Source organism: Leuresthes tenuis, unplaced genomic scaffold, assembly GCF_036924035.1.
Source record: "Leuresthes tenuis unplaced genomic scaffold, fLeuTen1.0.hap1 SCAF_5, whole genome shotgun sequence".
Lineage (NCBI taxonomy): Eukaryota > Metazoa > Chordata > Actinopteri > Atheriniformes > Atherinopsidae > Leuresthes > Leuresthes tenuis.
This window is the reverse complement of record NW_027325359.1, coordinates 13661448-13799757: the sequence shown is the minus strand read 5'-3', so window position 1 is coordinate 13799757 and position 138310 is coordinate 13661448. Positions and strand designations below refer to the sequence as shown.

Here is a 138310-nt window from a genome sequence, read left to right as displayed (position 1 = left end):
GGAACCACATAGAACCAGTCAGTGAATTCGACTCTTTTTTCTTTTTTAAATTGTCATTACATCTAAAAACAAGCCTTCAGCTTTCACCATAGGATGGTGATTGGTCTGAACCTCTGTTCAAATATGTAGGAGCCTGGCAAGATGGATTCTCTTATGTTCACGACCTCTTGAGGTTTGATAAACAGCGATGTGTCGGACTGACAAACTAAAAAGTATCACACACAAAGAAAACTCACAATAGTACTACAAGGACTCGTTTTAAATGAATAACAATCTTCATGAGGTGAACAAATCTGAGCCACAAGTTCTGGATGTAACACACATAAACGCCCATGGACTGAAGGGAAAACTTCATGGGACTCAAATGCCTTCATATGTTGTGTGTTTAGCCACCCTTGGTATATAAAGTGGAAGAGCTCATATATTGATCAAATAACCCCATTAGCAGTCAATACTATGTCCTTATAGGAAATGCTTAAAGAGGACGGTTTTAAAATGTTTTGAGAAAATGGATCTCTTGCACTACCAGCATTGGATAATGCACTCACAGTGGATACAAGCTTCCATTAGGTGCAAATATGCAAGCGTAAACAGAAATGATTAACCTTGGAAGGTTCTGGCCACACATTATGTGCTGCATCGTCTTTCCTAGTGAGTTCTTGAGATGGGAGTTTGAATTTTTTTTTTCTTGGTTCAAGTAATTCATTCACTTGGATGTTAAGCACAGAAGGGGGCAGGAATTTTAAAGAGTGAGTAACAATTGGGCTTTTCTTTGCACAGAACTGCATAATTATTGAGGTTAATTCAACTCGGAGCTTGAGTGCTATTGTCTTTGAATATAGCAGCCACTGCTTAAATGAATAAATTAGTGACGAAACGAAAAGACAACAGACAAGATCTGCCTGAATGCACAATATTAGAGGCACTGGCTCAGTGGATAAGAAGAAGCTGGGAGGAAAAAGCCTTCACTTAATTTGCTGGAGACAACAGCTTTGTCATTTACAGGCATTTTGGCCTGAATTATCTCAGTGAAGGGATTTCTCTGATATCCGTGCTACATGCTCACTTATTCCCAACCTGGAGGGATTTCACACAGCTTCCACAGCGTGTGTGTTTGTCTCTGTTGTCTGTGCTCGTTTTGGCTCTCGATAAGCAAAAACGAACATTTTCTGCAGTTGGAGCAGGGTGACTCGTACTCCTCCGGGAAACAACGTAACAACATAGAACCTGCTTAAATCCCTAAGACAGCAGCAGAGTCTGCAAAACCATAAGAAAGAAATGGACTGTTGTTAGGGTGAATAGATCAAAAGTTGGGGATTTGCTGTAGGCTGGGAGTGTTGACAGCTTGTGTTTTTTCCTCTTACTTATACACACCACATAACTTTTTATGAGAGACTTGGATATAGAGATAGCAACTGCTTTTTTCCATTAAGGAATTGAATTGGACTTTTTTTCCCCTTCTTTCTTGACGAGTCAAAACTCAGTTACACAGAAAAGTTACATAATTTCCTTATTCTAAAGTCCGCAGGTAATTTAAGTACATGACAGGATTTCTTTATTGAGCATACAATCATAACAGGACTTAAATTGACAGTAAATCCACCCTCTGCTCATTATTTTCCCCTCAGACTGGCAGTTTTAGCCATACTTAACACTAGCCGTTGCAGTTTCTGTCCTGTGGTACCCCAGCAGAGGCCTCGCTACCAAAGTTGTGGAACCGGGGTAACGTTGCAAGTCCTTTTCCTCCTCGGAAGTAAGCCGTTTGGTTTTTTTTTATAAAAGCTGCAAACATCCGTAATAAATTATGATAGAACTGGAGGAGGTGGAGAAAAAACTGGCTGGCAAAGACAAAGACTGAGAAGGAGAGTTAAATTAAGGCAGAAAGCCAAACCATAAGGAACTGCAGGAGGTCTATACAAAAAAAGAAAATAAGCAGATGAGAGGAAGGGGAGAGCAAAGAAACAAAGAAAGAGGAGAATCTTGGAGCTAATTGTACATGAAGTGCAACAGCAACAGAAGAGAAGAGGAGGCTCCTGTTTATTCAGCTAAAACTGAACAACAGCAGCTGACATCTTTCTCTTTATCCCCCCCCCCATCTCCTTCTTAACCTGCCCTCACCCCTGTCCTCGTCCTTCATCACCCCAGCACTTCTCTCCAATACCTCTGAAATAAATACATCTCCCCACCTTTAACCCCATCTTGTCCATCCCCTCTACCTTCCCTCTATCACCCTTTTCCTCACACCAATTTGTTTCAGGGCAGCCAATTTGTTTTCCTCCGTGAATATCACTGCAACCCCACAAAAACACCTCCCATCTGTTGTTTCTGAGCAGAGCGGTGCGTTCAATGACAGGAGACTCTCAAAGCGCAAAAGAAATTTCATACATTCAGTCATAACTCCGCATGAGTCTACTCCTCCGTATGAAAACAATGAAATGCATCAGCAGTCCACAGCGTTTGTTTGTTGCTGCATAAACACTAGTGGTTAAGAAAAAAAAAGAGGGCTGAAGCTACACATCATTATCATCACAAGCAGAACACACAGACTGGGCAGACTGAGATTCTCGTCTCTGCATCCATGCACTTAGAAATTAACAAGATATATTGCATTTACCCCAAAAAATACACAAATAAAAGACGTATAGAGCTCTGCTTCGACATTTTAACTAAAAAAGAGCAGCACTAAGTGAGTGGGTTCAGTTTCAAATTCACCAAACATCAACCACTGCTGAAATCAAATTGGTTGAGTCAACTGGTTTCTACTTCACACAAACCTCTTTGTTTCCTTCAGTGACTTTGAAGTACTAAAAAACATCCTCACGTGGGTTCCTGTGTGTGCCACTCCTGTTTTTTTCCTCTTTTTTTTCCTCCAGGCTCTTGACATGAATGATGTGTGTCCTTGACATTGCTGATGACCAGTCGGAGGCCTCAGAGAGCTCTTGTCAGGGCGGATAATCCCTGAGCAGTGTGAGGGCCCAAAGAGACTCCCGGTTCAGGAGTAGGTCTGAGTGCACTCCGTCTCCAGCATGCCTTATATTACTGTCTGAGGGGGTGAGAGTGAGACTTAGAACGTCGACTGATCAACCATCTTGTCTGGTTGGATACATCTGGCCCTTCGAGGTCCCTCTCTGCTTGAGTGCTTAGTTAGTGCATTCCAAACAGGCTACCAGTAAATCCGACCACAGGGTTGGTTTAACACTGTTATAGTTGGTCATAAGAGCTGAAGAGGCAGGAGTGCATCACACAGCAAGCCCCGGAGGCAGACAACTGTGAACAAGGGGAGCCTCTTTAACGTACAGCCAACAAACAGTAACTTAAGTGAAGATAGGTGGCAGTCACACAGAGAAAGCTAATCATTTAACTGCAGGGCTTTCCTTTTCCACCAGATAAGCCTCTGTAGTCGAGCTCTCTTCAGTTCACTTCTTGGCTCTTGATTTTTGACTGTCAGAGAAAGAGATTTAAAATATCAGTGTCCTCATCAAATAGGAAACCTGGACAGAGTTTTATATTTCAGGGATTGTTGGAGCCAGAAATAAAACATTACTTTGATAACAAATAGTTGTTTTTTTTTTGTATGTGAACAAGAATTTAAACTGCGAGTCTTCTCCCTGTTGATCTGCTATGGGTCCAACTGCTCCTGACAAGCTCATTTGGTGTCACAGTAATCACTGTATTCAGAAAGTATAAAAAGCCCCAGCCTTGGAAGAATAGCCTGGATCTGCACTTTATTCTGCATTTCCTCTCTCCATGCAGCGATCACAATGCCAGCGAAAGCCGTCCGCTCCTTTCCCTTCCAGTGTATACTCATTATAGAGTGGCAAGTCAAAAAGCCCCACACAGAGGCAGGCATCCTGATCCCGGTGGGCCTTTCACATGGTAAACAGTTTCAGATGGGCCCAGCATTGTGCTGCCATAATACAGCATCTGCTTTATGGCATGGAAAAAATGCATTGTCACTAAGTGGCATTGAATGAGCCACCGAGGGACAGCGAGGGCCTCACCGAATCGCCGAGGCTTTGACAGGGACACGGGCGGGTGGGTGGTGGTCAGGCGGCCTGCACACTCGCTGGACTCTGAGGTCGGGAAGCAGAGAGCCAGGCCAGAAAATGAAATATAGGTGCACACAACTCGAGAGACAAAGAATCGTTGTAGTCTGGCTGAGTCTGAGAAGACTCTACTGTACAAACTAGTCAATGCACAACGTAACTTCAGTGGAGCTAAGGAGTTTCCAATGAATGTGTCCATTCTCAGTGCTGCAGCTTAGTGGGTCAGAATGCTGCAGTGAGCACTGGAGCTTGGCCAGGCTGGAATGAGACACTATGCAGGACAGAGACAGAAGATGCTCCTTATCCCTTAACTCTCCATTAAACATTTAGAGCAGCACTCCTGCACTCTGCACAGCTGAGAGCTGCTACTGTTTGATATGTGGGAAAACTCCTCCGGATCACAGATGTGTCCGTCCGTCTCGCAGCTATCGACGCCATTATAAATCATCCAGCACAATGCACCTTTCTGTTGGATGCTACGATGCATTTTTCATTTTCTCAAGAAAGCCTGAGAAAGTCCAGAGTAGGAGAGAGAGAGAAATTAGGGTGACAGATGCTATTTAAATGAGTCCTTAGGGATTAATAAGATGCTAGTTTATGTTCTGTTGAATCCACACACTGCTATGGGCATCACAACAGCCTGTGACTAAAGCTGAGCAAATGAGTCTCCAAGATCATGAGAGCCAAAACAAAGCACCTAGACGAGAGCAGCGTCGACTCATTACCTTCTATCGGGTACTGGGTACTGAACTTCGGTTCCTTTAAGGCACCGACCCAAATGCTTCAGTAGTACCGAGTATTAAAACATGCCTCATCTTTCGGTGTCCAGTTGTGGTACCCAGAGATTAATCACGTGATCAAGAACTGATCAGGCTACCCTCGATTGGCCGTATTAACGTTACACTTTGCCGCATGCAGGAAAATGTGGTTACTCCCACAGACGGGATTCACGTGTATCTGCGTTGGGAACTGTAGTTATGTGTGAACCGGTTAAACAATGCCACCGAGGTCAAAAGCGTGGCTCCATTTCACCATGACTGATGCCAAAAGTGCGCGATGCAACATATGCCAAAAAGTCATCGCTGCTAAGGACAGCAACACGACTAATTTAACGAATTATTTGGCCGTGCACAAAATCAATTTAAGAGAAGAAAGTTGCTCTGTGTTTTACTGCAAGAAGGTCGGACCGCTACCATCCTCCTCTCAGCATTCAAGTCAGCCTGTGGGCGCCACAGAGCCCGAGCGGCATAATTCAAAATCTCCACCACTGGACTCGGCTTCATCAAAGAGTACTGAGGACGGCGCAGTGTGTGGCATTTCAACAGGTAAATTAACGTTCTGCGAAATCCGGAAGTAATCTTAATGTTACTGCAACTTAATACGTGCAGAAAGCAGACATGTTGATGTTTCTGAAGAAAAACTGCTGAGTGAAAAGTATCCTTAGTATGTAGGATAGTATTAGACATAAACCTGTCTCCTGTTTGCAACTGTTTTGCACTGGAAATAATTTTTTTCTGTAAGAAAACTGCTAGGATTGGAAAAATACTGAGCTGAAAAATAAAACTGAAGTTATGTGAAATGTAATCTCCTTTTTGTTAGAATTGTTATTATAAAATTGGTATCAGAAAAAGTATCACTCAGGAACCGGTATTGAAGTGAAGGTATCGGTATTGGTACCGGTATCGAAAAATTTAGATTGATACTCAGCCCTAGTCGTAACAGATGATTTTCATCTATTTCTGGTCATATTTTTTCAGCAGTCATCATTCTTTTACATTCAGACTTCCACAAACTTGCCAAAATGTGTCTCGCCGTTTCCCAGATGTGAGGATAACATGCTAAAATATCCAGATAAGCAATTTACTCTTGAAACAAACAGAGAAATCCTCGTGTTTTATGAGTTGGAAGCAGCAAACAGTTAAAAAACGGTTTTCATTCTTATTTCTGGATGACTAAAAAGGTCCTTCTGAATTCCAGTGCCCAACCGTCTAATGCCAGCTTTTGAAAACAGTTTAAACGGTGGTAATACGCTCATTTTAAGAGCCAAGTGAGCCAACTTCATTTAACAAAGCCAATTAGATGTAGCTGAAAGCTCTCGTGAAAAAACAAGCAAAGCTGGTGATGAGAATTCTTAACATACGGCTATTTTCAAGGGTGAAGATTAAACTTTCACCTACCGGCAGAGAAAAATGTATATATGAGAACATATTAACACTTTCAGTTTGAAATGAATATATATATCCCAGTCTGCTAACTGAAATTTCTCATAGGACTGCTTATTCATTTAAAAATGGAAGAACAGCAATGAACGCTCATACACAACCTTCCTGTCCTATTACCATATCAAGCACATGCCTCCGATTCTGCTAATTTTAGCATCACAAAACAGTGATATGTTGAGGTTGCTCCAGCTTGAATCAACAGAGGCCCAGTGGTGAATGAAGGAGGTTAACCAAGCAGTTGTCCAATGTTATGTAAAAGAGCCGCTCTTATACCGTTTCACCATGTCTGATGTGAAAAAAGATGAGGTATGTCAATCAAACTGAAGTGCTGTGATGAGCTGTCCTGGCTGGAATCTCCGTGGCCACCTACTCCATTATGCTTCAGCTCCACACAATATGAGTCACCAAAAGACATCACGGTAAAAAAAACAAAAAGCTTGGTCAAACGGGTGATTTAGTTCAGCGGTGGGTTATATTCAAGACTCTTCTTTTCATTCTTTAAACACGCCTTTTAGGAGGAGATAGTCCGACAGGGCTGTCAAGATCGTGGCCCAGACACCACACATACCTCTGCCTCCGCTCCAAGTTCATATCCAAAGTTCCTTTTTTCTGAATCACAGCCTAGATAAGCAGGCTGAGATTCACAAATTCAGAGGCTTTTGTTTTAAGGCCAAATGAGAATTTACAGCCATGCATTTTCTTGTCTTGCTAGCCTGGAGAAAAAGAAAAAAAAACACCTTGCAGACGATCACATCCCCCAAGAAAGCGAGCAGAAATGAGAAGCTCTCGCAACGTCACACTTTTTTGTGCGGACAACAAAAAGGAAAAGAAAAGGCTCACATAATGATGGTGGAATACCAGAAGTCTTATAAACAGACGCACAGTAGTACCTTGGAGATGGGAAAGGACGCATGTGGAGAGGACATATCCTCAGGCCTCCAGCAGGTGCATTGTCTCCAAGATCAAAAGAAGACGGCTATATTTCAGCTGTATCCTGGTGAAATGGAGGGCAAGTCCAGGTCACTTAATCTCCTTCCTCCTGTCTCGCTCCATCCCGACTCCCACCCTCCTCTGCCATCCATCCCTTCTTTCTTTAAACAAACACCTAATCAATAGTGGTCTCCTGTTGTGCGTGCTGAGGGACAGTGAAGAGACAATGACCACAGTAAACGTGTGCTTTCACTCAACGGTAACAAAAGAGCGAGTGAAAAGCAAACCCTAAAATTTAAAAGGCCATCCAGCTCGTATCCTAAGGTGGGACAAAAGAGGGGATATTTTTCTAGGTCTCAGTTTCTGTCAAAAGGCAGATTTGAGTAGGAGGAGGAAGGGGGTTATAAGTGCTTTCAAAGCATGTTTTCGGTTCTCTAATCTGTCTCCGTTCCCAGCCATACAGACACACTTCTAATTTGTCTTCAAAGCTTGGAGAATTGTGCAAGATACGGATGAAACTCTGCATGAAATCAGTTCTTCTATCATTATCTCGCAAGAACACACCGCAGCTATATGCGCTTCTTTCTGCTGGGGCGTTGGTAGCACCGACTCCACCTCAGTAAATCTCAAACTGTGACGCTTGACTCCATCTTCATTTACCTGATACGTTTGACGTCTTCTGGGAAGACGTGGCTGACATGCTGAGCCTGCTCTGTTAGCCATCCTCTGCAGTTGGGTGGGTAGTTTCGGTTTGAGTGGATTTCATCACTGACTCAACACCCCCTCTAGTCTTCCCCAGCTTCGGATTATGGGAGTTTGGTTATCACTCTCTCCCAGGGTTGGGTTTTGGATACAGAGGTAATCCCGGGGAGTCTGACTTGAGATGCCTAAGGCTTAATTGGGCTTCTTTTTTTCTTTTTTTTTTTTGAACAACACGTGACTGTGAAGAATCCAATCAATCTGACATCCATGTAGTTGTACCATTCTGGGCTGATTAGGGCTCTTGATCAGTAAACAGGCCTTTAAAGGCAATGCTGGAACAGGAAAAACTCTAGATTCTCATATGATGCAAGAACACAATGGCAGCTACGAATTTGTCTTCGGCTTAACCACATCACCAACATGTAACCTCCAAAATATATTTAACAAACTTAACCTTGGCCCAGATGACAGTATGCATTTTTCTAGGAGAGCCACAAGTGAAATCAGAGCAACAATGCAGGTGGTCAACAAGAAATAATGTTAGAAAATGTAGATATGAGAAATACTCAAAGTGATATGGAAACAAGAGAGTCAAAAAAAAAAAAAAAGGAAACAACCAGAGGAACAGAAAGAAGACTAAGACAGCATTAGAGATCAGAGTATAATCTGCTCTCAGGGCAACGGCTGCTCCTTTTTGAAATCACGTAGGTTTAAATAATTCCTTAAGCTCTCTGCATATCATGATCTCAAAGACCAGCTTTGGAAATGGAACTATAGAAATAATCATTATCCCTCAATCAGGGGAAATTGAGATTTTTTTACTCGGAGAGCAATTTTTACAATTATGTAAAAAGCTTGAGACACACACATATATATATATATATATATATAAAACTTGGCTAGCTGGTAAATGCAAGACAAAACTTTTACAATTTAATCCGTTTTTCCCAACCAAAGACATTTCACGGAAGCAGTGGGCGAACATCTAAGGAATGACTTTTGCCTTCTGCATACCCCGAAAATGCCATCTACAATTGAGATACTGTCGTCAAAACCAGGAGCTACATGAATTCCACCTCAGTGACACATTACAAATGAGCAACAGTAAAAGTGTCCTATTTTCCTCCCACAGGGTCTGTGGAGGCGTGTGCCCTGTCACGCAGTAAGCCCTTTGAGTAACACGTCCACCATGGCTCCACTCATGGAGAGATGCGGTCATTGTGCCTTGAGCCCTGAGAGGCCCGAAACCAGCCAACCTTGAAGACCAGAGCATTAGGTCCGCTCCAGACCCGTCTTTTCAACTTCCGCCAGCACAATACCACCTAAATCCAACTGGAGGCAAAGCCTTTCATTGCCAAGGTCTAAATATACAACGGTGTGATAGTGTCAAAATGTAAAGGAAACGGTAAACAAAGATTATTAATGACATTTTTTTTTTTCTTTGAGAGACTTTGCATTAGCCTCTTAACACCACAGGCCCTTGACTCATTGACATTTCCACATAGAGACTAACATAGTGGTGAAATAAGGCCAGTGCTGGCCCAGACAGCTCTGAGCCACTCTGGACATTTGATTGGGTTATCAGGCCGGCCGGCCCCAGTAGAGATCCCGATGAATGAAGTTGCCATTTGTCTGCTCTCTCTTCATCAAAGCACACACAGCTAGCCCCCCAGCATGGAATTATCTTAGTGACAATTACACTCTTACAGTCTCTAAGGATGCCCAGTGCTGAGAAACCACCAAAGGACTGATCACAAGGAGATTACGCTGATTGCTTTTGCATTGCTGCATTGCTGATCCTAAATAGCTGGTGGTGCCAAAGCCTTTGCACAGACAGGCCACGGTTTCTTGAGGTTTTTGTACAGGAAGTCTTCTTCACATTACGGTAGGCAAATAAAGCCCCTTGATTTAGAGGGGATTTTAAAACAATTTAGCGATGTGTATGCGCGTGGTTACAGGTGAAATCCAAGTTCAACGATTTTTCTTCTTTTCTCTTTTATTCTTTCTCCTGTCCGAGATGACCAGAGACACTGCAAATACCTTTTATTACGCCTCCTCGTTAATTGGGTCCTTTGATCAGTTCTTTGACCTCATTAGAGTGAAATGAGAAAATAAATATTGAGATTTTCAGTGTTGAAACCAACTAATGTTTGGCATTTCTATTACTCTATGTCATTATGGTGGCTAAGGGAACCATGCAGTTGACATATTTTGGACCTGAAGTTTCAATATACTAGAGCAGACAAGCCCATGTTGAGGGAAAAATAGTGGTGGCATTATATGGATCTTGACTGCTGCTGCAGTCAAGTGCACATTGAAGCAGCAGCATCATTGTTGTAGAGAAGAAGAATTGGCTGCAGTTGCCTGGCAGAGTGACTCACTCATCTGGCAAACATCATTGTTTGACTTGAACATTAACTACCGATTCATCTGCACCTCTGTAAACATGTGGTCTCTGAATGGCTCAGCCTAATGGTTTATAGAAAGAAAAGGGGATTTGCTGCGACTGCTGCACTAAATTTTATGATTCTAATGGTTTGCTGACCTCAATCTTCCCTAATCATTGTGAAGCCTGGAGAAAGATTATGCGGGTATAGATTATGTTTTCAACACAACATGTGGCACCAGGACACAAAAAGTATGAAAAAATAAGGAAAAAAATGAGCATCCCAAGTCAGCGTTGTAGCCGACTTCTCCTTTTGATATCTAAAAGGATGTGCACATCCTCTGCTGAATGGAGGAATCTCAGATCCACTCTTAGATTTGTTTACCGTCCCTTTTCTTTGTCTCCCTCGGGATAGTTTTTTTTTATTTCCCATGATTCCCGTGGTTGTGTTTGGGGGGGGTTTTAAGGGATGAAAAAGAGGGAATGAAAAGCCCATTGGTCTCAGCGCCGCAGAAACAGCATCTAGAGCCAAGCTGTCATCCCACTTGGATTAAGGACCCTTCAGTGGTGGCTGCTGAGCTGCTAACATGGTGTCTTAACCGGGGGCCGGGCTGTGGGAGGGGGTAGAGGGTGGAGGGTGGAGCACAGGGTAAGGGCATTAGAGGGCCTGGCCTAAATAAGACCTCGAGGTCAGCGACGGACGTGAACCACAGCAAATTTGTGTTTCCATGTCAACTTTATTCATGAGCTGACAGCTAAGTGTTCCCCCCTCTTTCCTATTGATTCACTGTTGCGTCATGTGCAGGGGCAACACACATAATCTACGCCTTTGCTCAGCTCATCCTTACAGACGCTTTTTCTACAAATTTACAGGATGTAGCATTCAACAACGTGGACGATTGCGGTGAAACAGAACAAGAGCTTTGGGGATGTATTTGCTGAGCTATTAGACAACACAAGTGGGCTGAATCGATGTGCCAACAGAGAGTGGGATGGATGTGGCACGGTTTGTCTTCAGCCCAATGCAAAAAGGGGGAAGATCCAGGCTTGAGAACGGACCATTGAAGTGCACACTCTTCCTGAATTCCGTGTAATTTTGGCGAGGTACACCCTGCCGGTGGAGCAATGCCCACCTCCTCTTGTTCTAAGGGGAGGAAAAGGAAGCACTGAGCGCTGTCATGTGCTGCCACTGGGCCACCTCTCTCTCCAACATCTGCTCCCCATCCAAAGTTGGCCAGTGCTTCAACAAGCCCGAGACTGTCGGGAGCAAAAGACTGTCTTGCCATCCTGGTCCAGCAGCAACAACTGTTCAAAGGAGGCACCGACACCCGAGTTTCTGTTGTGGATCTCCTCCAGTATAACCCATGCATCTCCCCTCCCACACACACACACACACACACACACACACACACACATACACACACACATATTGCAAGGAAGAGGCGAGAAAAGCCGCCCCGCCAGTACAGACGGAGAAAACAGACCTCCTTTGTTCCACCTGCTCCTTCTCAGCATTGGTGGTGGTACATGATCCACCCCTCCTCCCTGGAACCCCAAAAGCTTCAAAACACCCACAGTTTTCTCCTTCTCCCTCCACTTCTTCGAGTAACCGGCAACAGCATTAACAAAAATCCAAAGAACATAGCATGAGCACCGTTTAATGACCCGTCTCCATTTGCTCATGTCCTATCTCTACACTTAAGGTTGGCTGAGTCAGAATTAGTCGTAAACGCAGCCAATTAACCAGGAGCTCTATTATGTCCAGAGAGGAAATATAAAACCCCCCAACGTTACATTCCATTATTCCAATGTCCTGCTTCAAAAGAAAACTCAATTGCTGCGGCCTCCTGGCAGTTGGTCTGGACAAAAAGGAACATCTCTACATGTTTTGTACTCACTAAAGGGTATAATAACCTGACATGGGTGATAATAGCGTTCCCTTGGCAACTTGAGTGATTGGCATTGATGACCGTGGTGCTGTAAAGCGCTGGTGTAATGATTTGGTCACAGTGGGCCGTTCTGGGATGTCGGCACTGACCTCTACTCAGGCTCCATCTGTCCAACCACCTTCTACCTAAAAATAACAGGACAAATTTAACAGCAAAATCACTTTAAAACCAATGAAGAAAGAATTTGGGATTAGCAAAGCCGAGGCTGGGGCTGTTGCTAAGCTTTTCCTTACTGATTAACTCTTTAGCCAAAAAAAATACTAATATAAAAAATAACACCAACTCGTATTCTTTTTTTTTTAGATACGAGATAACTGCAAACATCAAACGGAGAGGGATTTAGTGTATTCTTGAGTAAGGGACAAACTAACGACTAAACATAGCTAAGTCAAATATTTGCCAATTAATTTTCCATTGACTGCTAACTGACAAAATAACAAATTGTTCAGCTGCAAAGAATCTGCAAAAAGGTGGCATCTTCAAAAGTGTTGTTTTTTTTCCCAAGTAGCAATCTGAAAGCCAAAGATAATCAATTTACAGTGTTGTTGAACAACTAAAAGAATTTTAAAAAAATTCACATTTAAGAAACAAAGGTTGTTTGGCATTGTTTTTCTGCAGTAAAAGACGCAGATGGGAATAAAATGGCAATTAATGTCAGGAGGAGATAACTTCTAACTGCTTCTCATTAGAGATGCCAGTGATGATCCAAGTGCGGTATGAGAGACACATATATCATCTCATTTATCTATTTTTTCTGAGTCATGTCACTACATGTCTTCCTGACAGGCCGAGGATTTCAAACATCAACAGTTGCAGCTGTGTGGACTCTATCCAAAAGAACACGCCAGTCCCTGTTAGAGCTGCTGCCTAACTGGCTGTGAAACCCTAATTGCACCCACCAGCTCGCATCCTACTCCAGGATAGAACAGCACAGAAAGTGAGACGTGCGTTTACATAATGAACACATATGTACTGTATGCCCGTCTTTTGATGTACACACCAACCCCTGCATGCATTTGTTCAATTTACAACCAAAGAAAGCGTTCAACCAGCCGTGAAGCGGGGCGGTGGCAGGGGAAAGGGGTCGATCCCTCTGCGGTCCTCTAATGAGGCACTCATCAGTCCCAAAGTGAGATGACCGTGGTCGTGTCAAGGAGTTCCAGGGGATGTCAGCAGGCTGTGCTGCTGTACGTGACTGGTCCTCTGGGAGGAAAACACCCAGGCTGCAGGGACACTAATGGATAGAAAGGGCCTCCACCAGTCCCTGGAGATTTGGCTTCATCACAGCTGAGCAGCACGTCTCGTCTTTTTTACGACGGCTGCCGGATCGCGGTCGTGTCCCCGGAGAGCAATCAATCATTCAGTCAATCAGCAGGAGTCACATATGATGGGGAATTATCGAATTGCGTCTGAGCGATTTTTCACGACAAAGAAAAAAAAAGCCCAGCCCTTCAGCAAAGAGTCGTTGTGGTTTTTATCCACGAGCTGTAAGGAAAAAGACGGTCATCGCCACGAGACGTGACCCACTGGTGCGCGACGTTCTGTTTTGAAGCCGTGAAGTGGTCAGTTGGCCGCTGTCAACGTCAGGTTTGTGGAGCCTGAAGTGATGCGCAAGAGATGGATCTGACGAAGAAGCTGAGGACGCTGGAGCTTTGGGTAGATCCCAATGTACTCAACTGTCACTCAAACCGGCCGTATCCAAATTATGCATAGCTTTAAGTCTTCATGCAATTTCGACTGTCGGTGCTTACATAAATCAAACCCGATACAGTTGAGTAGAAGTGAGCTTAGACACACAAAAAGAAACAAGTCTTGTCCAAGGCTTTAAACCTGTGCATTTCTGCTGTATTATTGGGAATTTGAGGTAAACCACGAATATTTCTTCGCTTTTGGAATAATCCTCAAGTGGCCTCCTGTTTAGCCGTGGAGGTGACCGACGGCTGGCTTGCTTCAGCTTGGACTTAAGACTTGGACTTGGAATTTCTACAAGGAATGAACATGTCAGATGTGCTTGAATCTAACAGTTGGTTTTCCAGAAGCCGACCAACTTGTCTGTTAATTGTTTTCTCAATAGATCCATCATCTATTTTGTCAGAGATTGCTAAACAATTGTTGGGAGAAAAAAAAAAAAAGTAACTGCTTATTTTTCTTATCATCATATATCTTATATATGACAAATAATGGCAACAATTTTCACATTTTGGATAGAGACAGTAAACTCTTGGCACTTATGCATGAAAAATTGCACAAAAAATACTTTATTAGCAAAGTTGCGAATTACATTTCTGTCAATCAACTAATTGATGGTCACCCAAATTACATCAGCTCTAATTATCCCCCATTTCTTAATCTACAAACAATCCTGAGTCATGGAGACAGCGGTCATGATGTCAAAGGTAAACTGGAGAAAGCTTCAAAATGTGTCTCTTGGTGCCATTCAACAGAGAATGCCCCAGTATCTGCTTCCTCTTTTGTTTCCCACTCTGACTTCAGCTGCAGTTGTTTCCATCTCTGAAAAGCCAACATAATTTCCGCTACATAAATGAGTGTTCTCGGTGAGCTAATCACCGAGTTCAGACTGGTCCCTCAAAGAGATGATATAATCGTCGCCACCACAAGTGACACGGAACAAGTCTCTCTATCTGTGAGGCACTTTGTTCCGTCCCGCGGTGGGTCGGCATCCACAGACGGCTGCTCACAGAAGGAGCGCTGATCACTTCTCAGAACATAGTCTGCGTGTTTCCTCGGCCCCCGGATTGGAATTGGTGGCATTTTCCCTCCAACACCCAAGCTTTTCCCACAGCCCCCGGAGCAGAGCTGCACGGCCGTCATTGGTTTCAGGTCAGCAGTCTGACTTAGACTGGTGCTCTCTCAATAACTCCGGCCAACGTGTGTCACGATAATCCCTTAGTTATGCAAATCTCCCCGCCTCGTCTCATATGTGCTGATGGTGAAAGTAAGGATGGCAGTACAATGTAGGTCACTATCTTGTCCTGGTTTCCCCCAAATTTGTCAAAAGAGCCTGAAATGCCCAGTTTTCCCAAGGAGCTCTCTGAGCTCTCTGAGCTCAAGCTTCTTCCTGGCCAAGAGACGACCAGTGACCCCATAATCATCCCTGTCACACATTTTAGCGCCCGTTTCGGCCTTAATGCAAACAAGACATAACGCGGGGATAGTGGGATATTGTTATCTTCTTAAACAGATTAACTGTAGTCTGCTTGGAGTGAATAAACATTAATAGAAAGTGTGTCAGCCGTTTCAGAGCACAGCGGAGCATCAGACAATGAAGCAGAGGTCATTAGCATTGTGTTAATTTGGCCAAGTGAGCAGAGAGAGCGCAAGTATGCACTCAAGGCATGTGTGTTTGGCTGTGTGTATATGAGTGAAAGTGTCTGGGGATGAGCAGAGGGGGCGGTGGGGTGTGTGTGGGGGGGTGTGTTGTTGCCGGATGGTGAGTTCCCCCTCTGAAGCTTTGATTGAGGGGCAGACAGAGGGAGAGGGGGAGGATAAAGAGAGGGGAGACAGCAGAGGATTGGATGATAATGACTGTGTGTGTGTGTGTGTTGTTGTTTTTTTGCATGTTTTTTTCAGTAATTGTTTGACAAGTGAAACAAATGGCGTGAAATATAACTTGTGAAATCCCAGGAGGGACTGTCATTACCAGATTGAGTCTGATGTTGGAAAATTAGACTAAACAAAGTGACCAGGACAGACGAAACAAGTCCGAGTTGCGATATGAGCATGACAGAAATCAAACATGTGGAGAGCAAATCAGCTTAGGACATGAGGGATTTTATGAATTAAGACAGCAATTTCATCAAAACAGGACCATTAAAAAAACAAAAACAACTGTCAGCTGCAGCAGATCTACCAATCTTTCTGTTAAGCTGCCTACTGTACCACCAGTACAGCATGTGATCATTAAAGTAAGGAAAGATAACACCCAAGGGTAAGACTGGAAGTGGCACATTTGAAGCAGCACACTGCTACAACCCTCAGTTAGACAGGCTTTCACTATACACCTGCCTGCGAGCTCGCTCTCGTGACCCCAGGTTACACGCCTCACTAACACGTAAATGTGCGGCGTTTTCCTAAAGCTTTCAGACGAACCCCCGTGAAATTGCAGTCCAGAAAAAGAGCTGAAAAGAGCCCTGTTGGTACTCTGCTGGTAGCCATACAGCATCAAACTCAACGAGGTTGGGCTGCTTCTCTGTCCACAAACTCCTGACAGTGTACTGTAACCTACACCGCACGTGCCTATCCTGAGTGGTATCATTGAACACATCTTACCTGTTTTCTCTGCGATGCGACACACGAAGCGCGTTACGACTCGTCAGCCTCCTGCGACAGAGCGACACCGTGTGCTGTTTATTTACGTGGAGTCCCGCTCAGCAGCGAGCCTCTTGCATTTGCCTCCTCTGCCTCTGCCTCTGTCACTGGTCCTCTCCTCTCCTCTCCCACCCGCTTCACAGACTCACACATACACGCGCTCGCTCAGGCGGGGGCGCGCAGCGGCTCTCTCCGAGGCGTGCGCGAGCCCGCTGCGCGCACTGCAGCGCCGCTGCTGTTGAGTGGTGGCCTCAAGGCACTGAACTGTTCCAGCAAAATGTTACACAAATAGACACGCAATTAGTACTTCAGGCTCCCTACGAGGCTGTAGATCACAGATGGACAACAGCTGGAGGAGTTTTTAGCACAAAAAAAGCCAAAAGTTGTCCTCTAAAAATCCCAGCAATATTTAACAGCAGGGGGCTGCTTTTTACTGTAGCTACTCTATTGTAATTGCTAGGCTTAAGCACAGTGACAAAGCCACAAGTGAAGATAATGGTCAAAATGAAAAATTACGAGCCTTAAATCCCGAGAAATCATGAACATTAACATTAATGGTGCTGTCAGGAAAATAAATCAGAATAAACCAAAGCAAAGCAAAAAAATCAAATATCAATCCACATTTTTCTCTTAATGCACCTTCTCTTTCACTTTTGTTTTCCATTAAAGAAAACACTTAGTTTTTCAAAGTGGTTTGCCGTCATGAGAGTGTTCACTTGTTGCTGTCCTCTCAGTCTGTCGTGGCCATCGATATTGGCAGTTTTATTTTACTGGTGTTTGGATTTGAGATGCATAAAACAGGCCTCATAATCACTTTATGTGCTTCTTGTAAATGTACTGAAGTGTTGATTTTCTGCAACAGTGCCAGTGTGTGGCGGACGGATGAGTTATCCCCTCCCCTCTCCCTTGCATGTGTGAATGTGCGAATTACACCCATGTTATTAAATGTGCTTTCAGTCAAAAATCCACGTACACACAGTCACATAAACAAGCACTCTTCCCTCTACGGTATCCCAAGACACTTGTCTAAAAGGCTTGTCTAGTGTAAGCATTTTGACCTATTGGACTGTGTGACTTGAAAAGCAAATCTCCTCTTAGTTCCGTCTTTTTCAGTTCCATGCGCTCTTCTCCCACTGCATGTGACACACTCTCATGCTTTATCTCAATGGTAGCCATCTGCAACCACAGAACCGAACATCGAGAGCAAGTGACGCAGTTATTAGTGGGATAAGCCGGGTTTGGCAACGAGAGAAGGTTTGGTGGTTTGACAGGCCATCCAGAGGCTGGGTTGCTGAGATAAGCTAGAATTAGGCAGAGATATGAAGCAAGATGAGAATGGGTACATATATAATGCGGGGGAAAGCCAAATTGAGATTGCAGGATGAATAAAGAGCGATTAATTGCATTTCTAAAAGGGCAAGTTCCAACATGTGAATTATTTTTCATTGAAAGCGTTGAGAAGTGACAATTAAGGGAAACAGAAGTCAACATGGAGACAAAACCATTCTGCCTAAGCCATCATCTTGAAGGGACCACAGATTCTCAGCCACACGTTCCTTCCCACTGCCACACAGGGGAATGTTGTAATTGTCCTTCCCTCTCATTTCAGATTGCCTCCAGATACATGTGCAGATGTCTCGAATCTCATTAGAATATTCTCAGAATTTCCCCCCAGCGCATTATCTTTCAAATACTCTGAGGGATTTTTTTAAGTTCAAGGATACAGCACCAAGGAGACACAGTTTGGTCTTTTGCAAGTTGCAAAATTAATGTCATTGGGGCTCCATGATGAAACGCAGAAAAACATAAGAGAGAACATTATCTCTACCTCATTGGTTCCCCCAGTAATGGAGCTTATTACTGCAGCAGATCTTTGAAGTCATCTGCTCACTGAGATGCAAAATTTCATACATGGCTTCTGTGCAGAAGAGACAAAAGTCATCTCTGATGAGTAGCACCCGCAGATTCAACACGCATCAGGAGTTGACAAAAAAACCTGACTGTTTTCAATAAGCTACAAATACATTTACGGTGGAGTTCATGATTTTCGACAAAGACAGAGAACCACATCACACACTGGCAATTCGGTCGACATGAGAATGCTTTTAACTTGAATTATATTCGAATACTTTTCTGGAATTAACTCCATATATTATCTCAACATCAGTGGTGCTCAAAACTAATTAAGTGCTAATGAGTTGGGTTTATGTGCTGCAGCCAAATATGGGCTGTAATTGAGGAGCAGCCACCCCGAGGATAAGGAGCTGCAGCACAGAAACAAAGGTGAGAGAACACAGTGTGTGTCAAAACCTTCCTCACGTGCAATTCCACGATGAACCGAAGAGACATGTTTATGTTTGCAGAGTGGAGGTTTTGCCAAAGGTGCAAAAAGAAAATCAAATTACTGATGTGATTACTGCTGGGGGACAAGTTCATGAGTCAGATCAGTTTACATCAAAAGCGGGCGCATTTCCTCTCTCAACCTGTAATTATATTACATGTTCTCTATTCATTGGGGACAGCATTTACAGGTCACATGACCATGTTAACTCAAAGGGGGCACAAATCTGACAAGAATTTCCTCAATACAGTTCAGCGACAACTGGTGGATCACCTGTGTCTCAGTCAGCGGTGGAGGCCATATTCATATCCTTTTTTAATGCGCAAGTATGAATATTATACTGTAAATGTACTCTAGTTAATCCAGTGTAGTTTCTGACTGCTGTAAAGCTCTTTTACTGTTACATATCAGTTTAGTTACCATTAGAACATATTTACCCAAGCTTTTTTCTTTTCTTAATCACAGATTTTACTGTTTTTTAATTGGTTGTGGAGGAGCTCATTGTGTAATGATTTGTATCCAACCTCATTTAATGAACATTTTCATCGTGGATCCACCCACTGATTGTTTCCTCCACTTATTGATTGACTGATTGTTTGGGATTTTAAACATTTGAAACGTTTGATTTATGACAAAACATCATTTTTGGGGTTTGAGCCTAAAAACACTGTAAGCAGATGCATGGGTAAAAGCAGGCCATAAATACAATAGTTTCAGTTATGTAGGGAGAGCATTTTGTACAGTAGGAGAGTAAATGTACATTATAGACTGCAAAATGTACTGTAATTATACTATTGAATGAAATTACTTGTGCGTATTTCACATTTCCCACTGTGGTTATCAGCTCACAGACAGGTTGGGTTATTTTTCACTATGTTTATAAGTACTTTTTAAATTCAAATGAACATAATGGGTCATTAAACACTAAAACATACTGTTAGAAAGGTAGGAATAAAAACAGTCTGTCCTCTATTGACAAGTGGCAGCTGCAATTCTCTTCCCCAAGGACATTTTTCGTGTGCACGTGAGAACCAGATGTTAGAGTTTAATCATTTCCCACTGCTGTGTAAGTCTCTTCATCCCACCATCCAAGAAAAAAAAACAAAAACATTCTAGATTGACCCTGAACTGAGAGTGCGTGTGCATCTCTGTGTGGCCCTGTCACCAGCAATATGTCCAGGGTGTTTTTCCGCCTCTCGCCCAGTAGCAGCTGGGATGGGCTCCAGCGACCCTGAATTGGATTAAGCAGGTATAGAAAATGGTTGGATGGAAATAACCCAGAAAAGAAGAGAAGCCAGAAGAGCCAGCTGATGGTGCAGAGGTGCCAACGGGGAGTGAGCAGCAGAGGAGGCGTGACCGGGAGAAGAGACAGACGGCAGAGGAGCTGAGGCAGAGCACATGGTTGGCGACAGAAGGCAGGTAAGTTCACCAGGAGGCAGGTCGTGAACGCTGGAAAGTCTCGCATGGATGCAGTAGAACAATCTGACGAGCGTAAGAATGCTGGAGAGGCTTACATGCAGGGCTGATTGGGAATGAGCTGCAGCTGAGCTGGCAGGTGAGTGCAGTTGGGCTGATTAGGTGGGAGTGGCTGGCAGGTAGCGTGGCGCAGCGACAGGTAGAGTGGAAAATTACTCAGGCAGAGGGATGGGGAGGATGAAACTGCGACAGCAGAATGTGGTTTGACAGTGTCCTACTGAGATAAACTGAGCCTTTTCTGAAAACGATGTAACCAGGACGGGAGCATATGTTGCTCGAAACCCATATTATCCAGCATTAATGTTGGCTTTAGAAGTGTGTGTGTGTGTGTGTTGAGCTCATAGGATGAAATATCTATGACTACCTGTTGACCAAGGCTTGTCTGAGATGAGCTCAGGGAAGCACACACTCCTTTAAGCTTTTGAAATAGTAATTTTCGTTCTTTTTTCAACCGAGGTTGGAAGTAACTTCTGTTGATGCAGTTACGAGCCGTGTTCACTGAAAGCGGTTGTCAGAAGAGCTTGTGAGCTCACGCAGAATCATCTGTTTTCAATGCTGCCTGAGACCCCAATATCATGACTTCAATAGATTTTTTTTTTGTCTCTCACGTCTAGCGATTTCTCCAGATTCTCTGAATCTTTTATCATTGTGTGATATTTCACACGCTCATGTTTTATACAGCGTTTGATTTGCAAACCGTCTCACTCTGCTTTTATGTCCATTTTGCACACCTCAGTACTTCTCAAACCATGGGTTATAGGAGCCACACTAAATATTTGCTTTCAAGTGAACGTGATAAGGCCGAGTGCTTCAAATTAGCAGATGGTCTGGGTTAAATAACAAGAGCAAAGACATTCCTCATCTCTATAGGACTATAGGACAGCCATGCGCTCCTAATTCCAAAGGCAAATGCTTTTCAATTAAGTGAATACTAGTTAGAAATATCTGTTTATTCTATATTCAGACAGTTACTTTGCTCTGTTTGTGAATGACCTACATCCTGTGACATTTCCTCCTCTGCCTTCTTAAGCCATCGCTGCGTTTTCATGCATGTAAGCAGTCGGAGGAGAGCTGTGTCAGTGCGCAGTGTTTACGCTTCGGGGGGATGCGATCCATCACTGGCCGGAGCTGTTATCCAGGTGCCTGCGCACAGCCTTGCACAGTCATCTCATCTCACCTTCCTCTCCTCTCTGACAGGCAGCTCAGGGATGGGGCCCTGAAATGAAATTCCCCTGACAAATACACGCCTGCATTTACAACATATATTTGAGTTAAGAGAGAGAAAAAACAGCCACGGGGATGACTGGGGTGTCGAGGTGTGCCGTGTGGCTCTCCAAATTAAACTCTGCTAATCAACCGGAGCACTGTGGATACCGAGCCATGAAGGTGACGGTGTATAACTGCAAATGTCTGCTGATAATAATCGAGCAGTTGTGAGTGCACGTTGCAAACTTAATATCTGCACCTCTCCCCGTCCTGAGATAATTCACACGCAGCGATAGAAACTGCAGCTACTCAGATCACAATCGGCTTATCTCAAAATAATTAGGAGGCAGGATGCAGCGTGGTTCAGCAATGGGTTTTAATTACACTCTCAAACAGGGTTTACACGGGACCAACAGGAGAAAGTGGAATTACATTAATCAGGGTGATATCTGTATCCATTTTACTTCACGTCCCATGGGAGAGACTCACACGTTGTTGTGTCAGTTCAACAGTACTCGACCTGGTTCGGCGTGGAAATGGACACCTGCAGTGCATTTTTCAGCAGTGAACGAAGCAGCAAATGGAGACCCTTTTTATTCATTTTTTTTATTTTTTTTTTGCCCACCTTTTGCAAATGAAAAAACAAGCCACCTACTTTAAAAGAATCCTTCAGGTATAAGCTGCACGACAACAGCAAACGCTCTAGAACAGGAGAGTGGCGACTGAAGCGCACCGCTTCAAGGTGGAAAGGGTGAAAGAGGCTTTTGAGAAAAGGCATCAAAGGAAGGAGAGCATGCTGGAGACAGAGCCGAAAACGGGAACAGCCTGCGGGGAATCCGTTAAAACCAAACAATCAAGCACACATAAAAGCGTTTGAAACAACTGAACCTAAAATACTCCAAAGGTAAAACAATACAACATTCCATTTGGATCCTTCTTATAAACCATTTATGTCAGTTATATTCACCAATTGCTTTTTTTATTTCTTTTTTAACTCGTCCTACGTATATTAAGAGTTACACATCTGAAGCTATATTACCTGAAGCTGGCCCTCATCTATTAATCTTACTCAATATGCCATTACACAGAAGCTGCATTAATAAATGTGCAAATTTTTGTCATTTCAGGTGAGAAATGTCACATGCACTAAGTGCTCAATGTGACCTCGATTAGACCCTTTACATTCAACACAAGTTCTGTTTTACAGTGTTACAGGTTGGTAACTTAGCTTAACAAATATACAGTTTAATAACACGTACCGTACAGACACAGGATTTTGAGGATATACTGGTTGTCAAAAAAAAAATTTCTAATGACACACAAGTGTAAGAAAACTACCGAGAAAAACTAACTGCCAGAGTTATCGGCTGCTATAGAAGATGATAGTGTTCATGAATGACTTCTGCGAGAACTCCATGAGGAAATATGCATATTCCAAAGTAAGATCAGACTGACACTCTAACTGATCTGCACGGTAAGTGTGGAGCTGGTCATAGTTAGCTCAATTTAGCTTTGAGACTGACGACAAGTCAAAAGCCAAGCAGGCAGACTCTGTGATGTTCTTCCCCCCCATTTCAGTCATTATTCTTAGCAAAGCCAACACTCTGCTGGTTTTGACTTTGTGTTTACCATTCAACAGCAGCTCTGATCTTAGCAAGTGAATACGAACATTGCCCCAAAATGCGAACTATTCCAGTCATTACATTAGGCAGCGACGCTGATATCTAACCCGTATCTAAGGAGCTTCCAAACCTAGAAGTAATTCAAACCGTTCATTTTTGAAAGAATTACGAACCAACAGCAACCATATAAACGTTCGCTGCCAAAGTCGTTGGCAGTGAAAGTTTCTAATGCAATGAGTGCCAAAGCCTATGGCACATTAACACTAAAAATATCAAAGGGTTTGTGAGGAAGGTAACATTTGGCAAACTGAATGCATTTACACAGTGGTTTTAATGCTACTGTTCAAAAAGTCATCGACTATGACGGGTGAACCAGGGGAACGTGACATATTCTTGTAAATTCGAACAAGCAGGGAGTTTTCATGTACACACAGGAGAGGGAAAAGTGACTCGCATCGGATCTAGAGCTTGGAGGGCAGATCGTTATACATGTCGACCCTGAGCCGGGCCCACTCAGACATCCTCTGGATGGAGCTTTTCTCTTGGGTTAGGATGCGTGCAACCTTGTTTAGTTTTTCCTCATTCCTCTCCAAGTAACGAGCGCCGTCACCCATCAGCAGGTTGAGCTTCTCCGGCCGGCTCTCGTCCATGGAAATATCTTCGTTCATGAAGGGGTTGAAGCGGAAGTAGGTGTCTGCAGGGAGGAAGGCGTCGAGCATAGCGTGGACCTCTGGAGGATGGAGAGGAAGGCGAGAGTGAGGCCAGGCAAACAAATTCATGAGCACACAATTAACTACCTCGTAGTTCCAATATATACAAACATCCAAGTGAAAAGGGCACGCAAAGTCCAACCTTGTCCATCAGCTCTGTAACAGCGATACATGTGTCACTGAGTAAGCGCTTAAGGCTCATAGTGCGCGGTAGAAAATGCCTTTTGCTTTGCATGAGTGCTTTAAAAATCAACAACATCCAAACGCATACAAGCAGGCAGCGGTTAACAAAACAGGGTAAATATGTCTGGTGGATCCAAAAGCGTGTTCCCACAGCCCAACATGGACATTATCAAAGCTGGCTGCCTCCAGGTCTGTGCAAGACTATTCTCAGAAGTTCAACTGTCACAGCTGGAAAGCTTTGAAACAACACCAACAAAAAACCATCAAAGATAACGCGTGTGGTTCACTTCAGAGAGCGCTGAACAAGTGGGTTATATTGTGAGGCAGGTGGATTATTATTCTAGGATCACAATCTGGAGACTCTGGGTTTGGAGTAATTGGTGTGCTCTGATGGCAGCTTAACAGTTCAACAATGGTGGCTCCAAAAGAGGTTAGTGTAGCTACCGCTATGGCTTTAGTTCTATCAGACCTGGGGAGTATTTTCAGGAGACAGAAGGCTTTTCTTTACAGAAAGGGTGTTTTTATACTTTTTTTTTGTTTTCTAGTTTGACTTTAGCTAAAATTGGATTTCACCAACTGGCTCTGCCTGTAGTGGTTCACTGATTTGACGGACTGACCCAATCACAGAAAGTAGCCGTCGCTTTTTCAGCAGCCGTTCTACCAGATCGCTGTGTGTAACGAAGCACGAGGCATACGAGGCAATAAGTTGGGCATCCACTGCTAAAAACATGTATTTTCCATCAGCAGAAAAGAAAAGATGAAAGATGAAAGATGACGGGGTCGTTTTTGGCATCATTGTGGAATAATCCGACATGCATTCACAGCCTGTTGCTGTGTGCCAGTCAGCAAAGTCTTTGCTGAGCCTCGCAAAACACCCACTGGTTGACCGAACAATCAACTGCAAGTGGCTGAAAGCAGAACAATCTTAGCATTCTTATCAGTAAGCTAATCCATTACCCGCGCAGCATGTCAGCACCGTCACAAAAATGTCCTAAAACTGAGCGCACATCTTTCTCATGATACAACCGATCCAAGGTCATATTTCCAAAAGGCTTTTTTTTTCTTTACTTTCAGAGTATCGTTACGCCAGGCTCAACAACAGGGTCTGACTGTGTCTTTAGCTGAAACTTTCATGTCCAATCCATAAAGAGAAATGTTTGCATCCGAAATTCCTAAATTTGAGCCCTTTCAGTCCACGACAAGAACCCAAGCTCCACTGACACGTCCAAGACAAAGTAGGAGGCGGTGAACAGAGAGCGTCTGAAAAACAGAAAATCTGCAATAAAGATTCTGACTTATCTCCTGTGTCGAAACAACAAAAGCCTGCTGGAAATCTGGGGAGGCCTTAATCCCAAATAAAGGAGAAACAAGTGCAAAAAAAAGCAAAAAAAAAAAAAGCATCTAGGTCACACACTGCATTGTGTTCCGACAGCGGAGGGGGGCCGAGCCAAATTTAGGCACGGATGAAGTGCCCGTGTCGAGAGGTGATAAGGAGACGAAGAGGGCGCTACAACGGGATGAATCTGGGACAAAGTCAACCTGAAGTGCAATAAGTTCTGAAGTGATGATATAACACCCAGTTTCGCCCCCAAGATGGTACACGGAAAGAGGGACTTTTGTACTTAGAATCTTAAGAATGGCTTCATTTATTCTTAAAATGTAGACAAACAAATAAGGCATGTTTCTGGGCACCTATTGTGGAGGAAACACTCGATAACAGTAGCAGCTCCAGTAAACGCTTCCTTGTGTTCTGTTTAAATGTGAAGGTGTCTCTTACCTTCAGTGTCGGTCGCACTGCTGATGACGTTGGTGAGCTTGGTCTTGAGGCTCGTAATAGTGGCGCTGTTCTTGCCGGGAGTTTCGAAGCGGCCCGTGCCGAGCGAGACCACGCACTCCAGGGGCGTGTTGGGCCACAGACACTTGCTCTCGTGGATTGCAAGAGCTGTGGGGTTGTTAATCAGCAGGCCTCCGTCCTGTGTGCAGAAACAGAAGAAAAGCCGTGTCAGAGCCTTCACCTGCAGGCTCGCCAACGGTGTTTTAAGACCGTGGGTCAGCGGAACAAATGAAGTGCTTTGAAACCTAAAAGCTCTACAAATGATGATATAATAATATTATATAAGTCAAAGCGCAGTCGATGAGCTGCTTGTTAGTCTACAAAAGCTAAATTATTGTGCATGCCTCCCACTCCACAATTCTCCTTCTCACACGTTTTTAGTCCAAACTGCTTTGATATCAAACAACCACCAAGGAGTGCCTTTACTTTGGATCCATATTGTACCCCAGGCAGTGGGGGAGTAACTGGAGAGGCTGTGGGGATTGTTGAATAGGCATGAGGCTGAGGGGCCGCAGGGCTGCGAGTTGGCAGCAGGATCAAACACACAGGGGCCAGTCCTCATTAAGGGAGGGGGGGGTTGGGGCCCCAAGTGTGTTGGGATACCGTAGAGGGACGAGTGCTTGTTTATGTGACTGTGTGTACGTGGATTTTTGACTGAAAGCGCATTCTTGCTTTGATTCAATGCGGATAATAACACGAGTGTAATTCACACATGCAGGGGAGAGGGGAGGGGAGAACTCAACCGTCCACCACACACTGGCACTGTTGCAGAAAAATCAACACTTCAGTCCATTTACAAGGAGCACAGAAAGAGATGACGAGGCCTGTTTTATGCATCTCAAATCCAAACACCAGTAAAATAAAACTGCAAATATCGATGGCCACGACAGACTGAGAGGACTGCATCAAGTGAACCACGGTGAAAAACTAAGTGTTTTTTTTTCCTTTAATGGAAAATAAAAGTGAAAGAGAAGGTGCATTAAGAGAATAAACACATTAGACAATAGTCAGATAACATTAAGAGGATGGAGCTGCTCGGACTGATCCAGGCGCAACGGTCGATGGGCCATTTGTTCCTGTTTGCATGCTGACATTCTCATTCTAATAACGACTGCAGATAATGGTAACACTATAATAATGGCTCAGAATTAGTAATGGCCTACTATATACGTGTGCTGTTCATAACTCTCGTTGGTGTCGTGCAGAATTGTTGCTTTTACTAATGATGAGCAGCTTTCTGGAGAGAATTTAGCGGTAAAGACAGTATATCCATCATGTCCACCCTCCTACACAAAGTGCTGACAGGGATCACTGAAGGAGATGCTTTCATTTGGAAGAGGAACAGACCGGCACTGAGGTAATCGTATTTTTTATCCATCATAAACTCTCTTTTTTGTTAAAACACTCCGATTCAAGCTTCTCAGAACAGACATTGACCTCCAGGTAAGTGTAAAGTCAAAGGGACGTTTCCTGACTTTATTTTACACACCGAGCTAACATTCACTTAGAACAATCTTACAAATGCACGGGGATCGCCTTAAACCTCTGACTGGACTTTAAATTCTGATCGTTTTTTTTTAAGTTCGTCCTTTTGGATGACAGCACAGAGGGAGGAGAGAAAACAGGGCAGTCTGCAGAGAAAGAGAGCAACACAGACCGGGGGAGAAGGTGAACAGAAAGACAAAATGCTAAGGCAGCTTCTTCTTCGCCCCCCATTTGCCAACAACATTTTTACCTTTACCAGCTGCTGTTTCAGTTTCAGCAGCAACTGTACGACAGCAGCAGGAACAGAGGGCTTAGCGAGGGAAGTTGGTGGAACACCGAGTTACACTTTTTCTTTTTCTATGAGCAGGCCTCAACACAAGAACGACGGGATTTGAGCAATAGGGTTCTGTGCTCCAGTAAAGCTGCACTTCTGCCATAAAGGCCTCCATGTTCCACTCATATGAAGCAACACGAGTCCAACATAGGAAACGGAAGGATCAACAAAGCCATTAGAATTCATCCTACGAGGCCCCAGCTGGATCAAATTATGTTGCAATTGATCTAAGAGCTGTTGACATATTAATTAGAATAGTAGGAGAAAAAGTCACGTGATTAGGATTCTGAGGGCCATGAGCATCTGAAAATAAATCCCATGCCAATCCATCCAGTAGCCCAAATGTTTCTGCATAACAAAAGGGAGGATGCGTGACAGACCGCTGAGTTTCCTGCTGTGCTAAAAATGGAGAAATTTAAAATATTACAGATGTTTTCAGTGCCTTTAAGCTCCACACTCTGAGTTGAAAGAAGTAATCCATTAGAATTCTAACAGAAGACTGCACGAATCATTTCTAAAAGTCAGTTAAAACAGTCATTTCAAGCGAGGGCTGGAGCCCGATCGTGCACCAATCTAAATGGCGGAGGGAAGTCACACAAAGAGGGCTTCACTCTGTCACAAAGCATGGAAGAACCGCTGAGGTAGCCGTTTGTCCAAAGCACATCATTATGCACCAGCAGGGAGGCTGGCAGAGCACAAAGCAAATCACAGAAAAGGGGAGAAATTCTTAGACTGGACATGCTCCTAATAGAGACTTAGAGGGACTTGCTGCAGTGGGCACCAGATGAACCCAGCTGGAAACCAAACAACCGAGCAGTTTTCTTATCACTCGCGCCGCTGTGTGAGGCTCCATTTTCTGAGCTCAGTGGCAATTGTGGCTACAGCCCCGGTCCGGTTATGGCGTCTTTGTGCTGACGGCTAGGGGCAAGATTCACAAGAACAGTGGCTGCTCTTGCACCCTGTGCCAAGGCACGCAACATAAGAAGCAGCCGAGCGATGGCCTTATGAGCACGGGAACTGAATGCTGGAACTTGTCTCCCTTTCTGAGCAGCTGCTCGGGCAATTCAAAGCTAGTGAGCACAGTCAGACCTTCAACAGATTCTGATAGTAAAGGTCTGTAGTTTTAGAGTTTGTAGGAGAAGAACTGCATTTGTCATCTTTACCTTTTTCAACAAAAGCTCCCTTGATGGAGGCCGCACCAGCCTAAACCTTCAGTGAACACTGTTTGGTGGATGGAGAAGCCGCACTGGTGGAGCAGATTTCCATTCTTGGCCCACTGCCACATACTCAAACAAAGGTTTCTTGAGGCCAAAGCATATTTGGACATGGAGCGAGGTTCGAAACAATGATCTACTTAGCACAAACTGCAAATGAGCTTTGCATACAGACATTCTCAACTCAGGCTGTCTGTCAAACATGCAGCGTGGTGAAGCTAAGGTCGCTCACTCTTCTAAGGACTCTTCTAAGAGAGCCAAGGCTGCTCAAACTGTAACAAGCCATGCAACAACAGACAGAAGAGAGCTCACCCTTGTCTGGCACAACCATCGGACCGATGTTTAACCCCCCTGAGGTTACATTTCCATCAGATTGAGAGGAATTCCAACTTTGAATTCTGGCTTCCTGAAAGACTAAATGATTTCCTTTGACAGCATGTCTTGAATCTGGGAGAAGTCTTCAGTTTAAACTCCAGAGGATCGGCGCTCATCTGGCCTCAACTTTGCCCTTCAACTTTTAATGGCTTATTCGCAAACCAAAAAGGAAGACGATGTTTCACTTCTTTATATTGGTCTTTTATAGTTTTAAAATAACAGCGTAGAGCCTTTTCTCATGTCAGCTCGCCACCACTCCATTAAAGCTTTCCAGAAGGTCTAATACAATTGAACAAGGACTTTTGATTCTCCCTTCTAGTTATCCTAAAGGCAGTTCTTACAAAGAAAAAAAGACCTGAACTGAAGCTCCACTTTTCTAAACTGCCATTTCTAAGTTATAGTGTGAGATCTGAGGAAAAGGTGACCTGAAACGACTTTGCAATCTTCTTGCTGCCCTCTCCCGCGAGCATCAATTATCAAAATGCTAAGTTTGCTGCTTAGAGAAGCTAACGGCTGATGATCGGTAGGGTCAGGTTCAAGATGCATTTAAAAAGCCTGGACGTTTTGCTTCCCCTGCTCTTTCCCAGCAGTGACTGTGACCAAACCACAGCCCTGTGAGAGCTGAAAATACATCAACTTTTACACTTGGATATCAGTTCATATTCAAGTCACTTGCATGTTAAACTTGGCTCTAATTAAATGTGGAGCTGTTTGCATGTTACAGAACACGTCGCTGTTTGAAACTCCTCAGCTTTGATTCGCTTATCTTTATCGCCCCCCCCCCCCATTGTAGCCATCTCAGAGGTGAAGAGCAGATCCAAAATGAACATTGAAAGGGCTGCTTCTGCCGTAGCAAAAAAATCAAACGTCTGAGAAGAGGACTGTAAAGACTGTACTGTAGGACTTTACTGATGGAGTCAAAAATTCCTTTTCGAATGCAAATTCATGTCATGCAAATGTCTCCCTGTGTGTGAGTGTGTGTGCATAGCGGTTTGTGTGTAAGTGATGCACATCTGTTTTCCTTCTCTTGATGACAAGTTCAAAAATAACAGAAATCAAGCCCACTTTCTGACTCGGTTTTCTGTCCGGACCTCCTCTTTTTTCTGGTAAAAATCACAGAGTGCGCGCCAAAAACTCTCCGATTTTCCTATTTCTGGGAACCGTCTGGGGGCAACAGATGAACTTAGCGCACAGTAAATTCATGCACAGATGAACGGAAGAACAGTTTAGCATGTAGAGCTATAGATCGTCTACCGCTCAGAATGATAAGATTCTTCTTTTTCAGATTTTGTTTCTCACCGTGAAACGTCTCAATATCCTCTTATTTACAGGAACTGCGGGGGCTATAAAGAAGTTATGTGTTCATCAGTGGCAAATAAAACGGGAGTTGTCGGTCCCCTGCTGCGTTTTTTCCCTGCCTATCTAGTTGTGTGAATAAAGACTTGAAATGCAAATGGTAAAAACAAAAAAAAGAAGCCATTTAAGGCTGCATATGGTAGAGGACGTCAGGCTTGTGCGTGTGCTTCTAGTGTTTCTGATGACTGAGATTTATAAGAGAACTATATGTACACACAGCCTTATAAATATGGAGAAAAGACTGCATACACAGTTTTAGTCATGAATCTACACAGTTTTCTGCATCTGGTCCCTGGTGTGGCATTCACACCACAGCTCCAAAGAGCAGGTGTAGTCATTACACCTTCTTCTCTGGCTTCTATGAAAGTACCGGACTGGGCTTTGAGCTCTGTCATGATTTATAACGAATCTCTACAAATGAGGCTCCCTTTTCTTTTTTAAATGAGTTAGTGAAGCAGTTCATCCATGACAGACATAGAAATACGTCTTTTACAATTACCGGACTGTTTTCTGCTGATAGTTCTGTGGTTTCTAAATAGATAATTAGACTCTGCTGTGCAACAAATTCTGAGCACAAATCTTGGAAAAGCAATTAATGCGATTTGCACATGAAGTGTCCCCGGTCCATCTTTGTGTAATCAGAAAAAAAGTAATCCACTCATTGAGGAAAAATCAATTGTCTCAGTGGCATCCAATCCATACAAAAGGCACCATTGTGATGAGCAAGGATGAGAATGAGAACGGTGTGAATGCCGCTGCTATGTGTCGGCCAGGTCAAGTCAGAGGTCTTCATGCCATATTATGCGATTACGTCGACTAGCTCTTCACTTGGCCTTTTAGCTTCCCAGACGCCAAAGGTCGCTGGGAGGTTTGAATCATCTTCCCCTATAGCTATGACCAGTGGAGGAACCCATCTGTAAGAAGGCCAGCGTTGCCCCGGGCAGCAACAACTGAGATATAATGTGAATGATTTCCTTTTCCCACACATTCTGCAAATACACGGCCACACTCGAGCAACCAGGATTAAATCAATTTGTCACCTCGGTTGGCCGTTGCCACTGAAATGAACAGTTCACGGACTGATATGCATGTGTGCAGAAGCCCTCATTGATATTTGATTGGTCAGGAGTCCCTCTCTGATTTTCTGCACATCAGAGAGCATCGTTTGATGATTTGTCTACAGGACAATATGAATCTAATTTTCTTGCCGCTACGGAAAAGTGACTAGACACACACTTGCACAGCAGTTTATTGCAGCACAAGATTTAGTGCTGTTATTTCTTCCAGGGAGTCACATCTGGAGGCACTGCAGTAGATTAAAAAAATGGGGAAAAAAAACGAAAAAAGACAACTGAATGTGAAGCAACGGAAGAGGGCAAGAGAGTTAGAGACAGAGGGATTGGGGAAAGCTATTACACTGCACTTAGTCAGCATAATCAGAGGACCAGCCTAAATCCCCAAACAAGCGGGCCAGTGCAAGTAAGTGTTTGTGCATGTGCTCAAACGTGTGTTTTTTTCACAACAGAGCTAAAAAGCGCAGTAAATTGGGGAACAGAAGTAATATGACAGTAGGATAATCCCTGTGTGTGACTTTACTCCAGGGACAGAGATCCTGAGTCTGCATGGGACAGTGATTATTAAACTCTTCTGACATGCTCCTGTCACACAGAGAAACACACACACACACACAAAATAAATGAAAAATAAATGAGCACCCGAGCACTGAACTTTAGTGTTTATTTTCCTTCCATAAATGACTTCATTTCAGCTTAGTTTCACTCTGTATTCTGCCCCTGGGCATCCATGGGGGGGGAGATAAGGAGTGAAAAGAGGAAGTTGTCTGCAGCAGGGCTAAATTGTCTCATCCTCTCACAGTCTGCACGCCCCGGTTCTCAGGGTTTAACACGGAGGGGAGAGAGCTGGGATAAGAAAGTGACTAAAAGCTCAGAGTGATCCTCTGTCGCCTTCCTGAATCAACCACATCGCTTCTCTTCTCTGGTAACAATGTGGCGCTGAATGTGCGATTAATCACCAATAACTTTTCATCAAAGAAGCTTCAAAAGGATGGAGAGGCTGCGATTTCTTGAGCTGCCCTTCATTATGTGACACTCTCTGCCTCTTTCTCCTTCCTGGACTAATGTATGAAATGTGCTCGCTCTTTAGTTACAAATACGCTAATCTGACCTGCCCCATTTGCGGCTGTGTGAAGCCTTTCAGTTGAGCATGGTGCCATTTTGGGGCCCCCACTGGGGTCGCGTTGGTGGTGGTGCCCCACAGGTCTCATGCCTCCCACCAAATGTTGGCAAGGGTGGGCACAGAACAAGCACCTCATTCCTCCCCATCGCCTCAAGAGACACCATGGCAACTAGGCAGAAAGAGGGAAAAAGGGAAAAAGAAAAATCGCCATTCCACGCATGCCCTGCCGTCCTCTGTGAAACGTCTGAGGACTTCTACTTCTGTGTTCTTTAGAGCCGAGATAACTGAGAGAGCTTTAATGTGGGACATGCACCTCCTCCCCTTTCTTCATCTCCTCTGTCTCACACTCTTTTTTCCCTTTGTTCCCCCTCGCTAAATCTTCCTCTCCAATGCTATGGTGGCTCCTATCAAGCTTTGATAATGCCATGGCTGCTCTGCTTCAAAGTCTTTGCTCCAAGTTACAGTTTTTTTTTTTACCCCCTGTGTTACTCGTGTGCATCTATGCTGACGCTCCGTCAGATTTCCATTCCCGGTCAGCTGAATCACAGAAACGAACAATCAAACGTCTTCAAACGCTGCTTGAGAATTCCGGCTGTCGCTCAGCACATGGGGTGGCAACTCTTGCGCTCGCTGCACAAAAGGGCGATTGTTTAGAGCTTGAATTAAGTGGAAAAGACTGTGGGCGTTTGTGGAAAAGACTGAGATGACTCTCTCTCTCTCGAGGGAATCCTGACATCATACAGATAGCATGTTGTCCTTGCCGCTGGTCTCAAGGAGCCAGTAAATAAAGTCATCAGACCGGTGGCATTATGAAGATGGCCAAACATCAATAAGGACATCAAGCACGCATGAAACCGTACTTACAAAGACAATCGATGACAAAAGCCGCTCAAATCATTGTCAAAACTCATTAGAAATACATTGAAATGACAGAGAGCAAATAATACTTCTGAAAGGCAGGATGTGGACTTTGAGCCACAGCAGGCCGAAACAGAAGACGTTTTAGGTTGTTTTAAAGCTTCTTTTCAAATAGAAGTTTGAAGCCAGACACTACAGCTCTATATCATCAGAGAAAAGCAAACCAACGCATGCAGAACGATCTTTGACATGATTAATACATGTTTAAAAAGAGATTGAAACAAATGAGCAGAGTTTTTTAATGCTAACATGCAACATGTTAGCATATGTTGCACATGCTAACATGTTAGCATATTGACGCTGAAGCTCTTCTAATTTCAATGTATTGCTCGTTTTTCATTTGACTGAAATGATAGCGGGGGGGGAAAAAAAACCTCGAAATTATTTAATTTCAGCTGTGTTAAATATATCAAACTACTGGTGGTGCATCATCCTCTCGCAGTAGGTTTCCTGCTGGTGGGGAACTAACACGAGTTTGGAAAAGTAATTCCATAATTAGACTGTCTCTTCGTTCTAACGAAGCAGATGTAACAGGCAAATAGCTAACTACGTGAGGATGGAAGCACTGGTTAGGATAATTTATGCATCCCCGAGCAGAGGAAGACCTGCAAGGCGGCATGCTGGGAAAAGCTCCCTCCGTAGGTGGATTTTCATCAGCCAGTCTCTTCCAATCTCTCCCCGTTCTCTTCCCCACTCACATTCACAACAAACACGGCTTCCAGTTGAGAGTGACGGAGCATGCCGACGCTGGATATTGCCTTTGATGTAAATACAAGCCCGTGCATGTGTTCTGAGAATAAGTCGGGTTCGTCAAGAGCCTGTACGCTACATCTGCGTTTTGAATGGCGATTCAAAAGGAGATAGTGAAGTCTGAAAGTGGCAGGTTTAACACAGGTTACATCAAATTCATTCCCGAAACTCCATGTCATCCTCTGTACTCCCCACTAAAATAACCTGTAACTACCATTTTCAACAAAACAGCGTTGCTACGCGTCTTCTTAGACGCCCTCACTTATGCTCTTTATGCTTTCAACATGAACCTGGAGTAGATATGCATATTGATCTGCAAAATGGGAAGACTGACATTTTGTATGGTATCTGACGGCTAATGCACACCAGATTACTGGATATAGATTTAAGTGCATCTCAGGATGATTCTACCCCTCACTCTCCGGTCAAAATGTAGCTGCCTGGAAATAAACACCGACAAAAAAGGGAAATGGAGTTCCTCCCACCCACTTGCTGCGTGGAGGATTTTTCTCATTAGGCTTCTTGAAATCCCTCAAACTCTCCAGCGTCAACAGTGACTGCACAAGGCTTTTTAATCCAGCAGCCCAACAATAAACCCCCGAAGAATGTAGCAGGGTTAAATGGCTGTTAAATTGTCACACGGCGGATACACTTTATATTGTCTGAATGTGACAGAAAGGACTGGTTGAGAACATGAATAACATATCAGCAATCAGTCAACCAGACGGACAACATGCACACAATAAAGTATAGTGACGACTTGAGCTTTACTGTGTGTGCTGTTTGAAGCAGACTTCAGACATCGATTATCGTACTTTGTATGAGGAATGGAAAATAATAAATAATTGATAAGACTACACTGGCAACAGTTCTTCATCATCCATGCAATTCAGTTATTCAGCAAGGGGAAATGCTGTAAAAAAATCAAATAAGATGAAAGAAATGGCCCTAGGGGTTGCCTAAGAAAATCTATCATCTTCTGACTCCCGACACTCACTCTTTGTTGAAGAGTTGAATTTAAACTTAAGCAACCATTTTCATGTTATCTACTGACATAAAGTGTGATTTAGATAAATCAATTTCACTAGTGCCACATCTGTCCCCACCCTCTTCCAGCTGTTAGTGTGACTGACCTGGTGGAGGTCATTTCCCAACGCGAACTCCTGGAAATACCCAGGAGCGGCGGACGTGGCTCGGATGGCCTGCCACAGCTGGTGGTGGCAGCCCCCCAGGTAGTGCGAGCGCACACCGGCCCGCGGGTTGTAGTTCCTGAACACGTAGGCCTTTAGAGGGAGGCCCCGGTTTACGACGGTGCTCACAGCTGCCACCTTCATGTAAAGGAAATGACATTTGGGATGACTTTCCCTATTGAGGCAGCAGCTTACAATGAAAAAAATTTAAAAAAAGATGATAAAATGCAGGACTGCTATTCTGCTTGACACTCTGACAGGTCAGTTTATCCTATCTCTGCTCCCTGAGCCTCGGGATAGCTGGCTTCGGGGTATATTTTTCATTAATCTGTTGTAGAAAACTGCAAATCGAATAGAAAAAGGAGCTTTTTTGCTGGAACATCCCAGTAAAGACGGCGGGAGTAGAAAATGAAGCAGCTCCTCCTCTGAAGCTCACCTTGGGGCATTCAGGGTTTCTCGAAGTTTCCACCAAGAGGTGAGAGCCCACTTTCTCTCTGTGGAAGAACAGAATCACGATGTCAACTTTGTGTTTAACTAACTGTGGTTCGCATTGTGATTGGTTGCAAAGTTCATTGTAGAAGATTAAGAAAATACTTCCACATATACTTCAGTTCGAGGATTTTTAAATCCTTTGGGACATTTTACTGTTCCAAAGGGTAAGTTTCCACATTTTGCAAGCACTGGTTGACAGTTAATTCCGTTTTTTATCATTCACACGGAACTTCAATTTCTCTTCATATTGGACCAAACGCTGCTGCTGTGTTGTAATGCAGCTCGGACTCTCACAAAACCAACACCAATTTCTTGCGAAGTAGTACAAATTCACCCTGTAAACTGCTACAACACATAGTTATTGGCTGTGTGGGTGTAGAGGGGAGGAACTGAGGTGTTTTGCCGCGCCACTCTCACTGCAACCTAACTTGATTCCGATCGGCCTATGCAAAACGGCCGCCCTATCATGACAGAGAAACTGACTTGAGGATGTTCTCCCAAGCTTCGCTGTCATAGAAAGCATGGCTCCAGCCCATCTTCACAGTGCCCACGATCACGTTCTGCTTGAAAACATCGGAACCCAGCTTCCGGTAAAGGTCGTCGCACTCCTTCACGGGGACCTGGAGCACGCCGAGCATGAACCCCAGAACAGCACCTGAGGTACAAAACACACACGAGCAATGAAAGAAGGGAAAGCGCCTGAGATGCTACCGTTAACAGGAAGTCATCTGACCATCTGAGCGCCTGTTGTTATGCTATCCTGAACACTGCATGGTGGAGCTGATAATGTAGGAAGAGTGGTTGCACGATTAACTGTTAGGAATAATATTACCCTATGATGAGCCATTACTAGGAAGTCAATGGGTCTGATATAATCATTAGATTCCTCAGTGGAAGATACGCTCTCACAAAGTCAGTGAAGAAGGCACAGCGGTGCTGTAAGAGCAGAGATGGGTCTACCCTGAAAAATGTGGGTAGTAAAACTAGACAGATGTGGCCCAGATAGGTTTTAAATGTGTGAACATGATTTGTTTCGGCAGGCAGATTACATTAGGAATTGACGGCTTTAATTAAATCTGAAAATGGAGTGTCAGCCCTAACTGGTGGAGATTAAGCCTGAGAAAACTTTACACAAATAGACTTCTGGCAGCTCAAACAGTCCAACGTGCTCTGCAAATAAAACGTTTTTTTGTTTTTTTTTAATCTGCTCAGCAAAGCGGCGTAAAGCGGATATTTCGAGAATAGACCACAGCACCCTCTTGTGATGATGCTACGTACTGAAGGTCAGTGCGAATGTAGCCAGCCGCAGCAGATTTCCATCACTTTTATAATCCGTCAATTTCCAGGACCATATACGGCGCGGAAAAATACTAACATTGTGCCTGTAATTGTATTTGCTTTGACCCAGGTCCGGTGCAAAGCAGCAGAGATTGACCCGAGTGGTGGTGCCGGCAAAATTGAGGTCAAAACAAGAGCAGAGCAACAAATGGGTCAGTGAGCGATGTATGCTGCCAGCCCAGCCTCTACTGTACGACTCAGTCCTGTCTGCTCTGGTAATCCACACACATGCCTCCGTCTGCACACACAGAAGTAGGGCAGGAGGACGACATACCTGTGCTGACGCCACAGATGTAGTCGAACAGTTTGTAAATAGGTTTGCCAGTCAGGGCTTCCAGCTTGTGTAAAGTCTGAAGGGCAAGAAGTCCCCTAAAAGAAAAATGTCAGACATTGAGAAACAACACAAGCAGGACACTGGGAACAAATGTATTTTTACCGAACACGCTCGCTTGTAAGAGAGTTGGTGTGTTGTATTCTAACACTCTAACGATGGCCTTAAATCAGTGACTCATACTGCGTAACAGTAAAGGCGAGAAAAAAGCAGAGCGAGCACCTTAGGCCTCCTCCATCTATGGACAAGATCCGTACGCCACGGCCTCGAACAGGTTCATGATAGCCAACCAATGCAAGAGCTTCTCGGACTGCTGCCCTTAAGCCCGGGTCGCCGGCCTGCTTCAGACGTAGGAGACAAGGGATAACCTTCTCCTGTGGGACAAAAACAAACAGCAGTGGTCAGCAGTGGAAATGCTAAATTCTTTTCAATCCTCCTCCTAAACCTTTACCGTTTTATTCACAATAGAATGCAGAAAACAAATCAAACGCTGAAAGTGAGACATTTTACTATTTCATGAAACGGCTCATCTTTTATTGATGAATCTGTTGTTTTCCACGATCGCCGGAGAACGAGTTGTCGGTTCGCGGCCTTTTCAGATCGTTGCCTTCGGGTTTCATGTACGCTTCGCCCAGCATCCGACCAACCTTTTGGGAACTGGGGTTATACTTGTGCAACGTAGGAGTTTAGTAGTGGAATCAAAAGTAGTGGAAACAAGACTATATAAGTATATGGCATCCAGCTAACATCACGCCTGCATTCATCACGTCGGAGGTTGATCGTTTTACTCGTCCTCCTCCATTTTAACTGTCAAACTTCCCTCCTCCTATTCTGCTGCATGTTTTCTCTCAACATATAGTTAGAAAAAAACCTTCCTGAATGACAGCTCACTAAAAAATGATGATCAAATTAGACACTTATATGCTGCGGTATCGATGCTAATGGCGTCCTCTGACATCAAACTTCACACAAGCCCGCTCTTCACAGGAGGGAGCGAGAACTTTGATGGGCAATTAAAACTGGAATGGTCGTCCAGCCTACCTGTTTGGTCAGTAAGCAGTTTACCGCTGCTCTGGCTTCACTTTGAACAACAACAGCAAGACTGCAAATGTAGTTTGCCACAGAACTGAGGTGTCTCTGCGGTCCGCAGCACAGACGAACTGCAGCGGGCCTTTCTGCAGCGTTCAAATGTCCCGAATCAACAACAACAAAAAAAATAATAATAACGACTTTCAGAATATCCAGCTAGCCGTGTAAAGGAAGAGGTGCCGCTCAGCTACATGAAACAAGAGACAAGGCGATATGTGCAGAGCGTGTTGAAAGTGACAGACAACGTGCGTCTCAGTCCTTCTTATCACTATTAGTAAGAAATATTATGGGAATGACCAGATAGTTGAGACAAGAGAATTACCAAACTGAAGTTTTACTTTAAAGCAACACCAGAGAAGTTTGGGAACCCTAACCCCATGACCCATTTCCCAGGCCTGAAACTGCACTGGGTGCCCGGCGGCTGGGTTACCGCAGTTCACGACTCTGGTTTCCAGCCTCGCACCACACACTTTTACCTCTTTACTTACCTCTTTACCGCCCTTGTTGCCTCTTCAACGTGACAACAAATTCATGTCTATGACTGTACACATGCGGGGCTTCCGTGGAGATTTGTTTTTATGACTGCGGCGTTATCCCACAACTGCGAGTACGTAGAGTTTATTCGTAAAGCACCTTTCAAGAGCAACGTGCCGACAGTGGCGGATACAAAGCTAAGGCAGAACAGAGAGACAAATAACCGTGTAGCGTCGGCAGAGTCAAAGACCAAAATAAAAAAACTCTGGTGTTACTATGAAGTAAAGGATTCATAGTAAGGGGTTTAGCTATTTGGCCTGTGGTTAAACTTTAAATGTATGATTCTTGGCTTGTGGACTACTGCTTTCCTCTGTGACATTCTCCCTTTAAAATAAAACAGGAATGTCTGTTAATTCTCTATTTACGGGTAGATTATCTACAGTATGCATCAGTAATGCAGACTTGATAGCAAGAGATAAAGTGTTGCATTCAAATCTATGAAAGCCTATTTGTAAAAAACGTTTAAAGTTGGTCTGGTGTTGGTCTGGATGCCTGTTCGAATGTGTCATTTGTCATTTGTCATTCTGCAGTATTGACAATTGGGAATATTCCTCGGTACTGGGATCAAGTTTGTGAAGCGTGACAACCCTAAACAAAAGTACACCGGCTGTAAATAAATTATGACACCACAACGACACAGAAAATAAAGCTAAAATAAATTCTCCAACATCAAGTTGAGCAAAAAAAAACTGTTGCTGATCTTCAATAAACGGCAACTGCCTTGCTTGGGAATACTTGAGCACAGTACAGAACAAATTCCTGAAATTCTCACAGATAAGACTGGGACATAAATATACATCACAAGTATCATCACATGACTCCACAGAGATATCTGCACACGACGGGTTGCCGAAGCTGTCATAATGACATCTTTGTGCCACTATCCACTATTATTCACATGCTCCAGCTACCTAATAACTGACACTAGACAAAGCAAGATTCATGTGTAAAAAAAATACAGAGCAAGTTCACAACCAATAACTGGCTTTGGTCTAATAACTTAAGTTCTGTGGGCAGTTTTCCTGGGCTTTGACACAGTAACTGTATGTGTATCAGGGGCAAGATTATTAGTTCCATCCATGTTTCAGCTATTAGCTCGTTTAGATTTCTTACCTTGACAGCAACAACACGGGTCTCTGGAAACTCCAAGAGGTGGTAACTGAAGTCCTCCACCCTGCTGATGTAGACCCTAACGTCCGATGCTCTTTGGAGAGCCTGGACCAGAGCCCGAGTTCGGTTGTCCACACTCACCCTGGCAATAATCTAACGGCCAGGAAAAAAAAAGCAATTAAATCACAGTTAGAGCTTCGCTTTTAATACAACTCTGATATTATTTTTTTTTTCTTTAACAGACAGCGTGAACATATGAGAATAATTTACTGCTTAGAAGGACTGTCTGTGTTACTAAGTTGAAATCACTCATTATGCTAACATGAAGCTGATGTTAGCTTGTTCCACTTAGTCCATGAGTGAGACCCAAAAAAAATTTGTTTCCGTCCCTCTAAAGGTGGAAGACCAAAATATTTTCTAAAGCCATACCTCATTGACCATTAATTCTTGCGCAGCTTTGTTACTGTGATCCGCTCATTCTGAGCAGCATCATTTTTAAGACACACCAACAATGACTCTTTTCTTTAATTAACCATAAAAAAAAAACTGGAGCAAAAGCTAAAGGTCGGACCTTAACGGCACCTTGTTTAAAGCTGAAATGAAGCGTGCCTTTGCACGATGTTTAAGACAAATATTTTCTAAAATGATGAATATACATGGTGCTGCACCTTGTGCTCATTTAAAACCAATTTTATCACTGTGCCTTTAAACTGGACATCTGATGTTTTTAGGTCTCTATTACATATGTGACGAGTTATTTTTGAATACAGATTCCCAGAACTCAGGCAGCATGCAAGGACACTGCTTAATTACGTATGGACTTGTGGGGGGTGTCTGTGTGTCAACAGCAAGCATCCTAATAAAATACCCAACCATTAAATGTGAGCACCATGTTCAACCACAGATAAAGATCATAGCCCACATGGACAGAACCCGAGTGTCAACTGCAAACACAAAGTGTTTACATTGAGCAGTATGAAAGTAAAATTGTAAAGGATGTTGAGGCAGCTCCTTCCTCACTCTGGTTCATTTCAATTTTTGCACACGCTCAGCAACTTACACACAGCCTTGCTGCAGACCTACCTTTTCCCGTTGGAGTAGAAGTTTCTTGGCTTTCTCATCAACAGCTATCTGCTCTTTGCTGACTGTGGCCTCCACCCGTTTTACTGACAGTTCCTCAGGCTTCTTCTTCTCCTCCACCACCGTGGCACTTTTGGAGTCTCCTGTCCTGAACTTTGGAACAAGAGGAGCAATATAGTTTCCAACAAATGCCTGCACTGTGGGGGCTGAATAGGACAGGTATTGTCCTAAACCCCTCTTAGAGGAGGATGGGTTGACCGGGGCAGCGGGTTGTATTTTATCAGACACCGACACGAGGTTTGAGGTGCGCTGATCCTGAGGGGACGCAGAGTAACTGTCGACATTGTCCCCCGTCTTGTCCTGAGTCTTTGTACTGCTGCCAAAGTACGAGTTGATGTGATGAGCTAAGGAAGTGTATGTCTCATCCAGGCTGGCTGAAAAGGTGCTGGGATGGAAAAGTGCTGCAGTTTCCTTGGAAGTTGTGCTCTTAGTTTCGGTGTCTCTCGGTGTGCTTTCCCTCTCCAGTGACGGTGGAAGCTCCTCTGGCTTCCTGGCACAACCAGCTTTGACAGCCGGAACAACACGTTTCAGCCTTTTCTGCCTAACTTCACGCGCAGCCAGGCTGGCGGCGGTGGCAGTCACTTGGGGAGAACTTTGCGGTTGAGTGGAGGTAGTGGAACTTGCGTCGAACACGTTAGCAGAGGTGGAAACAGGCTGATTGGCAGGAGATGAGTTTGCAACAGGTTTGGGTGCAGTAGATGCAGAAGGGGGAGCACCATTAGTAGGAGCAGTAGACTCAACGTTTGCACTTGATTCAACACCAGCCTCAGTCTTTCTAATTTCCTTTACAGTGTTCGGCTTGAGACGGGCGATTTTGGACAGTAATTCTGCTCCACTCACAGCTTTAGTAACTGTGTCCAGTGTGTTCTTCACCCGCGACATGTGTTGGCTTAGACCGGCAGACCACCTTGAGGTTGAGGTGTTCAAATACGAGGAGCTGGTGTGGAGTCCCAGCCGTTGCCTAACCTGGTTAGCTCTAAATATCCATCCCTTTCGGCCTCTGATCCTCAGGTGATGACCCTGCTTCAAGCTGAGATAGTCGGTGTTGTAGGAGATAGGGTGGTGCACGTGAATCCTACAGTGAGAGGTACAAGACAAGGGAAGTGATGTTGCTGACTTGCGAGCATGGGTCTGCCACATAAGAGGTGCTCTGCTTATTTTCACCCAGGTATTTGGAACCCATCTATGATTCATACTGATTCGGAGCAGGAAGGTTTAAGCCATCCGGAGAAATATTAGGTCTACGGACTCTCTTGTCTTTTGTCATTAACCTGGCAATAAACAACACAAAGTGGCGTTTACAAGACAGACAAAAAAGAGTAAATAAATCTGAGAACGAAGACAGAAATGAGAAAATAAAATTTCTGAAATGACTCGAGAGTTAATTTATCTGACGTTTAAACGTAATTCGGTTTAATTACAACAAATGCCTTCCTCTAGCTGTTGTTACCTGTGCACAACACAACCTGACTTGTATACTAAAAAGAAGATGATAATCAGGAACTAGCATTACGCCGCTTGCTACATGGTTAGCATTCAAAAGGCCACACAAAGCACAGCGTGTCATACCAGTCTTTTTATGATGTCGTTTCAACAAAGTCCGGAATCCATTTATTGTTTCATTATGTGGTCTTCGTTCACAATAACAGAAATGCATAGCATTGGATGGGTTGTGTAATGGGTCTTTCGACCTGACAGTTTCAGAAAGACGAGACGGTAACGGACGCAGGAAAAACAACGATCACGTGATTCTCTGACTGCCTCATCATTGGCTGTCTAAAACTTGACCCATAAATGGAATCTGCTGATTGGCTGAAGACATTCCCGTCACTCATATACTCTATGCCTCTGCCCTCACTGATCGTTGTACAACTGCTTAACATTTAATACTAACCAGCACAGCCCGATATAAGATAAAGCAGCTAGTCTTGACTTGGGTATACTTGTTATGCAGGGCCCAAATTTTTAAATCCCACCATAGTAACACATTAATTCAAAACGGTGCCATGAACTTTGCAAGAATAAGTATGTAAAATATTGTAATATGTCTGATAAAGAGCTGAGAGCGTAAGCAAGGTTTGGGTCATGCCATGGTACTTTTAAATGTTGCCAGACACTAAATACAAACCGCGTAGCACTCTTTGTTATTAGTATAAACTGTATTAAAGGAAATAGTAATAAAATGGATCGTGAACAGTCATCATCACATATGTTTTCATGTAAGATATTGTCATTGTTGCCTTTATGTAATCAGATAACGTAATTCTGATAACATTAATTAATCAATACCAAACCTGCTCATCATTACCACCCAATGATTCACAGGGTCACTGTGAGGCAACAGAAGAGGGGGCAACAACAGCAATGCCCAACAGGGGGCAGAAAAACGCAAACTTGCTGCTTCTGCTCACCAAATTTCAGCTCCACCAGCGAAGAAGAAAGGAAAATTAACCGGTTTTTGACCGCTATCCCTCGATAATACGGTTAATGCCGTAACACCATTATGTTTGGCGTTGGTTAAATAGTTAAAGGCAGTCTGAATACCGAAGGAGACACAGCCGACTCCTCATAAAGGGTAGGTGATGCGAGCCCGAGGGAGAGGAGTCTGTTCGGACACTCGCTTCTGTTAGCTAATGTTTAAAGAGATTGATGTAACATGGCCATTATGAAATTCATCTCAACTTCAACGCTCACTTGCGTGGTGGTTTTTCGTACGAGTAGATTTTTTTCATTTTTTCAAATATTGGTAAAGCCGAATGTCACTGTTGCGTTTAAGATAACGTAAAATAATAAGAAACCATCGTTTTTATAAACTGTCTAATGTAATTGGCTAAAAAATTATATGCAGTGTTATCCAGCTTAGCTAAGGTAGTTCTGCTATGTTAATTGTTGTTGCTCAGTTGATTATGATATATGTTTAGTGGTGCTGTGGTCAATGGAGCTTCACTGTAGAGTCCATACCAACTGGTCATTTTCTCTCTTGAATGCAGGGAGCAGTGGAGCCATGGCAGCTGCACAGTCTGTCCTAACGTTTGCAGTGTGCATCTTCGTGATAACAGAGCTGATACTGGCCAAGAAGGACTACTATGACATTCTGGGAGTGCCCAGAGGTGCCTCGGAGCGCCAGATAAAAAAGGCTTTCCACAAGCTCGCGATGAAATATCACCCAGACAAGAACAAGAGCCCGGACGCTGAAGTGAGGTTCAGGGAAATTGCTGAAGGTACAGTTGATTTGAATAGATTTCCTGCTTATGGGAACATTCTCGTTTTAAAGTGACATTTTGAGTCATGTTTAGCCTGAGTCATGTTTAGCCTGAGTCATGTTTAGCCTGTTTTCTCAACTCAGTTAGTGCAATTTGTACTGATTTGAATCCTTACATGTAAGGGGATGAGTGGATTGTAACTATTACCAACAAAAAGTTTCCTGCAGCACAACAGAAACACAAAGTTCCAGTAGTTTTAAGGCTGCTGGGCCTTTAGTCGCTAAGTCTCAAAAGGGCTTTTGTCATTGCAACCCCACCATTATATCAGTCCTTATAAGGATGACATAATATTGTAAAAAAGTGGATATACAACAATTTTTTTTTGCTAATCTTTTTTTTTTATCTTACTTGGACTGTGGTTGTAAGATTGTATAATTATATATCCAGACACCTAGAATATTTGCATCTGCAGTTTCTCATGTCATGGATCATCTGTTTATAATATACATCCCTCTTATTAAGGGCTTAATCAGTCACTGTTTTTCTAGTTATGCCATAGAAAACCTCTCCTGCATTGATGTCTCTCTTTCTCACGCACAGCTTATGAAATTTTGTCAGACGAGACGAGAAGAAGAGAGTATGATCAGTTTGGTGGCTCCACACTTTTCACTGGGGAGACGCAAGGCAGACACAGGACGGGCGCTCACCAAACATTCAGCTTCAACTTTGATGACATGTTTAAGGACTTCAATATCTACAGCCAAAATCGGCATGCCCGTCACCGAAGACACTTCGAAGAACACTCCAGGTCCCATAAAGAGTCCCACAGCAAACACAAGAGACACTTTCAAGGAGGTATCTTTGACGACATGTACGATGACGTCGAGAAAATGTTTACTTTTGATAGACACGCCAAACAGACTGAAAGCCGGTTTCATGGTGCATCTAAACAGCACTGCAGAACAGTAACCCAGCGCAGAGGAAACATGGTGACCACATACACAGACTGCACGGCATCGTGAAATGATTTCTCAGTTAAAATTGCCTTAACAGGACCAATTGATCCAAATGCTTTGAAATATTAGCAAGCAGTGATGTTGCGCAATGACTTTGAGTTTCCAGAATTGGATTTGTATATGAATGTAGTTATTATTTTGCCACTGCTGAAGTAAGCACCTTCTCACAGTAATGGAATTTGCCAGAATTAACATAGAAATTGTGGAAAAATGACAGTTTTGCTCAGTAAGACACAGGAACAAGTGTGGGAGCATAACCAATCATCCATATGCAGTTGTTGGTATCTAGGCTCTGCTATGCTGTATTTAATTGTAATTAAAGGCAGAAACCATAGTAGACATAGTGGCATATAGATGTCAGATGCGCAGTAGTTCTCACAAAAAAAAACTGTTCCCCCTTCTGCAGTTTGGTTTGTGGTTTGTACTGTATCGGCTGGCAACATTTCTGTACTCTACAGTGCCAGTGACATCCTTTTAAACATTTACTGTCGTATCATTTGTGGATAAACCACCATCGGCATAATTGTAAATACCTATAAACCAAAAAATATAAGTAGGGAACAAGTATGTTCATAGTGGCAGAGACTTAGATCTACAGGACTGAACACCATTATCATAACATTGTTATTAACTGTGATGTTTATAGCATTCTGTTTTCATTTGCAACTATTTAAAGATGGTCTGCTTCTAACCTATTCCAGTTGTTAAAACAACACTTTTATTAGAATGGCAAAACTGTAGGTGCACCCCACAATAAATGATAACTGGTTCTCACTTATATATAGTGCCTTTTAAGCTTATCTAGATTCTTCAAAGCGCTTTACAATGTGTCTCTCATTCACACAAACACTCATACATTCTTATTGTACTGTATATAAGCGGCACTTCTTTCCCCTCCTCTCTTTCCTCATTTGAGTGGTGAGACGGTGTCAGAAAAAGAACTTTGTGAAAGTAAGTTGTAGAGGCCCAATAAAGCAGACGAGTAAGCTGACTACAAGGCTTGGTGTTTCTATAAATAAAATATGTGTGTGAAATGCTGTAAATAGTTCTTTTTGTTTTTGTCTTTCTCATTGTAAGTGTACTAACCTACCACAATGTCGGTGTATGTTGACATAAAAATATGGGGTGCTCAGCAGATGTCAGTTGAGCAGTGTTGACTGCTGTATCTTTTCCCACATCCCTGACAGCGTGTTGTGCAATATTAATTTACCTCCGTACAATGATTTTGTTGTGAAATAACCACTAGCACTTTAAATTTTGTAAATAAATCATTTAACAGTTTTCAGATTCATGTGTCTGGTGGAAGAGTGGGAAATTGGTGATGGCAGTTTGGAAAAAAACATGGTTCAATGTCATTATTTTAAAAGACAAAGACAGACTGACTTTCCAGCATACAGTAGTAGTGGTGCTGAAGTCATGTGGGAGTCAAAATCAGGCCGAAACTATTTAGGAAGACGTTTATGACGGTATAAAACACGGCAAAATAAGCAACATTTCAAAGTAATGAAGGGTGGAATGTTTTCACCACGCACGAACGCATCGTTCGTGAGATGAGCAACAAAATATTTGGTCTCCTTGGTTACTGCTTCGTTGAGAGAAAAAAAAAAGACTTTTCATTGGTGCGGCATAGAGCGCACTGTCAGCTATAGGAAATGTAGTTTAGCATAGTTCGAACACTTAACGGACGGATTTCCAGCGGGACGCTTTCGAACTCTAGCTCCCATGATGCAACCCAGTGCAACTGTTTGCGCAGATGTAGGCAAATCTAAGAGTCGCCACTAGTAGCTTTAGCTGTGGGACATTGAATGACTTTGTGCCCGTGTACGGTAACGTCAAGAAAGTTTTGTATTTGACAGGTCGGGATTTGTATCGGAGCTAATGGAGGCCCTCATACCTGTCATAAACAAACTACAAGATGTATTTAACACAGTCGGCGCAGATATAATTCAACTGCCGCAGATAGTTGTTGTCGGAACCCAGGTGAGAAACGTCTGTTGGCTTAAACGCTAGCAAGTTAGTTAGCCTGCGCAAACTAATTGTTTTGGCTGTTTCTTTTGTTTTTCATGTCCATTTCAAGCAGGTGAAATACTCTTAACTGTTTGCACTGACTTTACACTTAGATTTAAACTTTCGTTTTAGCTTCCATATCAATCAGTTAGCATTAGCTACTTGTGATCTCGCGTAATAGCAGCTGTATTTTGACTGACATTTGACAGAAATGTTTATCCACTGGCTATAACCTGACCTTAAACATTATTTGATTTTAAGGCCTAGATTCTCCTGAGACCAACGATCTTTCGTCCTATGTTGAATGAGAAGTTTCACGTTTCAAGCTAAAACTGATCAAATCTAATCTAGCTGGGCAGCCTAACAAAATGTTTCGGTTTCTATCTCATACACCTGTCATTAAACTACAACACAGTACAAGTCAACGCCAACAGAAACTATTCACGACTATAAAAGCGAGTCAGTGCCGTGTGTAAACACTGGAGCCTAATTGGTTTAAAGTGGCCGGTTTTGTCTAACAGGTTTACTTCCACTGCTTAGCTAATAGGATACGACCGTCTCAGACATTTTGGCCGGTGTCCGAGGTTGTTCGTGATACAAGGCACCACCAAAGAACGTTTTCCCTTATCGTCCCTAACCCTTATCACCCCTGTTCTGCAGAGACTTGGACTACGTGTCAAATGTTACTGAGACTTTGTGTTATACATCATTAGACCTACTCATATTAGTCAGAACAACATTAGGCTTACTTCACAGTTTTAGCCCTCATCTCCTACAGAGGAAATAAGTGCCCTTCCATTTTAAGTGATGTATTTGAGTTAATCAGATCTTAGTAGGCCTGGATCTGTCTCAAACCTGGCTTGTCCACTGTCAGAACTGTCAACGTCTCCTTGTTAGCTCCATCCCAAGGTGGAAGGACTTTTTGGGAACCCCTAACTATGGCCGAGGAGCTAAATTTAGACGCTTAATTCCTCAGCTGCAAATTCAGTCAAAGCCTCCTGAGTTTGTTCGGTCAAAGTGGCCTTAAAGATTGAACAGAATAAAACACCAGCGTAGCGTGTTTGGTCTGTGTTTGCATATTGAGGTTTTTTCTGCTGTCAAGTCATCACCTTTTGGTGGTTTTGTTTTGATGTTGTTGTTGTTGCTGCTGCTGCTTAGTTCCCTTTTTTTTCCCTTTGTTACAGAGCAGTGGTAAGAGTTCTGTGTTAGAAAGCTTAGTAGGCCGGGACATTCTGCCTCGCGGCACTGGCGTCGTCACTCGTCGGCCCCTCATCCTACAGCTTGTGCACATCGACCCCGAGGACCGCAGGAAAACCAATGAAGAGAATGGTACCATCACTCTCCTCCTCCTCTTCTGTATCTGTCATGTAGTTTGGTTATCCTAAAGTTGTTTGTAATCCTTATTTCTCCATAAACTAAATAACTTGATTGTCAGTACGTAATGCATTTAGTGAGATGTAAAGTAAAATGAATTCTTTAAAATGATTCTCTCTGTGATCAGGGGACTTTTACGCTATCATAACCAGTCTGAACTCCTATCTTTAAAATGTCTTTGTACTGGCTGATGAAGGGATAGCTTGTTATCTTAAAGTCAGGTCTGATATCATGTGGGCCTCAGTGGGGAAAAAACAAAACAAGGGGCTGATATGTGCCAATATGCTGCTTTAATCCAATGCTGTCCTCTGGGAATAGCCTCGGAGGGACTCTGCATTGCAGCAGGCGCTCATGCAGGGGCTGCAGATAGTCCGGTTAACCCCTTTGTCTCCTGTCGTCTCTCTTTAACCACAGAATCCAAGAGAAATGGACGCCTTTGCAGAGGTCTCCTTTTCCTTGTTCTTTGTCTTTCTGTGTCTGTATGTCATAACCTCCTCACCTTCCCCACCCCTTCCTCTCCGTCCTAGCTCTTTCGCTCTCTCTGCTGCCTTGCTTTTCAAAGCTGCCAAACCACATGACTTCGTTAACTCATTTTAGGCCCCTCTTTCCATGTCGGCTGGTCTCTGTAAGTTGAAGTTAGAAAAAAAGGAGTTAGCATATTGTTGTCAAAGGGAGGATCGATCTTTTAACAGATGCATCTTATGTTCTTAGAAGCAGCCATGCTATGATTTTGATCTCATCATAGTAAAAAGATCAGCTTCCTCGAGATGACTTACAGACTCCACACTTGTTTATTGTAGCAAAACGGTGGCTTTGTTCGTTTAGCCTCTGCTAAGTTATTGCCTTAAGTCCTTGCTTCCCATATTTTTACTTTGCCCTTGCTTTTGATTAGCTTCCATTATCAGTGTGCCAGAGCGAGAGATGTTCCACTGTTTTTTTGTTTTTTCTTTCTTTTTTAAGCTCTTCAGCTGTGCATCTTTGCTCTGGAGAGTTTTTCCATCCCATCTTGGCCTGTAGAAAAACCCTCCCATGAGACATTAGCAAGGAGATGGTTGTCATAGTAACGCTGTTCTTACGATCAGATCTGTCACGTAACCACAACATCTGTCCTCGACTTGTGTTCCTGCAGGCATCGAGGGAGAGGAGTGGGGCAAATTCCTGCACACCAAAAACAAGGTGGGCTACTCATTCTCATCTGCCAGAAAGCAAAACTCACTGGACGTTTCCATCCCTCCTCCACTGTGCATGAAACCTCAGATTTATCATCAACATCAGAAGTAGATTCGACAGCAAGATCTATAACCTGTAATGGGAGCAGGCGCACACCCCGTCTGCTGCTAAAAATATCTATTTGGCTGTTAGGGGAATGTCCTCCATTGCTGAGCTCCATGTGCAACGATTGAACAAAGGAGCCCTTACGATGTCCTGATAGACTCGTGACATTAATCAGGGTTTCTCTGGATCGCTGGTTGCTGGTTATTACCGCGCTTACCTTTTCCCTTTCAGATCTACATGGACTTTGAGGAAATCAGACAAGAAATTGAAGCGGAAACAGACAGAATTTCTGGTATTAACAAGGTATGCTGATTGCTTTCTCAGAGCGAACAAAAAAAAAAAAAAACATATCAATGAAGGCACTGGGTCGTCTTTAAATATCAGCATCTATCTGAATTCACCTTTTTTTTTTTCTAGGGTATCAGTGATGAACCCATTCATCTGAAAATCTTCTCCCCCCACGTTGTGAACCTCACATTAGTGGACCTTCCCGGCATCACCAAGGTGAGACGTTCCGTTTCTTTCTTTTGTTTCTGATGTGAAAGCAGATTCGGAGGAGAAGTGTTGAACACGTGTTGCTTCCGTTGTCATTGTGACTATTTGTTTGTTTTAAAAAAAAAAAAAAATGTTTATGCATTTAGCAGACGCTTTTATCCAAAGCAACTTACAGGTAGGCAGATAGGGTAAGGGGGTCTTACCCTATCGGTCTCACCCCTACTGGTGGTTGTAATACCTTTCATGTAGGGGATTTGAACCCAGGTCACCCACATGAAAGGTGGCAATCATACCACTATGCTATCCAGTCCCAGTCCCAGTAAATGATTTAAAAAAACGTCATTTGTTGAACTCTGTCGTAGCTTGACGGCTTCGGTGTGTTCTTTTGGAACAGGTACCTGTGGGAGATCAGCCCAAAGACATCGAGATCCAGATCAGGGAGCTGATTCTAAAATACATCTCCAACCCTAACTCCATCATCCTGGCTGTGACTGCCGCCAACACAGACATGGCAACCTCAGAGGCTCTCAAAGTGGCCCGGGAGGTTGACCCTGATGGTAAAACGCCGATATTGTTTAGTTCCTTTTTCCTGCCTCCCCGTTCCCCTCATTTCCACCTTCTCTGTCATGTGCTCTCGGCATCCTTTGCCTCAGCAGTGCGTTTGTTGCTAGCTGAGCATGTTGCTCTCTTTAGGCAGGAGGACGCTCGCTGTGGTGACCAAGCTGGATCTGATGGACGCCGGCACAGATGCCATGGATGTCTTGATGGGCAGAGTCATCCCGGTCAAACTGGGAATCATTGGGGTTGTTAACAGGTGAAGAGTGAAGTCGCGTTGAGGGCAGCGCTGTAAAGCTAGAACTAAGCTTTTTAAGAACAGCGCATCCTGATGAGTATTTTGCGTGCGCTTTTCTCAGGAGTCAGTTGGATATCAACCAGAAGAAGTCGGTGGCCGATTCTATCCGTGATGAATATGCCTTCTTGCAGAAGAAGTACCCATCTCTGGCAAATAGAAATGGAACCAAATTTCTGGCGAGAACATTAAACCGGTAACTCAGGACAGATGTGTTCTGTTCATCTTTTGAATTTTGTTTATTTACTGTTTTGGGACTTAACTGATGGGATGTTTCAGACACTTGGGATATTCACAACTATTTTCTTATCTTATCTTCTTAGGTTACTGATGCATCACATTCGAGACTGCCTTCCTGAGCTGAAGACGAGGATCAATGTGCTGGCGGCGCAGTACCAGTCTTTACTGAACAGTTACGGCGAACCCGTCGACGACAAGAGCGCCACGTTGCTGCAGCTTATCACCAAGTTTGCTGCAGAGTACTGCAACACTATAGAGGGCACGGCCAAGTACATCGAGACAGCTGAATTGTGAGTTACACAACCCACTGCGCTGCAGGTTCTGCCATGCACCACTGAGGGGTGCTGCTGGCGAATAATCAGCTGGAAGCAAATTCTGCCTGCATTTAAATGAAGTCTCCTTTTTTTTTTTTCTCTCCAGATGTGGTGGAGCAAGAATCTGTTATATATTTCACGAGACGTTTGGTCGCACGTTAGAGTCTGTTGATCCTCTGGGCGGCCTGACAACCATTGACGTGCTGACAGCGATCAGAAATGCAACGGTGGGTCCCTGCTGCCGCTCTCCTCTGAGGCTTTTGTATCAACAAGCATGTTCTCGAAGGCTCACGGATTAAATTCCCCTGACAGGGCCCAAGGCCTGCTTTATTCGTGCCTGAGGTTTCGTTCGAGCTGCTTGTGAAACGGCAGGTCAAACGCCTGGAGGAGCCCAGCCTGCGCTGCGTGGAGCTCGTCCACGAGGAGATGCAGAGGATCATCCAACACTGCAGCAACTACAGCACACAGGTGAGACAAGCGCTCGCATATTTATTAGTGCTACTAATGACTGACAGGCAGAGGAATGGGGTGAATGGAGAAGGCTAAACATAATGGTTCATCTCCGCAGGAGTTGTTGAGGTTTCCAAAGCTCCACGATGCCATAGTCGAAGTGGTCACCTCCCTTCTCAGAAAGAGACTCCCTGTCACAAATGAAATGGTCAGGACTGCGCCCACAAATGTCTCCGATCCTGAAATCTTAAGGGAAGTTGCTGTTTGGTTGATCCATTTGCTTCGTCTCTTCGCAGGTTCATAACCTGGTTGCTATTGAGCTGGCCTATATCAACACCAAACACCCAGACTTTGCTGATGCCTGTGGCCTCATGAACAATAATCTGGAAGTAAGAAGTGAACCTCTGCTCTTTTTTTCCCCCTTTTTCTTTGCTCCTCCTCCCGTTTATGTCGGTTCATCTGTGATACTTGTTGTTTTTGCAGGAGCAAAGGCGGAACAGACTGAGAGACTTGCCTCCTGCAGTTCCCAGAGACAAGGTACCTGTCGGCGCACCACCCTGCTTCTGTTACAGAAGAAGCTGTGCAGGCTTTAGCACATTTTCTATCGTCAGGCTGCCCTTAGCGCCGTTACATGCGCAGCTGAGTCAGGCTGTGGTCACAGTTCGACTTGGCGATTTAACTGGACCACCGTCCGTGTCCCAGCATGCACGCACGAAGCCAAGATATGCATCATATATGCAAGTTTAGCTGAATTCGCTGCACAGTCTTTAAGTCACTTTCATGGAAATTCTGGCATATGATGCTGCAGTTATAAATCAGTAAATTTTTATTCGAGCAGAGCATCAGTCTGGAAATGCTTGAAGCGACTGAGCGTTGACATGTCATCATGTCGGGCCGGTTTTCCATCACAATATCTGATGCGATTAGCCGTCTGACAAAAGTATCAGAAACACACGTGAATGACAGAAGCTTCATTGTGAATTCGGACGTATTACACCAACACTTCAGTGTTTTTGCTAAAAGAGCCTCGTTACGCTGCGCGGGTACATACAGAATGACTGGAGCCCTAACCGCCTTACGTGTGTGTGTCGGTTAGTTTTTTGAGAGGCTCGATTTCATACGATTTTGGTCGGACTAACTCTTTTTTTCTTTTTTTTTTTTTCATGCTTTAAAAGTGTCGGCCAGCTGCAGACTTAGTTTAGTAATTCTCTTCAAATTACAATTTGTAAAACTCCCACGCACCTCTGCTTGTAGCACCAGCTTTCTGTCTATTCTTTTCCTCCTTTTGTCTTTCTGTAGTCTCTCTCCCCCACCGAGTCTCTCGCCCTGGAGGGCGAGGCCACCCAGGTGTGTCCTGTTCACTAACTGCCTGCATAGTCTGCATCTGACCCCCGACTGACCTCCGAACTCTTATTCCTTAAAAATCTGACTGTTCTTCCTTGGTATTTGGTTGTGCCCTTAATGCCCCACAGGTGCTTTGGGTTGGAAGCACAGATTTGAACCCTCCTAGCCTAACTGGTTACTAACCACGGTCTAACCGTTTCTTTCATGCACGCTGCTTGCTCTGACAAAGAAATGCAACTCAACTTTCTGTTGGCCTGAACTGCTTTTATTCAAAGATGTAGAAATGTGTGATATCTTTCAGATCTTCTGTAATGACACGTCCAATTTATGAGGATCTCTGTTTTTGGATTATCTCATAATACCATTACCAATATAAGAGGATTTCTTCACATTTCTATAGCAAAATAAAGAATGAACAACATTTTGGATGAACTTCTTTGCTTTTAAATCAAAGAAGGCGTGCGGCATGCTATTGTTAAAAAAAACTTTATAAAAATGATATTTTTAATGCCAATTTAACCTCTTTTCCACACTCCTTATGCACGTGACACATTCCTTTTTCCCTGTGTCTTTGCCTTCTGTAGGCAGCAGCCAGTGGAGCTCAGAGTGCTCTTGTCAGTGAGCAGGGAGATGGCGGGATGGGCAACTGGAGGGGAATGTTGAGGAAGGGGGAGGAGGGTGCAGACAGAACCATGCCACAGTCCCTTCCACCTGCAAGTCCACAGAGGGGCTATGCTGTCAACCTGTTAGATGTGGTAGGTACTGTGTTGATAGATGCAGTATTTCTGGCAGTGGCGGGTTGTGCATTTCACACCTAAGCCTCCAGTAGTGCTCCGTCTGAATCAATCCACCCTCAATAATTATTTTATGGCTGTAAAAAACATCTTTTTATGCAGAAATGCAATATAATAGAGCTGTTGCATCGCAGATAGATAACTGGTGTAGCCAGAATAAATGCATTTATTGAAGAAACAAACCCGGGGTGCATAAGTCTCCTTCTACTGCAGCTACAGCTGCCACACACACAAAAAAGCATCAATAACAACCTCGTATTATTTGTTAAAGCAGCAACCTTTTACTCACCAAAAATCCTGATTATTTGTACATGAAAATCCATCCTCCTTTCTTTCCGCTTTATTGTGTCGTACAGATTATCTGTGCGTTTCAGTTCCATCAAGTAGTCCTTTTCTATCGCCATCGAAGCTAATGCTGAAAGTCGAGCCTGCCCTGTCGTATTTCTGGCATAAGTTTCATAAGTTTTAAAGTTTTAAATCTATTTCTTTTCCTCCTTCAGCCATTGTGGGTTGACAAAACAGCTATAAAATCAACACAACTATATTTTTGCTCGTGCAGCTCGCTACAGATGCAGTTTGCCAGCTCTGGCTAGTTCACTCTCTGACTATCCAATCAAAGGGTATGAATATGCTGGTGTCACCGTACGCCTGCTAGAATACCTTTGTGTCGCCAACTCAAAATCTGATTGGTTGAAGCACTTATTTTATGCTACAGGGCCTGCAGAGCTGATTGTGAAGGCCTCCAGGCAGATTTCTTTGACCCCGGCAACAAATGATGGCTGAAATGTAATTGGTTAAATGCTTTAATATGAAAATACACGTCTGGAATCAGCAATTTCAAGCTATGAAAGGAAGCGGACAGACTATTTGGAATTATTTAATAAGTATTATCTGAATCACATCAGTCTGGGATTCAGATGTTTTTTAGGCCAGCAGAGAAGGCCTTGCAGGCCCACCACTGATTTCTCGGTTTAGCAGTGTACAGAAACTTTGGCACCTATGAAGTAAGAAGTAATTAATTACATATTCAGAAAATAAAGCTAATTAATACTTTGAGACGTTATCGAAACATCTCACAGTCGAGACGCTGGTAGGATGAGGAAGACGTCTCACGCTTCAGGCTGGTCTGGATTATCTGGAGAGATGGTTTGAGCTCAAACCATATGCAGAACACTGAACCAAGCATAAGCCTGAGTTTCTTTCGGATTCATTTGTGTGAAAAGACGAAACCAAAACCTGGGGATTTAAGCATCCCTGTTTATAGGTGACAAAAAGAGGCCCCTTTATTATAAGGGCTTTAAACATGGTCAAAGTTCTGTCGAGGTCTTTAAGCAGGATAACAGCCAACTTTTTACTTTCATATACTTGAACTTCAGGGTTGCCAGTAATCTAACTCAGATTGTGATTGTTGTTCTACATCAGAGTATTGAACACAAAGCGTGCTTTTGCTGTGCGAGTTCTAAATATACATGTATATCTATATTTTTTTCACGCCTGTGAGTGTATCGTTCTATCTGGTCTCGTGTCATTTATTGCTCCTAACGAGTCAATTTGATTTCATTCCCAGCCGGTTCCGGTTTCCAGAAAGCTGTCTGCTCGGGAGCAGAGAGACTGTGAGGTCATCGAGAGACTCATCAAGTCGTACTTCCTGATTGTTCGAAAAAATATCCAAGACAGGTACACTGGCGGCATTAAAAATGCTTTTGTTTTTCTTCTTTTTCTAATCTAACATGGAGCAAACACTGAAACGCTAACCGTATTCATCCCTTCTTTGCCGTATTATCCCCAACATATTGCCGCTGGGCTTTCAGTGTACCGAAGGCAGTGATGCACTTCCTAGTGAACCACGTCAAGGACTGCCTGCAGAGCGAGTTAGTGGGTCAGTTATACAAGACGACCCTGCTGAATGACCTGCTGACGGAGTCCGAGGACATGGCTCAGAGGCGCAACGAGGCTGCCGACATGCTGAAGGTGACAGATTCTCTACACGTCCCCACAGACTGCAGGAACAAGAGCCCGTGTCACTCAAACACAGCTCATTATTGTGTGTTACATGTGATAAATGTTTATATCCAATTCAAAGGAGCATCGGATCCCCACAGGATCATTGAGCACAAATGCATTCATTTTTTTTTTTCTTTGACACAATGTGAGACATCGGTTGTTCTGACGTGTCAAATCAAAGGCTTACTATAACGAATGAGTTTTCCCCCCGGGGGCATTGAAATTTCGCCGCTCACTTGGGTAAATGGGATGTGAAGAAACACAAAGAAGCTAGTTTTCCCTGAAACCTTTTTACCTGCTGAGCTGCAGTAAACCAAGAAGCCTGTATATGTGGCCTTCCATCACTTATATTCCCAGTGCTTGAGAAAGGGATATTTTCACAAGCCAGTATGAACAAATACGACGTACGATACAAAAAAAACAAAAACGCACAATGCTATCGCAACAGTTTGTTATACATATGTACCCACAGATAAGAGTTGTTGAATTGCCACCCCTTTCGTCATCTCTGTTCGCAGGCTTTGCAGAAAGCCAGCCAGGTGATAGCAGAGATCAGAGAGACCCACCTGTGGTGAGGGCACCTTCTCCTCATCCCTCCAGGACCCTCCTTCTCACGGACCATCCGTTGGCCCCCTCGACCCCCTCCCTCTACAGAGTCCTGCAGCTCCTCAGACTGTAGAGCCGACTTGAAAATGCACTGGTGTGGATATGTGTATATCAAACCATAGTTTTAATGTACAGAACGAGGACTGGGTATAAAGGGGAGCAGTATGCTTCAGTCCCCTTTTTGTCAGCATTGCAGAGGCTCCTGTCCTAGATCGTTATATTTTTCATAATGTAATTAAACCGATGAATATACGGATAATGTTTATGCATCACCACCGTGTGGAGCACTGCTGAGGAATGTCTGCTCTTATTGTAGATTTGAATTAAAGCTAGAGATGACGAAACCATATCAAACATGTAGATCCTCTCTTTATTACATGTTTGCAAAATGTGTTTTTTTTTCCCAAAGAATTGCACTTGATTGAGATCTTTTTTTTTTTTTTTTTTATTGTGAAATGAACCAGTTCTACACATTGTTTCCTGTTAATAAAAGTATTATTTTTGTATCGACATGGAACAAAGCTAAATCCGACACATTTGTTGCACTTCAGCTTTAGTTATTCTTTTTATTTTTTTTTCTGTAAAAGTGTTTGCTGTACTGTATGTTGGACAAATGTACACACAGACCGTCGATATGGTTTGCAGCGAGGTTTCAGTGAGTGCACGGGTTTATTTATTGTCTTGATCTCTTGACGATTGACATGTCGCCCAACACAACAGAACAAAGAACACTGTCACTGTCACTGTAGACACGGAGGGGCGGGGGGGGTCAGTCGCTGGAGTGAAGGTCTGTTTCGACTCCCATCTCGCAGCAGCTTTACCTCAGGCGGCCGGCCATCTTTCCCTTCCCGCGACCTTTGGCACTGAAGGACGTAGTAAAAACAGTAAATGAGTTGCAACGCTTAAAAAAAAAAATCCAACAAATCAGTGCACAGGATCCATTTTGACTTGCATGGCAGAGTATTGATGGTAAAGACAGAAATGGTTCCGTTTGAATGGTTTCAGACACTATAATGTAACAATAAATGAGTCTTTTAAGTGCAAATCTTTTGAAAGTTTCCTTGGCATCACGATGTGACACAATTTCATTTTTCTTGAAATGCAGGCAGGTGTTTGTTTTCTTTCTTCTTCTCCTTATTGTATTGTTTTGTTACAGAATGCCATAGGTCGGTGCTGGCATACACAGCAGGTTTACAAGAACAATTTTCATGCAGTGTTTGAGGTGGAGATGAAGAACGATCGCGTCTCAGAGAGGGCTACAGATTACCTCCAGTATGTTCTAGCATTCAGAGAAAGTCCAATTGATTTACTCCATGCTGTGTTTGATTTTCAGTGGGTAAATTCAGTGGGTAATAGTAATCAAGTACTTACTTCTGGTGATCCTGCACTCGAGCAAGAAGCTGGTTAATCTGCAGAGACAGGCAACAAATGTTAAAGAGCGTAGGATGCTGTTGAAGTACGAAGGAGGTTTCTAAAGAATCTGAGAGCTGAAAAAATAACATTTTGACTCGGTTTGACTTTAACCTGTAAAGAGACACTGAAAGTTTGTGTAGGAAATGTTTCTCTTGTGTCACGATCTGGTACATCAGTGTTGCAGGTTTAGATAAGAGGAGTGGCTGACTTACATCGTATTTCTGTCTTTTGAGTTTGTCACCGAGATCAAACTTCTCAGCCTCCAGCCCCATCAGCGACTGCCACAGTTCACTGGCCTTCTCCCTAAACACAGACACAAGTCTCACTGCACTGGGAAAATGACTGTTAATGCTAGGATTCATCCTATAAATGAAGTTGAATTAATAAATTCAAGGCCAATTGTTTTAGACATTATGCAGGCAACGATACAAGGAGCGGACTTGTGTCGTACTTTAGTTTATCCTCACTCAGATGATCAATGTTAAGAGCCTTCCTGCGTTCAGCCAGGATCTTCTTCTTCTTCTCCCTCTCAGTTTGTTTCTTGGCCCCTTTCCTGTTCTCGCTCTGTGTCAATGAAACAAAGAACAAACACATGTTGATCTGACCAAGAGGCGGAACTAGACTGTTTTGTGAGACACTTTCTTCAGCATATAACCAATCAAATAATATCTCTTTTACTTGTGAATAAAACTGATAGCTATAGTGGTTCAAGCAGTATCTAGATTTTTACTTCAGCAAAAATTAGAAGAAGAAGTTTCTGCATTCAAAGTTTCCACCATATCAGGAAGATCTGCATTAAAAAATAAGTATAAGTAATAAGTATAAAGTTGTTGTTTTTTTTAAAAAAGGCCTGTTGATCATACAAATTGCCTCTATAAACCACAAAAAGTGGAAAGACCTTCTGTCCAGCACTGTACTGATGGGTCATGTTTGTTAGGGCCTTCTTCTTCTTGGCGTCGTCATCGTGCTTCTTACGCTGTTCCTCCTGCTCCTTTCGCTCCTTCTCCTCCTGTGTGTTGCACAGATGAATTATTTAGAAGAAAAGTAACACTTATTTCAAGCTGCCTGGTACTGTCGGGTGAAGAAATAAGCCGAAGTGCACAGAAACCATACCGCAAGTCTGGCCTGTCTCTCCTTTTCCCTCTCTGCTCTGACTCTCTGCTGTTCAGCTCTCTCAGCGCGACGCTTCTCCTAAAAACGAACCCAGAACATGCAAACAAGTCAAACAGCTCTCATTCTTGAGCGCACAGAAATATTAGGATTTCTCTGAGAACTACATGCTCACAATTCTGTTAACAAGGGCGATGAGATCTTCTTCTTCCTTCTTCCTCTGGATAAAGTGAGCCTCAATCAAAGATTGCAGCTCAGCCAGATCCTTCTCCTGACGCTTCCTGTGGATGTCCTGCCATCAGAAATGTAACGTAAGGGGATCAAATTGCTAGATATTTGGCTGATGAGATCCAAATAGACGTTTCTATCGAGAAGGGGGCATTTAATAAGACTCACATCGAAGTCCACTTTGTCCCCGTCGGGGATCTTTGGGGCCGCAATATTTGTCATAAACCTGCAGATGTGAACAATTTGCCACGTTAAATTTCCTCATGTCTGTGGAGTGTTAACAACTTAGTTAGGAGATGAGGCTCTTACTTAGGCTTGGGCTTTGATTCATCTGGAGAAAGATAAAAACAGCAGTTTTTATGATAAAACTGACAAGTGACAACTATTCATAGTAAGGACATCCCATGGAGACCCCCGATCATCTTTCAAACAATGTTTTCAAAAGGCTAAAAGTGACCTAAAACCTGATCACTTTCTTGTACCGTACTAATACATATTCTAATCCTCGAAATTAGAAGCAGTTAGAAGAAATTAGAAGCAGAGTTTCCTAATTAGGCATCGATGATTCCAACCTCTTCAGATAGTTACAGGTGCCAATTGTCTTGTTTAAATCTCTAATATCCGGGACCCGGTGTTCTGTTGAAGTATACGGTGTAATCCTGCTATTATGGAAAATAAGCCCTTTTTCTCAGGCCCTTCTAAAAAAGTTCTGAAAATGGCTTTTAGTCTATCAAGGGCTCAGACTAAATTCAGCCCAGAAACTCAGCAAACATGCCAAAAAAATCAAAATGCATCTTTTTGCAATCATATAAGAAACTGAATACACTTGGCCTGTATGGGAGGTGCGCCAGGAAAAAAGGAACTGTCCAAAATGAACATTTAAACAATAGTACATTTTCTGAGCTAGCCAACAGTATAATAGCCAAAGAACAGGCTTGTTGGGGTAATGTGCTTGAGACAAACAAAGCAAAGACTTAATTGTCTGGCTAAGGACATCTTTCCATGGCAACAATCTTGTACGACCTGCGAAGCACAGTGGGGGAAATGTGAAGGAAACCCCTCCCTCTTATTTGTCCCCCTGTGGTCAGTAGAAGAGGCTGCTGGACTAACTTATGTGCAGTTGTAGGGTGTTATAAGTGAAACTACACAAGAGACTAAGTGCAGGGAACTGGTTGCCCTCTTTGTGGCAACAATCACCTCATCTTGAATGAGAAGACAAAGAAGACGATTAAGAACTTCAGAAGGAGGTGCAAGCCATATACTATTTCTATCAAGGATGGAGAAGTGGAGGTGACTGAGGCTACAAATACCTGGGTTACCTGGGCTGAACAGGAAATGGAACAATTGTGACTGACTGCAAGAAGGGAGAAAGGATAACAAACTTCTTGAGGAAACTCAATTTGTCTAACATTCATTGCAAGATGTCGCATATCGGCTATAAGTCTGTGGTGGAGTTTAGTTATCTTTGCACCCATCTGTTTGGCCAGCAGCATGAGGGCCAGAAGCTCTTTCACAGCACAATGAAGATGGGACTGATGCGCCTTGATTGAGCATTGGTGTCCTGCGTGTAAGAGGTGAAATGGGGAAAGTTGATGGTGTGCTGATACACCACTGAGCTGGCAACAGAGATCGTCACAGAGCTGCACTGGCGCTTTCGTAAGGGCACGCTGACAAGGGGGAACACAACCCTCTTTAGCAACAAGGTTGTCATGACTCAGCTGATTCCACAACACTGGCTTGTGTTTAAACCCTAAACTCAGGTTGTTGGCTTAAAAGGAACTCCATCAAAAGGCCAGTGACTCAAGAAACTGATGAAGACTGGCTTTGTGATGAGAATCGCTTTGCAGTCTCTTAAGCTGATTGTAGAAAGAAGAATGTCGCAGAAAGTCAGAAAATAATGGAAAACAAAGCACACCCTCTGCACTATACAGAGATGAAGCAACAGTGACTTCAGCCAGAGGCTTCTTCAGCTCTGCTGCAGTAAGAACCGGCGTAGAACGTCATTCCTGCCACAGCAACAGCCACACACACTGGCTTTCTATGATGACTATTTTTTCCTTATGAGTATTTAATTTCCTTTCTTCTACTTAGTGATATATAAAGCAGCAGTTTTATATCAGTTTGGCCAAAATATAAAATATCATTCAGCTTAATCGAATTCAGTTATTGTTTGTAGAAGCAAATATAGGGTCCATGTGGTGTACTGTTTTTAAAGTGATCAATAACTTGTCTCTGCTCCTGCTTCCTTACGTTGATGAACATAAATGAGTAGAAAATATTCAAACTCTGTTAGATGTAGGCTAAACAAATGTAATTTACTTACCTTCTCCATCCCTTCAGAAGCACAACAGAATCCACAAAAGAAAAAGGGGAAAAAAAGTGTAAAAAAACATAAAAAAATACAATTGTATTATTATTATTATCATACGTCCCCTAAATACATCATTTACCCAAGCAATGTTAGCCTTATTGGATAGGTGTTACAAATCTGATGTGAAGAGACCAAAATATAAAAATGACTACGTACTGAACTCCCTCCTCCATGACTTCTTCTGTGTCAGACATTTTGTGACAGATGAGCTCTGCAAAATGGATCCCCATTAGACTATATTTACACTGGCAAATATTTCTGATCATTAAAACACAGAGCATGAGATGCAACCGTCCGTGCCGTACACAAAGAGTGTTAGCGTTCAACCAAATATGCGGCGATGTCGTTAAAAGAAGTTTTCTAAACTACTTACTGTTGCTACGGAAGCAAAATAATGATTTCACAAAACCCAAACTCCAGTCCTGTATCCAGTTGCTTTCAGACTTTAATATGTTTGGAAGTGACAAAATGAAAGGAGTCATTGAAATAAAGGTTCTCCAGTCAGTGTGAAATTGCTGTTGCAAACTGAAAAGTACTTTATTACTGTTGTTACGGGATTGTTTGGAATGCAAACTCAAGTATTTTGGGTGACAAGTGGTGATTAGTTACAGCTTTAAGTGTAATAATAACTGATAACATTTCTGACGATAATAGAAATATATTTTCCTTGTAAAATAAGGAATTATTGTAAAGCACAGCACAGACTATACTTGAACAGAGTACCTCAAACTTGCATCCAAGTAAAGTGAACAAGTAAAAGGACTCGGTTTCTGTCCATCCCCGTTCTTACGCTACATTTTTCATGTATTTTGTGTCAGGAGAATGTGACAAAAATTCAAATCACAGTAAAATCTATAACCTATTATTTATTGATTGATCTGTCAAACAACACATGCACGCCTATAAATGCAGCTGTGAATGCCGTTTATAGCTACGTCTGGTAAGGACAACAAAAAAAAAAACTGGAGCAGTGCGATGGCAGCATTCCAGTTAGATGGTGTTTGAGGCTGTATAAAATATCAGCGGGGAAGAGAAGCACAATACTTTAACAGACTGAGAAGAGTTTTCATTCAGCCACAATCAAAAACACACTGAAAAATCAGGCAATGTTTTCAGGAAGCAGTTCAGTCTTAAATATAGAGCTAAACAGTGTTTCAATATCCTTTTATTCATTTGCTGATATCAAAAGGTTCTTACCTATGACCCAGACAGGAGGTGAGAGACAGACTTCAGCTCCTTGAGCTTCACAGTCAGGTGGAGCATTAAGGATACATAGTCCAGCCCTTTCTACTCATGTGACTGCAGCACCCTATAGCTGACCAGTCTATTGTTAGGCAGCTGGACATCAGAGTGCCGTCTCTGACACAGTCACCAGTGCACGCACGCATGCACACACACACACACACACACACACACACACATATACATGCATTCTGCAGGTACATTCCTGCCCTGGTAAAATAACATATGTCCATTCAAGCTTTCACCAGCCACTCTGGTTTCAGCAGGCCATAACTTCACAGGTGGTTAGGACGAGCAACATTTCCTCTCAGTGGGTTAAAAAAATAGAATAAAGAAACACAACTGGAGCACAAACCTTTTTCTTCATCAATTTTTATTGCTAAAGCGAATAATCATGTCAAACAAGCCAAACAATACTGATAAGACTCACAATACAATCCGGCAAGGTTTTTACTTGTGTGTTCTGCTGAGATTTAACGTTGTTAATTAGAGGCCCCAAGAAAACAGAGTACATGTGGGCTGTTGGTGCTGATGACAGATAAGCAAAGACCATCACCTGCTTGTTAAATAGAGCTATTTTGGGTCACTGACTAGTTGTCACAGTAGTTACACAACTTATCGATGGCTTTGTTGGTGTTAATATTACAAAATTATATAAGGTTGAGTGAAAAAAAACCCCAGATGTTTTCCACAGAAATGCTGCACACTGTAGCTCTTTGGCTGCAACTCTGTGGAAGATAGAGCCATATTATATAGTGTCCTCTTCTGAGATGGTGGACTATTGAAAACCACTTTATAATAAAAAAAACACTTTATAAAGGCTTTTAAAACTGTCTTACTTCATAATAAGACCTCACTTTTACTGTTATAACTGCTTATGGCAAGTTATTCATCTAGTTTAATAAGAGTATCAATAAGAAAAATGATCTTTGGTCCTCTGTAAAGCTGTTAGCTCTACGATGCTGTACTTGATATTTCATATAAATGTTGATGCCATAGATATAATGATTAGCATTTACAGTGTTTAACCTTGTTTTCATTTGACCCCTTTGCATGGGAACGTTTCCCTAAAAAAAACCACTAAGTGCAGCTGACTATTATAGCAATATCTTTAGTGATGCCTGTATTTGCTCATAAACCTGGACAAATTAGAATGTTGATCTGGTGAAAATCACTTAAATTCACATGAAAAATCCTGACATGAATGTCCATACAACTTTAATTGAGTCCACCCAATAAATATTGATGTGTTTCAGCCTGGAAGCTGTGAACCAACAAGAAAATTCATTGACACGCCTAAAAATGTTCCTATCGTTGCCGATCTACAACACCGTGGTATATCGTGTATCAGCCCCAGAACAGCTAAATGCCTTCCTTATTAAAAAGTGGCACAAAAATACTAAACTGCGACCAAAGACGTCGCTTTATGACTTTTGGCATAGTCGTTCTAATTGATGGCCTCTGACCAATCTATAAACATCTGAGCAGAAATGGTACCAACTTCTAAAACTAATTATACTATATACAGCCTTATCACCCAATATCCAGCTGAGTGGTGATATTAGCACAAACAGCAGTGCATCAATATGTAGCTATAATGCTTATAACAGGGTTAATACCAAGCTAAAGGCCAATAATGTCTAAACCTAAATACACCACAAGATTACTGGACACGTCAGCATGGTTTGATAGTGGAACAATATTTGAATATCCTGATAGGCTCCAAGGGCATGCTTAAGCTGGCGTTTAAATTGTGTGAATGGAAAATGGTGCGAGCAAAATCATTTTCTGCAAGGCTTCCGATTTCAAATGACAACTCCTCTTTTGTCACGGTAATGAGTTAATTACTTTGTAATCACTAGCATATAGATAGCCCCCCCTCCTACTGTTATCAATTGTCAGATTGCAGTTGCAGATGGACTGATGTCTGAAGTCTGCGGGCTACGTTAGAAAATACAATTTGTGCTACAAAATCAACAACAAACACAAACACACATTTATGATTTTAGTGTTTCGTTATCAACTCTCCCCAACAGTCACCGCAGTTGAAATCGGGTGTGATCAAATGACACAAATGTTTTGGTTCTCCATCATAATCCTGTGATGACATTTCAAATAACCAGTTAATCACGAGAAAAAAAGCTTTGCTGTCGTAAGATATCGGCATTAAGATTGCTAATTGCACTCATTCTCGGCCTCTGTAAAGCACACAGGAACCACATGAAAATCTTTTCATTTTTGATTAAGAAGGGGGGGGGGGGGGCACATGTGAAGCGCAGGTGTGGTGAAGGGGCATGGATGCACACAGTAGCAGAGCTCCGTCCGGTCAGGTAAGGCTTCACCGGGATGTCGCTGGTTAGGGTTTCAGACCTGCGTATTGACATACATCAATGATCTATTAGTCACAGCATCCATCAGTGTTGCCATGTCAACATCACTGCATAGCTTATCAAAGTTTATTAGGTGTTAAACAAAATTGGTAGAAGGGCTGTTAATCAAAACCTTTACAACCTCACTCCTCTATGCCCAAGATTCTCTTTTACTGTATGCGGATGTGCACCTATGCGTCTCTGCAGATCCGACCCAGAGTTACAGTTGCGTACACATACACTGCTGTCACATTTCTTTGTGATTGAAAGCTGCAACTTTGTCATTTGCCCTTCACTCCACTCCTCAGCTGTCCATTTCTCATGAAGAAGCTGGAAGGCTACAAACAAGGACCGCTATTTAGGGATGAAGTTGATACTCGACAAATACTTTTCCATTCACATTGTTCACTGTCCGAACATTGAGGCAGGAAGAAACAGGACTTTTGAACACGGAGAGAAGAGACAGTTTTAACGTATCAACAGCAGTCAATGTCAAATGACGTCTTTCATCATTTCGAGTCATTTGAAACATTTGATTTTGCCCTATTTGGCTGCGGAGACACTTGTTAAGACTTAATCATTAGCACTGAGTGAGTAAGCCTGGTGATCGAGCCCGATTTGTAGCACAAACAGCTAGTAATCCTCCCTAGCACTCACTTGTAATGTGAAAATCAAGCAGCTGCACTCTGGTATGCCTGACAGCTCGCAGACTCGCTGCATGACAATCCAGGTGGCAATGGGTGAACACTGCATGGCAAAAACATGACAGCCATCCCTGGAGCCAGGAACTTTCTTTATAATGGGAAACAAGGTCATGGTGAAGGTTTTTAAAAATAGACTTTGGTGCCACAGATCTGAGTCCGTGCCCAAAAATCTCCAACAGCAGATCTGATTTACAGTGAGCAGCCACTGTAGTACAAAGGACGGTTGGTGGGTTGCAGCAGTTATGAGCCCCCTGTTGGCTATAAATCAGTCAGAGCCTACTCTCCTTGTTCAGGAAATGAAGGACATACACACTTGATGTAAACCCCGCTTCCCTCAGGACGGATCAAGATAAACCCTGGTTTAACAAGTAGTATGTACACATTTACAGAGGGCAGTATTCAGACCCTTTACTTAAGTGAATAAGCTCTGATCGCGCCAGTCTTTTTTTAAATTTAGTACCCAGCAGCCAAATTAAAGTACCCAATATCAAGCCAAGAAGTTGGTCAGCATATAAGAGCATTAAAACATTATCTTGCTGTTCTTACCTACAATAATGGGCTTTAGAGGTGCTTGTAGATGGATTTTTGTAACCTTTGGGTGAACAAGCAGCTGACAGTAACTTTTCCATAATTTCCTAATGAGATATTTCTTCATTGATAATCATATTAATGTTATTAGAAGTATAAGTGTAACTTTACTTGTTATGCATCTAAAAAGCTGCTGTCAGAGTGATGTTATGTAGATTATTCCACTGGTTTGTCATCATTTTCTTTTGAGACTAAATGCAGGTAAACTAAGATGGAAACGCTCAAGTAACAAAGCTCAGAAGTGTTATTATGGCATTTAGATAAATATACTTCATTAGATGGGTTTCAGAAACTTACTGACAAACTTGCTCTTGCCTCCAACTGCCACCTGGAAACAAGAGGAAATAAAGCAGAAAATAAAGGGGAGGGAAATAAAAAATGAATTAAATAGCTTCACTTTTACTGAAGTCCATAAGGTTCATAATAAATTATCCCATGGAAAGCTTACTTCCATTGCTTGCCTACATCATTTAATTACAATAGTTTAGTGTAGGGGATTTGTGTATTTATAATGTGTTGAACAGAACAATATGCTAGAAAACAGGTGGATGTCCTTAAAGCAATAGATGCAGTGTACTCCACAGCTGTCTTGGAGATGCTATCTATAGCTAGAAGCTCTCACGTGAAACCCATGAATAAAAAATTTCACATCACAAAGTCTTTTTTTGCAGCACTCCCGACTAAAGACGGACATGTAACACAGCACTCAAGCATAAGCACATGCATTTCAGTATGTCCTCATTGCAGTACAACTGCTATTTTAGCACATGAAAGCTTTGGATCAAAATGTCCTGTAATGACATAAGAACACTTTCCTGTATGACAAGACGCAGTTCAAGTTTGAAATGATCAACCACATCACACAAGGAAGAATTCAGAGTCAAATATTGCCATCTATGACCTCAAAGTCAGTCTGGATACTAATGATAGTGTCACTTAATACAGTATCAGGTGTTGCTGCATGTTAGAGGGTGGAAAAAGAAGAGTATAAGTTACACTTCTGGGTTATCTCACATCAAAATCACCTTGCCTTTTCAGGTCAAGAATAACAGACTGAAAATGCAGTCTGGGTGTCTGGTCAGTGAAACAAGACCAGAAAGCAAACAACTCTCCCCTTTCACAAACTCTGACAATATCCAATGATTTTCATAAAGCCCCTAACTCCAACAAAGAATACATATCAAAGGCAGATAATTCATTCGCGTCTTAGCTAGAACCGAGAAAGAAATAACTGCAGGTATTTTCAAACTGAAAGCGTTTTAAACCTGTGTTAAACATCACAAATCATCCACATCATGCCTGCTGTGAGGTGTGCAGAGTGTTGTTGCAGCAGATCCACAAATTACCTCTTTCACTCATCTATTTGGAGAACTGAATGAAACAAACAAACAAACCAGACCATGTCACAGTTAATCCTTCAAAACCTTTACCTCAGGCTCTTCAAAGAAGGTGTCGATGTGTGTGTGTGTGTGTGTGTGTGTGTGTGTGTGTGTGTTACCTTGGCTGCTGCAGAGCCCCTCTTGGTTTCCCACATGCCTCGCTTGCTACCAACGTCACCTGGTTTCACATCCTGTCACATATAAGACCCAGAATGGTGTTAGTTCAGTGCAGAGATGACAGAAATGGTCAAACTGCTTGATTTGGTAAACGCTTTTTTTCAGGGATGTGAAAAGATATCTATTCAAAATCCTACTCAAGTCAGATACATTTGAGGGGATTGTAATGATTAATGGGATGCAAGTATCTATAGTTGTTTTTACCTGTCCAGTCTCTTGCATTTTGTGAAATGTTCTCAAATCATTCATCTAAATAGTGAAGTCAGAACATTTCAGAGGCAAAAATGTCCAGTGGCAGTGTTAATATCTGAAGCATGTATTAAGTTATGCATCTTATTATATGATTACATGCTTTTCTCTGTTGTGGAAAAAGTTGTTACAATGACAGTCTATCCCCTGACATCTAGGGGACTAGCAGTATGAAGTAGTATCAAGGGAAACAACGGTAAAGTACTGTACTTGAGTAAATGTACCAAGATAATTTCCACCTGTTGATGCAAAACCCAGACATATTCACGATGCTTCTGATTACGAGGAGAAGTTACAGTGAAAAATAAGCAAAAGCGGTACTTTAACCAGTTTGAAAAACAGAGAACGACCAGCAGGAAACATTTCACAGAGGATAGCTGAGAAAATGAGCGGCCTTTTAGTGAATAGAAAGGCAAAAATGGTTCTACAACGCAAAAACATAGGAAATAGATACAGAGAAATACACACACATGCTTTAAACTGCTGTGCAGCTTTGTCCCATCAGAGGGGAGTATTGCTGCAAAAGCAACAAGGATTTAAACACTTCTCTGGCATAGAGGTTTGACACCAAAGACATCTCGCTCATAAATTATGCTTTAGAACAATGTCACACGTCATCAAGAAATGCTGCCACATGTAGACATGGTGTAATGTCTCCAGAAGTCAGCGGTGGGATTAGCAGCTGGTGTCAAACATCAACAAAGGACACAATGTCCACCAGGTAGCTAGCTGCAAGTGGCCCCATTTATTTCTCTGTGCCATGTGGTTACAAATAAAGGGGATTAATCATTTAGCTTCCACAGCATAACCGATTGATTTGTAAGTGCTGTGCTGAAGCATAATAAGATCTCCATATTTGATAAATGTGATTGGATGTGACCTTCCCTCATCCGAGGAAGACCAGAAGTTTTGAGTCATTGTGAGACTAGAATAGAAATACAAACAAAAAAAGTTGAGTTGAATGTTTAAAAATAACCTTGTGCACATGAGCTGTAATACAATGGTCAAATGCTCAGGGAAGCCAAAGTGATTGATGTATGGGGGGGGGGGCATGAAGGCACTCTGGCATTCAGCCACCTGACACACTGCTGCAGCGAGACCCTTTCTGGTGGGACAGTCTGTAAAAGTGTGAAAAGATTTCCTTCTCTGCACTGACTCCATATGTGTTAAATATCACCCATTAGAGTTTTTCAGATGATGTAAGGACTAATACAGTGAAGGTTTGTGTGCTGTGATGCTGTTGAGTAAACTGCCCATGTGGTGTCACCACACCACAGCTAGCAGTATCGCCCAGTCCTGGAGCTCAGCTCTAAAGACTGGAGCCAACAAAAAAATTGGCATGTTATTGTGCAAAAGAGCACATTAGCGTGCACAGAATATCAAAGGATTACTCGTCCTAATAGTGTGTGGGTGCGTGAAAAGAAAAGGATTTACGGGGCCTTACTGATGGCTTTGCTGCTGCTGGTGGTGATGCTGCTGCTGCTGCAGCAGGAGCTGGTGCTACAGTTTTCTCTGCTTCTGGAGGCTTTGCCATCCTACTGCTGAGACGTCCCGACACACCTCTGATACCAGCAACATCCTGGCAGGAAAAGAGGGGGGCTTCGAGTTTATTACTCAGTAGGAATTTTCGAAAATCCATCTGAGCCTCTATCTCTCCCTTACCTTGTTTGCAGGAGCTGGACTTTCAGAGGAGCTGCCTATGTTGCCTTTTTCCCACATGCTTTTGATGTTGCGTGTGCCTCCTGTAGGAATATCTGCCAATGGAGACTTGGGGGATTTTACATCTTTATTTCCCTGTGGAACGAAAGCATGAATACAGATCATTTTACATGGTTAAACGAAGCGCTGCAATGAGAGAGGATCATTGAAAGTATATTCATTGTTATCATTAAGTGCTGTTATGTAAGTATCTATAATTATGATGGACTTACAAGGTATCTGAGTATTTTCTTGTTTTTGGCAAATGTTGGAAAAAAAAATCTCCACTAAATTTGTTAAGCTCCACCGTCCAAACTCTTTTTAAAACAGTTGAATTTGCAAAGTTTGATGTCATTTTATGTTATGTTCAACCAAGTAATTGCCAAAAAATAATTGCATTTCATAACAAATTGGAAAGAAAAATCTGGATTAAATATCTATGATTGTAGTTTTTGTCTTTTTTCTTTTTACTATAAGCTTTTAGTAAGGATCATGCTTAAAATGAACTATTTTTCAGTGGTGTATTGGGATGCATATCCTATATCTCTTGAGGATTATGTTTATGATGGTAATTCTCACCTGAATGGCAGAAGTGAACTGTTCCAACCTGTTGCCAATCTTTGGGACAAGTGGAGTGTGTGACACTCTGGGAGTACTGTATGGAGGTAAAACATACTGAGATTCAGTGAGGCAATCATTCACTGGCTAATTAATTTATAGTTCTTACATTTTTCAACATCGCATGCCTAACCTTTTCTGGGCTGATTTGCTCAAAAATTCGGCCTTCTCCCCAATCTATATGAGAGACAACATGGTTTATCGTTAGAGAGAAGAAAACATTTTCTTACTTGCCAAACAACATTTTTACTGGTTAAGCTGTCCTGACTTCTTTCTTGTCTCTAAGATGACTTCACTGAGAGGCCAGACTGTCCCTGGGAAGATTTCACTGTGCTTGAACTGTGGTGGATGGTGCATTACAGCATGGTCTGAAGGGTTTGGCTGTCAGGGAGCCAGGACCCATGCGAGTGCACAATTCAGACACACACAGAATGTGTTGCTGCTCCAAATCATTTACACATCCATGCATGTGCACATATTTGAAAAGATACATTTTCACATACATTTTTCAATGATGTTTCAGCAAGGCTATGACCCTGTCATGGTCTTGCATCCAAATTTGAGACCAGCTCTGACATTCGCTTACATTTTTCATTCTTTCTCTTTCTCTCTCTCTGTCTCTTTCTTTCTTTTTTCATGCGAACTTACAAAGGCAGCCATTATAAAAGGAATCAAAAACAAAAATGAAAGGGGAACAGTAACAACAGCAGCTAGAAAGTACCAATATGTTTGACCATAGAGGGAAAAAATGAAAGGCTGTGATTACTCTAAATATATGCATGTCTGTGGTGTGAAAGTGTGTGTGTCTAGAAATATGGAGAGGGTTGTATTTTCATGATTTATTTCATGTCAATATCAAGCTACAGTTTATCTTAGTTTAGTGTAGCTTATAATTAGTTTAGCTCTCCTTAGCGTAAGTTAGCTTAGCTTAGCATAAAAATGGAAACAGGTTTAATAGCTAGATTGACTCTGTTCCAAATCCACCGAGCAAAAATGCTAAAGCTTGTTAAGAAAGAGATTAGCCCAAACATTCCTTCTCTGAAATACAAAATATAAGCTTTGACAATGACAAATTGACATATTATGAAGGCTTATATATGCAAGTATTTCTCGGTGTGAAGCAGTAGCTTCCCGAAGTCTCCATTGGCTGCATGACAATTTTTTGATTATCAAAAAACTAAAGAGGTTTTAATATGGATTTATTATCAGGTTTTATTATCTATCTGTGGGTGATGGTAAATTAATTTTGATCATTTTGCAGAGAGCCAGGCTCACTGTTAGGGAGTACTTGTAGCAGTTTATAGCACATGTAGAGTATTAATGTAAATTTTTGTATGGAAGTATAGAGATAGATTATGGGCATTTTTAAAGCTACACTTTTTATAATACTGAAGTTGTTTTTAGCAACATGATAAGAACAGTACATGTTCACACACATGGCACCAAGCCATGCAGAAAATCAGAGATTCATAGATTTTCAGTAAAATGCAGATTTATCTCTTAAGCTTAAGACATTGAAAAAACAGTCTGGTCTTTTGAGAAACAATGCCTATTCCATTCAAGAAAATTGGCTTCTAAATAGATGCAAAAGGTTATTTAGAAAATATGTTACTTTGTTACTTTTGATATGTACCATTTAATATGTCTGAAATCAGTGTTAGATTTAGTTTTTTGTGCCTATCTTTTCTCCAAAACTCACCTTAGCGGAACCTTTGGGACTGATTGTAAAAGAAGGCTTTGTAGACTCCTCTTCCTTTTGTTTCTTCTTCTCCGCAGCCTCCGCCCTCCTTTTCTCAATCTCCTCCTTCATCCTCTTTCTCTCCTCCTGTTATTAAAAGCCCAATTTCTTTGTTATACATTTGCCATCAGGTACAACCTGAATTCTCTGCAGGTGAAGTCTCTTTGGAATCTGTAACTAAACCGGAGCAGAGTAATGTTCTACACCTTTCATTTCTTGGAGGAAAACAAACTTCACAATGTGAAGTTTCACTGGTATGATTAATTCCTGAATGTGAGGAACATCCTTACCTGATCTTTGGCTTTCTTCTCCTCCAGCTCCTGTTTCCTCTGCCTTTCTTCTTCCTCCAGGATCTTCCTCCTCTCCTCTCGCTTCCTTTTCAGCTCCTCCAGCTCTGCCTCTGCATTCTGCTGCTTCTGCTTCATCTTCTCAAACTCCTCACTTTCTGCATTGTTTCTTCGTTGTTTCAGCTCCTGCAGCTTACGCTCAGCCTCCCGTCGCTCAATGTCTTCTGGCTTGTTGGAGGGAACGTTATCCCTGCTCGCAAGCAGACAGTTGTTTAACTGATATGTCAAAAAAGGCCTCATCCCTCGTTGTTTCATCTGTTCACTGGTGTTTTTAATGCTTTTGAATGCCTTTGCTGCCTCATTTACTGATGCACATTTATTCATCATTATACTAATGATGAGTCACACGTGCAAGTTATAAAGAAAAAAGCCTTCGACTGTGAAGTTAATTGAACTGAAATACGTTGGAAAAATTCCTTGATGAGAATGTATTTGATCTTAATTGATCAAATAATTAATTCAGTTAATAATGAATTAATTCAATTGATTTAAGTTGGATTGAATGAGTTCTCATTCATAACTTAAAAGTATGCAAATACATGTACCGCTTTATATGACAGCCTGTGTCAGTACACATCAAGTGTAAAAACAAAGTTATGTCTGAAATGTATAAGTTTCTGTTGAGTAGTGTCAAGGTTTACCTTGATGTTTTCTCTGTTTTCTTAAATCTGTTTTCAAAGACAGCTCCATTCTGTTTGGGTGATTCATTCTTACAAAAGGAGGGAAAACAAGTTTGATTTTAATCTTCCATGACACAAAAGCAGACTTAGAATATATTGATAAACCATTGGTTTTGAGTTACCTTTTCTTTAAACCCAAACCTCTTCTGTTTCTCCTCCTTAGGGCAGAGAGGACAGACAGTGAGACAAAAAAGATTCAGTGAAAAATAACGGAAATACATCATGAAAACCCCCCGAAAGTCAGTAAAGCAAACACTGGTGGACACAAAGACCTGACAAAGAATGGACAGTTTATGTAAGCTGGTCAGATTCAGGATACTGTCACCTCTTTTATAAATGTGTTGATTATGAAAGTGTCATTTGATCTGTGACAACACAAAATCACACTACAAAGCTCCCAATGTCGTAGTTTTCTGTAACTTATGAGGACATTATTACTGAGCTTTTATCTCATTGTTTTGGGTGTTTTAAGAGACTATTATTAAAAAAGACCCACAAATCAAATCAGTACCTCCTCTTTCTTCTTTTTCTCTTCCATCTCTCTTTTTTTGCGTTGATCCTGTTCCTCTTTTTTCTTCTTCTCTTCCATCTCCCTTTCTCGTCTCTCTTCCTCTTCTTTCTTCTTCTTCTCCTCCTGCTCTTTTTTTCTCTTTTCTTCCATTGATTTCCTCAGTTTTTCTTCCTCCTCTTTCTTCTTCTTTTCCCCCATCTCCTTTTTTTGTTTTTCCTCCTCCTCTTTCCTCTGTCTTTTCTCCATTTCTCTTTTCTGCCTTTCTTCTTCCTCTTTTTTCATTTTGTCCTCCAGCTCTTGTCTCTGTTTTTCCTCTTCCTCTTTTTTAAGTCTCTCTTCCATTTCCTTTTGTTGTTTTGCTTCTTCCCTCTTCTTCTTCTCCTCTTCCACTTTTTCTTCCTCCTCCCTCTTATTCTTCTCCTCCTCTTTTTGTTTTTCTTTTTCTTCCCTTTTCTTCCTCCCCTCCTCCTCCATTAGCTGCCTTTCTTCCTCCTCCCGCTTGAGTTTTTCCTCCAATTCTTTTTTCTGCTTCTCTTCCTCTTCTATCCTTAGCTTGTTTTCCATTTCTTGTTGCTGGTTTTCCTCTTCCTCTTTCCTCTTTCTTCCCTCTTCCCCATTGTCAACGTCGGGAACAGGTTCCTCTTCAGCGTTTTCACTCACTGAATTGGGCTTCTCAGCCTCCACCTCTGTTGATGCATCCTTCTCTTCCTCCTCCTACAAAAATAAGTTATCATTACTTGATGCAATCTTTTCAAATACATTTGAACAAAGTGAAGCGACCATACCTCATTTCTTGTGACTGGTGTTATTGATTTTTTGGTTTCCTGCAAATGTAAAATACATAGAAATAGAAAAATGTTTGTCACCAATAAATAAATGCTCTCATTCATGAAAACTACATTTTCACATTCTCATTCTCTCTCTTGTCATCATCCTCTTTCCTCAAAAAGTTAGTATCAGCGTCTGCCACCTCCTGCTGGGTAGACATCTCCGCCCTCTTTTCTTCTTTGTCCTCTGTGATGGAGGATTGCGCCTCCTGTGTGCTGTTCATGCAGTTGTTGATGACGAATGTGGGGTCCAGCTCTTTCTGTCTCTCCATAGCCTCCATCATTCTCTTCTGCCTGCGCTCCTCCCTCTTGGCCAGGCGGTCCAGCAAAACCTGATCGTCGTCTACTCCTTCGACACTTGTCGTGGAGGATTCTGCCTCCAGCACGCTAAAACAACATGAAATAAACTTGTTCATTAATTCATTCAAGCCTCAAAAATTTTGACAGCAATCAAAAGTTGTTTCGGCTCATGGGGGATTTCGATATCTAAACTTGATAAAACTGTCTGTCATTATTTTGTGGAAATTGTTACCAATTTATCTCTCTGAATGAACCCCCTGACTGAGTAAACTGTGAATCTTGTCTTGCTCCTTCTTGCTCTGCTGACTGAAGTCCCTTCTTTGCATCTTTCCCAAATGTCATCAGTACCTATTAGTATTGTTCACATCAGTTGTTCCAGACTCCTCTAAGTCTCTCATCTTCTTCCTCTCCTCCCTTGCACGTCTTCTTTGCTCCCGAGCTTCTTCCTCATCGTCTTCATTGGTGTAACCAACTCTTAAACAACATACATACAGTAGAAATCTGTGTTAACAGCATGCCCATGAAAAAGTAAAAGAAAATTTGTTGTATTTTACTCTGATGAGACACATTTGAAAACTCAAATTAAAAAGGCTAAAGCTTGCTTCTGTCTAAAGTTACACAACAGTAACAATATATTCATGACTGATGATTACAAAAGGATATAATTACTGAGGATCAAACTATGAGAACTGATACATTCCAGATCAGAAGAATTTACATAGCAGTAAAAATACATAACAAAAGCAGTAGCAAATAGAACTCTTTTTGTTGCATATTTGCATTGACTGCCACATATTTTAATACCACCATAAACTCACCAATACTTGCAAATAGTTAAAGAAATTGCAAAGTAACCCTCAAATCCGTTGACTGTGTTTGACTCAATGAACTGAGCTTCACACTTATATCCTGTTAGGAAATTAGCTACAATTACATGAACAAATACTTCTTCAGTTTGATGTAAATTTCTATGAGAAATTCAAACCTAAATGTTCATGTAACACATCTAATAAAGAGATCAGGAAAAAGTTGTGCATTTACTGGAGCGCATTTCACTTGAATGAAACACCCCTGACATGTGAAAAGTATTCCTGCCGTCTAGAAAATGATAAAACAAGTCGTCCAAGAGTAACAACCATATCGGTCATCTGTGTATACCCTTAAATACGACCCATAACCGTGTTCCAACACGCAGCAGAAGGAAAATATGACTCATATGTGCATTTAAAAGTGGTATGCGCATCATTCTCAATTTTAAGAGATCACAAAGTCCTCATAAGGAGGTAGGAGGAGGGGTTGGGTGGGGCATAATATATAAGACTTTCAATTATTCTTGCTTTTGTAACACGTGATCAAGACTAACATATGACAACATGAGCGTTACTTTCAAGAATGCTAAGTTAACTCTGTTATGGGTCGTATTTAAGTTTGCTGGTTCCCTTGTAAACACAAAACGTCAGGGAGACATTTTGTTTATGTACTTTTTGGGTTTAACAAAGAACTTTACTCGGTTAGGATTCGAAAAAAAAACTATCGTAATTTGGACTAAAAAAATACTCTTTCTGCAATACAGCTGTATCTTCCTTGGATGCCAAGGATTACTCTCACAACCTTTCTTTCTAACTTATCTATAGGTCGTATCTGCCTGCATGAACATATGACCCATGGAGTTGTGTTTTGGAGAAAAAATCGTTGACACACAGGCCAACTTGTTCTGCGATCTACAAACAAGTGAAGGGTGAAAGTTGATCGTTCCAACTTGGTTTATTTTATTCCTGAGTAGACCAGGAGCCTGTGGCAAAAAGTGAGAGGGAGAAGATTATCCTCCCTGAATATTCTGATTAGGGATGGTGAATTGGAAAGAAAATGACAAAATCTGTAAAGATGCAGATGTTTTAAGGTTTCATCTTAAGTATGCAGAAAAGAGAACATATTTTTTCCAATCAGACAGAAAAAATCCGATTAAGATTATACATAATTACATTTCCCTTTTGATCAGATCATCAAAAAGTTTACACCACCACTCAAGATCTGAATTCCTTTGGATTGAACTGGATTGGATCAGTCTGCTCTAAGTGAGGTGGGCACACGAGGCCTTTTTATGCTGTTTGGACTGTTAGGCTGATTGAAAGTGGTCCACAGCATGTGTGAACCCTCTGGCTTGTGTCCAATTGAGGGGGAAATATAAAGTATGCATCAAGCCTCTGCAAAACTAAGAAAAAGAAGCAGACTTAAAGATGTGGACATAATCATCAGCACAAGACAACTTTAACAAATCTTTGCCTGCTGTCTTTCTTCTCTTTCATTACCATAGTCACTAATATCCTGTCTTTGACCATAATCCAACTGTGAGTACACCCACAGTCAGAGATTTTGAGGATGCTTGGCAGTATCTTTCAAAGCATTACCAGGCTTATGAGACAGGGAGAGAGCTTGAAATGGTCCATTGGTAACATGTGAGTATTATTTCCTTGTGCTCTAAAGGAGTCCACAATACAATGATTTACAGATGTTGAGAGAGAAAGAGGTGGATGGGAACCACAAGAATCCATTCTGTCTTCAAAACAGAGATGAAGGACCGAAATGAGGTGGAAATATCATAAATCTGCAGGCAAGCGTTCCTACACACAGCATGGGTTACCCCTAAGAAATCCAATAAGATAAAAGGAAGAAAAGAGAAAAAACTGGAAATCTCCGATTTAGAAACTTGTAAAGTGTGCTGAAAAAAAAATGAAGGTCAAAACATTCCAGTGTCTTTAGCATTTAGAGGAGGAGAGGAACTGGGAGGTTGGAGGGCAGGCTTTGGGTTGGCACAGCTGGCGGAGGCTGGCCGCGAGACTGTGAGAAAATCTCAAGGAACGCTCTTTTTGCTGTGGCTCTGATGGGGCAGCTGATAAGACAACATTGGACTTCTGATTTGGAAGAAAAAACTATTTATTAGAGCTATGACTGACTAATTCTTTTGGGTCATAATGTAAAAGATAAAACCAACAACATTTAATATTCTATCTAAATCCATTACAAAGTGAAATGTTAAAGCCAGTGTTTATTTGACTGAAATAAGCCCTAATTCTAACTGGCTCATTAAAATGGATTTCTACTTTAGCACTGACTTAGAGTAATAAATTGCACACATCTGAGCTAAAAAGTCTAACTTTTTTTTTTCTTGACATAAGTAACCCTAAAGAATTGACTTGGTTAATTAGAAAATGCAAAAACAAACTCAGCAACTCAAACTCAAACTGGAGGTTATTGTAGAGGTAACTGAATTGGCTGAATTTCATTCTTCTTTGGCTTCTTTTATTCTCTTCTCGTCCTGAGTAAAATACCTCGAACCTATGTTACAATCAGGCTCGAATTTATATGCCTCATAGAAAATGATGAAAATCGAATTAGTCATATGTCCTCGGCATGTTGAGATAAATGTGTGTGTTAGCTGTTACTCTGTGTTTGAGTAGGTGTACATGATCTGCAAATGTTGGTCAGGCCTGCTCAGATTTAGCATGACTTTATCTTTTGTAAACATCACGTAATCAGTGCAGGCACTGAAAGGGATGACGCAACCAAGGCTGAGAAGTGCTCAATGTGAACAAATGCTTTATCTCTGTCAGTATGTCTTCCCTAATGCTGTTAAAAACAATGACAGTGATAATGATGATTAGAACAGTTATTGCAGCCTTTTTGTTTAAAAAAAAGAGGACTTATCTTGTGGCATCTAGTTGCCCTGTGTTATTTCAAGAGTGGGAGATAAGCAGTTGCATAACATGCTATTCTTACCCAGCCTGGGTCTGACAGTTTATTTGTACCACACAAACACAAGACAAAGTAAAGAATCCAGGTTGAAAAAGCACACATTTTTCAGGTTTTTCTTTTTTTTTTTTTTTTTGCAGGTTACTGTAGTATGATATAAGCCCTTTTAGGTTTACTGCGGATGAAATGCCCACACATTGATCATCAACTATTCGTTAGTCTTTTCTGTTTTTATTGACTTTTATCTCAAAACTCTGCCTTCATTTGTTTTTATTATTATGCTGTTTCTCCTTTCTCTTTTTCTTAAGCTGGTTTCTTTTCCTTTAGCATTACTAATACACAATGTACACTTTGAGTTGCCTTTTTGGAATAAATTAGAGAAAAAGAAGACAACAAAAAACCTGATTTTACATCACATTGGATCATTTATCACGTTTTGACTTCAAGGGCTTTAAAACTGCTGCTTACTGAATTGTATATCAGCATCATGTCCTTAACAGTATTGTTTTATTGATCTGAACACAAATACAGAGGGAGGAAGACTACAGTGACAGACAGATCAATTCAAACAGCTGCACAGTTGACTAAATCTCTGACAAGAGAATGTTTTGAGCAGTGGAGATACTTAAGCTGTTGCTTTTAGAGGCCCATGGAAGTTACTCCACTCTGCGGCACCATGGAGACACACATCTCCCGTCACGCACGGAAAGCCGCGTGCATTTCTAAGTGTGAAGCCACAATTAGAGAAGGGACTTGTCAGCTATGGAAGCAGCTGCTATCAAACAGCTATGGTATTCACTGCAGATGTGGTTTATAAAAATGAGGGGCTGCTGATCATATTGAAAATGTTTCCAGTTTGTTTCTTTGGGAATCAGTTAAAGATGATGAAGAGCTGAAAGTCCTTTGAGCCAATGCTCCTGTCTATCTGTATTTACATGTTTTTTTTCACACACGCGTTTTTACTCACTTGTCAGCCTCAACGCGCATCTGCTCTCTCCTCTGCCTCCTTTGCTCCATGCGGCGGTCAAAGTCATCGTCCATGATGCTCCAAAGATCGTCTTCACGTTCTCACTGAAAGACACAAATATGATTTCAGTCCATGTGTCATAGGTCAGTAAAGAATTGATCCCTGTGTACAATGAAAAATCCCTTTTCATCAAGTACATTTCACTATTTTGTGAGTAACGAGTCTTTAACGTGAAAGAGAAAACTCTTAATATTAACAGCGTCTAATAAGCTTTAGATCAGATGCCCAGACCACCAAGGACAGTTTGTTTTGGGTGAAAAATTGAAAAAAACTACACTGTCTGTTGGTTTACAGTACCTTAGCAGTAGCTACAGTTTAATCCATGGGCAATGGTGTCTCCTCTCCTGTCATACAGCTTCTACAGTCTGGTTTATATCTCAACCCTTCTGCAACCCAAAGAATTCATACTTGTTCTTCCAGTGACTTTAACTACCAGAAAAGGCAAAGCCTGCCTCCCTGCTCCTTCAGTTTTCTCTCTCAGCCTCACTCCTCCTCAGCCTGACCCCAGCTCTTTTCCTCTGTCTCCTCTGTCTCACTTTTCCCTCCCTGATCTCTGACTTCAGAACCTCTCGAACTTGTTTAGTCTTATCCATCTTGTTTTATCAAGTTTAAATTCTTCAAAATGAAATCCACCCTGATGAATTTCAGTGTACAACTTTAAATAAATGAAAAGGAAAAAAAAACATCAACAAAACTAATCTGGGAGTTATTCTTAGCCTGGAAGCACAGCACAGGGAGACTGTACTTCATACAAATATATCCCAATTAGTTTCCTCTAACTATGTTTGCAAAATATGCAACCTTTAGATGTTGTGAGAGAAAATTCATGTGGATTGTAAAAATGGTGCATGTGACGGTGACACCGTTGTAAAAAAAAAATGTATCTAGTCTAAACCATGATGGTTTTCTAACCCTAACCTAATAGTTTTGAGTTCTAGGCCTAATTAAGAGGTAAAGTGGAGTTTTTGGCCAAACACAGGATGTGAGAAATTTTCATAGAAAAAAGTTGTGTTTACATGTAAACAAGGCAACCAGCAAAATGGTGTCATTAGGGTGACGATCTCAATACACCCTGGACAGCAAGGCTGACTTACACTTTGTTACAGTTCATTCTGTTCAACTCATTCTGGGTGATAGATTAGAAGGTAATCTTCAGATTTCTGATATTATAAATATAATTATATGTAGCAGGTTATTTATGGCCTTTAGAATCGTTCACTATGTGTTAACACCTGAGGCTTCTGTGCCAACTCTTTTATTAAGTCTTTATCTGACAAACCTTTTTTTTGGCTTATGAGTTGCACTGGAGGGAGTATCACTATCAATCACTTTTAGTCTGTAAGGAAGTCCCACAGTAATTCCAGGAATAGATACATTGACTTTATTGAGGAGCTCAAAAAATAGATTTGAGATAGGTTTGTGACTTTGTTCCATTCAGAGGAGGAAAGACAAGAAAAGAGCACAAAAATAACAATGAACAAGCACACAGGAAACAGTTAAACTATGAAAACCCATCACCAGACCAACGTCTTTAGATATCCTACAGCAACTACAGCTAATACAGAAAATGTGATCAGAGCTTTAGGTCAGGAAAAAACTTAAAGACCAAAAATATAACGTCTGCCAGTGACACGTAAAACTGAGAAAGTTTCATGTGCTATTCTCTTGTTAATGCACACTAGATAATAAATAAATTAAGACAATTATGTATGATTAACATCAGACTTGATTCTGAACCCATTAAAAGATAAAATATGTCTTCAGTGAAGTATATTATAGCACTTTATCTCATATTCTACCTGTCATGAAAGCACTGACTGACACTATTTAGTAGAAAGCACTAAAGGATAACGTCACGTTATAGTCAGGTTACTAAAGAGGGCCACTCCAGAATCATCCCTTTGTTTTTGGTTTATGTATCAGATGGTCAGAAGAGCCCACCTACAGTGAGCATGCGACAGTTTAGTTTTCACAATGGCCAATACCATATACAGTCACTTAGGCGTACAAACAGAATGGGCCCAAAGAGGCTTTTTTCTAAAACACTCACTACACTAGCAAGAAGACAGTTTAGCGCTTTCCAGGAAAAGGAAGTTGATATTTTTACACTCAAACTTCCCTGAAAATAGGAAATTGAGAAATTGCCGGTGCCCAATGCAACATGAAATGATACAAGATGTAAAAATGCCCCACATATGTGTTTACACTTGCAATATAGCAGGTTGGCACAGTGCTAATAAATGCTCAAAAATGTCAAATCAAATGTGAAAATGCATCAAATTTAGGTATGAGTAAGCCTTCGACCAAACTGAAAGAGAAGAAAAGTGCTCTAGCACTTTAAGAGGATAGCTCAATTTACCACAGTATCAGGTTAAACATTACTATGAAAATATGTTAATCTGAAGGAGGTGAAAGAAAAGTGTGAGTTAGTCATTCTAAGCTGGCTATTTGTGTGAGTATATACAAGCATCATTGTTTTTCTTTCCATTTTCTATTGTGATGGACTAGTAATCTATGCTGGATGTACCCCAACTCTTACACAGCATCAGCTGGGACCAGTTCTCGCTCCCCACAGAAGCCAACTGGGCGAAGCAGGTATAACCACCTGCATGGCAGCATGGACAAATGGATAGATAGTTGGTTATATTATTTAAAATTGTAATGCAATCAACATTCTATAGCAGTAGAATAATTAGCAAAAAAAGCTATTCACACCACGGTCTTGTGCATGATGCTGGCTGATAACTGCAACTTTACTGTGAAAAGTGTTCCACTGAAACTTCAAAAGGGCAACCTAAAAGAAAGCTGAGCTTGCCATGTCAGGGTCTGTCAAGAAAATCTGTCCCAACCACCATCTGACTGGTGCACTTCTCTGATAATAAATCATAAAAACAGCCATAGGATGATTAAAGGTGTCGTGTCCTCATTTTCAGGCTGACTTTAGTACTTGTTAAAGTCTTGATTGACTTCATTCCTGTCACAGTCACACATAAAACAACCTTCTCTCCTCCTTGCTTTGCCATTTTGTTAGAACTCCATCCCAGCTGTTCTTACACAGTCCTAGTTAAAATGTGGAGGTGATAAAGTCTGCTTATGTTTACGAGGTAGGAACTGAAGCATTTTGGACTCTACGGAGAAACGGACAAAAACAGACCTGCAGGAGAACAGCTTATGGGTGTGTACTGATGCACCGAGGACCGATGTTTGGATTGGCCAGAGTCCAGCATGGCCCCTGAGGTTCTGCATCTCTAACACTGAAAATTCACCCCTCCAGCTGTTGTGGACATAATTGTTTCATAATGGACGGAGTGCCCTTTAAAGATACTCATTCATTCACCACATAGAGTAGTATATAGGTTTCTCTTTCACGAGCCAAGGTTTCTGTAACGAGGTGGAATCGAGTCAAATCACTCCCACATGATAAGATCTGGGGATAGATCATAACATTTAGATGGAAAATGTGAATAGAAAAGAATGTAGTGGTTTATATCTTCATCAACGTCCATTTCAATGTGGATGAAATTAACCCAAGATGGCTAATTTTTTTGTCTCTTCATTTGTAAATTAACATCCATTTCTGCATCCTTCAAACAAAGTTGAGGTGGTAAAGCGATGTGTGCAGAATACGGTTTTGCATTGTTTTGTTGAAAAATGTATGGACTTCTCAGAAAACAATGAAATCTTTAAGGTTACATGACCCGGTCATCACAGAGGTGTAAAATCTCTTTGACAATAAAATTGATGCTACACCATATATCAAATACTCTAACACATAACCCTGACTTTTGATCTTGCTGCTGACTAGTCTGGATGGTTGTTTTTGACTAGGACAGACCAGAAATTGAGATCCGTCTGACCGCAGTTCATGTTTCCTCTGTGTGGTGATCCATGGCAGATTCCTCCAAACCCAGAGAGGACTCTGGGTTACTGAGTTTCTGGGTTTAGCACACTGCTCAGTGGTGTCAGAGATAATAGAGCAAAACTGGCAGTTTTAAAAGTTTCCCACTCTATGGCTTTGTATGACATTTCGCACTAAGAACCCTTCTGTTTAAACACACTGAAAAACACAACATACATCCAAGACAGCCCTTTGGCTCATTCCACTTCTACTTCCTGCCAACTCAAGGTCTTAACACAAGTGCAAACTTGTGCATAATTCAAGGAATTCAGACATGCAACAATTTTCCTTTAAATGCCTGGCTTGATGCCTTGTTCCTACTCAGCGTGTGACTTTTTTGTTACAGCCACCAGCAAAGTTCACAGTTTTTGACTGCTGCATGCACAAAAATCAGACAGCAGTGTTTGCTCAACACAGACAAAGCAGGATCGCCAAGCACAGGACACTGGAAATAGTCATTTTCAGAGCATAAGAATATAAAACTGAAAAATGAATCACAAACATCGGAAGTGTTGGTAAGTAAATATCCAAGCCCACGCTATCCAGCCCATTTAGCTATCTGTCATCCCCTGTTCAGGTTTTCAGACAAAGCTAAGCTAATCATCTCCTGGCTCCTGCTTTTACCCAACAAGGATCATGAATGGGATGCCATCTTTCACACACATTCGAATTTTTGGAACAGCACCATCTGAAACCAGCTGCAGCTCTCAGCTCTTCATGAGACACGTACCGTCTAAAGCCTGTCATCCTACCGTAACTGGCTTCAGAGCACTTTGAACCAAAACACAACAAAACAAAAAAAACAGCATCAGTAATGAATGGCAGTCCACATCTGCAAGGTGCCATGAAGAAGAAAAAAAAAGTTGGAAGTGAGGGGAGATTATAGGAAATTCATATAATCTAATATACTGACTGAAGTGACCTATTAAGTATGATTACAGTCCTTAAATTTTTGTTGGTCTTTGGAAAAATCCAGTGCTGCCCTCTTAGAGTTGTTAAATCACAGTCTGTCCCCATCTGAGTGCTACGTTTCTGAAGTAAACAATCATTTACTCTACTGAAATATAAGATCTGTCTTACTAAACATTGGTAATTGGCAATCAAAGTTAAAAGTCCATCACTAAAAACACTATAATTACAGTACATCAACTGCATGGTTCTCTATTATGTATCTCTTCTTCCCAGCTTTTGTGTACACATCGTGTGTTATTTGTATATTGTGAGACTTTGTAATTACTTTCCTAATGGTGGTTTCTTTGCTGAGCGTCTGCAACTGTACTGTATTAATCAGACATCAGGAGGAGAAAAAGAAAAGTCCTCTGTTCTGTTCGAGACTGTTTCTAATGTATGATTAACATTTGGTTTGGCACATTAAAGAGGACCAGACATCTTTAATCAGGAACCGTTCAGGAGAGCCACACAGGCCTCTGGATATTATAAACTATTCAGCTCTCTCATGCAATCAGTCGAGTACAACTTGTGGTTGTGACAGAAAGAACAGTCAAAAGAAATCAAAAAAATTCTGCACGGCTCACGCATCTCTACGATCATTTCCGAAACGCGTGCCAGCAGATACTGTGGCTGCCTTTTTTTTAATGTGAAGTTTACATGAAAATCAGGCTGACTCTCAGGAAACGGTCGTACAAAGTACAAAATAATGGAGAACACACTTAGAGTTTAGTGCACAAGTTTTCTTTTGTTTTGACTTTTTTTAAATAAACACTGGGTGAGAATTATGCATGCAAGTAAAAAAATATAAACACAGTGCACTTGATAAGGGACGAAATTTCTTAGAGCAACTTGACAAGAGTATTGCTTGACCGATCTTTCCAGAGTTTGTGGAGTTTAAGCGATGACTCGATTTTAAAGTAGCGTCCAAATATTTTTGGTAGTTCTTCAAGATCTTGGGCTCTTCCAAAGGTTTTGTGCGTGTGTTTTCCTCTCACCATCAGCTCTGACGTGTGTTTGGCCATTATCCTGTTGGAACACTTAGTTGCATCCAAGTTTCAACTGACACAGTCTGCCATATTCATGAGTCCATCCATGCAATTTTCCAGTTTCGCCAGCACCATACTACCACCACCATGCTTAACAGCTGGCCCTGTGGTCGGGAGACGGAATTACTTTAATCTTTTTCTCATTCGCTCATTAAGATTTCTCAAGAACGTTTTTTATTTGCAGAATCCAGGTAATGGAAGGACTGATCTTCTAGACTTTCACGTTGCCATGTGTTGGTCAGTCCAGTGAATGCTGTCAAACAAATCCTTTTTATGTTTGCAAAGAGACGCTGCCATCTTCAGTTAATCATGACCTCTGAAAGGAGGTTACCGTAAGAGGCCATGGCAAGTGAAAAGTTAGTTAGGGAGTGTGGGAGTAGTTATTTAATCTAATGCTGGAAACCCCCTGATTTGTAGGCTTACTTGTCATTTATTGATGACTTAAATACACCATCGACAGTTTGGATTATGTTTTGGATTATGCAGTTAATCATATTCTCCATATTCCAACACTCAGACAAGGTTCTGGTTAAAGGACAGAGAAAGTGCTACAACACACTTATAAACATTTGCCAGAGAGGCGTTTGCAATCAATCAAGAAGCTGCTGCGGCTTACTCCACATGACCAAACATGGTCACATATGAAAAATTCCATGACCAGGACACAAATTCCACTCAGTTTACAAGCTGCAAAATGCTGTAGTGACCTTTTCTGCTGCTCATTAAAAAAGTGTTTGTGTACAGTTTGGTTAAAAAGAAACGTGCGCCGTTTTGTACGTGTGTTGTCTTTTTTTTTTTTTTTTTACAGTGTAATGAGTCTGAAGGGACACTCGGGCTCTGCGGGTGTCCACTTTGTGTTTGTCAGTCCAGTTTTGTCTTAATAAACAAAAAGACAAAAGTCCAGAACAAGAAAACAGCCTGAGATCAGTTGTTTGCTTTCTAATGACAGGACTAGAATATGCCTGGTGAAAAATTGAATCCAAAATTTAAGGTGAACTGCAGTTTCCCTCTCAACTGGGACCTGAATGGAAATAGATGCGACTGTGTGCATTCCCTTTTCCGCATCCCATCAGCTCAAATGGTGTACTCCGCCTCCTTTTAAGGAAGTACACGGACACTTCGGTTGTAGCGTCCCAGCTTGGTGAAGTGCAAAGCCACAGAAAGAGAGCAAGGTTTACTTTAGGAAATATCTGCTGCAATGCAAGCTGGTTCTCCAAGAATAACTTCTTTCCATTGTGATCACCATGAATCAGCTTTCTGTAGTGCTGTTGGGAGGCTCATTGTTAATATCAAAGGGGGGGTGGGGAGATGTGTTGGCTGATTCAGTATCAGTGGTTCCAAACAGTGGAATAGGAAAGGATGGATTTTGGGTTACTTAATTTTCATTTAGTCTTGTGTGGCACACTGATTGCTGATGAATGACTCCATTAACGTCACAGCCACTAACACTCACCTCTATCCCTTCTGTAATTTGTTCATGTGGAAAACCATTTCCTCTCCCATTCACAGTGTTCCACCAGTACAACCAGAGAGCAGACAGCCCTCCTCTCTGTCAAATCACACCACTTCCTAAGCACAAAGACCCATCTGTGCTCAGACAAAAACACCAGCAGCAGAATTATCCTTGCATCAGTTTCTCATTTGGCAGACCTGATTCCCAACTCCTTTTTAATGACCACTTTCAAACTCCAAATTGTTTAAAGAGTGATCTGTGTGCGTGTCGACACACAGCGCACATCCCGCTATTGTTTGTCATAGCCAGCCTCCGTGCAGGCGTCAGCATTTAGGTTGTGCTGATTCAAAGCAGCTTTTTTTTTTTCTCATGGAACACAAGCGATCCACAGCCAAACATGTCATAAAATGCAAATCTGTAAACTGGTCTTTATTGTCTTGTTCTTCTGAGACTGTCTTCAATCTGTCGATGCATGTTGCAGATTTCTACATGTTGATTATACACAGGGCTCGAATTCAAATGGGTTACAGATCGTTTTTACACTTTGTGCAAAAACCACCTGTTTTCACTTTCACACAATCTGATTTCAATAAACAAGAAAAGGGAGTGGAGAGAGGATGCTCTGGACAACTAAACACACTTCTAGTTCCCTTCGAGATTAGCTTGTGGCCTCACACAATGCAGCCCCATGTTGTCGCAGCCTTTATCTTCAATACCATCTAAGGAATAGGAGCCAGACTTGGCATGTCAACCAACAAAGTGTGTGCACAGCCAGACGTCTGCTCAGCGTATGAGTAGAAGAAACTGAGATGAATTATGGCTGTGACTACTGGATTTCACAGAGCAAGTGCTAATGCTCCCAAACAGGAAAAAATAACAACTTATTTTGTGGAAGCTTATACCAACAACACTTTGTTAAATGGTTGATCCCTGTTAAGAATTGTCCATATCCCATCTTCTTGATGCCATTTTATCAGCTTAGACCCCCCCCCCCCCTTCAGAACCTTTATGCTAGATCTGTGATTATTTTATGTTTTCAATCTCTGCTTAAGGAAATAAACTATTTGTCTTGGGATATTTTTTATGCTTTTAATGCTTATTTTAATGTTTATTTTTGTGTAAAAAAATCACGTCATAAGTGCAATCAAATTTCCTTCATAAGATTAAAAACAGAAAAGGGGTTAAAGGTTGTTTAGCTGTTTTACATTTGAAAAAAAACAAAATACATTTTTCACATCATCACAGTCACATTTCGTTCTATGCCTTTACTTTGTATACCAGGGAAACATTTTAACATCTCCTCCAGTCCTCTTAACATCTCAATGGAGACTTTGCACAGCTTTGTTGGTTCTTTTGTTTTCTTACACCATGAATGTCGCGTCATTGTATTCGAGTTATATTTATGGGAGATTCACTTGCACATTTTTAAAGGTATATTCATACAGAGGTAGGCAAAAGCAGTGAATTATCTTCATAAGCTGCTCTCTGCTAATAGGTAAGTATTTTTCTTAGCATTTAGCATCCTTTAGACCAATTGTTCCTCATGATCTTTCACAAATTAATTAACCTGCTCCATTTAATGCCCTTTATACCTGCCTTGTCATCACATTCGACGGTGAGGGACATGTAAACCAACTCAAATCAAAGTACCTGCTCAAGCCTATTTTCAAATCTGTCTTTCCCAAATAAGTCACTCCAAAGTTAAACCCAGCATCACTTAACATCTGTATTAACTATGTTGTAAAATTTCATCGCACATTATGATAAACAAACTTACCAGGTCTGCAGACAGAGTTCCTGCTGGAATTCAGCAGATGAGGAGCAACCAGAGGTTTATAAGCACTGCATGCAGTGCCAGCTCCGCCTGCTCAAGCTGCAACTCAGTGATTCTCAAAAAAGGATGACGCATGTGGACATGGATTCACTTACTTTAGAGATGTGTTGATATTGCAATACTACTGAATCCTCCTGTTTATACACATTTGGAAATTAGCTCTTGGTCTCATCAGTCTGATGTTGGCTCATTTTTATTTTCCCTTCCCTAAAAACATAGGTGTAAGTCTTTTTTATGTCAGGGTTGGCAGTATTTCATCATGATTTGTGCACTCCTTAATTGATGCATAGGGAGTTTTCTGATAAGACTGCTGTCACACGCGTTCTGTTGCTTTTCCTTGTTATTAATTGAAAGATTAAAGATGTTCTTCAGATGCAAGAATTCATTGTCAAAGTCTACATGTGAAGGTTGTGTACTATATCAAACAAGATGCTTGAATCTCTGCCGCCACACAGATAGAAGTGAGAATCATATATAGTTTACCGAGTCCATGCCAGTCCATGTCAGGGCTCAACTCCCCTCTGGTTTGGCTAAGTCACAGAAATGATTGAGACACAAAGAGCCACTCCTCTGGTTCCATCTGTGGTATCCGAGTGGTTTATTGTTTCCAGTGCTCTCCGGACGACCAGGCTCCAAGCTGCGGGAATGCATGTTCTTCCCAAGCAATAATGTTGTTTGTTGTCTCACTTGCTCCCATTACTCAATCACAAAATTTATAGCCGATCGTATCACTGTGACGTCCGAGATGCCTCCCTGTCGTAACAATAATTAACAGCCTGATAAAGTGAAGCTTCAAGTGAACCAAAAGACGGAAGCAATTATCAACCATTAAGGAAAATTTAAATTTTATTTTGTCAAGCAAAGCCTCTAACCACAGAGCAGATATTCCATTAAATTACAAAAAAAAAACAAAAACCCAGTGTTCTCTACCCTAAAATGACAGCAAAAGCATGCTCTTCATTTGTCACTTTTCTCTGATGACCTAATAAAGCAGTGTAACAATAAGAGATGTGGAAGCACAACATAAAAACAGAAAACAGGAGACACAAATGATGCCCGTTTAACACCTTCGCAACACGGCTACTAGACATAATGTGTTGACACCTTGAAACATTTTCACTTAACATAAGAAACATCACATAACCCCTACATGATAATAAGTTAGAAGATAAAAAAATAATAATAAATTGTGACTGCGTGAAATTATTTTATATTTCTGTAAAATTATAGTTACCATTCACACGTATTAACAAGGGGATCCTTTTTCTTTTCTTTTCTTTTTTTTTTTAAACTTAAAACCCGCTGAAATCACACCAAAAGTGCAAAGCATAAACCAGTTATCATACCAATACATTGTCAGCCACATTGTTTTAAACTCAATGTATTCTGTGTCAGAGCTGATGCATTGTGTAAACCACACTGAACAACACTTTCAATTGCCTCACTGGGTGGACCATTTAAAAGTAGGAGTGATTCATGAATACGAGGGATATGACTGGCTTTGCTTATTTACAGCATTTCTGCGGCTTACAGTGACTCAAATCTTGGAATGAACGGCCTGGTTTTCATTTTTTTTTTTATGAGGTAAGAACTGTAAACAGAGTGCATTTAGTCTTAAATAGAAGGCCTATTTGAAACTAAACAAGAAGCTCTGTAATAAGCAGCTGAATAATACTGAAGGCACATATTTTGTAATGCAAGGGAATAGTCCTAAAGCTGACCAATGTAACAGGCAAAATATACTTCACATAACAGGGCTATGGAAAATTATGATTTTTTTTCTTTCTTAGCTTAAATACTTTACAGCAAATGAGTAAAGTAGGCTAAATAAATAAGTAATCGCTTTAGTCAACATAGAGGGAGAAGTAGGAGTAATTCACTTACAAACAAGACAAAGACCAAAGGCTTCTTCAGTGCTTACACACAAAACAATTCAGCACCACGCTGAAACATTTTTAGTACAACTTTTTCCTGGCCGAGCACACTCAGTCTGATCTGCAACACTCAAACTGTATCCTGATCAGTAACTCGACTGTAAGAGTTGGACTGATCTGTTAAGTCTAATAAACCACAGCCTTCCTTTTGTTATTGCCTACCATCATGTAATCAGTTATTCAAGTCTGTTTAGGAGTTTGGCTGTCAACATACCTAATAAAAGAGCGCCATGGTAACGGCAGCAGTGCTGTGTTAGATTTTACAATCGTTCTCTTGTATTCAAGTTGATGGTTTGGCTTTTCCCTGATCTTCAACCTTTTTAATGGCCGCCTGAATCTTTGCCTGGTCTCCCAACAGCTGCCGTGGTTTCACAGGCCTGAGGTTTTCATCCATTTCGAGCAGCACAGGGATCCCTGTAGGTAAAGTCACGTTGGCTATATCCTCATCTGATACACCTGTTGAAAGAAATTGTGCGATTAAAGTCAATACGGATATAAACTGCTGGTGAATGTTAAACAGTATCTTACAGTCTTTCGTCATAACTGTAGGTGACAGTTAGGTTTATATGACTTTCTGGTAAGTTGCCAGTTAGAGCAGTTTTTCTGACAAACAGCCCAATAGATTCGCCCTGTTACTGAGAGCATGAGTGCAGTCGGTTGCTGGACTGAAAACAATAATGGTGCAAAGGAGGTTAATGTTATCCTCCTTTGTGAATAAACTGCAACATGCTGACAGATACTAGAAAATTAAGCAAATTCTACACGCACACTGCTGTCATATACTGCAATCCATAATACTGTGACGTACTCTTAAAATACTGAAGATGCACTTTATAAAAAAATCTTAACGCTTAATGGCAGCTCGCAGACTCATTTTGCATTGATTATCCAATATAATCTGTGATAGTAGCCTGTATCCAGTGCTACATAAGTCTACAGTAACCGTTAAGTTGCTGAATGGGCAGTGGCACTCACAGTCCCCAAGGCTTACAAGTGAGATAAAAGGTCAGCATAGATTTCATTGCCAGGGCCAAATGTAACCTAAACTCACTGGCCTTTTTACACAAGTTCAACCTTCCATTTCTGGAACTCAAAATATGTCCTTCTGCATTCAATGACCGATGACTTAAAGCAGCAGCCTGAATAGTGCAGGAGCAGCTGCTGATTTAAACTGAAAGCATTCACCCAGCCCAAACAAAAGCTTGTGTTTGTATCAGCTGGCCTCAGTTCAGTAGCATACCTTCCAGGTGTTTCAGCAGTGCCCTGCAGCTGTTTCCATGAGCAGAAATGAGCACGGTCTTGCCTTTCTGCATCTCTGGGACCACAGTGCTGTTCCAGTATGGCAGCAGCCTGTCCAACACCTCTTTCAGGCTCTCAGATCGGGGAAGGTTCTCTTTCGAAACGTCGCAAGTGGTGTATCTGCGGTCATTGTAGATTTCCAGGAAGTAAGGGTGAGATTCATCAATGGGAGGTGGAGTGATATCATAGCTCCGTCTCCACGACTTCACCTTTTCCTCTCCATGCTCTTGAGCCATCTCCGCCCGGTTGAGTCCAATGAGGGCTCCATAGTGGCGTTCATTTAGCCTCCAAGACTTGACAACGGGGACCCACTCCTGGCCCATAGCCTCCATCACCAGCCATGCTGTCTGGATGGAGCGGCTGAGGATGGAGGTGAACACTAAATCAAACTTGTAGCCTTGTTCCTTCAAGAGCTTGCCACAGTCCTGGGCCTCCTTCACCCCGTTGTCACTCAGCTTCTGGTCAACCCAGCTGCAGAAGCGGTTCTCTTTGTTCCAGGACCCCTCTCCATGCCTCAGCAGAAAGAGTTTGTACTTGGACATTCGAAGCACTAACAGCAGAAAACTGCACACATTAAACAGAAATTAACAAAGAGGTTATATGACATTAGAAACTACAGGGTTGAGGAAAAAATATGGGTGTTTAAACAGAATTCACAAGTGGGTGGTCTGAGTCTGGAAGCAGGGACCTACTAAAGGTTAGAGGCCGTCTCAAAACACCGGCTGAAAGCGGTTACATCCACAGACCTTACCCTCATCAAGTCTCTAATCAATAAGCACGAGACAAAACTACATATAGCAACAGTTTACCACCATATGCAAAGATTTGTTGGATGCCTTTTAGCTAAACTGAAAGGATGGGAGTCACTAACTGAACGTTAATACTGCGTGTTATCACAGCCGCTCGGCCATTGTAGGGAAGTCAGAATCTTAGGCATTTGACAATCTCATCCCAAAAGGAAGAGGATATTGAAAAAATGTCGTCTTACCCAGCGTGGGTTTTAAATCCGAGCTAAATGTAGATGGTGCACTCGTCAATGTTGACAGTATTCCGCAGGCCACAGCAACGTTCCTGAACGTTTGTGATTGACGTACCAGTCGGCCAATAGGGAAGCAAGATATCACATGTGGGCGTAACCTTTGGTGAACGTTATGTCCATATTAGGAGGAGCAGAGAGTGCACGCTCACCGTGGAAGAGGAAGGGTGGGGAGGAGAAGTCCCTACTGTGGATGTGTTGGTGAGATACAGCCGGTTGGCTAACCGCATTCTCTAGTCTGGCTTTGTAATTCTCATGTAAGAGAGGTTTTATGGGGTTTGTAAGAGGTTTATATAATTTTAGAGAACATTGTCAGCACGCAAATGGAAGATTAAGTTAATATACGCGTGCATACCCGTCTGAACTAAGCAGGTGTTTGGGGGAAATGGTGCAAATCTGTAGACGTGACAAGAAGCAGACCGAGCGTTTCTTACGAACAAAATATGTCTTAAAAACAAGACATGTTGTAAATCTTGTATTATTTTAAGTAAAGTTACTTGAAAAAAGTTTTCCAAGTTTCAAATGTTAGTGTATGAATTTCAAGGACTGTCCTCTGCATGTTAAAGTTCTGCATCATTTCACATCCGCACTACTTCACACAGTTTACATTTACTCCATTGTGATCTAAATGAGCCATAACCTTTTGCCCAAAGTTAACTCCGAGCCCTCAAAATGTAATGTGAAAAAGCTTGTGAGGAACCGCTTTATAACCCCAAGTAGTTGATGAGCTTGTCACTAAACTTTAGCTTGCATTTGTAATCCTGACATTTCTAACATACTTTAGATCAAACTCTTTTATACTGATATTGAGGAAAAAACAATACTGTTATTGGATTGAGAATATTTGATCTAATGCACCAAAGAGATACGGGAAATGAATTGCAAACATTTCTGATGCGCACCAGTATTGCAAGTTCTTTATGCTGTAAGGAAATCAACAACATTTCGAACAGTATACACTTTATTGTTGGATGCACAACTCATAACAGCGATTTGCTCAAAACGTCTAAGTGTGATATCACATTCAATTCAAAGTATAAGCACCTTGACATGACTCCATGGTCAGTTAACCCCAAATATTAAGCTGCCCCTGGAATGAGTACACATTCTCGTTCAATCTAGTGTAATAAATGAGCACGAGCATGAGGCAAGATGGGCAAAATACAGAGAGAAACAACTAAAGATTCGTTGTCACACATTTATGTCTCATGCAAATATAGACATCAAACGGGATTGCAACATTACTTAAGTTAAATAGACAAACAGAGGTGATATATTCACACACATACATAGGATGCTTAAAAACTGTGCTCTGATATGTTAAATACATATTTTTTCACAACATAATTATGCAAAAAACAATATGTATTCATAGAAAATTTAAGTCAATGTGTGCATGATTGCGCAAAGGTGAACTTTGCCAGGATTTGCACTCAAGATGGGGTTCATTTTTTTTTTTTCTCACATCGTCATACAATGAACACAATTAAAGGGAAAATAATGAACCTTTTCCACCTGTTTGACAACAGCAAACGCCTTCAGAGATATTCCCTTCGAATCTACTGCCCAGAATTAAACAGCTTCTTTCTGCCCTCCATTCCAGACATGGCGTCTACGTTCTTACGCCAGTCAGTCACCTCTTCTTTCTGTGGAGTGATGGTATTTGAAATCAGTCATTTCATTGGGATCAAACACAAGTACTTTAGGTACTTTAGGCAAAACTTGCATAAATTTAGATGAACCAATGAGAAATGTCTCTCATTTGCTGCATTATTGCTGTTCTATACACTTATGTGTGACTTCTAAGTGATGAAGGCTTAAGCGACGCAGCCCGATATGCAAGCCTAAACCTTCTGCTCTTACCTTCTCCTCCTCCTTCTTCACAGTCTTGAGGTTGGCCTTGAAGTCCACAGACTCTTTGACCTTAGCACCCAGCAGGGCTCCCAGCATGGCGTCTGCAGACACCCTCACCCTCCTCAGGTTTGGTCTCTTCATCTTGCCTTTCAGCTCAAAGATCTTTTGAGACAATTCCTGTATCTTTTTGCCAGAACAGAAAGCAAACCCGCCGTCAACGTCACCTCAAGAGCTCGACTTTGCAGTGGGTGCTGGGTGCGTGTGTCTCTCATGAATTTGGAAAAAAGATGAGTTAACTTAAACGATCGCTGTCAAATGATGCTCACCTCTCTGTCATTTATTGTCACTTTAGCAGCAAAATCGTAGCGCTCCTCGTCGACCTTGTCAATTTTCTGGTGAAGCTCTTTGCACAGATTCTGTGGACAGAAACCTTTTAAGCATCAGACTTGTTGAGATATCAGTTTTATGGAATTTGTTTTTGATGTATACGTAGGGATCTATTTCTGAAATATCCTAAAAACTGTAATTTGTTTAATACAGTCACAACGATTGCAGATTAGGCGACTTAGTTGTAAATACTTTTGGATGGGAGTATTTACCAATGATCCCTGTTGAAACTGTTGACATTCAGTTTTGTCATTCTTAGTGAGAAACATTTTTTCTTGGCCAGACAAGCTGCTGCTGAGGCTTTAAAATAAACCCCAACTAATTGTGTCACTTCACCCAATTTAATCCGCAAGTAGGTAATTTGGGGCTAACGAGCCTTTTATAGCGTTCAGACAGTTTTGTGAACCTTCTTTAGAGCTACAGCCCAAAACCTCCTTTAATGGAGGACTCTTCTTCAGCGATGTAGGTATACCTGTAGCTCCTGCATAGACAGGCCCGAAAATTGGAGGTTCGGCACTCTCTCAGCAAGGATCCTCTCTCGTTCTGCTGCTTTGAATTGTTTGTCACTCTCCAGCATAGTCATGGCCTTCTTTAGCAGTCTGGTCTAAAAGGAAAAAAGAAACATAAAAACAAACCTCGGTAAAGCAGACATTATATGGTGCGCAGTGTAATTTATATTTATTTAGACAGGCGTCACCTTCAAAAACAGTCTGCGAGATGCCGTGATTTTTGGCTTTGGTTTCTGGGAAAGAAAACAGTTTGCATATTTTTAGCAAATTTCATGCGATAGTGAGGTTCTTTTGACTTTTATGTCATTTTCAAATCAACCAATAAAGTCAATGTAGTCGAAACACAGCAAAGTGAGTGAGCACAATAAGTTAAATCGCAAAATAGCATTAAACCAAGCTGACTTTTGTTATTTGGGTCATGAAGTTACTCAGTAGTTTGGATTACAAACTTAGTAAATATATTTCAATTCTCTAACTAGGAACTAACTTCACTTACCGAAGATCTATACAGTTTGAAGGGGTTGTCCATAATGCAAAAAGACATAAAAAGACACATTTGTTACACTTTCTGTGTTTTGTATACTGAATAAATGGGAGTTAAAGCTGGTGAGTACTTACGCTTCAGACATGGTTGCAGTTCTCTTTATTCCCTCTTTAAATCTATCAATGTAAAAAAGATGGTGAGAAAAGAAATGAGCAGTTTCTGCTCATTCTCCCATATTTTCTTCATAAACTTCATATACCGTAAAGCTCATTTTACAAACATAGCCGGGGGCACAGACAATACATGACATTGTTTGAAGGTCAAGAAGAAAATTTCCTCTGAAATGAAACCTAGAAAAAAGCCACTATAACCATCTGACAAGTGTTCAAAATGGACCAAAGATGTGAAAACTACAGATAAAATACACTATGTTTGGTACGACTTGAACATAAACATCCGCACAAGATTAAAGGAAGACAGCCCATCATAAGCGTGGAAAAAGGAAAAAAAGTGCCTCCTCTCTGACTCAAATGTGAAGATGTTCTGTTAGGAAAAAAAAAGATGTTTCTGAAGCACTCAAATGTCAAAAAGCCTTTGAAGTTGTTTTAGAGGAGAAATTGAACCTTGTTTTTAAAGAGACTGCTTAATGTAAAGTAGTAAGACTACAGTAATACAAATCTTTACTCTGGTCTATCTCATCTCCTTGCTCTAGATTTTCAAAATGAGCTCCTTACCTTTTTAGAGTCGATGACAAATACTCACAGGCGTCTTTTTCCTGACACAAGAAGGGATGGAAGAGGGTAGATATATAGAATCCAGCGCTCATGTGAGTGGCTCACCAAAATAGACCCTCTGTCCTCACCATTCTTGCGTCTCCCATGTCCCACATGTATGAGGTGTGAAAGTTCTTACTGCGACTGTCCTCTTGTGATGCTTTTCTTGTTAGTGTCCCCGTCTTCTTGCTTAGACTCTGAAAACTGAAGAGTTTCCATGCCTCATCGTGTATTTCTTTTTTTTTTTAAATTCTCATTCCGCTCTCACAAAGAGTCCAAAGTGATTTTCAGTTGAAACGTTTGAGGAAAAACAATGTCAGAATGTCTGTAAACCAGACTCCTACAGAAATGTAAATCAAAGACAGCAATTGTATTGTTGCATTTTTGGAAACCTCTTTAATGAGCTGTACAATTACAATGTCTAGCAAATACAAGGCAGTTTGCGCACTAGATAACACTGTAGCAGTTGCTAATCCATCAGAGGAAAACTATTTTTCTCCACAGTGTTCGCTCTTAACAAAAGTCCACACATTTCCCAGCGCATTGCGATGGTTTTAAGTGTCGCTGCCACCTCTCGGCTGCTGGGGAGAACTGCTGCAAACACTTACGATCACCAACGCATCTTAAAGTCAGTCGTCTCTCAGCGAATAGTTTTATACCAAATAGAAATTACAATCTTGTTCTCCTTTCTCTGTGTCTATAAATAAGTTTAGAAAAGAAAAAAAACAAAAACGTACTGAGGTTTTAAAACTGTTTTTCCTGCTTGCAGTTAACAAGTCAGTATATTGTACGTAAGAAATTAAGAAATTTCGAGGCGAGTCCTCTAGTTGCCAGAGGCGTCAAACAGCTTCTTCCTGCCCTCCATGCCAGACATGGCCTCCACATTCTTACGCCAGTCGGTAACCTCCTCTTTCTGTTAAAGACATAAGACGTAATGTACAAACGGCTTAAATACAGCAGATGATTTAACCAGAAGTGGGAGAACACCAAGTTTACCTTCTCTTCCTCCTTCTTCACTGTCTTAAGGTTGGCCTTGAAGTCGATAGATTCCTTATGTTTGGAGCCCAGCAGAACGCTGAGCATGGCTTCAGCTGAGATCTTCACTCTCTTGAGGTGCGGCTTCTTGTACTTGCTCTGAAGCTCGGTGATCTTCAGGTTCATGTTTTGAATCTGGGATGACAGGAAACGGTTAATATGTGGGGGCGTGTCACTGTGTTTGCTGTTTTTCTGAACATGAACACAGTGTAGAGGGAAGCTCCAAGGTGTCTGAAAAAATGTCATCATGTGCACTGGTTAAAGATTGGATAGCATAGCTGGTTAAAGATTGGCTCTGGAAACAAAAACTGCTGTTAAACCTTAGCTGATGGTCCAGATCTTGCATTCTTGCTCAACAGATTATTTTCGCTCAGATCATCTAACATATGGCTGTAGAAAAGGCTTAGAATCTGACCTGCAGTTCAGCCTTTTTCATGAATTTATTCTTAATTAGTTTTTTTCGTCTCTCCTGTTAGATTTAGTTTTAGATAGTGGCTTAAGGTGTGCTTCCCTCTTAGCAGCTCTATAGGGCTGGTGTCAGCCAGTCGAATATCCCCATGTACCCTTATAGTTACGATTAAAAATATAATTTTGTTTCTGCCATTGAATAATAGATGGGAAAAAAAGCCTGTCAAAAATTCCAGTATTGGCTGGTCAGGCTCTATTGCACAGCATTCAGATTTTTATTTAAAGCCAGGGGCGATACACTTTATCATTCTCTAACCCTGCAAGAGAATATAAATGTCGCTGTCTGCTAATTTGTATGTCATTGTATGACTGTATCAGTTATGAGTTTTCCATTATTTAGCATGGTGTCGTGTCTCGGGTTGGGGGCTGTTGAATAATGTGTGGAATGTTGGATCACGGAAGATCTGGTTGTCTGGTGCCAGGTTTTTTTTTTGTGATGCTGTTATACACAATTATGTACTGTGTTGAGTTTTGAAATGAGCCTTCGTTTCATCACATGGTGCTGAAACTAAGTAAGAATGTATATCTGTAAAACGTCTATTACTGATGTTTTACAATCAAATTTCAAATGGATATATGTGTTAGCAAAGTGAATGCTGCTGTGAATCCTAATTTTATGATCGTTGTTTGGTTACCACACCACAACCTTGCTGTTTTGGTTAACGCTCTCACGGATTTCGACTCATTGTTTTCGGTAAGTGTAGACAGATGTCTTCAGTGAAATAAAATTAGAAATAAGTCCGTGAAGTTGACCGTATTGCAGCTTTAGAGTCAGATTGTTTCCTCCAAGGAATCATTGATATTTCCAGTGAGACCAAAAACTCGGCTGGAGCTCACAGTGGACTTTTTTATTTATTATATCATACTGCCCCCACGAGGCCAGACATGGTCATTGCAGGTTTAAAGAAAAAAAAAAGGAAACTTTACACGTTATATGTTGTTAGACCATAATGCCACTTGGGGGCAGTATTTATCATTATTATTTTGTTTTAATCACGTCTCTTCTTTATCTTTGTTGTGACCTTATTTATGTTAGATGACATGGATTAGGTGACTTTAAAGACATTTCAACATAAGTCGTTTTCTTGCTTTTTATTGCTGAGCAGCTCACCTCCATGTTGTTTTTGGTAACTTTCAGGCCAATATCGTACCGTTCTTCATCCACAACGTCAATCTTGTGGTGCAAGTCTTTGCACAGGTCCTGTTAAAAGTAAAGAGGGGGGGTACTGCAAATAACGGCATTTGTAATTAGTCAGAGAAGAATGATGTTTAATGCAAGTACCTGCAACTCTTGCAAAGACAGAACAGACAGATTTAGAGGAGGAAGTCTTTCTGCCAGTGAATTTTCTCTCTCCTTTATCTTCTGCTCATTTTCCTCCTGCAGCATTTGAGAAGCGACTGCTAACAGTCTGATCTAAGGGGAGAAAAGGTTAACAGTTGCAGAAAAGGAAAAGGAAAAGAAAAAATCTAACCGTGCACGTAACACGCTGTTTAAAAAGATTTATAGATATCCACGAGGTAAACTGAGTGCATAATGCAGTTCAAACACATATAGTGCCCATCTCTCATGTTACATATTGTACACTTCCCTTCATGCCGTACACTAATAAAGGGCATTGTTGCCTCAGTTACAAAACTGTACAGGTATATAAAGTTATGGGCTCATAAATTAACTCAATGAATATTTCTGGAAATGAATGAGAATCTTACTTTCAGCCCCAGCTTTCGAGACGAGGAAATCTTACATTTTTTCTGAAATTCACACATAGGAAAAAAGATTTGATATTTATCACAATACAACGCATCATATGGCACAGCACAACCACAACTCTGGGTTTAATAAAGCCTTAACAGGCAAACGAACTGTAAAAATGATAGATGTAGCACAGAAGATACTTACAGCTCTGTTGGGGCATCAGAACGAAGGAGACACACACACACAGACATTTTTGTAAATTAACGTTAACACTTGGTTTTCACGGTATCATTCGCCACTTATTTAATGAACAGATAACTGTAAACCACACTTGATAGTACTTACGCGTCAGCCATGATTGTCTTTTATTCACAGATGAGGTTTACTTCTCTGCAGCTTTAAAAAAAACAAAAAAAACCACAACTAAAACCTGTTCCCTTGAGCTGTATGCTGAAGATTGATGCTCTCTGCCACTCCTCTCACCAAAGTATTTTACCCACTCCAAACATTCACCGGCTCATTAAAGCTGGGTACACTGAGCTATTTATTAGTCACTCCCCTAAAGATACCACTAGCGCAGGCATGGAGTACAAGAGGTTGAATGTTTGTAGTTTGTGTTAGTTTTTTTTTTTTTATTATTACTTTTCAAACATTGCGTGCGATAAGAGAAACATACAGATAGATTTGACTTGTCTTTTCATTAATGTAGAATCCGACTAAATGAAAAAAAAAAACGTAATAATGCATTTTACAAAAGCAGAATAATCAAAAGAGCACAAACGTGCACTAAGTAAATCTTTGGAAGCTTTGGAATTGGTCAGAGTGATTGTGTTTGTGTCGTACGACACGTCTCTGAGAGCGTTTAAAGCCACTGATGAGAGTTTCTGCATAGGTGACAAAAAAGGTGAATGACCAGATAATCCACAGGCATGTGAGATGTCTATGCTCAACTTGTTGTTAATGTTAAACAATAACAGTCTCTCAACAACACAACAATGCGAGGACAAGACACTAATCTGACGGAGAAACGGTAGTAGTAGCTGTTAGTACACATTTCAACATGCTGCATCACTCATTCACAGACTCCAGCAATCACCACCAAACATTTATAAGTATCAGAAGTCTGTACCTAGTTGAAAGCAAACGGCTCCTAGGGTCGCAAGACAGGAGTGAAGATAGCTGTGTGAGTGGGAGCCACCATCGACTTTCTGAAAGATGCTGGAAAAAGATCAATCAAATTTATAGGGTCTCTGCTAAATGGGAATGGCTCACTAAAATAGAGCCGTGCCTGTTCTACTGCCACTGTCTGTCCACCAACCGTGACATTTACTGCGGCCTGTGGCTTCACAACAATATTCCAACAGCAAAGGAGGCAATAAAATTTCATTTATGGGTTGAGATAGTTGGATATCTTAAGAGGTTTCTGCAACACCTGTTAGTGGAAGTGACAGTGCACATTTAGAGAGGCGACTGAACTCATGCAAGGTCAGTGTCAGGCATTTCCTTCTGACCACGGCCACCCTGTCAAAGTTTGGATAGAACAAACAGTACAGTCTAAGGGCAAGATGAATGATCTCAAAAATGCTCACCTACAGACATCTGAGAGTGTCATTAACTTAAACCGAGGTTTTTCGTTTTGTTTTGTACTCATTCCCTTATTTTATGTTCAAGTGGCCACAAATATAAGTCTGAATCATGATGATCGTTATCATCCGTTTGCTCACATTTCACTCTTTTTATAACCGAAAAGCTAAAAGCAGTATGAAATTCAGAACACACCCTTTGTTAGCAGCACATATATTTGCACCACAGTCCTCTGTAAGTGTGTGTTGACAGACAATTGAAGCCTGATAACGCTTTAAAGGGCCAGCTTTGAGGTAAGAAAAAAGCCAAAGGTTAGTGAAGTTTTATTTAGGCCAGTAGAGGAACAAGGACAGGTGTGCATTGGGGCACGGTGGTTTGTAAAGTGAGCCAGCCAGAGTTCAATGCGTCAGCGTTGCAACAGGTCAAACGTTCACACAAAAGGCTGGAACTCACGCCGACACATAAGGACAGGTAGGCAGCGAACGATTCAACAAGAATAGCCAAGCACACACTTGAGTTTGCTTCAAAGCCGTTCCACAGTGACTTAGTTTTACTCTGAAGGAAAGAAAAAACAAAACTGTGAGATATCCAGTCTTCTGGTCTCCACTTTCAGCCACCTACACAATCTTTACCTTATACCCTCCCTTGTGGGAAGTAAAGCTCCCCACATGTAGTGAAGCGGAACCTTAGGCTGTAGCCATTAAGCAATTAACTTTAAATACATCCTTTCCTCATTTGTATTTCCCTGACCTCGTACATATACTGATTTCATTTTTTTATGTGCTTGATAGACAGACAAATACTTGTGAGTGCCCAGCCACTGAGGCCAGTGTATTTCTAGTGATAAATGGTAAGGGTTGCGTCAGGAAGGGCATCCGGCGTAAAACATGTGCCAAATCGATGATGCGAGATCGACTCGCTGTGGCGACCCATGACAAAGGGAGAAGTCTGTTGGACATTTATCATCAAGCAAACGGCAAGATTACCCTAGAAGGTATATTTTATCAGAGCTGATGAGCCTTTACAGTGACACAGATGACTCTGCATTACGCTTTCTCTATCATTAAGACTTTGGTATAATTTGGTATATTAGAAAAGTTATTCCGGCTCTTCTCATTTCGGCTGTTGCAAAACTAAAGATGATCATAATTTTGTTATTTCAGCATTAAATCTGACACAATTTGTCTCCTTCAGTCAGTTTAAGCTTTATGTGGATTTTGTGGCTTCTTTTAGTTAAAAATTCATTCAGCAACTTTGTTCTCAGCCTTGCTTTTTACGTGTTTGTGTGCTCTTATTGTCAAGGAGCAACTCAGATCCTGAAGGAAACATGAAAGAGGAGAGGCGCAGCATCGGCCTTCTGTTTTGATCTAAAGACTTTATTAAAGTGGTGCTCAAGATCAAAAACGGACATTTTGCTTTCTTCCTTCTGTGGTGAAAGTTTACACTGGGTACAATGCAACATTTTACAAATGCCAATATCATACAACCATGTCACAATCCAACTCATCAATGTGCAAAAAAAAAAACATACCGTTTTATTCCTTTGCACCTGCATATGGGTGCATAATGCATGAAGTCTGCAGACACGTAAGATATATCTACAGTGTGCTTTCTGATTGTGTTCAGCGACATCCACCTTTTACTCATGTGGTGCGTAAAGTGTCCTGAAATATGAATCTACTGGCTGGCGTCAAACAGCTTTTTCCTGCCCTCCATGCCAGACATGGCCTCCACGTTCTTACGCCAGTCTGTCACTTCTTCTTTCTGTTTGTGGGAAGGAAATAATTTGCGTGAATGACATTGCGTTTTGTGCATATCGTATAACCACAGTAAATCAGTCTGCTGCTAGAGCTGGGACATGTTACCTTCTCCTCCTCTTTCTTCACAGTCTTGAGGTTGGCCTTGAAGTCCACAGACTCCTTAACTTTAGCGCCCAGCAGAGCTCCCAGCATGGCATCAGCTGAGATCTTCACCCTCTTCAGAGCGGGTCGCTTCATCTTACCCTTCAGCTCGACGATTTTAGCAGTCAGATTTTCAATCTGCAGGAAACAATTAGAAAATCTAAACAAACACAAACACACCAGCAAGACCAAATTGAAATCAAATCACACGAGTACCCGAACGGCTGCTCACCTCCTTGCTGTTTTTGGCCACCTTGAGTTCAATGTCGTAGCGTTCTTCATCTGCCACATCTATCTTTTGGTGAAGTTCTTTGCACAAAGTCTGCAGACAAAAACAGAAAAGTAACTGCTACGGGGAACAAAAGGACGAGTACCCTGTAATCCTCAGACTTCTTTCAGAACTGGGCCTGTTATACCCATTAACCCTGGATACTTGCTGTCTATTGAAATAAATGTTTCTAAAGCTGAAGATGCTCCAAAAAAAAGTTTGAAAATCAAAAATCTAAACTGCGCTGTGCTTATCCACTAAAGCACAAACTACAGCATCTGCTGTATATAGATTAGAGGAATGTTTTCACGTGGAACATTTCAACTACGTCACTTAAATGACGAGCATCTTATGCAGTGACCTGCACACACCTGGAGGTCCTGAACAGACAAACCAGAAAGCTGAAGTGGAGGAACTCTCTCCTTCAGAGTCGTCTCTTTCTCCAACCTCTTTTCCTCCTTCTCCTTCTCCAACATCACAGTTGCCATTTTTAGCAGTTTGGTCTAGGATAACGAAAGAAAAATGAAAAACACTTGGGCTTGTGGTTGGTGTCACACTTCACGATTTAATGGGAATTATCAGTTGTGGGAAAGACAAAGAAGACGATACCTTAAGAGCCAGTCTGCGAGATGCAGATATCTTTGACTTTTTCTACAAATAAACAGGTGACAAAGAAATACGTTGAAGGGCAAAAATACCAATGTTATAGAGTAACTGTGAATTCCATATTATATAGACTTACCGGTCTGCAGTTGGTGAAATGGTGTAGAAAAGGGAATAGAGAATATTTAGTGTTGACATAAGTGAAAAACAGCCGTATATATTTTTTTATAGATTGAAATATAGGTTTGCATTATTTTGAAAACAAAAATTTAGTAACTTACGCTTCAGACATGGTTGGTCTTTGTCTGTAAGATGATCGCATTATTTGTCATTATTATGATGTCAGGAAAAAGCGGTTTTAGAAACAGGAGCAACATTAGCAGTGGCGCATACATAATCAAGTATTTTCCTTGGTTTTCTGAATACTCTCAGCTGATTTCTTGTCTGCTTCACAAACAAGTGTCTTTTTCCTCTGCTGCTTCCACTGTTCACCTCTTGTTGACACAGCCAAGTTCAAGTCATGCAGACCTTGGAATGGCCACATACCATCACTGAGCCTTTAAATTAGCAACACAGCATGCTGGAGAGCTGCAGATAGTTGCAATGATATTCCTTTTTTAATCACTCATCTGAATCACATCCAAGAGTAATTGGTTTTACAAACTATGTAAACACGTCATGACACATAGTATTTATCTAAATATAAAATACGAAGAGTAACTTTTGTTATACTAAGTGAAAATATTTAATTTCTAAAGTAATGTCACTATCTGAATTACTTTAGTCGATTTAGGGATAGATGAAAGGATCTTTACATTACATACTAATACTATTACTATGTGGTATCATAATGATCTCTGGCTTTTCTGAAATATCTCATTCTATAAAAAGTAAATTAGCTTGTATGTATCATAATATGATGACGCACCTGCTTCTAAGTGGATTATTTAGCATGAATGCAGCAGGTGAAAAGTGCCCATTAACCATTATTTAGCCACTTTAGACTAATCGACGTACCTTTTTTGTCCCTGCAGAAAAAAAAACAGCTGATGCGATCAGTCTCTGTCTTTAAATGACAAGAAGAAAAGTCAAGTCTCAAATTTAATAGGTCCTTTTGCCTTCTGTGAGTGGCCAGCTAAAATAGCATCTCCTGTCCTGACAGCCAGTATATTGCAAATCGCTACACTTCTACCCTCGGATGCCAGGTTTACTACAGCAGTGTAGCAGACAGTAGGAGCTCAGCAAGGAGTCATTATGGCCGGCTTTGTCCGGCGCATCAGGATTGTGAATGCTGTTGGAATGAGGTTAGGATTAGGTATTCAATCTGTTAAAAAGCAAACAAAAGAAACGAATGAAAAAAAATAAGGTATGTGGTCATGATTCTTTATTCGGCATCATGTGTATCACAGATAGAGAGACAGCGCCATCGTCTGTGTAATACAAATACTGCACTTCAAAAATCACAAAGCCATTAAGTTTTTTCTTTAGCACAACGTTACTATGCAAAAAAAAAACAAAAACAGTATTATTGCAGTCGTACCATATGCTTGTATTTTGTACATGAAAAAATGTACATTCAGTCAGGATGAAACAATTTCAAAAACATATATATTTTTTTCCATCATGAAATGTAAACCTTTTTTCTGTTAACAGTTCTGATGATGAACAGGGTGGGAAAAAAGAAACTGTGCTTGAGCATCGAAGTCTTAAAGTCAACTTTATGGAGATGATGTGTTACTAACGAACATGCTAAATATGAGCGTCCTCTTATTGTCCCGCAGTAAACAGCTTCTTCCTGCCCTCCATGCCAGACATGGCCTCCACATTCTTACGCCAGTCTGTCACTTCTTCCCTCTGTAAAGACAAAACATACATATGTGTGTATATGCACGTGTGTGTACACAGAAAACTTTAAACCAACTTGCAGATTGGACTCTCTTACCTTTTCTTCATCTTTCTTCACTGTCTTCAGGTTGGCTTTGAAATCAGCCTTCATGAGTTTGGAAGTGTCGGTGCATGACAGCATGTCATCTGTTGTTTTCTTCACCCTCTTCAAGCTGGGCCTCTTTATACCCTTCAGCTCAGTGATCTTCAGTTTCAGCGTCTGGATCTGTGCAAAAAAAAAAAAACTTGCATGAGATTAAACTATGTCAGCCACAACAACAACACCAGTAAGCTTTACATATGACCTTATTCATGTTTTTTTTTATACCTCACTCTCATTTTTGGCTACTTTGATCTCCATATCATAACGTGTCTCATCCACAATGTCGATCTTGCGGTGTAATTCTTTGCAAAGATCCTGAAAAGAACAACAGAAAGCAGTCAAAATGGTGTTAATCGGTGAATTGGCGTTATTTGCTGCGGCAGTACCTGGAGCTCCTGGACTGACAGACCTGACATCTTCAGGGGAGGAAAGGACTCATTCACAGCTCTTTCTTTCTCAAGTTTTTTCTCCTCGCCTTCAGTCACCAGCATAGACGCTGCCTTCTTCAGCAGCTTGGACTGAAATACAGTAAGTCTTGATAAACCCCTGGTATATATCATGGTTTACCAAAAGCGTGATAGTTAGTCTACGAGACCTACTTTCAATAGCAGCCGGCGTGTAGCTGAATATTTTGACTTTTTCTGTGACAAAGAACACAACACATTCATAGATTAAAGGAAGGTAGAATTAGCATCAGGTTTAGATGTTACATGAAATGTATTCGATTTGTATATTTAGTCAACTGAATAATGAAGACATTCTCACTCACCGGTCTTCATTGTCATGTAACATGAAAAGAAGGGCAAAAAAGAAACCCAAAACTTTTTTTTTACTATATGAGAACGCATGAAAAAGTGGGAAACCACCAAATGGGCTGAAGTGACATAAGATTTTCTGTCTATTTTAGGTTTGATGGTTTCTCCCTTTTTTGTCATCATATTTTGATTTTCATTAAAGGTAGTGTGATGAATTGTGACTCGAGAAGGTCAATACTCACCCCTCAGACATGGCAGCAGCTTAAAGCACCTTAGGTGAAGAAAAAGAAGTGTGTTTGACTCCCATTTCACACTCTATTCAAGCACCAGACATACATACACTAGTTCTAATTAGTGTGAATTGTTATTCAAGAAAAAATCTCCATAATTTTTCCTGTTGATTCCCCCCCCCCAGTTTTTTTCAATATTATGAGATAATTCTTTGCTACATCTGATTTTGAGCTGAATGTTTATTTATGTTGTGGTTTGAATTGAGGGTTTAAATAAGACAAGCAATTTGAATATATCATACGGCCTTTGGAAAGTGACACCTGACAACTTATGACTTTTTTCTTCCCTCTAGACAAAACAGTTAATCTATTTCTTGAGAAAATAATCTGCACGCTAATTTATAAAACAGCTACTACTTGTGTCAGTGCAACAACATGTAAGCTAATATGAATGGTGAATTCAGATAGCTAATTCCTTTCAGCTAATAATTGTCCTAAGGGGCTTTCACTTCTCCTCTGGGACTGGATATTTGTTCCGCTGTAAAAAAGGGATGACGACGAGCCTGTTGCTCAGCTATATTTGATGACATTGCAGTCATTCTTCTCTCTGTGCCAAAAGCTACGGTGGCCTTGATGATGCCAGAGAAAGTACAAATGTTTGGCAACCAAGAGAGCAATAACACCAAACCATTTAAGACTGAGTGTAATTTCTAATAAAAAAAAAGGTTTGCATATAAAGTTTCAGGTTAAAAGGAAAATGGACTGGACTTAAGGAACATAGCCACAATATCTGTCATCATATCTTTTTATTTGTCTCTTTCTGACATGATTTTTGTAGTATTTTATTCCATCACATTGCTAATTAATTTCATCATGTTGTTATACAGTAGGCAGGTGAAGGTATAAGATAAAAACATCAGTGTTTCTGATATATTTACCCAATTCGTGTTAAGCCTGCCTGTCATAGTGCAAAGACAAGATAACAAGCAAAGCAGCAGAGGTTTCAGGAAACCAGCAGATTTGACAGCCCCACCCCTTGTAGGTTACCATTTTATACATATAAAACATCATTGCCGTATCACATCAGTCACCGATACTTTGATTTGCAGTATAATCTTCAGATTACATTTCCTCAGAGGATCTAAACATCATCAAGACGCCTGAGGTGTCGTGGAAGTCAAAGTTGGACTGCCATGTTCAGAAAGTTGCATAAAGACCTTGACAAAAGTAACGACTTGGCTGGGTCTCCCAAACATAAATTCCAGTGCAATATCTGTGTCAGGGGCATGCAGACATGTACGCAGTCTTCATTACTAAATTAAAGCCAGACTTGACTTGACCCACACAAATACTGTAGAGGCTGCTACATAAATGCCTGGGCTGTTGTCACAGTAGGAGAGAAGGTGCTCTTTTTGATCTCTTAATCTTGCAAGGTCAGGTTGAACCTTTCCATTCAAAGTCCATTAAAAAGTATGATTAACTTTTTTTGTTGTTTTTTTTCCTGCAAAATATCAGGTTGATTGTTGTGTTAAACTTACCTTGAATGTGAGAGGAAATCAGACAGGACAGTAGTTCAGCAGTTGATCAGGTAAAGGAAAGGCACTTTATGGTTATTAGTGAAAGATCTGTGTATTCAAAGCATCGTGCGATTGGCTCGTTAAAATAGACGCCCTGTCCACCTGACAGTAGCTGCATCATGATGCACAATGCCTTTTTGATTTGCCCTCAACCCGTGACCCATTTATTTCATGTGATTGTATTGCACAAGGGCACACCTTACACGTCCCTGTTCTAAGTGACAGCTGAGCCACCATCTTTGCAGATGCCATGAACTCGAAGCACGTGTGCTTTTTAGATTTATGCCATGGCGTGTTCTGCCAGAGGAAAACATCAAAGGCCAGTTGGTTGGTTTCTTTTTCATTTTTAGTTTGTTTTTAATTATGTAAATGCTCTTTAATTCTCTAATTTTTTTCTCTTTTAATGCAAAATGTTACCTTGAGATTGAATTAAGTACCAACATTTCTGTAATCAAAATCTTGAACATATGGTATCACATTACGTATCACACTACTTAGGATAGCTGTGCTGAATAAAGTGTAGTTTTTTACATTTAGATCAAAAGACTGCACTGACTTCTGAATCCTAATTTGCCATGACACCACTTTCACGGAAAGAAGAGATCAAATTGAACCCCTACAGTCTATTCTGGTCAGATTTCAGTGGCTCTGTCTGTCTGTCTGTCTTAGTGTTGTGTAAACTGATACATCTGAGCTCAGGGTGGGGCAGGAGACACAGTTACTGAGACAATGCGACTGGTATTAACACATTGCCAGGACTGCATTTCTATGCTATAGAAAGTAATCCCTTGTAACAAAGCAGTGAATAGTTTGAGTTTTAGGGGATAAAATCCTGGAAACTCTGTTGGTTGTCTATTTTTGGACTTCTGAACTCAGAAGATAACAAATAACAAAACCCAGTTTTGTTAGTTCTATATTCAGGTAATAGGGTCAGGGGTAATTTAGATATTTAACACCCCCACTCCCCCACCCCCCACCCAAACCACCCACCCACACACACACATACACATGCACACACACACCACTGACACATTTTTTCCCCCTTCTGAACAACTTAACTTTCAAAACTGGATTCATTTTCTTGGTGAATCTGTCTTAAGCCACCAAACTGCATATTTATCCTATGTAAGAAGGACATATCCTTATTGTACTTTTGTACTGCCCCCTAGTGTCAGATGTTTTAAAAAGTTGGTTTGCAGTGTGCATGTTCTCCCTGTGTATGCGTGGGCTCTCTCCGGGTACTCCGGCTTCCTCCCACTGTCCAAAATCATGAAATCATGTATGTTAGGTTAATTGGTGACTCTAAAATGGTCCATAGGAGTGAGTGTGAGCGTGTGTGTGTGGTTGTTTGTCTTGTTTTCTCTCTGTGTGGCCCTGTGATGGACTGGCGACCTGTCCAGGGTGTACCCCACCTCTCACCCGATGACTGCTGGGATAGGCTCCAGGCTGCAGTACTGAAAAACTTCTCTTCTGTTAATTGAATACCGCATACGGCCACTTCCACTCTGTGTGTGAGAGTGAAAGCTGCAGCTCACATTTGTGAAGCACCTCCTTCCTGTGTATTCAGATGTTATAACACATACACACACACAATAGGCACACCACGCTTTCTTTGTGCTCAAACTATTGAAACGGCAGATTGAGTTGATTATTTCAGTTGTCCCTTTTTAAGACATTTTCACGAGGGATGTAAAACTACACAATCTATCTAATAATGATCACTTTTTCTTTTTTGTGCTTTTGTTTGACTGCTGGACTCGCAGCACCATCCTCTCTTGATATTCTCGATAAGTACCTGGACTGCAATATAGAGGTAAGGATCTGTTTATTGCACATGATTCTAGTTGTAGTCTCATTAAGTTTGTCAGAACTTCATGATGTCACTGCGTGTGTCTTTCCAGGGTCTTAATGACTGCAAAATCAGTAAGTACCTCATCTGTCAAATCAGTTTAATAAAGTTCAAATACTTCCTATTTATATGGTTTGTCTGTCCACGTTCCTAAACAGTGTTGAAAGGAGTTTTTTTTATTTTTTACCAGATTAAAAGTTACTCCTTTTGCCCATCATACAGTGTATTGTATTCATGGATTAAATTTTATCTTTAATGTTGCAGTTGGCATAGTCTAAATTTACTGGCTGCACATTATGTGTGGTAGATTTTGTATGTTCCCCAGGGCTGAGTAAAGTCTCATCCAATCATAACACATTGTATTTTTTCATTTTTGTATGTCTAATCTGGCTGGTAACTCAGAATTTCCCTTAGAAATGTAGGACCAAAGCATTGTTGTAAAGAATTCTTATGCAAATTGCAAATAATCAACTGATGTGGAGATATCTCAAAGTGACCAAAGTTACCAACTTGAGCAAATGTGACACTCTCTACCACTGCAGATAAGAATACATCAGTCAAATGTATATTATGCATAAAAATATCAAACCTCCACATGTCAGGAAACTGCTCGGACAAAGACAAGGTTGCACGTATACATGCTCCAACTGGCCCAGAGTGGAATCGTGAGCATGTGGAAGTCGGTATGAGCAAAAAAGAACCTGTTATGTATGTGGCATGGAAAATAAAGGCTGATGGTAAGTTATCTTAAAATCTGTAGTACTGTTACCACAAAAAACACCAGGCAGTACTTCAGTAAGTGCAGTATTGTTCCTTTTAACTTGTGTAGCCAGTGTCTGGCTTATGTGTTTTTGGACAATTGAAAAAGGCACAAGATGAAGCAGTTTTATCAAATATACACTCTTTTCTGTTCACAGCATCTATTTCCGCCCTTTGTGGATCACAGATAAATATTGTGGATGAAAATACAAATACAAGCATGTGTGTGCAGTTTTCTTACAATATTACACAAGTACTAAAACCAGGATATACAATGGTAAGACAGAAGTTATTTGTTTACTTAGCTCCATTAATTTAATCGTTATTTTTTGCCTACCGTTAACTACACCCTCATATACCTGACAAGGAGGTTTTACTGTTTTTTTACTCTCCACTAAATGGAAATTCTCTCAACTGTTTAATTTATTAGATATGCATTTTTCAAACTATTACTACTATGCTGATATACTACCTTATCATACTAATATGGTGAGCAGCTTTGTGGATGAGGTAGATGCTCTGTTATTGCAGAACATTGCTGTCCTCTACTATTTGAGTTCCAGTGACCAACCCTCCAATCCACAAAGCAGGCAACGAACTTGACCTCGTTCTCACCTGAAACTGTGCCATAGATGGCCGAATCATCATGCCTGCTCTCTGGTCATTGCTTAATTTACTTCATTGTTGTTCTCCTGGAACAGCCCTCATGTTTAACTGCCAGCCTTTGTAACGTGTATACCACTTTTTTTTTACTGCGGTTACCTCAACGCTTGTTCACTTGCCTCACAATGGCTAACCAATTACATCTGAATGCTGTGTACCAGTTTTAGAGCTGCTGAGAGTACCCCCCTGGTTTAAAATGACTGATGATGAGCTCGTCACCCACCACTTTTATTTTTTCATCTGCAATCCTACTCTACGTCCTTCAGCCACGCAACTCTAAGCTCTCTAACTCTAAAACTGCTTTGTTTTCTATAAAAATCTCATTTTGTGATTGACTCAAAGACTCCCTGAGAGCAGAATATCAGCAAGTCAAATATGTAGGAGTCCCCCATCACTCCCTATTGGCACTGCATCATTTCCTCCACTCCCTCACAGTGAACTCAGTATTGAAACTCCTGACTTGGAGCTGTTTCCTCTAGGCCATATCCATATCTGTCCTGGGAATATTTTCTAACTGAGGTCACACTTCTGACACACTTCAGAATCTACTCTCCGCACTCTCTGACATGAGCCTCTCATGGATGGCACACTCTTGTTTGAATCTCGCATAACTTTCAGTGTGTCCCGGTACATGTTTACAAGTTTAATTGTCCAAATCCCGTCGTCTCTTAACAGGGGTGCACTATAAACCACACCCTTGGAGTCAGTTATCGTCTCACCATAGCCTCTTGTATCACTGCGACACAGATGATGCCTAATTGTGCCGTCAGTCCCCATCTGCATGGTGTTGACATGAGTCCCAGCTCGTCTCTAGGAGACATTATCACTCAAAACTCACCTCTTTGTTTCCCTCTTCGACCAAGGCTACAAAAAAACCTGGGTGTCACGGTCGATGACCAGTTATTCTTTTCTCTCTGTCCGTTCACTTTACATCATAAGAAAAAAGAAATAAGTTCAACTAGCCAAAAAGGGCACATGTCACTCCTTTGTTATCCAACTCGCCCATAGCAACCTAAAAATTCAAGCCACTAATGCTTGCTTACAGACTGACTTCATAGTCTGCCACCAGGTATTTAAACTTAGTCATACAGGCTCAGGACCATCAGCTGGTGCTGCCATCCATGTGCACAAGGCAGCCTCAGTCCATCCTGGTCTTATTTGTGGTTTGACTATAGTTAACTAACTAAAGATATTGGAGCAGGGGCATCCAATAATCTTTTAAGGCTCATCTCTTTTTAGAAAATACCTTTCTCAACTTCTCTAACTTCTTAACATGTCTAACTCTCACTTATTTGTCGTTTTGGTAAGTTTTAGAGTTTAATGCTTACACCAGGATTTCTTCCTGCCTTGAAGCTTGACTATTGTTTCTTAGTTGTACAGTAAATCCCTCAGGATAAAAGTCTATTTAAAAATGTAAGTTTTCACTTTGCTGTTGCAATACTGATGGTACAAACTGTATGCATATATGTTGTCATTTCTTTCTCTACTAGTGGAATTTTTCCTTGGCTGTTCGGGCTGAGCCCAGGCATAACTATACAGTGACAGTTTATAATTTGCCAGAACCTGTCAGCGGACATTACAGAATCAAAAAGCAAATTGCCATTCCCGGTGAGTCGCTCTCAGATCATTATAATGATTATACGATATGTTTCTAAGACAATTTTTTTTCTTCAGGAACCGGAATGATATTCATAATTTTCATGATTATTTCTGGGTTGTCATCAGATATTTATCTTGTCAGTGAAACGTGAAAAAAGGACAATGTTGGTCGGAGTTGTTAATCAGCTACAGAAAAATAATGAATTGCTTATTTTAAAATGTATTCACTTGAAAGTACTTGCACCGTAAAATGTTCTCAGTTTAGTTTCTTATATTTACCGTTATTGCCAGGATGTGATGACAGAAGAATTCAAAGAGTCCAACTGTGTCAGGAAAACGGTAAGTTTTTCTTTTTCTTAAACCGAGTCCTTTGACATCGATGACCAAGAATTTATGCTGTTTGTTTGTGGGTTTTTTTCTTGTTTCTTGTTCTTTCAGGTAGTCTGTGGAATCCCAACATCACTGTGTTTATTGACGGGAAACCAACATTTTCCACTGTTGTTTCATTTGAGTCATCCTGGTATTCAGAGAGTTACCAAGTTTCTATCCAAAACTGTGGGTTCAGTTACTCAGAGAATGTCTTAAAGGTATTTACACTGACTATGTCGCCATTTTATGTCAAATTACTCGACTGCACAGCTTTAGCCAAATTTGATTTTGCCTCTCAATCACACCAACAGGAAAACAGGACATCGCTGAATGTGACTTTTGCGTTTGGCCCGTGCTGGCGCTCAGAATGTGAAATGTTGGTTATGGTGAGTTTGATTTTGATTTAAAGTTGCAACACGTGATCAATTAACATTCCTTTTGGAGATAAAATGTCAAAACTCAACTTACTCTGTCTGTTTTGAAGATCAAGCCATTTTTTAGACGCTGCAAAAATGACTGCGAGCTTGCCATAAAAAACGTGGTTTACTGCCAAAGTGAGTAGTCCTTTTGGACAGTACATTGTGACTCATGTGGAGCAAATGCTCCTCACTGATGTTGGAGGTCTTTGAGTTTCACTACTAAACTTGATATGTGAAATGTTATTGTGGACTTTTGGTTGTTTTTTAGATCATCTAACACAGTCTTTTATTACACTCGCCTGTGTGGGGCTGGTGCTTGTTGTTGGTGGGCTTGGTTTTTCGCTGTGGAGAGCGTCTCATAAAGGTTTGCTTTCTTATAAAACTATTGCATTAATTGGAATGTGTTGCTTGAATAGATGAATAATTAAAGGGATTTCATCCATCTCTCAGATCCTTTGAACACATCTTCCACTGCTGCTAAAGACCAACCGGAGGTTTTTCAAGCTCAAGGGAGGAAACGAGTCCTCATCATCTACTCCCTTGACCATCATTTATACAAAAACATTATTCTCAAGCTTTGCGCCTTCATGGCGACCAAATGTGGTACCGAAGTGGTCCTGGACCTGCTAGATTCGACCAGACTGGGAGTGTTGGGAAGCATCCAATGGCTCGATTGGCACAAAAAACAAATAGAGAGCTCTTCAGATAAGATATTAATTCTTTGCTCACGGGGGGTACAAGCCAAATGGAGAGCAATGTGTGGTGACAAACAGGTTTTTCTTAGAGAAGATGCACAGTCACCAGTAGGTGACATGCTCACTCCGTCCCTCACCCTCATTCTCCCGCATTTTATCCGCTCTGCGTCTTTTAAAAAGTACATTGTGGCTTACTTTGATGACGTTAGTTCTGAAGAAGACGTTCCTTCACCTTTCAACATTACGGTACGATACAAGCTAATGAAACAATTCGAGGAGGTCTTTTTCAGAATCCTGGACACAGAAAAGCACGAACCAGGCCGAGTGAAACAAATTGATGGACTTTCAGAGGAGAAATACCATCAGTACCCCTCAGGCAGAGCCCTGCGTGACGCCATAGAGGCTTTCCGTGCATATCAGCTGGAGCATCCACGGTGGTTTGAGGATGAATTTATGGAATGCTCAGACTTGGAGGATGATACGGCCACAGATTGAGTTAATGAAAGCTCATAAACCTAAGATATTGTGTGCTTGACTCAACCCAAGTTGTCATTCATGTGGAGACTCAAGAAAGTGGTTTCACTGTGAATGAAACTGGCTGAAATGCATCAAATGTGCCGGATATTGGAGTTCCACCCTGACATTATTGAAGGTTGTCAATCACTTAGGTCACCAAGACATTTTCATAAGGAAGATCTCGCCATGTGTTTGAGGAAATCATCAAGCGCAGTCCTGCATAAATGGTGGACATCTCATAAACAAACATTTTTAATTCTTTAAACTGTATCTGTTTGCTGTCCGCTCAGCAGTATTTTTGAAGATCACACATTGTTTTCTGCCAAGAGACAGTTCTACAGAAGTTTAGATCGCTGAGTTCTGTGGTTGATGGTTGTGGGCTGTGTAAATAGTGTTTGGGTCAAAGTTCAGCTTTCTGGCCAAAGTTTATGGCTTTTTTTGTTGCACCGGAGAAGGTAAGCACTTCATTTTGTTCGTGGAAAAGCTGTTTTGGGTTTTTTTGTTGTTTCTTTTTTTCCTTAAATAACTGATTGACCAAATATAAAAGCTTAGATATTGGAAAATAAGGACACTTTGAGTAGGTATTGTCTCCCTCCTACTATATATACTTTTTATATGCTTTATAGCTGCTTTTGATTTACACAGACTATCATATTTTTCAGTTGGAAGTGTAATTATATGGTTCAGTATGTGTTTGTATGGATATATTTCCAATCCTTTCACTCATAGTTTATTACATTTCAGATTAAAAGCAGTTCTCTACTTTACAATACTGGTATGGAATGAACTGTACAGACTGAAATGTATACATGCATACATAACATTATAAATACATATCAGCTAACAGCCCTTAGTGCTTGAATGCACTGCAGTAAGACAAGAATAAAAGATCTTTGCTGTGGAATTTGGATGTCTGTTTGTTAGAGTGGCCCCAAAAAGGGGGAAAGGATGGTGGGGTTTTTTTTTCTCTAGCTAACTGGGGCAAAGAAAATTCTCACAATGGCTGAATAGGACCTGTGCCATGTAGTGGCAGAAAACGTGCTGCAGGGTGCAATCCAACTTGAGAGGACATGTAAACATTTTCCTTGAAGAGCTTGAGGTAAAGTTGCTTCTAATTTTAATAAGTGCTAGAATTGTTCATAAAGATGAGTATACATAGGAAAACAGGATGGATATTAGACTTTTTTTTCCTCGTTTCCCTGCAAATAAATAATTAAACAGACTGCTGTAACAAAGCCAGTAGTGCCCTGTAAAGTTTGCTTGGTCATGTTTCTTTTTTAATGTTATTGGGTTTGAATATTTAATACATTTTGAAGAGGAGGTGAACATTCTTGTTTCTGGAATGCCGTTGCAGTGGTGTGGGAGTTGAACAGCTAGAGGATACTTTTTCATTTATTTTGCTGCTGTCTTTTTTTTTTAACTTCACTCTGTCAGCTTTACCATCAGTACCCCTTAGCAGTTCTGCAAAAAACCAACACCTGCACGTAGAATCACTGTTTCTTATTCAGTAGCTCACAGCCACAATTTTGGGTTGAAACAGTCAAACACTGTTCTGATCTACTCACTGATCTACTCTAACTTATTGCAAGAGGATCAGCTGATGCTCTGCCTGTTATCAGGGTTTCTGAACAGAATGAGGATCCTAAAGAAAACCTTTACACTCGTCCTAAGAAGAGGAGTTAACACACTCTGCAGCAAGGGTGAATACACCTATATCATTAAAAATGTTCGGGTACATGCAGCCTGATGATACTAATGCTTAATATTTCCACTTCTCTCAGATTTCCTCTTCAAAGTTCACCCATCTGTGTCTCAGGCACTGGCAGATAACAAGCCAGTGGTTGCACTCGAGAGCACAATAATCACACATGGCATGCCATATCCACACAACCTAAGGTGCGTTGGATGGACTTCAAATGACAACAAATTCTGACTCGACAAGCTAATATTTGATTTTAAAAAATGGTAATGTGCTGCTCTTTCCATCCAGCACTGCAAAAGAGGTGGAGGCCATTGTGCAAGCCGAAGGAGCCACTCCAGCCACAGTTGGTGTAATTGAGGGGGAAATCCGTGTTGGACTGTCATCAGATGAGCTTGACTACCTCGCCCAATTCAAGAGCCCTCTAAAGGTGTCACGACGTGATCTGCCTTATGTGATCAGCAAAGTGAGACCGCTGCGCTTATATCTCAAATACAAATCTGAAAACAATCTCTGTCCTTAGCTCAATCCCAATCCCACCACTGGTCCGCATCCCTGTTGATTTCCTGCATAGAGCAGGTTCTCCCCTCTAAATGTCCCTCCAGGCTGTGTTTGAAGAGCCAGATAATCACCATCCTTTAGTCCTTAAAACAGACAGGACGCCACATCCTACACGGCCGCACACAAAATCGAAGGTTAGGGTCAATGGATTTGGGATTGGGTATTGAGTTGTTACATGAAAGTTGGTGTGAAGACAAGGTCTTTTGAAGTTCTGCATGTGCGGTTCTGAGTGTGCATGTTATATTTCAGGGTCTCTCTGGAGGAACAACAGTGTCAGCAACTATGATCGCAGCACACAGAGCTGGGATCCCTGTTTTTGTCACAGGGGGCATTGGAGGAGTTCACAGAGATGGACAGAACAGTGAGCTGACTTTCATCTTGTTGGAAATCACCCCACACAAACTAAAATGGATTGGACTGTTTCAATATATTTTCACAAATATCTTTTCTTTGAGAAAACAAATCCTGGTTGTTCAAATGTTTAGTTGGGTTTTACAAAGCTGCTTAACTGGCTGATTAAAAACATCTGGTGACAGATTATTGATGCTGTGGAAGATCTAACAATAAGTTTCACTGTGTCTGTTGTCTATTTTGTTTAGATTTTTTATTTGGGAACTGTTGTTGTGAAGTAATGCAAAGAGTTTGCCTGGGACTAAATGATCATTTCCCTTAGGTCTAGACATCAGTGCAGATCTGACGGAGCTTGGCAGGACTCCGATCGCTGTTGTCTCTGCCGGAGTCAAGTCTATTTTGGACATTGGTCGCACCCTGGAGTTCCTTGTAAGAAAAGGTCCATGAGCATGATTCATATTGTTAGAGAAGTGTGATTTCAAATGAAATATTTGTCCTGCTATGAATCTATGAACAGGAAACGCAGGGTGTGTGTGTAGCCACTTATGGAGCATCAAAGAGTTTCCCAGCTTTCTTCTCTCCACACAGTGGATTCACCTCTGCATGCCATGTCTGCAACCCTAGTGAAGCTGCAAAGCTCATTGGTAGGTCAGCATTTTATATCCTCAACACTGATTGATACATTGAGCCTTATCACTTAAAAGTTTTAGTACTAATCACCACTTTATTCTGCTAAGATGACAGTATATGGAAAATTCGGCATGGAGTGTTTTTAGGCCAGAGGCTCCAGTGCACCACTCTTTTTTGTCTTGTTATTATATTTTATCTCTCACTGTGCCTTCATTTAATTTCATTCAGTGAGCACTTTGTCACTGGGTCTCCAAAGTGGTGTCCTGATAGCAGTACCTATCCCAGAAGAGCATGCAGCAGTAGGCCAGCAGATAGAGGAAGCCATACAAGCTGCAGTGACTGAGGCGAGGTATTGTGCTCTGCATCGTCATTGTTATTGTTCGGTTTTAGATACTCGATCAGTAACATTAGAGGCAATTTTCTGGGTTTCTGTTTAACACTTCCAGTTCTCACTTTGATTTCCTCAGTTCTCAAGGTATCACAGGAAGAGATGTGACACCGTTCATTCTTCAAAAGGTCAATGAGTTAACTCATGGAAAGTCCCTTCAGGCAAGTATCCTTTAAAAAAAAATCAGAATCACTAAAAAGTTACTCAGAGAACACGATCTCATCAGATGCTTTGATGGAAAAAAAGGGGACCAGCACAAAGAAAGACTGATTTACATGATAGTGTCACAATGTAGTGTCCCCTAGGTCCTCTGCTGATGATCTTTGACCTTTGTCCTTAACATGGCCTGTTTCAAGACATTGCTCTCATTCATAACAATGCTAAAGTTGGCTGTCAAATAGCCTGGGAACTGTCCAAAAAAATGAGTGAAAGAACATCAAAAAGTCAAGCCCATCATTTTGAAAGACTCTCAACGGACTCAGAATCAGATATTGTGAGTATGAACCCAATGTTCAGATTGATTTCAATTAGTAAAAGGGTGACATGCAAATTTAAAAAAAAGGACACAAAGGTATGACATTCTGTTTCAGGTTGTCATTGGAGGCACAAATGTTGATTTTATTGCCAAAGGAAAAACAAAAACACTTCGTGTGAGTTTCCTTCACAGCACGTTTTTGCACAATTCTGCAGAATAGATGAACCAGATTGACTTCTGAGAATGCTTTATCATCTCTTTCAGTTTGGACAGACTAACCCAGGAAGTGTCTGTCAATCATTTGGCGGTGTAGGACGGAACATTGCTGGTTGGTTTTTTTTTTTTTATCTGATCGTGTTTGCACATATTTTCTTTCGCACTTTTTTATGTTTCTCTAACAGGTCTTTGGGTCTTTTTTTCAAGACTCTCTGAGTAGATTAGGCCGTAGACCCCTGTTCATCTCAGCCACTGGAGCTGATGCAAACAGTGATGCAGTGTTAAACTACTGTAAACATATGGTATGTGAACATTTAACAGTTGGTGGTTACTAAACATTGTTCAAATCATGTAGGAAAAAGCCTTTTTTTAATATTTTTGTTAAGAACACAAGTGGTGTGGCCAGACTAGAAGAATGGAGCACAGCAACTTACTGTTCTGTTATCACTGAGAATGGAGAGCTAAGTCTCGGACTGGGAGACATGGACATTCATCAGCAAATCACGGACCAATATGTAAGTTTTACTAATAGATTGTTGACTTTTAGCCAGATTAGTGCAGGACCATGTTCTAGTACCATATTAAGAGCTGTATTCTTGGAGTACAATGTTTAGTCCTTTCAGTTTGTCAACATATCCAACGTGGTATTCTTCTACAAGTAACATTAAGGATTTTAATGTCAATATCAGCATCTGCAATCCCCATGCTTGCTTAAATTGTGTGCAAAATGCAAAGATCTACAGCTCATAGCCCCTACTCATGGTGACAAACCATGTAATGTACTTTATGTTAGTACTTATGGGACTAAAATAACATAGTCTGTTAATTCATGACCAGTAGTCATATTTCTTGATACAAATTTTATCCCCATTATCCCTATATTTACTGACATCTCCACTATGTTAAGTCCAAATATCACCACAAGGGGGCATAGTTTTACCAGATACATATCCATTTTTCATCAATATTAACTTAAACCATAGCTCTTTTCACTCATGGGTTAAAAAAAAGACGTCTTTATTGAGCCACCGCTGTTTCTCTTTGGTAATTCAGAAATACCAAACAGACGAAGATCAGCACCACATTGTGTGCTAACATGCAGCAAAACAACGTCACAGAATCAACATGGAAAGTTTGGGTTGGGGGTTGGTACCAGAAGTAACGCTCACTTACAGGAGCTTCCAACATTGTTGTAACAACTGAGCTTCCACTCAGCTCTCCATTTGTTACCAGCAGTGCTGAACACTGCTTCCTCCTCTTATTCATCGGTTGAATCCAGGGCAGACTACACCCTATGGTGACTCACGTTCCATCTAGTGGTACAAAATGGTATTACAGTAAATGCCTCAAAAGCTTCTGAGCTGTATATATCAGCTGCATGGTGCGTAGGCTTTTTATATATCATCGTAGGTATATAGTTTTTCAATTCTTTTGATATTTCACCTTTTTTTTTTTCAAAAAAGACATCCATACTGTTTTTGCTCCAACATTGATAAAGGATTGAGTTTTACTGCATTCTAATGAGTTTTTTTTAAATAATCTGTGTTGAATATATTTAAATCATTGATTACACCATTTTTTTTTATCCTTGAAATTGAAGACTTCCATATTTTTTATGCAATTGCAGTTGTTGTTGTGGTTTTAAACGTTGCTCTGACATAAACTAATGTTACTACGCCTGTATTATGTCTTTACATATCTTTCTATAGGTGTCAAAGTTTGAGAGGCAGCTTTCATCAGCCACTCTCGTGTGTCTTGATGGAAACCTCCCCGTCTCCACCATCAATTATGTTTGCTCTCTTGCCAAAAAGCACAACATAAATGGTAAGCACGGAGACATAATCGTGAACAGGCGCTTTCAATGATTTTTGATGTAATGCTCTCCCTGTGTGTCACAGTTTGGTACGAACCAACAGATGCAAAAAAGGCTTGTAAACCTTTCCTGTCAGACGCCTGGAAGTCTCTGTCCTATTCATCCCCAAACCTGGCAGAGCTGTGCATCATGAATGAAACTCTGGGTATCACAACACCTGAAGGTAAAGTATGTTCTTCCATGAATATTTGATGTTTTAACTGCGCTACATGTCTTCTTTACTTGCTCATGCTATGATGGGCAAACCCACGCAGTTCCTACAGTTGTTACAGTTAGACTTCTTGTTGAAAATGCAAATCATGTGACTGTAGTTGAGGATGTGGTTACTCTTGTGGCAGTTCTACCAAATGCCCTCGATGACATCCTTAACGTTGCTGTGGCTCTCTCACGCCCTCTCCTGGAGCATCTTCACTGTCTGGTGGTGACACTTGGCCCTAATGGTGTGCTGCTTTGTGGAGAACACGACGCAGGCTCAGTCAGTCTGAAGCCAAGAAAACAGAAAAGAGTAAGTGCTGTCTTTCTGTAAATCAGTAATAAGGCCAATTACTATGATAGGAACTGAGACAATTATTTTTGCTGCAACTGTATTTCCAGAGGAGGCAGCTTTGTGCTTTGCATTACCCAGCATTGACCGTGACCGCAGAGGAGACGATGAATGTGTCAGGAGCGGGAGACAGGTGCTGAAAATTTACTCAGCCTACTTTCTCTTCTGTATTTCTATTTTAATTTCATTGCCAATACTTCCTTCACTATTTTTTCATCCACTTTTCATTTTCTGTGACCTCTTTCCTTTCTCTGGCTTTCACTGCAGTCTTGCGGGTGCCTTAATGGCAGGGATTCTCCAGGGGAAAGACACGGACAGCTGTGTTCGCATGGGGCTCCTGGCTGCAAGGATGTCTTTGGCATCACCGCATCCCATCTCCCCAAAGCTGACTTTAGACTCTGTAGATCCCAACAAAGTCCAAACACAGGCATGGCCAAAACCAGACTTTGTTTGGATAGATTAGAACTTTTGTGATTGAGTTTTTTTTGTCATTCCCTAAAAGTGTTTTGTAATTTTAGTGTAACATTGTGACATAATGAATATTAATGTGAATTAATGATATGCATTTGCTTGTCTCGCAAATCCATTAAATCCAAATGTGTCTGATACTTTTTTTCTGTTATGTGATTACAAAAATATATATTTTGTAAACTGTTATTGGACAGCATGACTACAAATTCTACTAAATACATCATGTAAAATTTTATGATGAATCCCACATTGGCCCCAGTGAGATCTTCACTTGAACGTTGCTCTAGATACAGGCGTCTGCTAAATTAATGAAATGTAATTTATCTCATCCTGAGAAATCCTTTTTTTTTTTTTCACAAGATCACTGTCATGACTGTTTGGTAGAATCCAGAAGTAAACACTGATTTATGGGCATAAACTGCCAAGATGACAAGATCAATTACTAAAAAAATAGCCTTGTTTTCTCAACATTTTAATTAAAATAACATTTTAATTATTAATTAGGGCTTTTTTATTTTATTTTTTATTTATTTTTATTCTGTAGTAAACACATTTAACTACAGCAAGAAAGGGGTTCTCAATTAACCTTTTGTTAAAAGTGGTAGAAACCACAACATTGGATAAAAATTATTAATCTCACATTCAAAATAGTATTTGCATTTTACCGGAAATATTAAAATATTATCAAAACATTTAGGTTTTATTGTCACATTCTTTTGTCAATATATTACTAAATATTCTTGAATACTGACTCATTTTTGTGTGGTGATATATGTGTAATCAGCCTGTAATGCTGATGGTGGTCCTAGTGGAGCAGTTTCTGTACTTTCTACGCTTTGTGTTGTTAAAATGATACATTATCTCTACAGTTTTAATCTACAAGGAGTACAAAACTAAATATTTCCTTGAGTATGCTGGAGTTAACGAATGCTTTTCAACCCCTTAGATTTTGTATAAAAACAGTCAAATACGCGGAAACACCGTCGAACAGTCATTTGAGGGCTATAAAGTGTAAAACCTCCATCTCCCACAAAGCATCTGTTCATCTGCGCAAACTCAGTCGTACTGAATACTTGCCCCACTCCCTCCTCCCTACTATAATGCTAGCTAAGATGGTGGTTAGAGCGTAATTTGTCTCAACAATACCAAGAAAAGAAAGGGGCAAAACATCTTTATAGCCTTTTAATTACAGCAGAACAACACGACTACTGTTATCTTAAGTTACCAGTTAGAGAAATTTTGACATTTCAGGTACATTGGCTCGCAGTCCCCGCCCAATTTGGTGTGACTCCTTTGGAGAGGAATCCTAAGCTAAATACGGACAGGGTAAGTAACGCTAACGTTAGCCAAGTCGCTAGCTGGGCAAGTCGGCTACCTACCTACCTCAGTAAATAAAAGACTGGTGTGCCTGTTAAGAGCTTATTCACTCACTGAAAAGTTTTGGCAACCTTACCCAATCACTGTCCAGGTAATATCAATGCCTTTAGTGCAGTGTCATTTGTCTGTAGTGTCAACAACTTGCTTCCAGTTCAGCGTTAGCTTGTTTAGGCCGCGTCGTAAACTCGGCTCCAAAACCTCGTACGTTCTGGTGATAATGTAGCATGCAAGCTAAGTGTTTAGCATGAACCAAACTGTCACTTTTTTGTATTGTAATATCATGTTCGTTTATTCTCAACTACTAACGTCAATAATAAGTTAGCATTCATTTTTGCATGAAAGGTTTTGCAATTACATTTACGGTTGAGCTGGATATATGCCAATAGTCAGACCGGCTTCTTTTACCAATTCGTAGCTAATGTTAGCTTAGCTCAACGTTAGTCAAATAACATCTGTCATAACGTATGATCCAGAAGAGACAGAGCCAGTTTCTGACAGCAGCTAAAGTTACCAGCCGGGCTATCTAGGTATCCTCACTTCGTACACGACTTTGCCAGTGATGTCTGCGAGTGAAGCAGCGAGACGGTGACACTCCTCTAAATGTCAGTTTATTAGCTGAATGCTTCCAAGCACCTGAAATGTTAGCATTTGGTCTAATTTAACTTGCCCCTCTGCGTTTTTACCAATCTGGGTTTGTCACAGAGTGAATTTGCTGACAGCGTTGTTGTCACGTAGATACCAGGCTGGTATTTAACTGCTACCAACACGCTTTACATTTATAAATAAACGCACTTGTTATATTTCCTCTAACGTTCATCATGACGTGTCAAGTACTGTCAACCCACGAAAGATGCACAGCATCCGCATTAACACTTAGCTGTCATTAGTTCTGTTTTTAGCTTGTTTTTTAAGGTCTGCAGCATATCCAGCGAAGATTAATGCCGTCTCATACAAAGTTCTCCAGCAAATCCACAAGCCATTTGAAGGTTGAAATGTTCGTTTTTGTTCAACCCATTTCGATCCCCTTTTGAAGTGTGACCCAAGTTGCCTAAAACCTGAGTTGATGCTTTCAGATTGCCTCAGTTTTCAAAGCCTTTGTTCTCATGAAAACGTTTGTACTGGGCTGGTCCAAAACAATACACAATTACCTGATTGGGGTTATTGTATTTTTTCATCATCTTTAGAATAGGGTTTATTCACCAGTAGTACAACTGCTAGAAGGAACGTGTGAATTTGTCTTGTTTCGCGTCCCTCTCTTTTATTTTCATCGATATATATACCCATCTTTTGCAATGGTTTCTGACACCAACTGCTTGTTAGGTGGCTCTTCACGTCTAATATTCAAATAGCTGCGTTTGGATGAGCATTGTTGTTGACATTAACATCATAGGTTTAGTTCTGAATCCAACCACCATAACATGCATGTGAACACATGTTGGCACCAAGCCAAATGTCCAATAGCTTTGACATCTTTATCTGTCACATTTGCACCAAAAGGGTGGAGTTCAAATGTGCAACTAATGTTACTTATGTAAAGCTTCAGTGGTATTAAATGTAAAGAAAAAGACTGTTTATCACCATTACTGATATGATGGTTTATAGTCAACTGAAAGCTGTCCTAGTTGTGACGGCTTAATGATCTGCTTGTTAGAGAATTGAATAATTTCAGCCTCAAAATGTATGATTTCTGATATTGTAATCCATTCAGACCCAAGGCAACGGTCTCCTAAACTCTACAGGTTTTCTGAAAACCTTGCTGTACATTTAATCCTTTATTTCTCTTCCTCTGTAACTATAAACATTGTTCATTGTTTTTGTGTGTTGAACAGGCCTTGCGCAGTTCTTGCAGTGCATCAGGCTTGAAAGACAAAAGCTTGCATATTTATCTTAGGTCATAAAGGGACGTGCACACACATGTTGTATCTGATGTAAATGGGTTTGTTTAATTTGGAACAAACAAAATGTTAGTGATAGCTCAGTGATTGCACGGCGCAGTTAAACTACATCACAAACTTGAGTCTCCAGAGGGACCAAAGAATCAGCACCTATATGTCGTCATTATGTCTGTCCTAACAGTGTTTTTTAATGATCTGGCTTCTGAGTATAATGTTTCTTCTGCTAATGTGCAGTTTATACTAAAACTGAACACTTTTTATGGAAATGTACGTTGGTGCGTTCAGTGTCAAGATGGCATGAAATAATCAGCTGTTTTCAGCCATATCCGAATGGTGTTCTTATAACTTGTTTTTTTTTTTTTTTCTTTAATTTATAAATTTTTTATTTCATAGCCCTGTGCTCTGTGACAAGCCTCAGTACTCACCCTCACTGCTCAATAGGATGTCCCACAGCCCTGAAATGAAGGATGACCCCATGGAATGCCCTCTGTGCATGGAGCCGCTAGAGATTGATGACGTCAATTTCTTCCCCTGCACATGCGGCTACCAGATCTGCCGCTTCTGTTGGCACCGCATCCGCACAGATGAGAATGGCCTCTGCCCCGCCTGCAGAAAGGTGAGGAAAAAGCTATGAAGGATGCGATACCAAAAAACAAATCGGACATTTTATTTGCAATTGGCAAAAGAAGGTGGTTTATCTTTTAGCTCCCTTCTTAAGTAGCTGGTTTTCCCAGACAAGTAGAAATTTAGTTCATTGTTTTTAACAGTTCAGCCCCAGTTTTCACATAGTGGATATCTGAGTTTGTTACTAAATTCGATGTGTTATGTCTACAGCCATACCCAGAGGACCCTGCTGTGTACAAGCCTCTGTCACAGGAGGAGATCCAAAGGATAAAGAATGAAAAGAAGCAAAAACAGAATGAGAAAAAGCAGAAGGTGACAGAAAACCGCAAGCATCTGGCCAGTGTCAGAGTGGTCCAGAGGAACCTGGTGTTTGTGGTTGGGCTCTCGCAGCGACTCGCTGACCCGGAGGCGAGTATAACATCACACTTACAAGTTCAGCAACCGGGGATACCTGGGTGTGATATTTTAGCTTAATGGGGAGTAGGCAGTGGCCATGAAGTCAAGACTGAATGTAGTCTGACAGGGAATGATATCCAGATATTATTGTGATAGTTGTGAATTAGGGGTGCATTACAGGTAGCTCACGGTACTGTCCATACCTCGGTTTTTGGGCCACGGTTTTGGTACGTGTTTTGTGCATAAAGATAACAACTCTTTTTCTCCCAAAATGATCTCTTTATTTTGCTTGTCAACAAAAACTTTAAACAGATTCCAGTATTATTGGTGTACTGAATAATATAAGACTTTTCTTTCAAGTTAACAGTTACTAAACACACCACTTTCAAATGGTAAAATTAAAATTCTGACTCGGAGCTCAGAAATTCCGACATTCATGTACAACTTGAACGCACCGTTAGTGGGAGCACACAAAGGCTGCCCTCTCAATGCATGCTGCAATGTAAATTAGTCTAACTAACGGAACATTACTCCGCTGTTAGACTCTGTTTGCTCAGCCGTCCAGACCAGAGACCCCACTAGACGGCCCACCAATCATCGGCAATCGCCGAGCGGGCCAGTTCGGCGGCCTGGACACCAGGAAATGTCCTGGTGCTCCCGATGGCTAGTCCACCACTGCTATCAACTGCTCCGCTAGTGCTGGCCATGCCTCTTTGTTTTCTTTTTTCTACTTCTGTGTGCGAGCTGCACTTTGAACCCGCCTCCAGTAACAGTGTGACTGACAGGTGATGCGTGGGTGGAGGCACAACAGTGATTGGACATTAACTCGCGGGGAGGGCTTTTCACCTGCCTGCACAGGCACACACAGTGGCCTGAAAAGCATCAGCGCAAAATGAATAGCAAAACCGAAAACCTGTGGCTCATCAGGGTGTATTGTTCTGTGCAGGGCGGCCCGAACGGTTCAATATTTCACCGAGTACCATTGCATCCTTATTATGTGTTTGGAGGAACTTACAGTAAACTGAAAGCTTTCTTTTTTTCCCCCACAGGTCCTAAAACGACCAGAGTATTTTGGGAGGTTTGGGAAAATTCACAAAGTGGTCATCAACAATAGCACATCTTACGCAGGTTCACAGGTGAGTAGTTTAAGAAATGAATGCTATAATTTGTGAATTATATTTTGCATGTCGAATGAATTGAAAGTAAATAAATTACTTGTCCTGTGATCAGATGATAATGAAAACAAGTGTTAGTTGCAACATAAGAAAGCTGCAGACATTCTTATTGACTCGTACATTTGTTTCAATATTCTGTTTTTGCTGATTAGGGGCCCAGTGCCAGTGCTTATGTCACTTACATCCGCTCTGAAGATGCCCTAAGAGCGATACAGTGTGTGAACAATGTGGTCGTTGATGGCAGAACACTCAAGGTAAAAGGCATTTTGTGGTATTGCTATGATTAGAACTTTTGTTTGTGCTAAAGTCACCTGATGGGTCTGTTCTCTGTTTGGCTGCTACTGTTTATTAGGGACGAGCATATCAAACTTTGTGGTAGAATTTTTTATTTGTTGCTGTACGATCACTTTATGAAGAATAAGAAGACCCTGAACATGAACTTCTTTCATTTTTGTTTCTTTTTGTGCAGGTTTGTGCAATTTTCTCACTATTTTTGTGTTCCCCCTTCCAGGCTTCTTTAGGCACAACTAAGTATTGCAGTTACTTCCTCAAAAGTATGCAATGTCCCAAACCCGATTGTATGTATCTACATGAATTGGGTGATGAAGCAGCCAGCTTTACTAAAGAAGAGATGCAGGTAAGATCCTATTTGTTTAGTTTTTCTTCCTGGAATGTGAATTTTAGTTGAGGGCTATGTGAACTCGTTTGTTTTTTGCCTCTTTTGTCTGTTTGGTTTTTTTAGGCGGGGAAACATCAAGAGTATGAGCAGAAACTCCTCCAAGACCTCTATAAAATTAATCCTGGCTTTCTACAACCTCCAGCTTGTGGAACAGAGAAGTCAAAGAGTAAACCCAACTCCACACAGAGGTTGGTTCTGTATTTTGTTGTTGTTGTTGTTTTTTATTGCACTGCTTTATCACAGTGTAGTTGTTGATCTTTTTTTTCTTTCTGTTGTTCTAATTTTATCTCAGAACCAGCAACAGCAATGGTAAAGATGGGTGGCCGACATTGTCAGGGCATAGCAAACTGCCCAACGGGCTTTCAGAAGACCGGAAGTCCCCTCCGCTGCTAGACTATCTAGACCAAGAAGCTATTAATTCAGATGGGCTAGAATCAGAGCTGGGTCCTGGCCAGCGCACTGCCTTGTCCCCCTTCTCCTCCAACTGTGACAGTAACAGGTAAAACAGCCCACCCCTCAGGGAAAGGGCCTGCTTATTCTTTAGGAAAATATTAGAGAATGTGTTTTTTCAGTGGGCATTCTCTGTAATATGTTTGTATCCTTTCGATCTGCAGTCCCAGTGATAAACCTGCAGAGTCAGTCGGTATGGTGAATGGAGAGACTTTACAACAGGTAATGTTTTTTTTTTGGTTTTTGTTGTTGATCATAAAACAGGATGATTCGAATCTGTGAATAATCTCACCTGCCATTGTTCTTTCTCTCATTTTGTAGATGCCCACCAGTGACTCCCCTTCTCCTCCCCCGGGTCTAACCAAGCCCATCCTGGTGGTGCCCATTAGCATGTCAGACCCTTCAGCTCGCTCACCCTTTGAGGGTGCGGCAGCTGAGTCTCAGTCCCTCTTTTCAGACAACAGTAACTTCAGACATCCTAATCCTCTCCCTGCTGGCCTGCCCCCCTTCCCCAGCTCTCCCCGCGGCAGTTCTGACTGGCCCATGACCCCTGAACCACAGAGCCTCTTCACATCAGGTATTCATTCATCTAAACTTTTTGATCATCTTAAATGTTTTCTTAGTCGTCCACTACAGCAGTCATACTGTCACAGGTGAGGATACTTGAAATGTAACTGTAACATACTGAATAGTCTGTTGGTGATCATACAAAAAAGCAACATTATTATAGACATTGATCTTGCAGCTATAGTCGCTGTGGAAAGTGCTCCAAGTCTTGAGGTCCAACTAACTTCTTCCTTTATCTTATCACAGACACAATACCAGTGTCTTCCTCCACAGACTGGCAGGCGGCCTTTGGTTTTGGATCATCCAGCAAACAGCAGGATGATGACCTGGGCTTCGATCCTTTCGACGTCACCCGCAAGGCTTTGGCTGACCTCATAGAGAAGGAGTTATCAGTGCAAGATCAGAGCCCATTGTCTCCTGGGCCATTCACCCAGGGCAGCAGCCATGTTCTGTCAGCTTCCAACCCGAACCCCAGCACCTCCCACCACTTCCCCAGTGGCCTGCCACGCCACCCCCAGCTTCACAGAGCCATCTACAGCTCCTTTAGTTTCCCCGGCAGTCACAACAGCCAGGCCAGTCAGCAGCAGCAGCCAGCCGCCAGACACCCCTGGATGGGCGTTCCCACACGAAATAACCTCACACACTCGAACCACTCAATCAGTGCTGCCTCACACAGTAACTTCCTGGACCTGAATCTGCCCCCTCAGCACAACACAGGGCTGGGAGGGATCCCCATCTCAGGTACCGGACACCTGGGTCACCTTGGCAGTGCATGTTAAAACTGAGATTAGACGTGCGGCATAATGAAGTCATTTAATATCACAACACATGAGCGATACCGCGCAACTTAAGGATACTTGTTTTGATTAGTATTCATTGATTCTTACAAAGAGGAAACAAAAGAGCTGCAGTTAATTAGTAGTAGCAGATCCAAACACCCGAGGAATTAATACATGTGTTTTCCTCTTCTCTCCCGCAGAAAACAGTGGCTCTATAGACGGCTTAAATGTGAAAGAGTGGCAGGACGGCCTGAGAGCTCTCCTGCCCAACATCAATATCAACTTCGGTGGCCTCCCAAACTCCTCCTCCTCTTCATCCTCCTCATCCTCCAACAGTGTTAACCACATTGGTGGACCGCCAGGGCCAGCAGGCATCTCGCACAGCCTGAGCTGGGATGGCACAGCCAGTTGGATGGACCCAGCTATCATAACAGGTAGAAATTACCGATCGTCTTATAGTTTTAAACATATTACATTAGATCTGCTCGTAGGTGTGATTTCATTATTCGTTAGACATTTGGATTATAAAAACATCAAAACCACTTTGAAATCCCCTTTTGTTTTCGTAGCAAGTTTTAAAACTTAGTTGCTTTTGAGTCTGTGACAAAGACGGTTAATTGGTGAAATCAAATCATTTGAAAGTTAACCAACATGTCATGCACACATTAGTTGTGAATGAAAGTCATTTTGCAATGAAGCTTCATCAGGGTGATGAAACCCTGTGCTGAGTTCATCTGTGGGGGGTTCGGGAGGTCATAGAGATGTCTTTATTAGTTTTGGACAACGTGCCACGTCACAATGGGGGGGGGGGAAACAAAAAAAGATTGTAAGATAATTGGGATTTGTGGAGCTCTTCCTGTAGCAGCATTACATAATTTATTTTTTAGTCTCTGCCCCTAATCCAGTTGTAATTCAAGCTCACATTTTTAAGGACGGCTATAGTTCCAGTTTGGCTTACCTCAAAGTGTTTAAGTGTGTGAACAGAGTTCCTCTGAAAAGAAAACGCAGTCTCTACCTGACAATATCAAAAGACTTGATCATATTTTCCAGTGCACTGGTGCATCTGTCATCTCTTTCATGACCTTTATTCCCTTTCAGGCATCCCAGCCTCCGCAGGCAACAGTTTAGACTGTCTCCAGGACGACAACCCGCCACACTGGCTTAAGTCCCTGCAAGCACTCACAGAGATGGACGGCCCTGCCAGCTCAGCTGTGCCCACACCCCAGCCCCTTCACAGCAGCCTCCTCGAAGGCCGTCTCCCTCTTCACCACAGAGCCGCGACCGGCTGGGCTCCGTATCTGCCCCCTCCCACAGCAAACCCCGTCAGCCAGTTCCACTCCCCCCCCCCAGGCTTCCAGACCGCCTTCAGACCCCCAGGACAGGCTGCCACAGAGCTACTACAGAGTGCCGCTGTGGATCGCCACTGAACACAGACTGCAGCAGACCCCCATCCATTCCCCCACTACCACTATATACCCACTCATCCTGTACCCTGCTTCCTTTCCCCAATGCAAAACACATCAATCTGCAGAGTATGAAAAATTAACAAAGTAACAAACTTGCTTTCTTCTTTTTCTCTTCCTCCTTCCTTTGTGTCTACTTTGAAGGCCTGTTTGTTTTTGTTTTGTTTGTGGCACACAAGTTATCAGTACCCTTTGTCTGCTGCCATCACCACTCCTTAGACCTAGTTCTGGGCGTAACGTGGGATTCATTGTGTAGCGTACTGTCAGCTAAGAACACAAGAATCGGTATAGCATCAAGCGCCCAGTGGTGACACAAGTTAACTCCACAAACTGGCAAAGAAACAAATTAGCAGAAGTGAGGTCTTTTTTTAAAAAATAACTAATGATTAAGCATGAAAACATTTGTGTTTTTGGAAAGTTGAAGTCATGATTAGTTTTTGAGGAATGAAGCAAGCTGTGAATCTGCTCTTTGAAGCTTTGCCCCAAAGACCCTCATCCTTCCCACTCTTAAACAAGGAGACTGTGAAACGGTTAAAACCTTACAGCCATGTTGTGAATCAGGCAAGGCGAGAGAGAGAGAAGAAGAAGAAGGGTTGGCACTTAGCTTTTTTTTTTGAGAGTGGGTTTTAAAAAATATCAAAAACGAGAAAGAAAAAAAAAAAAGCTGAGTTTTGGTTAGAGAGTGAATGCAGATGATACAGAGAGGAGTTGAGGGCACAGGCTATGCATGGGCTCCCTGTTAGGTAGGGACACAAATGGCCTGCCTGAGAGGCCACTTGGCTCACATTCTCTTTAGTGAGGGGCTCCCACTGGCCCCATCCTGCTGGAGGGAGAATTTTGCTGAACCTCTGTATCAGAGGATAGAGCACCACCTTACCACAGGGAGCCAGGGCTGTGGGAGATCATGGCACACATCCTGAGCACTAGGGTTAGACTCTTACTCACAGTGCCACTGTGTGGTACCTACAATAGCTAGCCCTAACATGGACAGCCACCACATAGGTAAGACAATGACTAGATTGAAGAGAATATGTCAAAAATACTAATGAGGGTAAAAAAAACAAAAAAAAAACAAAGGGTTAACAGTTTCCTCTGTTAAACCCACGAGGGCTTAAACGAGGCCTTAAAATAGGTGAGAGAAAGGAGCTTGAGTGTTTGGAAAGGGAGTGTCATGACTGCTGAAAAATATGCAATACTGTATGTGACTTCAGCAGCTGTATGCGAGTGTGCGTCACAAAGGTAGGTGCTGCAAGACGATACCAAGTACCTAAGTAATGAATCAAGGAGCCCTCAGCCTTTAGGATTCGAGATCAGCCTCTCCGACCATCGCCTTTTTTCTTTACAAGTCTTAATTCTGATCTGTGTTCGCTCTGTCTTTTCTCTCTCTTACCTCCCCCTCCTCCCTCCCTCCTCCCCCGCTGTTCCCTATTTAACAGTATTCACGAAAATGAACAAAATCATCCAAGAGAAACCAACACAGAGTCATACAGTGGGTTTTAACATGATGTTGCGAGGAAAAAAAAAACAACTTTGAGGCGCTTAAAGGAAGAGAACTGTCCTCTGCAGGTCTGGAAAAATGAACCTTAAATAAAACTGAAAATTCAGAGCCTGTTTGTCTGCTGTTCTGTTCTCACAGCCTTGATCAAGCATGCCCACTGATGAATATTAGATACTAAAAGGCTCATCACAACACCAGAGTATCATAAGGAAGCTCATACAGTTTATGATCAGCTTGACGTCCTGTTCTATTGTCTTCCACTAGAGGGCAGATGACTTTATGTCAGAGACGAAGCTCTGCAGTCAAACTTCAGTCGAGCACACAAGGTGACACTGAATGACGAACACGACTGTGTTTCAGACACGTTCGTTCATGCACATTTTCACTTTAGACATTAGGTGAGTTAGTGAGACCAAAATGCAGATAAGAGTGCTCTTTAACCACACATATCGGTATCATGTTTGTCTTTGCAGCGTAGCGCCACTGCGGGGAGCAGAGCGTGCGTGCTGTCCTTCAGTTTGCAGCTCTGCATTATCCCCAGCCAATGCAGCAGTGGATACCTGCAACAGAGAGGTATCCCTTTTTTCGTTGCCGTTAGCTTTCTAAATTACACGGAGAGGAGCACAAACGGTGATTCTACTGGTTCTCTGTTATTTCTGCACTTATTAAACTGAACCAGGTGCTTTTTTTTTTCAATATATTGCTTTAAATGATGATTTCTTTTTTTTCATTGTAGGAGACTAACAAACATGATTGCCAGTCCCTGTCATATCTTAAATTCTTATTATCAATCCAGTCTGATTTAATGAATTTTGAAAACAATTCAATAAACAATAGATTCTCTGTGTTAAAATTGTTAACTTTTCCCTCAGTTGCGATGTTTCCACCCTATTTCATCCCTGTTTGCAATGAATGCAGAAGCAGCTGATTTGTTTATTAATAATTAGGATTAAGAAAGGAAGATCTATCATAAAGTCTGTCAGTAAGTTGTTGGGTCACTTTGTACCATGAGAGCAACCGTAATGCATCTGTTTTATAAGTCTTTGGAACTCTTCTGAAGATGGAACATCTTCTTCCTGATGATAGTCCCTCATTTGCTGTTTTCGTGGTGGTTGTGGAGAGAGCATCCTAACACGTTTGACTAAAATCTCCCATAGGTGCTCAAGTTGAGATCCGGTGGCTGTAAAGGCCACAGGTTATGATTAACATCACTGTCATACTCGTCAAACTTTTCAGTGACGCCTCATCCCCCTTGAATAAAGGCACTGTTATCATCCAGGACCACTGCCACTCCCATCAAGATAACATATGTTGCTTCATAGAATGAAGGTGAGCACTCAGAAAGACGGCCACTGCTGCTTGCTACAGTAGCTCTGTAATTAACTCATAATTTAACATTTCATACAAAGCTAAAGCAACCTTGATTCCAAAAAAGTTTTGATGCTGTTTAAACTAAATAAAAACAAAATGCTACTGATACCTCTTACCTCATACCTCTTAAAACAATGTTTTGTTCGCAATAGAAAATGTATCAAATGTTAAAAATGAGACGGCTCCTCTTGAATTTGATGCCAGTGACACATCTAAAAAAAAAATGGGATGGGGCAACAAGAGGAAGGAAGAGTAATTGGTACTAAAAGAAAACCTGGAGGAACATTTTGCAACTACTTAGGTTAATGGGCCTCAGGTCAGTGCCATGATTAAGTATAAAGTATAAAAAAAAGTATAATTATACATATACATTATATACATTATACATATAATTATACAAAGTATAAAAAGAGCACCTTAGAGAGGTAGAGTCTCAGAGGTTCAGCAATCTGTAAAAAAATAAATAAATTGTATCAACAGATCAGAATAATGTTCCTCAACATAAAATTTGAACTTTAATTAAAAGACTTTGACTATTTAATTGGCTACTGTGTATAAAATCTAAAAAATACTATATATATCAAAATACTCAGAGAATCTGGAGACATCTCCATGCCAAATAGAATAGAATGCCAAAATCAATACCGATTGCGTGTTATCTTCGGCTCTTCGGGTGACACTGCATTAAAGATAGACATGATCCTGTAATGTAAATCAGTGCATGGGCTCAGGAACACCTCCAGAGATCACTGTCTGTGAACACAGTTCACCGTGCCCGCCACAAATGTGGGTTAAAACGCTTACCTTAAAAAGAATAAGCCATGTGTGAACATGATCCAGAAACTCAGCCGAATTCTCTGGTCCAGTGCTCATTGAGAATGGACTGAGGCAAAGTTTTAAGAAAAGATAAATAAATGAATAACTGCCCTGTTGCGTATTTCAGCATGACTCTTGTGAACTGCATACTGTCAGGGTGCTGGACCGGCCTGCCCGAAGTCCAGACCTCAACACATTTGGTATTTAATGAAACAAAACCCGACAGTGGAGCCCCCGGAGCGTTGAGCAGCTGGAACCCTCCATCGGACAAAAATGAGACACCCAAAGGTCCAACAGCTGGTCTCCTCAGCTCCCAGATGTTTACAGACTGTTGTTAAAAGAAGAGGAGATGCTACACCGTCCCAACTGTTTCTGAGACATGTTGCTGCTGTCAAATTCAAGATGAGCAAATAGTTTTCCATGAAATCATAAAATGTCTCACTTTAAACCTTTGATATGTTTTCATTGTCCTATCGTGAATAAGATATTGGTTTA

At 41.5% G+C, this 138310-nt stretch overlaps 13 protein-coding genes across 24 annotated transcripts; 5 read left to right on the top strand and 8 right to left on the bottom strand.

Moving 5' to 3' along the window:
• Positions 1-21949: 21949 nt before the first annotated feature.
• On the bottom strand, positions 21950-43518 carry LOC140307342 (calcium-independent phospholipase A2-gamma-like). Its single transcript, XM_072386170.1, has 10 exons — positions 43358-43518; positions 41732-43059; positions 40652-40801; positions 38138-38289; positions 37859-37953; positions 36730-36901; positions 36191-36248; positions 35698-35892; positions 25880-26075; positions 21950-23939 (listed from the first exon to the last, which is right to left on the bottom strand). The coding sequence occupies exons 2-10, from the start codon at positions 42980-42982 to the stop codon at positions 23671-23673; spliced, it is 2538 nt and encodes an 845-aa protein (XP_072242271.1). The 5' UTR covers positions 42983-43059; positions 43358-43518; the 3' UTR covers positions 21950-23670.
• A 682-nt stretch (positions 43519-44200) lies between these two features.
• Positions 44201-47298, top strand: dnajb9a (DnaJ heat shock protein family (Hsp40) member B9a). 2 transcript variants are annotated; one of them, XM_072386176.1, is made up of 3 exons: positions 44201-44363; positions 44779-45009; positions 45592-47298. In XM_072386176.1, exons 2-3 carry the CDS (start codon positions 44793-44795, stop codon positions 46011-46013), a joined length of 639 nt encoding a protein of 212 aa, XP_072242277.1. In that variant the 5' UTR covers positions 44201-44363; positions 44779-44792; the 3' UTR covers positions 46014-47298. The 2 variants fall into 2 exon arrangements, with proteins under 2 accessions (XP_072242277.1, XP_072242278.1); XM_072386177.1 differs by lacking the exon at positions 44201-44363 and adding an exon at positions 44386-44534.
• Positions 47299-47758: 460 nt separating this feature from the next.
• dnm1l (dynamin 1-like) lies at positions 47759-58114 on the top strand. Of its 4 annotated transcripts, XM_072386173.1 has the most exons (20): positions 47759-47987; positions 49199-49343; positions 49803-49832; positions 50518-50564; positions 50895-50966; positions 51081-51167; positions 51553-51715; positions 51852-51972; positions 52073-52204; positions 52332-52538; positions 52669-52789; positions 52875-53030; positions 53131-53220; positions 53309-53401; positions 53496-53549; positions 54312-54359; positions 54941-55111; positions 56718-56827; positions 56962-57121; positions 57673-58114. In XM_072386173.1, exons 1-20 carry the CDS (start codon positions 47886-47888, stop codon positions 57727-57729), a joined length of 2166 nt encoding a protein of 721 aa, XP_072242274.1. In that variant the 5' UTR covers positions 47759-47885; the 3' UTR covers positions 57730-58114. The 4 variants fall into 4 exon arrangements, with proteins under 4 accessions (XP_072242274.1, XP_072242272.1, XP_072242275.1 ...); XM_072386171.1 differs by lacking the exon at positions 49803-49832; XM_072386174.1 differs by lacking the exon at positions 54312-54359.
• Positions 58115-58492: 378 nt separating this feature from the next.
• tnnt2d (troponin T2d, cardiac) lies at positions 58493-60911 on the bottom strand. The gene is made up of 9 exons (XM_072386175.1): positions 60821-60911; positions 60680-60737; positions 60459-60575; positions 60287-60364; positions 60072-60182; positions 59625-59737; positions 59386-59476; positions 59132-59169; positions 58493-58623 (listed from the first exon to the last, which is right to left on the bottom strand). Exons 2-9 carry the CDS (start codon positions 60731-60733, stop codon positions 58578-58580), a joined length of 648 nt encoding a protein of 215 aa, XP_072242276.1. The 5' UTR covers positions 60734-60737; positions 60821-60911; the 3' UTR covers positions 58493-58577.
• A 3569-nt stretch (positions 60912-64480) lies between these two features.
• cald1b (caldesmon 1b) lies at positions 64481-81589 on the bottom strand. 3 transcript variants are annotated; one of them, XM_072386161.1, is made up of 17 exons: positions 81384-81589; positions 81027-81130; positions 76658-76783; positions 76090-76396; positions 75968-76006; positions 75183-75896; positions 74794-74829; positions 74633-74700; positions 73935-74181; positions 73606-73731; positions 72040-72083; positions 71868-71943; positions 71253-71384; positions 71035-71169; positions 69284-69355; positions 68083-68113; positions 64481-66494 (listed from the first exon to the last, which is right to left on the bottom strand). In XM_072386161.1, the coding sequence occupies exons 2-17, from the start codon at positions 81098-81100 to the stop codon at positions 66481-66483; spliced, it is 2241 nt and encodes a 746-aa protein (XP_072242262.1). In that variant the 5' UTR covers positions 81101-81130; positions 81384-81589; the 3' UTR covers positions 64481-66480. The 3 variants fall into 3 exon arrangements, with proteins under 3 accessions (XP_072242262.1, XP_072242263.1, XP_072242264.1); XM_072386162.1 differs by having other exon boundaries at positions 75183-75890; XM_072386163.1 differs by having other exon boundaries at positions 75183-75884.
• Positions 81590-91118: 9529 nt separating this feature from the next.
• On the bottom strand, positions 91119-94578 carry bpgm (2,3-bisphosphoglycerate mutase). Of its 2 annotated transcripts, none has more exons than XM_072385242.1 (3): positions 94490-94578; positions 93443-94065; positions 91119-92658 (listed from the first exon to the last, which is right to left on the bottom strand). In XM_072385242.1, exons 2-3 carry the CDS (start codon positions 94041-94043, stop codon positions 92483-92485), a joined length of 777 nt encoding a protein of 258 aa, XP_072241343.1. In that variant the 5' UTR covers positions 94044-94065; positions 94490-94578; the 3' UTR covers positions 91119-92482. The 2 variants fall into 2 exon arrangements, with proteins under 2 accessions (XP_072241343.1, XP_072241344.1); XM_072385243.1 differs by having other exon boundaries at positions 93443-94051; positions 94490-94567.
• Positions 94579-95850: 1272 nt separating this feature from the next.
• LOC140307339 (troponin I, slow skeletal muscle-like) lies at positions 95851-97543 on the bottom strand. The gene is made up of 5 exons (XM_072386167.1): positions 97476-97543; positions 97251-97382; positions 96718-96807; positions 96401-96574; positions 95851-96183 (listed from the first exon to the last, which is right to left on the bottom strand). Exons 2-5 carry the CDS (start codon positions 97359-97361, stop codon positions 96097-96099), a joined length of 462 nt encoding a protein of 153 aa, XP_072242268.1. The 5' UTR covers positions 97362-97382; positions 97476-97543; the 3' UTR covers positions 95851-96096.
• Positions 97544-99286: 1743 nt separating this feature from the next.
• On the bottom strand, positions 99287-101814 carry LOC140307338 (troponin I, slow skeletal muscle-like). Its single transcript, XM_072386166.1, has 5 exons — positions 101758-101814; positions 101330-101461; positions 101159-101248; positions 99541-99714; positions 99287-99457 (listed from the first exon to the last, which is right to left on the bottom strand). Exons 1-5 carry the CDS (start codon positions 101812-101814, stop codon positions 99368-99370), a joined length of 543 nt encoding a protein of 180 aa, XP_072242267.1. The 3' UTR covers positions 99287-99367.
• Positions 101815-105004: 3190 nt separating this feature from the next.
• On the bottom strand, positions 105005-106391 carry LOC140307340 (troponin I, slow skeletal muscle-like). Its single transcript, XM_072386168.1, is given in 6 exon segments — positions 105005-105091; positions 105193-105366; positions 105461-105550; positions 105868-105999; positions 106106-106147; positions 106377-106391. Coding segments are annotated over 6 exon segments (540 nt in total).
• Positions 106392-107783: 1392 nt separating this feature from the next.
• Positions 107784-110728, bottom strand: LOC140307341 (troponin I, slow skeletal muscle-like). The gene is made up of 7 exons (XM_072386169.1): positions 110610-110728; positions 109080-109112; positions 108686-108727; positions 108473-108604; positions 108312-108401; positions 108042-108209; positions 107784-107953 (listed from the first exon to the last, which is right to left on the bottom strand). The coding sequence occupies exons 4-7, from the start codon at positions 108575-108577 to the stop codon at positions 107867-107869; spliced, it is 450 nt and encodes a 149-aa protein (XP_072242270.1). The 5' UTR covers positions 108578-108604; positions 108686-108727; positions 109080-109112; positions 110610-110728; the 3' UTR covers positions 107784-107866.
• A 1601-nt stretch (positions 110729-112329) lies between these two features.
• LOC140307333 (interleukin-17 receptor A) lies at positions 112330-117744 on the top strand. The gene is made up of 11 exons (XM_072386160.1): positions 112330-112461; positions 112550-112571; positions 113100-113234; positions 113415-113533; positions 115410-115527; positions 115810-115857; positions 115957-116105; positions 116199-116273; positions 116372-116441; positions 116575-116670; positions 116757-117744. Exons 1-11 carry the CDS (start codon positions 112363-112365, stop codon positions 117494-117496), a joined length of 1671 nt encoding a protein of 556 aa, XP_072242261.1. The 5' UTR covers positions 112330-112362; the 3' UTR covers positions 117497-117744.
• Positions 117745-117794: 50 nt separating this feature from the next.
• On the top strand, positions 117795-124862 carry LOC140307331 (uncharacterized). 4 transcript variants are annotated; one of them, XM_072386159.1, is made up of 19 exons: positions 117796-118616; positions 119137-119217; positions 119299-119413; positions 119508-119682; positions 120027-120138; positions 120451-120557; positions 120646-120772; positions 120987-121107; positions 121226-121311; positions 121503-121639; positions 121737-121796; positions 121886-121949; positions 122045-122139; positions 122224-122352; positions 123547-123661; positions 123736-123873; positions 124022-124215; positions 124305-124387; positions 124522-124862. In XM_072386159.1, exons 2-19 carry the CDS (start codon positions 119151-119153, stop codon positions 124715-124717), a joined length of 2121 nt encoding a protein of 706 aa, XP_072242260.1. In that variant the 5' UTR covers positions 117796-118616; positions 119137-119150; the 3' UTR covers positions 124718-124862. The 4 variants fall into 4 exon arrangements, with proteins under 4 accessions (XP_072242258.1, XP_072242260.1, XP_072242257.1 ...); XM_072386157.1 differs by having other exon boundaries at positions 117795-119217; positions 123754-123873; XM_072386156.1 differs by having other exon boundaries at positions 117796-119217.
• A 958-nt stretch (positions 124863-125820) lies between these two features.
• On the top strand, positions 125821-135734 carry cnot4a (CCR4-NOT transcription complex, subunit 4a). Of its 2 annotated transcripts, none has more exons than XM_072386155.1 (13): positions 125821-126051; positions 128439-128613; positions 128832-129029; positions 130067-130153; positions 130345-130446; positions 130704-130829; positions 130935-131059; positions 131164-131370; positions 131486-131543; positions 131643-131898; positions 132135-132629; positions 132868-133101; positions 133766-135734. In XM_072386155.1, the coding sequence occupies exons 2-13, from the start codon at positions 128440-128442 to the stop codon at positions 134092-134094; spliced, it is 2391 nt and encodes a 796-aa protein (XP_072242256.1). In that variant the 5' UTR covers positions 125821-126051; position 128439; the 3' UTR covers positions 134095-135734. The 2 variants fall into 2 exon arrangements, with proteins under 2 accessions (XP_072242256.1, XP_072242255.1); XM_072386154.1 differs by having other exon boundaries at positions 128391-128613.
• The last annotated feature ends 2576 nt before the right edge of the window (positions 135735-138310 follow it).

Bases quoted from the DNA above. Each gene is read 5' to 3' on its own strand.
- LOC140307338 (XM_072386166.1), bottom strand. From the start codon at position 101,814: ATGTGTGAATTTCAGAAAAAATGTAAGATTTCCTCGTCTCGAAAGCTG. The intron at 101,462-101,757 runs GTAAGATTCTCA...TTCTCCCCTTAG, and splicing joins CTCGAAAGCTGGGGCTGAAA to ATCAGACTGTTAGCAGTCGC. The intron at 99,715-101,158 runs GTGAGCTGCTCA...CTGTCATCCCAG, and splicing joins TTACCAAAAACAACATGGAG to ATTCAAAACATGAACCTGAA.
- LOC140307339 (XM_072386167.1), bottom strand. From the start codon at position 97,361: ATGACTATGCTGGAGAGTGACAAACAATTCAAAGCAGCAGAACGAGAG. The intron at 96,808-97,250 runs GTATACCTACAT...TTCTGTCCACAG, and splicing joins TGTCTATGCAGGAGCTACAG to AATCTGTGCAAAGAGCTTCA. The intron at 96,575-96,717 runs GTGAGCATCATT...TCTGGCAAAAAG, and splicing joins TGACAATAAATGACAGAGAG to ATACAGGAATTGTCTCAAAA.
- dnajb9a (XM_072386176.1), top strand. From the start codon at position 44,793: ATGGCAGCTGCACAGTCTGTCCTAACGTTTGCAGTGTGCATCTTCGTG. The intron at 45,010-45,591 runs GTACAGTTGATT...TCTCACGCACAG, and splicing joins GTTCAGGGAAATTGCTGAAG to CTTATGAAATTTTGTCAGAC.
- LOC140307333 (XM_072386160.1), top strand. From the start codon at position 112,363: ATGATCACTTTTTCTTTTTTGTGCTTTTGTTTGACTGCTGGACTCGCA. The intron at 112,572-113,099 runs GTAAGTACCTCA...TCCACATGTCAG, and splicing joins TCTTAATGACTGCAAAATCA to GAAACTGCTCGGACAAAGAC. The intron at 113,235-113,414 runs GTAAGTTATCTT...TTCTGTTCACAG, and splicing joins ATGGAAAATAAAGGCTGATG to CATCTATTTCCGCCCTTTGT.
- cnot4a (XM_072386155.1), top strand. From the start codon at position 128,440: ATGTCCCACAGCCCTGAAATGAAGGATGACCCCATGGAATGCCCTCTG. The intron at 130,447-130,703 runs GTAAAAGGCATT...TCCCCCTTCCAG, and splicing joins TTGATGGCAGAACACTCAAG to GCTTCTTTAGGCACAACTAA. The intron at 130,830-130,934 runs GTAAGATCCTAT...TGGTTTTTTTAG, and splicing joins TTACTAAAGAAGAGATGCAG to GCGGGGAAACATCAAGAGTA.
- dnm1l (XM_072386173.1), top strand. From the start codon at position 47,886: ATGGAGGCCCTCATACCTGTCATAAACAAACTACAAGATGTATTTAAC. The intron at 52,205-52,331 runs GTAACTCAGGAC...TTATCTTCTTAG, and splicing joins CTGGCGAGAACATTAAACCG to GTTACTGATGCATCACATTC. The intron at 53,221-53,308 runs GTCAGGACTGCG...GTCTCTTCGCAG, and splicing joins TCCCTGTCACAAATGAAATG to GTTCATAACCTGGTTGCTAT.
- tnnt2d (XM_072386175.1), bottom strand. From the start codon at position 60,733: ATGACAAATATTGCGGCCCCAAAGATCCCCGACGGGGACAAAGTGGAC. The intron at 60,576-60,679 runs GTGAGTCTTATT...TTCTGATGGCAG, and splicing joins GGGACAAAGTGGACTTCGAT to GACATCCACAGGAAGCGTCA. The intron at 59,738-60,071 runs GTCTTTCCACTT...TCATTGACACAG, and splicing joins AGTACAGTGCTGGACAGAAG to AGCGAGAACAGGAAAGGGGC.
- LOC140307331 (XM_072386156.1), top strand. From the start codon at position 119,118: ATGCTCTGCCTGTTATCAGGGTTTCTGAACAGAATGAGGATCCTAAAG. The intron at 119,218-119,298 runs GTGAATACACCT...CACTTCTCTCAG, and splicing joins TAACACACTCTGCAGCAAGG to ATTTCCTCTTCAAAGTTCAC. The intron at 121,312-121,502 runs GTATCCTTTAAA...GCCTGTTTCAAG, and splicing joins TGGAAAGTCCCTTCAGGCAA to ACATTGCTCTCATTCATAAC.
- LOC140307341 (XM_072386169.1), bottom strand. From the start codon at position 108,577: ATGCTGGTGACTGAAGGCGAGGAGAAAAAACTTGAGAAAGAAAGAGCT. The intron at 108,210-108,311 runs GTATAAAAAAAA...TTTTTTGCACAG, and splicing joins TAGCCAAAAATGAGAGTGAG to ATCCAGACGCTGAAACTGAA. The intron at 107,954-108,041 runs GTAAGAGAGTCC...TTGTCTTTACAG, and splicing joins TGAAGAAAGATGAAGAAAAG to AGGGAAGAAGTGACAGACTG.
- cald1b (XM_072386161.1), bottom strand. From the start codon at position 81,100: ATGGACGATGACTTTGACCGCCGCATGGAGCAAAGGAGGCAGAGGAGA. The intron at 74,830-75,182 runs GTACTGATTTGA...CTCTGCCCTAAG, and splicing joins AGAAAAAGAAGAAAGAGGAG to GAGGAGAAACAGAAGAGGTT. The intron at 71,170-71,252 runs GTAAGGGAGAGA...TTTTCCTGCCAG, and splicing joins GTCCAGCTCCTGCAAACAAG to GATGTTGCTGGTATCAGAGG.
- LOC140307342 (XM_072386170.1), bottom strand. From the start codon at position 42,982: ATGAATCATAGATGGGTTCCAAATACCTGGGTGAAAATAAGCAGAGCA. The intron at 38,290-40,651 runs GTAAGAAATCTA...TTTGTCCCACAG, and splicing joins CCCGTGTTGTTGCTGTCAAG to GAGAAGGTTATCCCTTGTCT. The intron at 35,893-36,190 runs GTGAGCTTCAGA...CTTTACATGAAG, and splicing joins GAAACCCTGAATGCCCCAAG to GTGGCAGCTGTGAGCACCGT.
- bpgm (XM_072385242.1), bottom strand. From the start codon at position 94,043: ATGTCCAAGTACAAACTCTTTCTGCTGAGGCATGGAGAGGGGTCCTGG. The intron at 92,659-93,442 runs GTATGCTACTGA...TTCTTTCAACAG, and splicing joins ACTGCTGAAACACCTGGAAG to GTGTATCAGATGAGGATATA.